Source organism: Muscardinus avellanarius, assembly GCF_963383645.1.
Source record: "Muscardinus avellanarius genome assembly, chromosome: 11".
Lineage (NCBI taxonomy): Eukaryota > Metazoa > Chordata > Mammalia > Rodentia > Gliridae > Muscardinus > Muscardinus avellanarius.
This window is the reverse complement of record NC_137797.1, coordinates 27833361-27977539: the sequence shown is the minus strand read 5'-3', so window position 1 is coordinate 27977539 and position 144179 is coordinate 27833361. Positions and strand designations below refer to the sequence as shown.

At 45.0% G+C, this 144179-nt stretch overlaps 1 protein-coding gene across 1 annotated transcript; it reads right to left on the bottom strand.

Moving 5' to 3' along the window:
- Nucleotides 1–54611: 54611 nt before the first annotated feature.
- TMCC3 (transmembrane and coiled-coil domain family 3) lies at nucleotides 54612–132970 on the bottom strand (the record flags this gene model as incomplete). The annotated part of the gene is made up of 4 exons (XM_080705491.1): nucleotides 54612–54914; nucleotides 60961–61096; nucleotides 64791–65707; nucleotides 132893–132970. The coding sequence occupies 4 exons, from the start codon at nucleotides 132968–132970 to the stop codon at nucleotides 54612–54614; spliced, it is 1434 nt and encodes a 477-aa protein (XP_080561617.1).
- Between the last annotated feature and the right edge of the window lie 11209 nt (nucleotides 132971–144179).

Below are 144179 nucleotides of genomic sequence, written 5' to 3'. Positions count from 1 at the left end.
CCGTTGAGCAGCCCTAGTGACCTTCTAAAGTGTAAGTGAAGCGCAAAACCCTCCGGTGAAATTCTACACACGCGACAAGGCGGATGGTCCCCAGAGACACTAACCTTGAACACCAGGTGAAATAAGCCAGGCAGGAGAAAGAGAAATATTTTGTATGATTTCTTTTTTGTGTGTGTGCGTGTGGTACTGGGGGTGGAATCCAGGAGCTTTCTACCTCCGGGCTGTACTCCCAGACCTATCTCATATTTTCTTTGGAAACAGGGTCTCACTAAATTGCTGAGGGCCTCACTAAGTAGCTGAGGCTGGCTTCAGACCTGCGCGATCCTCCTGTCTCAGACTCCCCAAGTGCGGGGATTACAAGCGTGCGCCACCACGCCCAGCAATATTATATGATTTCACTCAACTGAGGTACCTAGAAGGGTTAACTTTACAGAGACAGAAAGTAAACTGGTTGTAGCCGGGCGTGGTAGAGCGCGCTCGTCATCCCAGCACTCGGGAGGCTGAGACAGGAGGATCCCGGTTCATGGACAGCCTCAGCTACTTAGTGAGGCCCTTTGCAGCTCAGGGAGACCCTGTTTCAAAAATAAAAAGAATAAAAAAAATAGGGCTGGGAGTGTAGCTTGGAGGTAGAATGCCCCTGGGTTCTATTCCCAGTACCACCAAAAAAAAAAAAAAAAAAAAAAAAAAAAGAAAGAAAGAAAGAAAGAAAAGAAAAGAAAGGAAAAGAAAAGAAAAGAAACTGGTGGTGACCAGGGCCTGAGATAGGGAGTGAAGGGAGGTTTAGTGGAGACAGATTTTTGGTTTGGAATAATGAAAAAGTTCTGGAGCTGGATAGTGGCGATGGCTGCCTTTGTTATATTCCCAAACTGTTCTGATCTTTGAGTGTAATGTTACTAGATGTATGAAATATGAATTCATGGTGATTATGTGCACTTGTGCAGGTTGAAGAAAACCGTACTGAGAGTTTGCCTTATCTTTCAGGCCCGCTCTTTTTATCTCTTTAGTTTTTTACTTTTTCTTCTTTAGTTTTTCTTACCAGTTCCTTTAATTAATGACTTGTGCAGATTAAATAATAAGTTATCATGCTCAAAAATGGTTAAAATGGCTTAGTGTGATGGTGCATGCTTGTAATCCCAGTACTTGGAAGGCTGAGACAGGAGGGTTGCAGGTTCAAGGACAGCCTCAGAAAATAGTGAGACTTTCACCAACCTAATGAGACCCCATTTCAAAGCAAAAATAAAGTAGACGTGGGTGTATAGCTCAGAGGTAGAATGTCCCTGGGCTCAATTCCTAGTAACACACACACACACACACACACACACACACACACACGTTAAAATGACAAATTTAATGTTGTATGTATTTCATTAAAATTTTAAAACAAAGCTGGGCGTGGTGGCGCACCCTTGTAATCACAGCACTCGGGGGGCTGAGACAGGAGGATCGCACAGGTTCAAAGCCAGCCTCAGCTACTTAGTGAGGCTCTTGGCAACTTAGTGAGACCCTGTTTTCATATAAATATAAAAAATAGGTCTAGGAGTGTAACTCAGAGGTAGAAAGCCCCTGGGTTTCATCCCTAGTACCACAAAAGTAAAATAAAATAAAATAAAATAAAATAGCTGGGCATGGTGGTGCATGCTTGTAATTCCCGCACTTGGGAGGCAGAGATAGGAGGATCGTGCAGGTTCGAAGCCAGCCTCACTGGCTTAAGAGACACTATTTCCAAATTTAAAAAGTATAAAAATAGGCCTGGGAGTATAGCCTGGAAGTAGAAGGGTTTCCAGGAACCCTAGTACCACCAAAATAAATATAAATAAATTAATTAATTAAACCAAACAAACTTCTAATGCTTTCCTATCTCACTCAGGGTCAAATCCAAAGTTTTTACCAAGGTCTATAAAATCCTGGATCTGCGGCTCCTGCCACCCCTCTGACCTCCTCTCCTATGACCCTGCTCCAGCCACACTGACCCCACCACTTCTCAAGCAGCCGTGGACCCGCCCTCTCACACGTGCCAGCACCGGCGGCCCTGGCGCCTTCACGGAGCTCTTCCTTCTGCCTGGAGTGTTCCTGCTCACCCGCTGGAGGCCGGCACGGTTACCTGCTTGACTTCATTTAGTCTCTGCTCAAAGGTCGCGCCACAGCTGTGATCTCTCACTAAAACAGCGCTCCCTCTACCTCTTCCATTGGTCACATCCCTTGGTCCTGCCTTCCTCCTCCTCCTCCTCCTCTTCCTCCTCCTCCTCCTCCTCCTCCTCCTCCTCCCTCTTCTTTTTCTTAAATCTGTACTGGGGATAGAAACCAGGGGCACTTTACCAAGAAGCTACATCCCAGCCCTTTTTAATTTTTTTTTCATTTTGAGACAAGATCTCACTAAGTTGCCCAGAGTGGCCTGGAACTTGTGATCCTCCTGCTTCAGCTTCCAAGTACTAGGAATACAGTTGAGTATCACTGCACCTGGCTGCCTGACTTGCTTGCTTGCTTATTGATTGATTGATTGATTGATTGATTAATTGATTGCATGAAAGGGGGGGGTCAAACTTGAGAAAATTCAACCTCTGAGCTATACCCCCAGGCTTTTTTATTTTGAAATGCTAAATTACCACACACCGGCCTCCAACTTGCTATCCTCCCATCTCAGCCTCCCAAGTACTATGATTACAGGTGCACACCACCACTCTGGACCTGAGACTATTTAGGTGGCTGGCTAATTTCTGGGTAAGTAGCACATTTCTCCTGGAGGAGGCATGCTGAATCCAATTACTTGTATTTTTTTTGTTGTTGTTATTGTTTTATTTTTGTAACTCTGAAAAGCCTATTATCAAAAACTTGTACAATGCCAGCAAATAAAGAAGAAAATAAGGGCCATTCCATTCTGCATTTGCCACGATTTATATTTAGGGAGTTTTGTTCAATTTTTTAAATGTATATGCATTCTACTTAGCTGGGGTTCTCTTGCTCCAGAGTCTGAGGCGAGGATTGGTAAATACAAGCACAGGGTTGAAAGGTGAAAAGAAAAGGGAAGGAAGGAGAGGGGTGGTGAGACCAAAGGCAAACCAATGCGACACGGAGCATTGTCACGCTGGCCAGCACTGCGTGGCCGGCTGCAAAGGGACGTGGCAGGTCACTCTGCACACGTGCTTGCTTGGCAAGAGTTACGTTTGGGGGGAATTGCAAAGATCAATTACACACTGGAGTTGTCCAATTAAAAAAAGGGAAATCTAAGAAAACCATCACCTAATTCGTTCCTGTTTCCTATTTCCCATTAATCAAGATTCAGCACGTGAAACTAATCCTCAGCTTTCAAGTTATCTCACACAGCATTCCGTGGCTGCACTTGAAACCTGATCCAGTGTCTCATCCTGTGACATTTCCACAGCCTGGAGGTAAAGAGGTGACTTAGCCTCACCAACGAGGGCGTTGGGAGACTTGGAGAAGTTGCACAAGATTTGCATCAAATATAGCATTTGACTTTGAGGTGCTGGGGATTGAACCCAGGGTCATTCTACCTCTAAGCTATACCCTCAGTCCTAATTTTTTTTTTTTAAACTAAGTTGAGGAGGGCTTCCCTCAGTAGCTGAGGTTGGCTGCAAACCTGCAATTCTCCCATTTCAGCCTTCCAAGTACTAGGATGATGATGATGATGATGATGATGATGGTGATGATTTTGTGGTGCTGGGGTTCCTGGAAGCTCTTCTACCTCCGGGCTACACTCCCAGACCTATGTTTTACATTTTTATCTGGAAACAGGCTCTCCTAAGCCTGTAATTATCTTATCTTTGATCATTAGGAGTCTCTTCAAGTTGACCCCTGAGTCATTTCAAGATAACCATAGTATTCTTTGATGGATTCTTTGCTATCTGGTATGATATAATGTTCAGAAATAATTTTGTACCCTTTTTGGACATAGATTTGAAATTAGCCATTTCCCTAAGAAACCCTGATTTTCTTTTAGTAGAAACTAACATTTCATTACCGCACTCTGGGCTGCAGGGATACTCTCTGCTATTGGGAAAATTGACCACATTTCTGGGATTTTTTTTTTTAGCGGAGGGAACTATATCTTCAAAAATATGTTTTTGAAGATAAAACACCATAAATTTACCGTGATATTTACAATTCAAATTCAAGTTTATAGAGTTATTTCTTAACTTTTTAAAACATTAATTCTGCATCTCTTTCTTTCACACCAAGAATCCTGGTTCTGACTCTCAAAACATGAGAAATGATAGAATATACCATGAATGTTCATTTATTCTACATTATACATAGAAGAGTTTCAAAATAACAAAACCAAGCCGGGTGTGATGGTGCACGCTTGTAATCCCAGCATTTGGGAGGCTGAGACAGGAAGATCGTGGTTTTTGGACAGCCTCAGCTACTTAGTGAGGCCCTTTGCAACTCAGTGAGACCCTGTTTCAAAATAATGAATAAAAAAAATAGGGCTGGGGGTGCAGCTCAGAGGTAGAATGTCCCCTGGTTCTATTCCCAGTACTACTACTACTACTACTACTACTACTACTACTACTACTAATAATAATAATAATAATAACAATAATAATAATGAGAATAACCACAACCGACCATGATGACTAAAAATACTTTAAAAATTTTTGTATATCCCATTCCTAGTTTCGCCTTCTTTTTGAGTTGTACTGTCTACACTGTCAAGTCATATACTCACCACATACTATATTCTCTCCTTTTTATTCTTACTTAGTTTTTGTCTATAGGAAGCTATATATTTAATGCTCCCCATTGGTCCTTAGACTGAAACTCTAGTTACCTTCTTGTCTGAAGTTTGTTCTCTGATAGATCCCCTAGGAAATACTTGTGGAAACAATGTTTTCTCATTTCCAGCATGTTCATAATCTCTTGTCCATGCCTTTTATACTTAAATGTTACATTTTTCTTCAGTATCCTAAATATGCTTCCATTCTCTCTTGACATATGGTGTTATAATTGAAAACTCTAAGCATACTTCCTTCATAAGCTACATGTTGTTTTTGCATAGATATCTAATGAATTTTTTTTTTATCTTTAAAGTCCAGAATTTATTTGTTTGCTTGTTTCTTTTTCTTTGTGGTATTGGGAATTGATCTCAGGGGTATTCTACCTCTAATGTGCACTCCCTGCTCTCTCTCTCTCTCTCTCTCTCTCTCTCTCTCTCTCTCTCTCTCTCTCTCTCTCACACACACACACACACACACACACACACACACAATGTTGTATCTTCTTCACCTGTAGTCATTCCATTTTTCCTTGGTCATTCAATAATTGTACAAATCTTTATTTCTGTCTTAATTTTTCTTTGATTTAATTTTTTCCTATACCCTCAGACCTTTTAATTTTTTATTTTGAAATAGAGGAGGCTGGCCTTGAACCTATCATCCTCCTGACTTAGCCTCCCAAATACTGGGATTACAGGTGTGCACCACCATGCCTGGCCTATTTCTCTCATAACATTATTTGTTGTGTTCATTCACTGAGTTCGTTCTTTCTTTCTTTCTTTCTTTCTTTCTTTCTTTCTTTCTTTCTCTCTTTCGGTACTGGGGGTGAAACCCAAGGGCTTTCCTACCTCTGAGCTTTACTCCCAGACCTATCTTATACTTTATTTGGAAACAGGGTCTCACTAAGTTGCTGAGAGCCTCACTCAGTAGCTGAGGCTGGCTTCGAACCTGCGCGATCCTCCTGTCTCAGCCTCCCAAGTGCGGGGATTACAAGCGTGCGCCACCACGCCTGGTTCTCATTCTACTTTAATCTTCATTTATCTATCCTATTACTAAATTTTTCTTGAGTTCTGTCACTTTTCACTTTGGAGGTTTTCTTAAATTTTTATTTATGTAGTTCTTTCATGTTTTGTACAGTTCTCCAGTCTTTTAGTTCATTTTAAGTAGTACATTATACTTCTGATTTTCTTTCTCTTTAGTCTTACTGGCTTGCTTTCATCTTTCATTTTGTGTAAAAACATTCTGCTTATTATTTTTTTTATGATAACTTTGTATGAAATTTTACCTTCATTCATTCATATTCTCTCTCTCTCTCTCTCTCTCTCTCTCTCTCTCTCTCTCTCTCTCTCTCTCTCTCTTTCTCTCCCCCCCCCAGCACTGGGGATCGAGCTCAATAACTCTAGGCAAGTGTTCTAATCTCAGTATCATTTTGCTGCTCATTTTAAAAAATAAATTTAGTTTTCTTGAACTTTTAGAAGGAGGTTTTATTCAGGATAGTTTTTTCTAACTTCACAAAGTTACCCATTCTGTTGTTTCATGTAGTACAAAAATATAATATTTCCTGGATACATTCCTCTCACCCACTTTTATCTGGACCTTCCTTCCTTTAGTCTTTGTTCTGTTCAGTTTTAATTCTACTCCCGGTGAAGTCCTCAGGGAAGGTCCGTGTCCTAAAAGATTGTCCATGAAAGCTCCTGGCACTAGGCTGTGCCAGATCAGCTGACCTCCCTGTAGGTCCCTACCCTGTGCTCACCTGCTAAATGGAATAGGCAACCGTTTTATCCGCTGTTCTAAAATTAGTCAGAGAGCCTTGCAGTGCATACCTGCTGGGGATTTGGGGTGCTGTTTTCAGGCTTGTTAAACACCCCACTCCTTTCCTCTGCCTTCTCCTGCCCAGATGCGAATACCATGCCGGTCTTGCAACTATCAAGGATTTGTCGTCATTTGCTAGTACTTGGGGTACTGACTCACCTAGTTTTACTGCAGATACCCAGGGATGTTTGCGCTTTCTATTTGCATGTTCTGGCTATTTTTTTGTGTGTGGGGATCAGGCAAGCTCCAAACATTATTCTGCCACTGCTATTCCCATCTTTCCAAATCTACGTGTTCACCCTGGAGCCAGGGCTGAAGGGGCAGGACTACACGGAGGGAGCTCTGCTTTGGTCCAGGGGCAAATGCAACAGGAAATACTCAGAACCAGAGGACGCTGAAGCCTCTGCTTGCAGCACACGCGTGTTAATATCCCATTGACCAAACACAGCCGCAAGGCCAAGCACAGCATCAGTAAGAAAACACGCTCCTCTTCTAATGGGAAGGACTGTGAGATCATGCAAAGAGCACCCATACAAGGAGCCACAAGGACCGGGGAGAGTACTGCACACCAACTGTATCTGAACCAAACACACTTTCTTTTTTTTTTTTTTTTTTTTTTTGGTGGTACTGGGGGTGGAACCCAGAGGCTTTCTACCTCCGGGCTATACTCCCAGACCTTTTTCATATTTTATTTGGAAACAGGATCTCAGTAAGTTACTGAGAGCCTCACTAAGTAGCTGAGGTTGGCTTCGAACCCGTGGGATCCTCCTGTGTCGGCTTCCCAAGTGCGGGGATTACAAGTGTGCGCCACCACGCCCGGTTTCTAAATGATGCTACTCTCCAGAAATGGCTTGTTGGTTATACTTTCATTCACAGATAAAAGACACGCCACCACACTCGTCATTATGGAATACTTTAGAGTTGCTACTTAATATAATAATAAAAAAAAATCTTACCTGTAATCCCAGTACTTGGGAGACTGAGATGGGAGGATCACAGATTCAAGGCTGACCTCGGCAACTTAGCATGAACCTCAACAACTCAGCAAGACCCTTTTTCAAAACAATAAAATACACAGAAAGGGCTGAGGGTGTAGTTCAGAGGTAGACTTTGCCTGAGTTCAATTCCAAGAAAATACACACACACACACAAAATCTAAGGATGAAGCTGGGCATGGTGGTGCATGCTTGTAATCCCAGCATTTGGGAGGCTGAGACAGGAGGATCACGGTTTGCAGCCAGCCTCAGCTACTTAGTGAAGTCCTTTGCAACTCAGTGAAACCCTGTTTCAAAATAAAGAATAAAAAATAGGGCTGGGGGTGTAACTTGGAGGTAGAATGCCCCTGGGTTCCATCCTCAGTACTGAAAAAAAAAAAAATCTAAGGATGGTTTAATGTTTTGATAATACTTTTTTGAGTCTTAATACTTTTTCATTATTAGTCATTTGCATTTCTTTCTTAGCAACTTATCCACCATGTCCTTCATGTATTTCTTTTATGTAAGATGGTGTTTTTCTTACTAATTTATAAGAACTAATTCCATATTAAATATTCTGATCATCATTGCTCACATTTCTTGCACATATTTGTTCTAATTTCTCATTCCCCTCTTTGTATCTGTGAGTCAGATTTTCTTTACTGTTTCAAATACCTGAGGTAATAAAATTATGAAGAAAAAAGGTTTATTGTGGCTAATAGTTTGGGAGGTTTCACTCCATGACGGGTGGGCCCAGTTTCTTTGGGGTGTGGCAAGGCAGCACATCATGGTGGAAGCAGGCTTTCCTTATGGCTGGCTGTGAAGGAGAGAAAGAGGAAGGAGCTGGGGTCTCAATTTCCCCTTCAAGGGCATATCCTCAAGGACCAGATCTTCTAGCAGTCCTCACCTCTTAAAGTTTGTATCACCTCTCAGTAATGCCAAGCTAATGACAGATCCTCCAATACATGGGCTTCCAAATCCAAACTGTAACAGTATTGTTATCTCAATCTGCATAACAAATCACTTTAAAGCTTAAGCATTCTAAATAAAAAATCACTTGTCATCGCTTACACATCTATGGGCAGCACATGTATCAGGTCACCTGGACCTGGCGTGGCTGATCTTGGCCGGGTCACTCACGTGTCTATACTCAGCTTGTGGTGTAGCTTGGGAATGGTTGGTTTATGATGGTGTTGCTTACGTTTGGCTGTGAGCTTGCTGTGCACTGGTGTGGTGAGGGTTAATGGGCCATGTTACTACCATACTTTTTATTGTATTTATATATTGGTTTATGTATAAATATCTCTATATTCAAAATTATTTTTATATGATTTGTATTACTTTTATATTTTAAAAGTTCTTTAATATCAGTTCTGATCAATATTCACTAAGACTTTTTCTACGTTTTTATTCTTTCCTCTATGGCCTTTAGAACTTTTGTCCATTTGAAAATAATGGGTGTGAGGTACAGGAGAGAAAAACAGTATCTTTTCCTCACTCATCACTAGGTTCTTGGCTGAGATCCCGCTAACCTAGATTAGCAAGAGAAAAGCATAACACATTTACTTAATATAGGCTTTACATGCTATGGGTGCCTTCATAAGTGAAGAAATGGGGAAATCTGTGTACTGTGGACAGAAGTATGATCGGGACAAAAGCGTATAATCTAATTGCAAGATGCTGGGAAGGAACTTGGTGTTTCTTCGGATTCTTGTTGGCATAGTTGTGTAACAGCACTTTTCTCTAGGCATAGGGCAGGACGTCTGTCACAGAAAGGTCTTCAGAGGAGGGGAAGGAGAAGGTCAGAGAGTGATCTGCTTCAGGAGAGAAGGGACAGGAGGAATCCCAGGAGAGGGCAGGAGGAATGTCAGAGAGACCCCTCCACTTCTGTATTGCTGTTTCAGTTTCATCTTAAAATATTCAATATGCCAAGGTGCTCTCTTCTGGGGTATCATGTTTTGTGTCCTGTCATAAATGGAAACTTAATCTCTTTTTGGCTCTCTCTGAGTTCTTTTCGAAGCACCTCTATTATTTCTACAGTTATTTTCCTGATTTGATCTTCTAGAAATCTCTGATTTTCTGTTTTATCAGGTTCTGATGTTGTGGGGTTGTGCACATTCATTACTCCAGTGTTATTTCTCTTTCCCATGATTTCGGAGGTTTGTGCCTTCTCTGGGTTCTTCCCTTGGGTCACTATGGCTTCACTTAAGGTGCTCTGGATCTCGAGTCTGTATTATCTCAGACCCCACTACTCCTTTACTGGGTTGTATCACAGAGTCTCCGACCCAGGGATTCGATAGAGGCTGCTTTAAACTATGGGGGGTGCCAGGTTGCACGTTCTCCTATGGTGTGATATCTCTGCCACCACCACTCCCTCACTGGGTCAAGTCCCAGGAGGCCCAATACTGCGATTTCTCCTCTGTGGCCCGCAATTTGACTCACTGTTCTTGAGTACGCAGATGTAGCTGTACTGGACTCGGTGAATTCACTGCTGCTGCCGCCGCCGGTGGCAATATGGCGCCTCTGCCATGCCCTCGGCCATGAGGCTGGTGTATTTTTTCTTCTCTGGTTTTGATTTCCACTCTGAATCCCTGCAGCGTGTGCTGAGCTCAGCCACTGGGAGCTTTAAATGCTGTCTGCGCCGAAAGATCCCGCCTGGCTGTTCCGCAGCGGCTCACCTGGCTTGCTGTAGCCGTCCGTTGAGTTCGCCGCTGCCGCCGGCAGTATGGCGCTGCTGCCGCGTCCTCGGGCGCGTATGTCTCCTCTGTGGCCCTGAGCTCTGTTCTCAGTCCGCTTTCTCTCTGGAGCCTGGTGGTTTTTTTTGTTTTTCTGGTGATGGTGTTTTCTGGCTATGAAAGGCGCTCTTTTTGTGGTAATGGAGATTGGTTGTTAGCGGGACTCTTAAGCCCCGCTTTTCTCGGTCGCCATCTTCCCGGAAGTCCTCAATTCAAAGCACAAACAACCTATTAGACCACATGGAGAACAGAATCTCGCTCTTAGAAGATGAGCAATCCAAAAATGAATGCATAGTTTCTAATCTAGAAAAAAATATCCAACAGCAGGAATCTGACATTGAAGAAATATGGGCCCATCTTAAGAGAGCTAACCTAAGAATAATTGGAATAGAGGAGGGAAAAGAAAGTGATACCAAAGGGATCAACAATCTCTTCAAGGAAGTAATAGCAGAAAATTTTCCAAATATAGAGCAAGAGGTTGATACACAGATCCAGGAAACTTATAGAACTCCCTTTAGACAGGATCCGAGAAGAGGATCCCCACGCCATATAATTGTCAAAATGATCAATGTGGAAGCCAAGCAGAGAATCTTAAAGGCAACAAAAACAAAGGGCCAAGTGACATTCAGAGGCAAACCAATTAGAATCACTCCAGACTTCCCAAACCAAGTCATGAGAGCCAGAAGGGCTTGGAGTAACATATTCCAAACTCTGAAAGAAAACAACTTCCAGCCAAAAATTTCCTATCCAGCAAAACTTTCTATCAAATTAGATGGAGAAATAAGAAGCTTCCATGACAAACAGAAACTGAAGGAATTTATGTCTTCAAAACCAGTGCTAGAGAAAATACTCAAAGAAATTAACTACAAAGAAGAAATAGGTAACACTCACCAGAACCAGAGAAACAAGAGTTTCCATCCAACAGACAACTAAGATTGGTTATCTGTGGAGATTCATTATTTATGTTAGTCTTTTACCTATCTCTAAGTTGTATTGTTTGCCTTTATTGTTGTTAATTTTTAGGATTTCTAGTTGGAATATTAATATACCTTCAGATATAGCATTTGGAAATATTTTATCCAATTCTATTAGTAACTTTTAACTCTGTTTACATTGTCTTTGGATATACAATATTTTCTTTTATTTTTTAGGGAGTTTGTATATTCTTCTGTTGCCTGTGCCATTGAAATCATATCCAAGAAATCACTGCCAATTTCAATGTTGTGAGGTTTTATGACCCAGATTTTCTCCTAAAAGTTTATAGTCTTAAGATTTATATTTAGGTCTTTTATCTATTTTGAGTTAATACTTGTATATGGGATTAGGTAAAGGTCCAATTTTATTCTTTTCCATGTAATTATTATTTTTCAACAATATTTAGTTAAAAGATTATTATTTCCACCACCAAATGTTCATGGAAACCTTGTCAAAAATAACTTGACAATATAGGGAAGAATTTAGCTCTAGGCTTGTATTTAACTCCAATGGTCTATATATCTGCCTTTAGAACAGTCCTACACTGTTTCAATTATTGTAGCTTTATATGGTTTGAAATCAGAAAATATATATCTGCTAGCTTTGTTCTTTTTCAAGATCGTTTTGGGTATCTAGAATTCATATTCCATATTAGGATAGATTTTTTTCTGAAAAATATATAAATATATGATAGTTTCACCTAAAAAAACAGAAAAAAATATGCTCTAGTAAGAAAGAAAGCAAAAAGAAATATTGAAATGCTATCTTTAAATCATCAAACACTTGGTATCAGACAAATGAAACTGTTATGTGAGATTATCATTTTTAATTCTGGATAAATTGCTATAATACTAGATGTCAACTACTAAGCCAAGCATGGAAAGGAGGGATGGGGAGAGAATGGGGTGGGGATCGGGTGGGGGCTGACTGGGCGATGTGTGCATGTATGTCTACAAAAGTTTGTATCCCACTATGATGTATGAATACAGTGCACCAATAAAATAAAATTTAAAAAAATAATAATAAAATAAAATTTTGCAGAAAAAAAAATAAATAAATGGAAACTTAAATGCTTGTTTTCCACATGTAGCTAGCCAATTATTCAAGCACTAGTTGTGGTATCTTCTCCCCTCCTCCCATGGACTGGTGATGCCGTCTTATCCCAGAGTGGATTATGATAGTCGCGGGTCCATCTCGGACCCCTCCTCTCTTACACTGCTGTGTCTTTCTATGGGTCCCTCGCTGCCCAAATCTAGAGTGAAGGGGTGGAAGGAACTCAGGGTTGGGTGAGGCCAATGCCATTCTGTCTGCAAAGTCAGTTCATACTGTATAACCCTTCTGAAGCCCAGGGCTCCAGCTCAAGTTCAAAGGGGGAACACAGCAAGTGGTAGGAGATCAATCCAGGCCTCTTAGAGAGCAGAAGGCTCTGAGCAGAGGAAAGGAGCTTAACAAGATGGATATCCTGACCTGTACTTGTTGTGAGAGCAGCAGGAAGAACTAAGGTTACAAACTGGATAAGAAGAGACACTCTTGGCTTGCTCCACCACCATCCGGGGTGCCCAAGACACACCTGCGAGACGGGAGTCCCAGGGGCCCACGTGCCCCCGCCCCCCCGGCAGAGGTTGTGTCGTGAGAAGGCAGCCTGCAGTCCCTCACCTGTGGCAAAATATATAACATTTATTGATTTTCCTCTGAGTAACAGATTTAGTGAAGATTGTCAATTCTCTGGGGGGATAAACATAAAATACATGTTTTTTTCTTCAATAAAATCTACCAATTATGCTCTGTGGAACTTTCCGTTCTCACTGGGTAATAGGCTCCAATATATATATATATATATATTTCTGACTATAACTTCTCGTCATTTTAGTTATCAAAATGATTTCTTTATCAAAATGATTTAGTTATCAAAATGATTTCTTCCCTTATTAATGATTTATTAATGATTTCTCCACTTATTAAGATTTGGCTTTCATTTAAAATGTCAACCTTTGGATTCAAAGCTTTTCTCCTGACTTCTTGTGTAGACTAGAGGCTTTTAAGATTTGGGGTGGAGAGTGGAGGCGCAGTCTACTCCTTCCCACCCGTCTGGCTTTGTGGGAGGAGGAGGAAGAGAAGGAAAAGTCCCATCTGCCCTTCTGTTACTGCCTGTGACTGGATTGTGCATCCCTGTGGCTCACCCAGGGGCCCCCGGGGCCTGCCTGGCATTGGTACCTGGCAGCGCCCATGGTTCCTCAGGAAATATGGCTGCCTCTCCCAGCTGACTCCTATCTTGTGGCCTTGTGCAGCATCTCACCGATGTATGTCTCCTTTTTCCAACATGTGGCCATGCTCTGATAAAGCTAAAGCCCCAAACTCACACCTGTGAGCAGAAGGAAACATTCTGCGCCTTTCAACAACTTGGATCTAGAGAGAATAATCCCATTCAATTCTTTACATCATCCCGTTATATTTCTATCATACAAAAACTTCCTTCTGAACCCAGTGCCAGGTTCCTGCAGATTTCAGAGCTGGTGATAACCTTGGATTCCATACACTAGCCTGGGCATGTTTCAATCTCTTCCCCACCCTCTCGTTTCTCAGTGCTCGAATCAAACCCAAGATCTCCTGCATGCTAAGCAAACACTCTACCACTGTGCTATACCCCAGCCCTACCCTGGGATCTTGATGTCCCCAATAATCTAACAAAGATGTTATATTTATTTTGATTCATTTGAGCTTTTATTTTTTATTTTATTTTATTTTTTTTTGTGGTACTGGGGGTGGAACCCAGGGGCTTTTCTACCTCTGGGCTATACTCCCAGACCTATTTTATACTTTATTTGGAAACAAGGTCTCACTAAGTTGCTGAGAGCTGCACTAAGTAGCTGAGGCTGGCTTTGAACCTGTCTGATCCTCCTGTCTCAGCCTCCCAAGTGCTGAGATTACAAGCGTGCGCCACCACACCCGGCTTCATTTAAATTTTTCAAAATTTAATTTAATTTGTTTATCTTTTGTGGTACTAGGGATTGAACCCAGGGGTATTCTACCTCCAAGCTATATGCCAGCCTTATTTTTTATTCTTTATTTTGAAACAGGGTCTCACTAAGTTGCGGAGGGTCTCAATAAGTAGCTGAGGCTGGCTGTGAAACTGTGATCCTCCTGTCTCAGCCTTCCAAGTGCTGGGACTATAAGCATGTGCCCCCACACCGGGCTTCAGTTAAGTTATAAAGTAGTTGCTTCATGAGATCTTAAGATCCAGCAGAGTGTGGAGTAATTTTTCCAAGACCACCCACCAAATCAGCACGATGTTCAAATGAGAGAGTTGAGGGTAAGCATCTCCAGCCCAGATCTTTCCCCTTGGGATAGGCTTGCTCTGGCTCCCAGGAAGGCAGGGAGTAAGTTGCTGGGCCTCCGGTGTCAGATGGCTCAGTTTGAGGGCTGGGTGATCCGCTTTAGACAACTTTCTTAGACCCTAGCCAAGTCTCCTCAACCTATGGATAATAATAGTATCTTTCTTATAAGGCTGTTATATCGCCGAAGTGAGATTGTACAAGAAAAACCAGTGCTTGGTACCTAAGGGATTCTCAGTAAGGATATTGCCAAATTCAAATCTGTTCAAATGCCTTTGCCTTGTAGATAGTGGAATCGTGTGTTACTGGGGTTAATTCCCGAGTGGGGGAGCGGTGTGTTGCACGTGTTGGCTGTCCCCTTAGGAGGCAGGATGGTGCACAAGCATCTTCCAGTTAGTATGTGTGGAAGATCATGTGCATTTGCAGATAAAATAAAAAATAAACCCATTGTTCATGTTTTGTGCTTTCCAGCCGCAGATACTATGTACTGGAAAATTCTTGAAATATTATTAGACGCTCTCGATGCTTAAACCCACTGCCTTGTGACAAATTGCCGATAGCGGGAGGGCACCAATTCACACCAAAGGAGAACAAAGATTACCAGGGAATGGACGCTTTAAAACAGCATTCGGGGGATGCTCATTAGTCACGTCGTATCCGCTCCCAAGCCACCCTCTGGGGCTCCTATGTCACACTTATTTTCAGATTAATAGCCCAATTAGAAACCTATTGACTAAGGTTGTACTAAAGGCAATGACCCTTTACACCATAAGCTGGTCCTTTAAAAAAAAATCTCCCTGAAAACCAAAGGCAAGCGGCAGTGTGAGCCCATTCCTGGACACACTTCGCCCCCTAGTGCTCAGTCCCGCACCTGCGCCTCGGCTGTGGAGAGACGCCTTTGTTTTTAAATTTTTCCTCCTGGGACCTGAACGGGAAAGGCCTGCCACCCCCACGGTCTACCTCCTCCAGCCTGGCCTCTGCCATTCTCCTTGGGGAGAATCCATCCAAAGGCTCCGATGTCGTTTCTGCCCACGTGTTTGGAATTCATGTAGCACCAGAGCCTCATTCTCTGTGTGTGTAAAGGCGATTTCAGCAGATTGGTAGGCACAGGAACTCCATGCCGGAGAGGAAGGGAGATTCCTAATCTCTCCCAGGTCTGCTGGGTGAGGACCAAAGGAGGGATGTGTCTAGGTCACTCTGCTGATTGCAGGCCTTGGTTTCCTCCTCTGCAAGAGGAGGCAGGCCCAGTGGGAATGTGTGGGTTGAATAACAGGAGGACTTGGATGGGGGCTGTGTGCTGTAGGCAGAGGCGTGGAGACCGGGGACGTGGGTTTACATTCCAGCTCTTGCGGAGGGAAATGCACCTTTCTTGGCCTTGAGCTTTACTTATGAAGCAAGAACTGGCTGGTCCAGGAGCTGCCTGCTTCCCATGGGGGAGAAGGTATGGGAACACCGATCCCTGCCTGGGCTCCACCCCACGCACCCAAATAGGAATCTGGCTGGAAGACCGGACAGATGGAGCTGAATAATGAACCCAAAGGTGTCCATGTCCCAATCCCAGACCGGTGGCTATGTGCCTCTGCATGGCCAAGGGGGCTGGGCAGCGGGGATTGAAGCGTCGTGATGTGGAGATTGTCCTCGATTATGGGAATGGGCCCCAGGGATTAAGGTCCTCTCAAGGGTGGCAGGGGAGGTGGAGGAGACCTGCTGATGGCAGCAAGGCCGGAGGAGGCGGTGTGAGCCAGGGGTGCTGGCAGCCTGGAAAGCTGTAGAGGACGAGGATCACACTGCGCTCCAGCCCCCCAGGAACTCGAACCACCACCTCGCCTTTAGACTATGGCACCCACGTTAGGACTTCTACCCTCTAAAAGACCTTAAATCATTAAAAAATGATTTAAGTACTTAGTTTGTGGCGATTTATTATAGTAGCCCCCAAAATTGATAGGGCATGGGGAGGCATGGGAACACTCATAAACCTGCAATTTATGGGCTTCTGGTAGGGTTCTTAGGCACACAACATTTTGAGAGGTAGTGGTGTAGTGGGAAGGGATTGAGGACCAGGAAGTCAGGATACAGTCTAACTCTGATGTCATGAGCTGTGCGACTGTGTGTGTGTGCGTGTGTGTGTGTGTGTGTGTGTGTGTGTGTGTGTTACTGGGGACTGAACCCAAGGACATTCTACCTATGAGCTACAACCCCTAGCCCTATTTTGTTTTTTTGAAGCAGGGTCCTGCTAGGTTGATGAGAGTCTCACTACTTGCTGAGGCTGGCCGCAAACCTGAGATCCTCCTTGTCTCAGCCTCCCAAGTACTGGGATTACAAGCCTGTACCACTGTGCTCTGTGAGCTGTATGACTTTGACAAAGTCACTTTACCTGGCCAGGCCTCAGTTTCCCCATCTTTAATCAAAGGCAGTTGGACAGGGGGAGGGGAGCTTCCAAGAACTCTTCCGGCTCTAGCGTTCATTCTGAAAGTCTGAGGGAAAATAGTGAAGCACTTTGAAGAATAAATTCTGCCCAGTATGGACCTCACTACTGGAACCTCCTATAAGAAAGACATTGTTCGTCATTTTCCAGGCATTTCCTATGTGCCGGGTCTTGGGCTAGGCACTTCTCTTATATGAACACCTATCCATTGGGTTATCTTGGTAGAACAATCAGCCCAATGTGCAATTAATAATTAAATGCTGTGGGGAGATGATTTCTAACCAGCAGTCAGATCAATAAGCTAGGAAGGGGGGCTGGGGAGCCGGCACCATCTTCAGTTAATGAAGGGGGCGACTCCCTGTCTCTGCTATGAAAAGAGAAATGTCACAAACATTACATGCAGCCTGAGGGGTATGGATAGAAGGGGGAAGGGGCTGCTGTTGCCAGGCAACCCGCTCATCACTAATCATGTGCATAAAAGCCTTGGGCTTCCGTTTGCAGCACAGCTAGTGGGCCTCCCCCCCCCCCCCCGCTGCTCCCCACAGCTGGCCTTTGGGTCCGGGTTCCAGATGGATCCCGAAACATGCCCAGGCCCCTCTCGGCCTCCAAGCGTCGTTTCTGTTGCTAGCCAGCAAAATGAGAGCAAGACTCTTGGTGTCTGTGGTGAAGAGGGAGGCTGGCGCCCCTATTCCAGGACGCCCTTTCCTCTACCACGGCATTTGAATGAGCCGTCACCCCGGAGGCTCACTAGATTTGAGGGAAATCCTTTCTGACCCCTCCATTCAAGGGAGGCTCTTGCTGTTTGCCGTGTGGATACTGAGCAAACATGTGGGTCCCTGGGCTGGCTTTTGATGTGCTCTGTAAACACTTCTCTCCGGATACAGCCAACTGTCCAATTATGCAAGGCTCAGCCCCCTCCCCCTGGGGATTTGTTGTCTTAAAGAGCCAGGACCCAGCGTGACTGGGGAGTTTACATAGGACGTGTCATCCAGAGAAAAAGCAGCCCCATGGAAGCCGTGGTCCTGAAGGGCCCAGCCATCTTTCAGAGGAGCATTGCGGAGGGCTGTTTCTGGAACAGACAGGCTCAGGAAGAGCCAGTGCTAGGGTAGTGCCACATATCTCGCCTTCCAAGATAACAGGGCTCTCTAGGAGGGCGTGCAACGGCTATGGGGCTGTGGGGACCAACTCTGTTTGGGATGTGACCCTGGAGTTGGCGTTAGCCAAAAAATGGGTATTAGCCCAGAATGTGGAACGGACCAACCCATTTCCCCTCAGCTAGCGTTGTCCTGTTCTAATCAAACATCTGGATTTGGGAAAGGGGGAGGGTCTTCCCTGGGGAGCTCTGAAGGGCAGCCCCCACCCCCAGGCCCAGGCAGGCAGTGCTGCTCCTTGCTGGATGCAAGGACTCAGCTCAGCACCTGTCTCTGTCCCCACCCCTTTCTCTTGAGACACACGGGCCTTCTCAGTGCTCCCTCCACATCAGGCGTTCACACTTGTCCCTGGGTGCTCCTGCTCGCATTTCAGAATGGCCTGAGTCTACCCTGACCATCACCCGACTGAAATAAGACACCCCTCCCATTCTTATTCTCCACGTGCTGTTTTCCCCCCCAGAACTGGGGATGGAAGCCGAGGGGGCATTCCAACTTCAAGCTACACCCCCAGACCTGTTTTTTTATTCTTTATTTTGAAACAGGGTCTCACTAAGTTGCGGAGAGCCTCACTAAATAGCTGGGGCTGGCCGGGAACCCGGATCCTCCTATCTCAGACTCCCAAGTACTGGAATTACAAACGTGCGCCACCACTCCCGGCTCCACAGGCTGTTTATAAGTTTCTTTCAATACCTGGCCACTTTCTTTTTTTCAGTCTTCCCTCCCTCCCTGCCGGTCCATCTGTCTGAGCATCACCTGTCCATGCATATATTTTGTTTGTTGCCTATTTTGTTGACTCAGGCGCAAGTGCCATGTGGGCAGGACCCTTTATTCTGTCGACTGCTGCGTCCCCAGCCCCTACCTACCATGTCTGCCACAGGCCAGCCCGCAGGGAGCGTTTGCTGATTGATTATGATTCCTCTGATTCCTTTCTGTACTGGAAGACAGTAGGCTCTTTACTTACAACCTCATGCCCCAGGCACCCAGAGCCTTGCTCTGCAAACAATCAGTGCCATACATTTTTTGGCGTGCCCCTACAGACATGCTTATTCAAACCAGCGCACACAGCTACGCTCCTCCAGCCTGCCTTAAAACAGAATAGTAAAGCAAAGCCAAACGGCACTAGTGGACTACTTCATATTTCTTCTATGCCTTTCTTCTCTTACTTTTATAGCTTTCATTTGAGGTGCTGGGGATCAAACCCAGGGTCCCACACCCGCTAGGCAAGTGCTTTACCACTGAGCTAGACTCCCAGCCCTTTCCTTTCATATCTTGAAGACCATTTCATGTTGGTCCAAATAGTCTCCTCATTCTTTTCTAGAGCTGAATAATATCCCAAAGTAATATGCATGCAATTTACTTACTGTTCCATCTAGGTAATCAGCCTGTCTCTCATTTTTATAAAATGTTACAATTTCTCATTATATAAAATGTTGCAGATAATATTCATATACATAGATAAATATAGCTACCTGTTATACATATACACATGTGTATATCTACAAATATATTTGTGGTGCTGGGGATCACAATAGCCTCCTGCCCGTGAAGCAGTCAATATACATGAGCAAATCCCCAGCCTGCAAATAAACTTACATATAGAGGTCACACATATGTGACCCTACAATGGATTCTTAGAAGTCAAATGGCTGAGTCAAAGGGTGTGTACACTTGAGATCTGGATAGATGCTGCCAAATTGCTCTCCACGGAATCTACGCTCCCACTAACAATTTACGAGAGCGTGTTTCCTCTTGTCTGCGCCAAACTCTCTTTTATCTTTGCCAATCTGATAGTTGAAAGTGAAATTGCAGTGTAATTTTATTTTTCATTTTCTTATTGTGAATAAGGTTTAATATCTTTCCATCTAAGAGGCATTTGTATTTCCTTTCTTGCGAATTGCCTATTTTTCTATTAGATGGTTAGTCTTTTTAAAAAATCGATTTATAGAAGCGCGGATATATTAGGAAAATTACTTTTTGGCTGTGATATGAGTTACAAATATTTCCCTGTATGTATCATTTGTCTTTAGATAAAAACCATGATGCGTCTTCTGCCATATAGCTTTTTAGTCTAATTTATTCATCTGTGTATGTATGTGTGTGAGACCGTCATGTTTTAATCTGCTCTTTAAACACTTTGTCGTATGTCACTAACCATTTAGCAGTATTCTTGGAAAGTCCATCTTTTGTAGTTGCATTTGAACTTGGGCTCCCCGGACGGGGTTCAGGAACTGCCCTCAACTCTTGATGACTGAGGGGCTGCCTTATTTTCTGAGGACCCTCACGAGACTTGGGAGGCACCCAAGCTCTGATCACCCTCATTCATTAATGTTGGCTCTTATAAATCTCGGTTTCCAAGAGTGACATATTTTTGACTCTTTTTCAGGATTCTGGAACGTACCACCTGCTTCAGTCTTTAATCATCTCTCTCCTTGGCACAGGTGCAGAAGGTTGAAGCTGCTGGAAAACATCTGTTCACATGGAGAGGCCCTCTCTACTGTCACTTGCCTTGAGGGGACCCACTGTCAACATCCCGGAGCCAGCCTGCCCGGCACGGGCCTTGCACATCCTCAGCACCAGTGCCCCCGCCCTGTCTCCCTCTCAACCTATCTGCCAAGAATCTCAGTCCTCAGTCGGGCTGGCCATTCCCATTTCTCTAGCTTGGCCTATACCCTGGGGGCAGATCCTGGTAATGGGGCCTGAATAATGGGCACTCTTTTGAAAAAGATGCGAGTAAAATTATAAACACAAGATTAAATACCAAAATGAACAGATTGAAAAGGCACACAACCAGTAACAGTCTTAAAAGCTGGCAGGAACCAGAAAAACACAAAATATAGACCATTACTTGCCAGACACACTTCTATAATGCTTTTGCTCTTTCCTGTTTGGGGGCATATGCTTTGTTTGTGTGTGTATGTGACAATACATTTTTTTTTTTTTTTGCAGGTCTGGGGGTGGAACCCAGGGGAATCTCCGAGCTACACCTCCTGCCCTATTTTTTTATTCTTTATTTTGAAACCGGGTCTCACTGAGTTGCAGAGGGCCTCACTAAGTAGCTGAGGCTGTCTGCGAACCGCGATCCTCCGGTCTCAGCCTCCCAAATGCTGGGATTACAAGCGTGCGCCACCACGCCCGGCTATGTGACAATAAATTTGAAATCCCATTATGTAGAGAGGGAAGAGAAAGAGACTTCACGCTGTTTCCCAGCATGATTGATAGTTTAGGAAAGCTTATTTTAGCGTCACAACCCGCTCTTGGTGACGTCTTGCAAAGACATAGTCCAATGTCTTAAAATGCTTTATCTGCAACCTCCTTCGTACACAGGATTCTACTCACTGTTAGTTTCAGTCCTGCAGGTTTATTATCTATCTCCACAGGAATACTGGTAAATTCAGATTTTCACAATTTCCATAAAAAAGGGGGGAAATGTATGGGATATTTATATAGCATTACCTGACAGGAGAGAATTTCAGTTTTGATCAGAAATGATGCACCCAATGGCCCATTTTACAATTGTACCTGTCTGACGATAGGAAGATTTTGTCACCAGACCAGCTGGGGCTCTGTATGTGTCTAACTCGTTTCTCCTCTGCTTCCCCCTTATTTCTGGGGTGAACATGGTGGGACATTTCATATCCTGATATGACCTCCAGCTCCATACCTACCATACAGAAAGGGTATTCCTAAAAACCATTCTTCCACCCGGCCAACTTAACGAAACAACTGGAAACCCTATTAACATATCCCATTTAACACAAATTAAATGTGTCAACTCAATTTTTCCCAGCTGGTTTTCAAAAGCGCCCATGGTCAGTTCAGTGCTGGAAAGGGGGTGAATTTAATAGAAGTTGAAGCGGAAAGAGACCGATGGAGTCTTTATCATTGCAGCTAATTTCCTTCCAAAGATTTTGCCAAATCGCATGAACATGACTCTACCCAGGGCCTTGGAGGGACTCAGGCATGAATGGCTCTGGAGTTTAAGCTTTGCTAGCTTTAAGATGACTCTATTCTGTTCCTGCCCCCTTACTCACTCGAGGTTTGGCCCTTACTCAAAACAGCTCAGTCTCTGTCAAGACCATTTTGACTTCCAGGGACAGAAACCCAACTGAAACGAGAGGAGGATATGCTCATTCCAAACAGCAATGGGATGGAACCCAGGGCATTCGACCTCCAAGCCACACCCCTGCCCTATTTTTTCTTCTTTATTTTGAAACAGGGTCTCACTGAGTTGCAGAGGGCCTCACTAAGTAGCTGAGGCTGTCCGTGAACCGCGATACTCAGGTCTCAGCCTCCTGAATGCTGGGATTACAAGTGTGCGCCACCACGTTCAGCTAAGGAACACTTCTAAAACTCTTTTTTTTTTCCCTTTTGGTACTGGGATACTGGGGATTGAACCCAGGGGCACTCTACCTCTGAGCTACACTCTCACCCTCACCCCTTGTTAAAAATTTCCCTTTTTTGAAACAAAGTCTTGTTAAATTGCTGAGGGTTTTGCTGAGTTGCTGAGGCTGTCCTCAAACCTCTGACCCTCCTGTCTCAGCTTCCCAAGTACTAGCCACCATGCCTGGCTCAGGACTCTTCATCTCCTCCCCACACCACGAATCCCATCTCCATGAGGGCAGACCATGACTCTGGCGGTACAGAAGACTTGACCTCCATCAGCTCTACCAGCTTTTGTTGCTTTGCTGCTCGCAGGGAAACCTGTCTAAAGACTGAGACTGGGTGGCCTGGCGTGAGGGAAGCACCTGGCGGGCTGCTCCAAAAGCGGTACCCACTGCACCTTCAAGGCTGCAGCAGGGATGAAGGGAGGGGTGCTGTGGAAGACAGAACAAAGCCTCCCAAAGATGTCACGTCTGAATCCCTGTACCTGTGGCTGGGTTGCATCCCGTGGCCACAGATCTTGAAATGGGATGGCTGTTTTGTGTTACTACGGTGGGCCAACGTGACCCCAAGGATCCTTAGAGGGAGGAGGCAGGAGAGTCGGATGGAGGGGATGCAGTGATAGAGCTGGAGTCCTGTGGGGCTGGGAACAACCCAGAACTGTGTGGAAATGAACTCGTGTTGTTCAAACTAATACATTTCTGACAAGATTTTATAACAGTGATAGAAAACTAACGCGGGTGCCGACAAGTTAATGGAACGCATGCTGCTGTGCCTTCTCTTTTCCCCACCCTCTGTTTTTTTTTTTTTTTAATTTTTTTTCCAGTACTGGGAATGGAATCCAGGGGCATTCTATCTCTGAGCTATACCTCCGGTTCTTTTTTTTTTTTTTTTTTTTTTTTTTTTTTTTTTTTTGGTGGTACTGGGGTTCCTGGAAACCCTTTTACCTCCGGGCTACACTCCCAGACCTATTTTATATTTTTATTTGGAAACAGGGTTTCTTAAGCCAGCGAGGCTGGCTTCGAACCAGTATGATCCTCCTGTCTCTGCCTCCCAAGTGCGGGGATTACAAGCGTGCGCTACCACATCTGGCCTATCTTTTATTCTTTATTTTGAAACAGGGTTTCACTGAGTTGCAAAGGGCCTCACTAAGTACCTGAGGAGGATTTGAACCTGCAATACTCCTGTTTCAGCCTCCCAAATTACAAGTGTGTGCCGCCATGCCCAGCTCTGCCCTCTGTTACAGGCTGAACTGTCTTCCTGATATTCCTATGTTGAAGTCTTAACCTCTAGGGCTCCAAATGTGACCATATTTGAAGATAGGGTCTTTCTAGGGGCAGTTAAGATGGAGTGATGTCACATGGGTGTCCCTAATTCAGTATGACTGCTGTCCTTCTAAGAAAACATTAGGTTGGCGAGGATGTGTGGGAAGAGAAACCCTTAACGCTGTTGGTGGAATTGTAAATTAGTGAAGCCATTATGGAGATGTAGGGAGGTTTCTTGGAAGCCTGGGAACGGGTCCACCGTAGGACCCAGCTGTACCATTCCTCAGTATCTTTCAAAGGAACTGAAGTCAGAATACTGTAGTGATAGATGCGTGTCCATGTTTATAGTGGCACAGTTCACCATAGCTAAGTTATGGAATCAGCCCCGGTGTCTGCTGAGAGATGAATGGCTAAGGACACTGGTCTGTACATACAATGGAATTTCAGCTGTAAAGAGAAACAAATTATGTCATTTGCAGGAAGAGGGAGAGAAGTAGAGAATATTATGCTAAGTGAGATCAGCCGGTCTCAGAAATATGTTTTTTCTCATATGTGGAAGCTAGAGAGAAACTGGACAATAAAAGGGCTTCAGGCAAATGAGAAGAGATAACGGTAGATGAGCAGAAAGAGACTTGAGGAGGGAGGGGAGAAGGATTGATGAAGGACACAGTTCAAGAAAGCCATGTACATATATGAACTTATCAACACCAATCTCAATCATACGTATGAGGGGAGGGAGCGGGACGGAATCCAGAGTGCTATGTGAGTGTGGGTTTCTATCTCCCCGAATCTCATTATCATGAATAATTATAATGCACCAATAAAAGCCTATTTATTTATTTATTTATTTATTTATTTATTTATTTTTGCGGTACTTGGGATGGAACACAGGGGTGTTGTACCTCCGAGCTACACCCCTAGCTCTAATTTTTAGTCTTTATTTTTTGAAACAGGGTCTCAATGAGTTGCAGAGGGCCTCACTAAGTAGTTGAGTTGTCTGCGAACTGTGATCCTCCAATCTCAGCCTCCCAAATGGTGGGATTATAAGTGTGTGCCTCCGCGCCCGGCTTTTTTTTTTTTTTTTTTTTTTTTGTGGGTCTGGGGATCGAACTCAGGGGCATTCAACCTCCGAGCTATGCCCCCTGCCCTATTTTTTATTCTTTATTTTGAAACAGGGTCTCACTAAGTTACAGAGTGCCTCACTAAGTAGCTGAGGCTGTCCACGAACTGTGATCCTCCAGTCTCAGCCTCCCGAATGCTGGGATTACAAGCGTGCGCTACCACACCCAGCTCTCGCCCCACTATTTTTTTATTTTTATTTTATTTTTTGGTGGTACTGGGGGTGGAACCCAGAGGCTTTCTACCTCCGGGCTATAATTCCAGACCTATTTTATACTTTATTGGAAACAGGGTCTCACTAAGTTTCTGAGAGCCTTACTAAGTAGCTGAGGCTGGCTTTGAACCTGTGTGATCCTCCTGTCTCAGCCTCCTAAGTGCGGGGATTACAAGCGTGCGCCATCACGCCTGGCTTGCCTGGCTATTTTAAAATTTTTATTTTATTTATTTTATTTTGTCAGTACTGGGGATGGAACTCAGGGGCATTCTACCTCCAAGCTACACCACAGCTCTAGGGTTTTTTTAAATTATTTTTTATTTTGAAACAGGGTCTTGTTGAGTTGCAAAGGGCCTAAGTAACTGAGGCTGTCCGTGAACCGCGATCCTCCTGTCTCAGCCTCCCGAATGCTGGAATTACAAGCCTGTGCCATCGTGCTGGCTAATAAAAAGCATATATATATATATATACACATATATATACACATACATATATATACATATATATATGTGTGTACATATATATATATATATATATATGTTTTTTTTTTTTTTTAAGGAGCTGGGTTGCCAGTGGTGTCGCACACTTGTAATCCCCATGCTTGGGAGGCAGATAGCGCAGGTTTGAAGCCAGCCTTGCTGGCTTAAGAGACCCTGTTTCCAAATAAAAAATATAAAAAAATAGGTCTGGGAGTGTAGCCTGGCGGTAGAAGGATTTCCAGGAACCCCAGTACTACTACCAAAAAAAAAAAAAAAAAAAAAAGTAAAGTAGCTGGGCATGGTGACGCACACTTGTAATCCCAGCATTTGGGAGGCTGAAACAGGAAGACTGCGGTTCACGGACAGCCCCAGCTACTACTTAGTGAGGCCCTTTGCAACTCGGTGAGATCCTGTTTCAAAATAAAGAATAAAAAAAGGGCTGGCAGTGTTGCTTGGAGGTAGAATGCTCCTGATTTCCATCCCCAGTACTGCAAAATAAATAAATAAATAAATAAATAAATAAATAAATAAATAAATAATAGGGCGGGGCTGTAGCTTGGAGATAGATTCCCCTGGGTTCCATCCCCAGTACTGCAAAAAAGAAAAAGAAAAAAGAAAGAAAGAAAGAAAAAAAGATTAGGACATAGACCAGTACAGTCCAAAGGCCACGTAAGGGCGCAGACTAGAAGGTGACCCTCTACAAGCCAAGGAGAGAGGCCTTAGGAAACCAACCCTGTGGCACCCTGATCTCATACTGAAGCCTCCAAAAATGGGAGGTAACAAATGTCTACGCTTAAGCCCCCAGTCTGTGGGGTTTATCATAGCAACCCCAGCAGACCGACCACACCTTTCAAGGCCGAGGTGAAAAATTCCATGTCCTTTCTCAAGCTGCCTCTGATCAGCCCAACTCACTCGCTGCCTTTGTCTTCTAGTGGCTAGACGCCACCAAGAGGCAGCCAGGATCACAAAGCCCAGTGCCCGCAGCGCCAGGGAGGGAAGGAGCTAAGTGTAAGGAAGAGTGTTGGTAAATGCAATACAATCTCCACACAATGGACTCACTTCAGTCTTCCTGCCTGTATTTGTTTTCCCACCTTTAACAGAGGTTGGGGCGGGGTGGATACAAGAAATGGCCCTCTTTCTTCCTGACTGTCGGGTGGGGAAAAGTGACCAAGCTGGGGTGAGAGGCACTCGTCCCCCATGTGCAGGCGCCCATGCAGAGAGGTAGTGAAGCGAACTGGGATGAGTGGGGTCTGCCCTGCGCTAAGGGGCAGCTGCTGCCCAGCTCAGCCCGTGTCACCAGGGGCAAGGGCAGGCCCAGGCCTGTCAGCTTCCCAGTTATTCAAAAGCACTAGAAGTCTAGATTAGAAGAAGAAAGAAGAAGACAACCACAGCAACATGAAGGCTCATTTGTAAACATTAGCAACTAATTCAGAGAAATTTAAAAATTACTGGCCATGTCACACCCATTATGATACATACTGGAAAGAAAGGAAGAAAGAAAGAAAGAAAGAAAGAAAGAAAGAAAGAAAGAAAGAAAGAAAGAAAGAAAGAAAGAAAGAAAGAAAGAACAGCCCGGGTTTGGTGATGCATGCTTGTAATCCCAGTACTTGGGAGGCTGAGACAGGAGGATCCAGGTTCACAGGCAACCTCAGCTACTTAGTGAGGCCCTCTGCAACTCAGTGAGACCCTGCTTCAAAATAAAGACTAAAAAATAGGACTGGGGGTGTAGCTCGGAGGTAGAATGCCCCTGGGTTTCATCCAAGTACCAAAAAAAAAAAAAAAAAAAAAAGAAAAAGAAAAAGAAAAAAAACCATGGAAGATAATAAGTGTTGGCGAGGACATGGATACATTGGCTACTTGTGTACTACTTGTGGGAATATAAAATGGCATGTCCACTATGCAAAGTTGAGTCATTTCCTCAAAAAACTAAAAGTAGAATTAACATATGATTTTCAATTTTAATTCTGGGTATATATCCAAAAGAATTGAAAGCAGAGTCTTGGACAGATATTTGTACACACATGTTAATAGCAGTATCAGTCACAAAAGCCAGAAATGTGGAAGCAACCCAAGTGTTGATTGTCTTAGGAATAGTAAGAAAGATATAGTATACATCTTTCAGTCTCTCTCTCTCTCTCTCTCTCTCTCTCTCTCTCTCTCTCTCTCTCTCTTTTCTTGTCCTGGGGATTGAACCCAGGGGCATTCTACCTCCAAACTACACTGCCAGCTCTTGACTTTTTATTTTGAAACAGGGTCCTCTTAAGTTGTTGAGGGCCTTGCTAAACTGCTAAGGTTGGACCTTGAACCCATGATCCTCCCATTTCAGCCGCTCAAGTACTGGGATTACAGTTGCATACCACTGCATTCAGCAGTGGAACATCCCTCAGTCTTAAATGGAAGAAAGCTCTAACACACGCTACAACACGGAGGAGCTAAGTGAAACGCTGCTCACAAAACGGTGACTACTGCGCTATCCCATGCGGGTGAGGCACTAGAGCAGTCAGCATCGCAGAGAGGGCAGGGTGATGGCCGTTGGGGCTGGGGGTCCAGTGAGCACAGAGCTCTGCAAGATGAGACACGCTCTAGAGATGGGTGGGACCGACATTTGCACAACACGGATGTACTAATGCCACTCGCATGTCCACAGTTAAACAGTGAATTTTATTTTACATGCATTTAAGCACAAGTTTTAAAAATTGGAAAACAACAGCAACAATGATAAATGTGTTGGGAAAAATCGATTGCCTCGCAAGACACGTGTGTATGTATGTATGTGTGTGTGTAGCTGGGGATTGAATCCAGTGGATTCTACCTACGAGCCACACCCACAGTCCTATTTTATTCTTTTTTTGAAACAGGGTCTCACTAAACACTCAGACTGGCTTTGAACCTGCAATCCTCCTATCTCAGCCTCCTAAGTACTGGAGGGAACTGTATCTTAAATTTCTTTGGTATCATTCAGATTGGGAGTGTAGAGTTCTGCAGAAGGCAAATCACAGATGCATTAACAAGTACTGTGACACACACTCACACACACACACACACATACACACACACACACACACACACACACACACACACACACACACATTCACAGCTACATTTTAGGAACTGCCACATAGTCCACAGAGCCGAGGAGAGGACTGGAGGATCAATCTCAGGAGGGAGTGAGCTCTGCTTTGGAATTGCGGACAGGAGTCCACCCTGACCAGGAGACCAGGAGGCTGAAGAAGGCCTGGGAAAGTGGCTTAGGAAGCCTTGTGGGAGCCTACTTCATCCAGGGGTGATGGGAAGGTGCTGGGACCTCTTAGCAGACTGGCAAGACCTTGAGACAGGTCACCATCTGGGCCCTGGGAGGCCGGGCTGACGGGCTCAGGAAGGTGCTCACGGCCCCTCAGCCGCAGCTCTCCGGGCCCAGGCTAATGGCTGAAGAATGAGGAAGTGGGACACAGGGAAGGACTGGGGCACCTGGGACTTCAGTGAGGGGATTTGACTTGAATACTCATCCCATTCAGAGTAGGTGGCTGTGTATGTGTGTGTGTGTGTGTGTGTGTGTGTGTGTGTGTGTGCATTTTGAATGAGTGGGGATGACTTGCAGGTGGATCTAGGAGAGCTCACTGTCCCCACACTCAACCTGTTCCTCTCCCTAGGCAGTTCCAGGGTGGTCAGTCACCGAGAGGGTGCTGAGGCCCAACCCTCAGGCCCTCCGAGGTCCCTGGGGCCACCTAGAGGAAACAATGAGAACTCCAGCTGTAAGGATCCCAGACAGGGTACCAAGCGCTCAGTAACCCATGGCAACCCCTAGAGGCTGCTATAACCTCAGTGATGCAGCGTCAGACCCAAGGAGCCTGTGGTTCCCCAGACAAGAAGGGCCAGAGACTGGCAACCAGGGAGTGGCCAGGAACAGCTACGGATTCATGGAATGGCCATGCTGGCTGTGTCTGAGGGGGAGATGCCCATTCCTCTGACATCCTTCTCTGAAGGGAGGAAAAGCTATGTTAGAAGAAATGATATGAACAAAAGATGTGATTTCTCCAGTGGCCAGTAGCCCTGGAACATTCACTGTTTTTCTCTCACTTTTCTCATTTTTCTTCAACAGTGGGACTTAAAACCATTTGTTCAGGAAGAACTCACCAGCAACAATCAATAAATTTTCACAAAGCCTGGACAATAGTGTTGTCAAAGGAGCCACATTTGGGCAGCCTGGGCAAGGGTGGAGGGTTCAGTGGTCCAGTGATTATGAACTGGGAGACTCTGGGTGGCTGGTCCCAGACATTTGCTCTTAGTGATGGAGGCGAAATTTTTCATTTCCAATCTTGAAAGTTTGTAAAGATGCTGGGAAGCTACTTGTTCATCATCAACACATACTCGAATCACTCAGCATTTTTGAATGGGGATGGGAATGCTTCCAAATGGGCCTGGTGCCTGCATTGTGCCCCATCGGTCCCCCAGGGAAGGAGGTGGCTGTGCTCCTTGAATGACATCCGGGCAGCCACATTACGGCTTTTATAAGCACACAGGTAGAGCTGAGAGCAGGTCACCCAGAAGTGCACTGAACGCAGAGGTGGAATGAGTTGGAGGTCAGAGTGTCCCAGCTAAAACAAAACCAAAAATCCTTGAGGGCTATATCTAACAATGGAGGTGAAAGGTCTCTACAGTGGAAATTATAGAAGACTGAAGAAGAAAATTGAAGAATATGTTAGAAGATGAAAAGACTGGCAATGTTCTTGGATAGGCATAATAAATACTGGCAAAATGGCCATTCTACCAAAAGCGATCTACAGATTCAAAGCAATCCCTATGAAAATACCAATGTCATTCTTCACAGAGATAAAAACAATAACCCTAAAATTCACACTGGAAAACAAAAGATCCAGAATAGCCAAAACAATTCTGAGTAAAGAGATCTATGGTAAAGGTATTACAATACCTGATTTCAAATTATATCACAGAGCCATAGCAACAGAAATAGCATGGTATTGGCATTAACACAGAATTATAGACCTAGAGAAATGCAGAGACAAGCCAGGTGTGGTGGTACATGCTTGGAATCCCCCTGCTTGGGAGGCGGAGACAGGAGGATCACGCAGGTTCGAAGCCAGCCTTTCTGGCTTAAGAGACCCTGTTTCCAAATAAAAATATACAAATAGGTGTCTGGGAGTGCAGCCCAGAGGTAGAAGGGTTTCCAGGAACCCCAGTACAACAAAAAAAAAAAAAAAAAAAGAAAGAAAAGAAATGCAGAGACAAATCCACACAGTTACAACCAGCTGATCCTTGACAAAGGTTCCAAAAACAAGAGTTAGAAAAAAGATGGCCTTTTTAATTAATGGTACTAAAAACACCTGAATTTCCATGAGTAGAAGAACAAAATCCTATCTCCCACCCTGAATAAAAGTCAACTCAAAATGGATTAAAGAACCAGGAATTAGACCAGAAACTTTGCAATCACTAGATGAAAACATAGGGCCAACTCTCCAACATATAGGCACAGGTAAGACTTGCTCAGTAAGAATATCCCATTAGGTGATCACCTTCCTTTGGGAAGGAATGGTCCTCACTTCTCCCAAGCAACGGTCCACCATATCTTGCTCCAACCTTACTCTTGAACCCCACTCCTGAATTCCACCCTGCATTATCCCACCCATTCTCAGACCCAGGGCATTTACTCCACATTTGGATACATGGGACTCTACCTACCTACCCTGGAGTCCCTCCTCCACCATATTTACTGGGGATGGAGCTGGACAAAGGCAGAGAGAGGCCTGTATCATGTGGCCATCTGACTAAGAGGATCGTTGCTGTGACCATTTTAAAACACCCTCCACAAAATTACTCAAAATATTGCTTTATATTAAAAATGAAAAGTAATGCTTAATGAAAAGGAAAAGTAAGAGTATGTACAGAAAGACAGGCATGAGACCTCTTGAACACAGTCTTCAGTGGCAACAATAAATAAGAAATATTTAATAGTTTAAAATTTTCCACAATGATCTAAAATGTCCCTCACATTAAATTATGTTATATGCATGTAAAAATATATAACGGATCCCCATGTTATGTATAATTAAAATGAACCAATGAAAAAAATCAAAAAAACAAAATATCCCTCACACTGAAATAGCTGTTTCAAGACGCTCATGTCAAAGTATCCTGAAGGTGCTCATGCTGTTCACTGCTGTCTCCCATTCCCTGCTTTAGTAAGGAATGCTTTAGGATACCACGCAGTTCCAGGCATTGATTCAACTGCTCATGGGGGTGGATGGAGATGCAGATTTTATTCATGTTCCTACTGCCATCCTTAGCGCTTTGGATACTATCTTTCCCTCTTGTTACCACCTGGTTGCAATGTGGCTGCTACAGTTCCAGGCATGACAGCCTCATACAAGTCAGGAAAAGAGAGATATGGGGCAATAGCTAAGAAACCATTACAACTGTCCTGGGAAGAATTGAACCAGGACCAATATGGTTGTGGTTGAGATGGAGAGATGAAAACTCTGTGATAGACTGAAGGCAGAATCAACAGGATGTGGTGTCAATGGTGAGAAAGAGGGCTCTGGGGCTTCTGGTGTGGGTGACTAGGTAGCTGGTGCCACTGCCTGAATGTGGAGATGTTCGGGATGTGTGTTGGGAGGGGGAGAAATGTGGCCCAGTTCTCGCCTAAGGGTCACAGTGGAAGTAAAGAATATAGCAAGAACAGATTTGGTGAAAGGGTAAACAAGGCCCTTGATGTTTTAGTTCGAGGTGTTTTAGGGGTATCCATATACAGGTATTATATAGAAATTATAAATATGGCGCTGTATCTTGGAAAAGAGGTCACTACTAACTATCAAATTGGGTTAATATTTGTCACTCAGGGGCAGCTGATTGCTGGAGAGTGTCATGAAAGGTGGGGAATGGAGATGAGGGAGTCACAGAACTCCAAGAGTGGTGGAGGGGCAGGAGACCAGGAAATCCCCCAAGAGCTCCAAGGGACAGAGCTTCAAAGAGCAGGAAGAAGTCTATCGTTCTGACTGACCTAGAAATTCAGTAATGCCAAGGCTGTAAAATATCGATACCAGTTCGGGCAACTAGGTACGTGATGACCTCATTGGGAGTAGTTCATGGGTGGGAGGTGCCATTCCAGTTTATTGTGGGTTGAGAAGTCTTAGGAAATAAGGATGTGGAGACATTCAGGATGTGTGTTGGGAGGGGTAGAAATGTGGCCTAGTTCTCGCCTAAGGGTCATAGGTTAGTCTTGTTGGAGGCTTTCCAGTAGAGATTTTCCTCTTGGTGAAAGGCACAAAGTGAAGAGAACCTGCAATGCCATGTTTTTCTGGGTGAGGATATGATGTCTGGGTGTGGGGCAGCCATTTTGAGGCCAGGAGGGGAGACATCGCTGATGCACTGAGGTTAGCAGAGAAAAAGATGAATGAGCCTGTGGGTCTTTGCCTTTCACTGAGCTAGTGAACCAGCCCTGCAGCCACCTACCTCCTAACTTCTTTTTAGGTGAGAAAAGTAAATCCCTGTTGCTTCATTCATGTTTCTTCTACTTGGAAATGGTGAGCTGAGCCCAGTGCCCATGAGAGCTGACAACAGCAAACTCTACTGTTCCCATCATCCCTGAAAACTAGTTAGGGGATAACCCCCACCCCCTGCTCCAGGGTGCCAGCTCTACCAGGCCCAGAGGTGGGAGACAGTCCAAAGTTACTTTCAATAGCAAATTCTGGAACTGAAAAGGCCTAAGATGAATGAAAACCCTGAGCCTGATTTTGCACCCACCCACTGTCCACAATGGGAAAAGGAGCCCACGCTGGCTTCTCACCTGCCCGGCCTCCTGCTTCTCCTCCTCCTCCCAACCTCTTAGGGCAGGGTGTGGGGGTGAGCAGGGTCTGCTGGCCTTGGCGCTCTGGTCCCAGCAGACATGAAGCTAGCTCTTAAGAGATTGTCATCTCTAGAGGCTTTCCCCCACATCCCTGGATGGCTGGGATGCCTTTGTTTTGGGGCACAGGGAGGCTGCTAGCTTCCTCCTGCTGGGATTTCCCCCTTCCTCTGCCACCACCACCCACTGGTGTGATCTCACACAGGCTTCTCTCCCTGGTGGCCTGCATCAGCCCAGCGGACAACACTTGGCATCCTTGAGGCTGTCCCCAACACGGCCCTCGGGTGTGTGACAACCACAGTTGGCTCTGGCTTTAGCACTTGCCCTGACTCAGTCCTGCCCTAAGGTGGACCCCTGTCCCAGCTACCTCAGCAGAAACCCACACAAGAAACAAACTTGAGGTCCCCCCTTTCTCCATCCCTTTATGGTGTGTGTGTGTGTGTGTGTGTGTGTGTGTGTGTGTGTGTGTGTGTACTGGGGATAGAATCCAGGGGCATTCTACTTCTGATCAATAACCCCAGCTCTATTATTTATTCTTTATTTTGAAATAGGGTCTCACTGAATCACAAAAGTCCTCACTAAGTAGTAGCTGAGGCTGTCCTTGAACCACAATCCTCCTGTTTCAGCCTCCTGAATGCTGGGATTACAAGTGTGCACCATCATGCCCAGTCTCATATATATATATATATATATATATATATATATATATATATATATATATATATATATTATATTTTTGTGGTACTGGGGATGAAACCCAGGGTTTCTACCTCCAAACTACACTCCTAGACCTATTTGGAAACAGGGTCTCACTAAGTTGCTGAGAGCCTCACTAAGCTGCTGAGGCTGGCTTTGAACATGCTTGATCCTCCTGTTTCAGCCTCCCAAGTACTGCAAGTACTGGGATTACAAGTGTGTGCTACCATGCCTGGATATATATATTTGTGATACTGGGGGGTGGAACCCAGGGCTTCACACATGGTAGGCAGGAATATACAACTGCGCTATAACCCAGACCTCTCTTATGTTCTTTGAAAAAAAAAATTTATAGGCAGGTGTGGTTGTCCATGCCTATAATCTCAGTACTTGGGAGGCTGAGACAGAAGGATCTCAGATTTAAGATCAGATTGAGCAACTTAGTAAGACCCTCTACAACTAGTGAGATCCTGTTTAAAAAATTAAAAAATAAAATAAAATAGAGCTGGGGAGCAGGATGTGGTGGTGCATGCTTGTAATCCCAGCATTTGGGAGGCTGAGACAGGAGGATCGTGGTTGGTGGACAGTCTCAGCTACTTAGTGAGGTCCTTTGCAACTCAGTGAAACCCTGTTTGAAAATAAAGAATAAAAAATAGAGCTAGAGGTGTCACTTGGAGGTAGAATGCCCCTGGGTTCAATCCCCAGTACTACAAATATATATATATATATATATATATATATATATATATATATATATATATATATATATATATATAAACAAGTTCTCACTAAATTGCTGAGGTTGTCCTTGAACCTGCTGTCTTCCTGTCTCATCCTCCCAAGTAGTGGGATTACAGGCACGTGCCACCAAATTCTGTCCCTCTTTTGTTTTTGAAGAGGATAAGTGGTTCAAGAACCCAGAGAGAGAGGCAGTCAACCATACCCTCTGGACGTCTACCTGCGGTGACTTGGCTGCAATATTTTCTTGTTTGTATTTGAGTCTTGCTCAAAACTTTGGCTTAAACACCCACCTTTGAGATAATGCTTAGTGAGAAAAAGAAACCTCAGCTAGACATGGTGGCACATGCTGAGAAAAGAAGATCACAAGTTGAGGCCAGTCTCAGCAACTTCGCAAGGCCCTCTGGAACGGTTTCAAAATAAAAAGGGTTGGGGTGGTGTAGCTCAGAAGTAGAATGCCGCTGGATTCAATTCCTAGTGCCATGAAACAAACAAACACCTCTGTTGTTTGAGCCAGTTCTAGCCCAACAGTCTACTTCCAGCTGTGGGAAGCAGCAGCCCAGCTTCCCAGGCCGCAGAGTTGGCAGGGAGAGCCGGAGCGGATGGAGGTGGCAGGCGTCCAGCATCAGGAGAGGATCCGGAGGAGACGTGCGTACGAGGGGAGATTACGCAGTCACTCACAGTGACACTGGGAAGAACCTGGTATAGGATCATTTAAAAATTTCTTTTTGTTAAATATATGCACCGCAGAAAGACTCGCAGGAAACATATCAGAAAGATAGGAGTCCAACTGGGTTGAGAAGGGGACTCCATGTATATCGTATATGTACAGAAAAAAGCCGAAGGAGACGCAGACATAGACACCCGGCCTGCAGAGCGGGCCGGGGCCGGGAGAAGGAGCGAGTGTGACTTCCCTGTACTACAGCCATGGCCTGTGTTCCTTTTTAAGTGGAAGAAGCGGGTAGTTTCCTTCCTTCCTTCCTTCCTTCCTTCCTTCCTTCCTTCCTTCCTTCCTTCCTTCCTTCCTTCCTTCTTTCTCTTTCTTCTTCCTTCCTTCTTCCCTCCATCCCCCCCTCATTTTTTCTTTCTTTCTTTTGACACTTTTGGAGAGAAAGAGAATAATTACATTTTAACTAGTGATGAAACCCAGGGGTGTTCTACCACTGACCGATACCCCAGTTCCTCCCTCCCTCCTTCCCTTCCTCCCTCCCTCTTTCTTTCCTTCCTTCTTCCTTCCTTCCTTCCTTCCTTTTTTTCTTTCTTTCTTTGGAACTGGGGATGGAACCCAGGGGCATCCTATCTCTGAGCGACACCCCAAGCCCCATTTTTTATTATTTTATTTTGAAACAGGGTCTCACTGAGTTACAAAGGGCCTCACTAAGTAGTAGCTGAGGCTGTGAACCACGATCCTCCTGTCTCAGCCTCCCAAATGCTGTGATGACAAGCATGCGCCACCATGCCCATCCTTCCCTCCCTCTTTCTTTCTTTCTTTCTTTCTTTCTTTCTTTCTTTCTTTCTTTCTTTTGATGCTGGGAATTTGACCCAGGGGCATTCTACCTTTAAGCTACACATTCAACTCTTTTGCTTTTTCCTTTGAAATAGGGTCTCACCAAGATGCTGAGACTGGTCACAAATCTGCGATCCTCCTGTTTCAGCCTCCCTCGTACTGGGACAAATGTATGTCACCATTCCCCACCGTTTTTTTCTTTGTGTGGTACTGGAGATTGAGCCCCAGGGCATTCTAACTCCAAATTACACCCCCAGCCCTATTTTATTTTTGAAACAGGGTCTTGCTAGATGGACGAGAGTCTCACAGCTTGCTGAGGATGTCCCCAAACCTACAATCCCCCTGTCTCAGCCTCCCAATACTAGGCTTTATGGGCATGCACCACCCCGCCCAGCCTGGCCTTAATTCTTATTTTGACACAAAGTCCTGGTAAATTGCAGAGGCTGGCCTCCAACTTGTGATCTTCCAGCCTCAGCCTCCTGAGCTCAATTTTTTAATCTGTTTCTTTGTCTCTTTGTGTTCCCCCAAATGTTTCCAAGTCATTATATATATATATTACTAAAATAATCAGAAAAATATCTTTGATAAAATTTGCTGTTTCTTACCCAAACAAGTTAGTTGTCCAATTGTTAGTGGTTAGTGGGAAGAGCGAGGTAGGGACCTATGGGGCAGGGTTAGTGGCCCGGGGGTGTGTGTGTGCAGAGCTCAAGCGAGATGAGCAGGACATTGGGAGGGGGCTTGTGGGGGCAGGGAGGAAGCACTCCATGCCCTGGGGAACCCAGGAGGGCGGCCCGAGCCCCCAGCAGGTGAGCTGGACTGACAGGGGAACTCTAGTCATGCATAGAGCATTGAGCTCACGAGCAAACACAGACCATCCCCGGGTTGCTATGGAGCCATTACACTTTCAACCTGACAGTGGTGTGACCATGATACGTATTTAGTAGACATGATACTTCAGATTCTGAATTGGGATCTTTGCTGGGCTCGTGACATGTAACAGGTCGCTGTGGATGCTGGTGGCAGCAACTGGCCGCAGCTCTAGGCCAGTCAGGCGAAGGTGAGGAGACCCCGGGGTGCTGCTGTGTATCCCACCAGGCAGGCAGGGGTAGGTAGGAAAATGTGATTCCATGTATGTTATTTTCAACTCAGAGGAGGGCTTATTGAGACGTGCCCCATCATAAGTCAAGAAGCATTTGTGGACTAGAGACCGTGAAAGGCAGTGTTTTTTTTTTAAATTTATTTATTTATTTATTTATTTGGTGGTACTGGGGTTCCTGGAAGCCCTTCTACCTCTGGGCTACACTCCCAGACCTATTTTCTGTATTTTTGAAACAGGTCTCTTAAACCAGCGCGGCTGGCCTCGATCCTCCTGCCTCTGCCTCCCAAGTGCAGGAATTACAAGCGTGCGCCACCACGCCCGGCTCGAAAGGCAGTGTTTTTGCTGACGGACAAAGGAATTAGAAATAGAGGAAGTCAAGTGTGGTGGTGCATGCCTATAATCCCAGTACTTGCGAGGCTGAGACTGGAGGATCGCAGGCTTAAAGCCAGTCTCAGCAACTTAGCAAGACCCTGTTTCAAAATAAAAATTAAGCCAGGCATGGTGGAGCACACTTTTAATCCCAGCATCTGGGAGGCTGAGACAGGAAGATTGCGGTTTGAGGAAAGCCTCAGCTACTACTTTGTGAGGCCCTTTACAACTCAGTGAGACCCTGTTTCAAAATAAAGAAGAAAAAATAGGGCTGGGGGTATAGCTCAGAGGCAGAATACCCCTGGGTTCCATCCTCACTACCGCCAAAAAAAAAAAAAAATAATAATAATAATAAAAATAGGGAGTGTAGCTTGGAAGTAGAATGCCCCTGGGTTTCATCCCCATACTGCAATAAATAAATAAATAAATAAATAAATAAATAAATAAGGCTGGGGGTGTGGCTTGGAAGTAGATTGCCCCTGGATTCAACCCCCATTACCAAAAAATAAATATATAAAGGGAAATAGAAAATGGAAGAGAACCTGAATAAACTCAGTGTATACTTATAACTTTAAACATATAGAGGCTAGGCTCCATAGCTAATGCCTGTAATCGTAGTACTTGAGAAGCTGAGAGAGGAGGTTGCAGGTCTGAGGCCAGCCTCAGCAATTTAGTAAGACCCAATGTAAAAATAAAAAATAAGAAGGGTTGGGGTATAGCTTGGAAGTAAAACACTCCTGGGTTCAATTCCCAGTACCAAAACCAAACAAAGCCCCCATATATATAGGTGCAGATACAAGCACAGATTTAAGTGCATATTCACACAAATGTAAGTATAAGATATAAACAAATACAGATGTTGTCTCAGCCATACCCGGCTGGTATAATAAAATACTATAAATTATGTGTTCTGAACAACAGACTTTTTTGTGTGTGGTCTGAAAATTGAACCCAGGTTCTCACACATACCAGGGAAATACTCTGCCACTGAGCTACATCCCCTGTCCCACAATGGACACTTAATTCCCATGGTGCTGGAGACTGGGAAGTCCAAGACCAAGGTGCTGGCTAACTAGGTTCCTCGGAAAAGCCTCTTCATGGCTTGCAGGTGGCCATCTGTCTTGTTCTGTTTCCTTAGCTGAGAGAGAGAGAGAGAGACATGAGAGGGGGGGTGGAGGGAGGGAGGGAGAGGGAGAGGGAGAGGGAGAGGGAGAGGGAGAGAGAGAGAGAGAGAGAGAGAGAGAGAGAGAGAGAGAGAGAGAGAACACGCGGGTGCTGGTATTTCCTCTTCTTATAAGGCTACTAATTTCATCATGAATCCTTATCCTAATGATCTAATCTAACATTAATTACCCCTCAAGGGCCCCATCTCCAAATATCATCACACTGGAGGTAAGGGCTTTGGCATATGAATTTTAAGGGGACACAGTCTGCCCATAACATATGTGTATGTATGCACATATATCATTACATGTTATACACACATGCAAATGTCCACAGACAAACACTACATGCACTCCCTACCTCTGACTGCTGGGAGGGCCCAGGAGTAGAGGCCCCAACACAGAGAGCAAACCTAGCAACAGATCACAGCTATTAAATACAATTTTCCACTCAAAAGAGCCTGGGCTCCCTGCAGAAATGACCAGCTCTGGGACTAGGGTAGGGAATGTATGTGAGCCTGGAGCACCGGGTGCCAAACAGCCAGGGTCGATGAGCAAGAAATAATGAAGGTCATCAAAGACAGTGGAATGAGTCCCATTGGCAGAAAGGGAACAGCTGTCATTAAAATGTGTAAGAATCATGGATTATAACCTTTTGAGTAAATTAGAAACCAGTATTCTACACTGACACAAGTAAATGAATACACTGAAAGTCTGGTGAGGAAAGAGAGGCATAAACGTACCTCTCCTCAAAAGATCTTAGGCAGTGGAAAAATAACATCACAGTAAAGGACACGGCAGACACCACCCTAGTTGAGGGATCAAAGAAAAATCTTCAGTAATGGGACATTACCCCATTTCGGGAGCCCAAAGCCACGTCAGACTCTGGTGTGGGACATGGAGGGTCTGAATTCCAGCTGCGCCCTCCACATGTTCCCTGTCCCGTCAAGGTGTGCGGTGACAAGACAGTGGCAGCAGGGCTGCGGGAACTAAAGTGAGGGCACAGGAAAGCCCTCAGACTGGTGCGGGGCAGGTGCCATGTTCCCAGAGCAGGGCCACTTCTTCCTATCACCTAAAATTTCTTCATAGCAGGATGTGGTAGCGCAGACTTGTAACCCCAGCATTGGGAGGATCGTGGTTCACAGCCAGCCTCAGCTACTTAGCGAGGCTCTTTGCAACTCAGTGAGACACTGTTTCACAATAAATAAAAAATAGGGCTGGGGGTATAGCTTGGAGGCAGAATGCTTCTGGATTCCATCCCTAGTACCACAAACAAACAAACAAACAAACAACAACAACAAAAAAAACTTCTGTCTCCTTCTGATTCCAGAAATGTGGTCCTCGCTCTGACCAGGCGGGAAGCTGTAGGGTGCAGAGCGAGAAAACGCGCCGTGTGTCTCAACGTAGCTCCCAGAGAGGGTTTTGAATGTTCTTGGCACAAAGGAATGACAACATGTTTGAGACACTGAATACACTAATTGCCCTGAGCTGATCATCACACAAACGCACACTTGTGTTGAACTGTCACCTCTGTACCCCATAAATGCGTACCATTACCATGCATCGATTAGAAATAAAGTCCATTATCATGTATCAATTAGAAATAAACAAAATAAAAAATGAAAAGCTCCTCGCAGCCATCTGGCTGGGCTCTGCAGTCTCTATTTTTAGCCAGGGTAGACTTCAGACTCCAGTTTTATGAGACCTGCTTTATGGCCCCTGGGTTCCTTCCAGCCTGGGTAAGGCAGGCAGTATCAGGGGAAGTGACACTGAAGGGGCGCGTTCCCAAGAGGCAGTGCTCTAGTTCCAGACCTTTATCCTCTGCACTGGGAGGGGATCTGGTAGAAGGTTCCAGAACCCCACTCATATTCAATAATTTTTACTGAACACCAGCTATCTAGGTATGGCGGATAAAGAAGAAAGAGACATGATCCCAGTCTGCCAAGTGCTCACTAGCTCCCAGGGAAGGAAAGGAGCCCACGAGAGATCTGTTCTCACAGTGGCTGGCTTCTCTGCCTCTATCGAAGGCCACCTACGTGCCCGGCACTGGGCAAGGTCAAGGGAAAACCAGATGAGTAAGACAGGGCTCCGGCCACAGGGAACTCACTGTCCCCAGGAGCAGCTACAGCAAACACTTCTCCATCACTAGGGTAAAGGACTGATGGCTGCATGTGCTGAAGGACAGGAGATAGCCAGGCGGCATGGGCGGGAGGGTGGGACGGCTGGGGCCTTGGGAGCACGGGTTGCCTCTAGTCCTGGGAGGAGCCGCTGGGTGCACTTGCTTTTAGACTTGCCTCTCTGGCAGTGGGGAACCAGGGACGGGTCTAGGAGGCGGAGCAGAGTGATCTGATTTGCAGTTGAGCAGGACCACACTGGCAGTTGGCAGTCACGTAGGGGGAAGGTTGGGTGGAGGCAAAACAGGAAGCCAGGGGACAAGAAGCTGGCTCTTAAAACTGTCCTAAGGAGACGTTAATGGTGCCCTGAACAAAGGAAGCGGAAGGCAGGGCTGAGGGAGGCGGACAAGCGTGGGGTTTATTTGGAGATAGAAGTGACATGACTCCATTGGGCTGAGGAAGAGGCGGGACAGCATAAAGCTTCTGGTTTGAGTGGACGGTGGTGCGGCCCTTCCTGGCATTAGGTATTACAGATAGAGTGGTTCCGAAATAAGGACAGGAAAGCTGTGCCTTCACACTTTGAGGTGCTCTAAGGATGTCTATGCAGAGATGGAGGATAAAACATTGGAAATATGGGTTAGCTGTTCATGGTGGTACATGCCTGTAATCCCAGTACTTGGAAGGCAGCGACAGGAAGATCACAGGTTCAAGGTCAGCCTCAGTAACTTAGCTGAGACCCTGTCTCAAAATCAAAATTAAAAAGGGCTGGGGGTTTGCCGGGGGTGGTGGCACACGCTTGTAATCCCAGTATTTGGGAGGCTGAGAAAGGGGGATCGCAGTTTGCAGACAACCTCAGCTACATAGTGAGGCCCTCTGTAACTTAGTGAGATTCTGTTTCAAAATTAAGAATAAAAAAATAGGGCTGGGGGTGGAGCTCAGATGTACAATGACCCTGGGTTTAGTTCCCAGTACAAAAAAAAAAAAAAAAAGAAAAAGAAAAGGAAAAAAGGCCAGCCCCCGCTGCAAAGATGGTGGTGTTAGTTGCACAGATGGCAGTGGATCACAGGGAGTCTGTGCCAAAGGGTTGAAAGCTGAAACGGAAGTGGTGCAGCCAAGGAGGACTAGAGAATGGCCAGGAGGTGGCAGAGACCAGGAGAGTGAGGTCAAGGGCATTCAGGGCAGAGAGATGCTGACAGGAGGTCACGTCATAGCAGCAAGGGATGGAGACGTCACCACACGTGTGAAGTGTGCCGCAGGTGTGAAGGGGACCGCTGCTGACCACCGAGGGACACCGGCGGGAGTCTTGGAGACTAATACCAGTTTTCGGTGGATTAAGAAGTCCTGGGAAGCAGGGCATGATGGCTCAAGCCTGTAATCCCAGTACTTGGGAGGCTGAGACAGGAGGATTGCAGGTTCGCGGCCAGCCTCAGCAACTTAGTGAGGCGCTTTGCAACTCAGTGTGACACTGTTTCAAAGTAAAGATAAAAAATGGTAGAATGTCTCTGGGTTCAATTCTCAGCACTGCACAAAAGGCAACTTATTGAGAGACCATTTCCTAATCAAATGAGGAATAAAATGGAACTGGGGGTGTGGCTCAGAAGTAGAATGTAGCTGGGTTCAGTCCCCAGCAACACAAAAGAAAAGAAAACCTGGACAAGGAGAACAGAATCCTTTTTTTTTTTTTTTTCCGATACTGGGGATGGAGCCCAGGGGCATTCTACCTTTGAACTATACCCCCAGCCCTATTTTTTATTCTTTATTATTTTTGGTGGTACTGGGTTTCTTGAAACCCTTCTACCTCCGGGCCATACTCCCAGACCTAATATATATATATATATATATATATATATATGTATATATATATATATATATATATAATATTTAGTGGTACTGGGGTTCCTGGAAGCCCTTCTACCTCTGGGCTACACTCCCAGACCTATTTTATATTTTTGAAACAGGGTCTCTTATGCCAGCACGGCTGGCTTCGAACCTGCGCGATCCTCCTGTCTCCGCTTCCCAAGTGCGAGGATTACAAGCGTGCGCCACCACGCCCGGTGTTATATATATATATTTTTATTTTATTTATTTATTTTTTTATTATTATTTTTGTTGGTGGTACTGGGGTTCCTGGAAGCCTTCTTCCTCCGGGCTACACTCCCAGACCTATTTTATATTTTTGAAACAGGGTCTCTTACGCCAGCGCGGCTGGCTTCGAACCTGCGCGATCCTCCTGTCTCCGCCTCCCAAGCGCGGGGATTACAAGCGTGCGCCACCACGCCCGGCTATATATATATATATATATTTTTAAACAGGGTCTCTTAAGCCAGCGCGGCTGGTTTCGAACCTGCGCGATCCTCCTGTCTCGGCCTCCCAAGTGCAGGGATTACAAGTGTACACCGACACACCCGGTTTTTATTCTTTATTTTGAAACAGGGTCTCACCGAGTTGCAAAGGGCCTCACTAAGTAGCTGAAGCTCGCTGCGAACCACAATGCTCCTGCCTGAGCCTCCCAAATGCTGGGATTACAAGCGTGCACCACCACACCCAGCTAGAGACCATTTCTTTAAAAAAAATGGTGGTGAAGGGGAAGAGGATGAGGAGTGATGTTCCTTGGGAAGAAATGAATTTGGGTATTTCCTTTTTCTCAGTTGGAGTTCACAGCCAGCCACTTTGCAGGGCTGAACAGAGCCCTCTGCCATGGAAGGATTTCTAGGCAGAGACTCCGTGTGGCAGCAGGAGCTGTTGAAGGATCTTGGGTAGTTCTGTTGGGGAAGGGAAGCAGCTCTGCTCCTGGTGTTTGCGTCTCTCTGGGCTCGAAGTGAAGAGCATGTAAGTGGGCACTTATGGAAGGCCTCCGGGGTCCCCTGCATCCCAGAGCAGCCTCTGTGCCCCGGCCCTGGCCTTTGCCCTCACCCTGCCCAGGTGTAACCCTGCAGCAGGCCCTCTGCACCTGCCCAGGCTGGCAGAAACTGCAGTCCCTACTTCCTTCCTGCCTACAGCTTCAGAAACGACTCTATTAGGTGATCACTCCTGTGAAACCGAGGCCTGCTAACTCAACCCTGACAAGGACATCCCCCCAAAGAAAAAGCAAATGTAGTGTGTGTGTGTGTGTGTGTGTGTGTGTGTGTGTGTGTGTATGGTACTGGGGATGGAGCTCAGGGGCATTGCGTCTCCGAGTTACACCCCCAGCCCGATCTTTTATTCTTTATTTTGAAACAGGGTCTCACTGAGTTGCAAAGGACCTAAGTAGCTGAGGCTGTCTGCAAAACCAGATCCTTCTGTTTTAGCCTCTGGAATGCTGGGATTACAAGCATGTAATACCACGCCTGGCTTGCAAACGTAGTTATTTACATTCGAATATATACAGCTGCCGAGAAGCAGAAGGGCTCTGACCACTGGCTAGCTCGGTGTGTGCCCAGGAGGGAGGGTCCCCAGAGGAAGCAAGTGCAGGAACTCCAGCTTGGCTTGGAGCCTGAGCAGAGTAGGGAGCCAGGTAGACCCTTTGCAACTGGCCAGGCAGGATCCCCGCCTCCACCAGGGCAGAAGTGACACTGCCGCTCACTGGCCAGCATTCCCAGAGAGCCAGCGCAGCCTCCTCCTGCCCTTCCAGCTTTTCTTTTGAGTATAATTACTTGCTGGATGATTGGATGGGTCTTCGTGTTCCTTCTTCCTGCACGATGGTTTTGTGGATTTCTTGGGTGATTCTTTCTTGCCGACAGGGGAAACTGCTACACACAGCTGTAAGTCACCTCGCAAGGATTCCAGCCATGAAGGTCGGGGAGGGCCACGTCCCTGTGAATCCAGGCCTGGGTTGGGGTCCCTGCTGGCTCGGGCCACTGGGTGTGGGCGTGTCTACGTTCTGTCAGCTTTGGGGTCTGAGAGGGCACAGAATCTGTGCTGCAAACCACAGGGGAAGTAAAGCCGCTTTGGAGAGGAAACCACAGTGGAAACTGAGGGTTAGTGTCATTGCTCTGATGTGGGTGGTTCAAGAATCAGAGAAGGATCCAGGCTTGGACTAGTTTCTTTAGCAAAAGGAGTCCCTCACTGTTAGTACAGACCAAGGCCTGACTTAGTTTCTTCTCCTTATTTTTAGCAAAACAGGAGAAGGAAAAAGTCCAAAGGCCTGAGTAGAGAAGCCACCACCTAAACAGCTGTTAACAAGGCTGAAGCTTGTTCGTGTTAACCGCTGGAGTCACGTTAAAGGCCCGGCAGGGGATCCATTCTGGCTGGCTTAGCAAGGAGAGGAATTTCAGAGGTAGCCACCACAGACGGTGGCAGATGTCATGGTGCTCAGAAAAGAAGCCGCCAGGGACTCCAAGTCTCAGAGCTCAGCAAAAGAGCTAAGCCAACTGCCAATGACATACTCCAGGAATCCAGGGAGGCTATAAAAGTTGCTTTAATTAAAAGCTTTCTGTTCTTTTACTCCACACATCCATCAGCCATGGTTCTTCAAAGATCCGGTGTGTCACCTCAGGTATCTTGGTTCTCGCCTGGTATGTTCAGCAGCGCAAAGTGTAAATGAGCAATCTGCAGCCGCAGAATTGACGGCTCTGGTTCTTGGCTTCAAAGCGATCACTTCTATGATTCCTGGACAGTTCTTATCTTATAGGTTCTGAGAGTTACTCAAAAAGCTAAAGGCAGCCAGGTACAGCGGAGCACACCTATAATCCCAGTACTTGGGAGGCTGAGGCAGGAGGATCACAAGTTCAAGGCCAGCTTCAGCAGCTTAGTAAGACCTGGCCTCAAAACAAAAATAAAATAAAATAAAATAAAAAGGGCTGGGTGTGTAGCTCAGTGGTAGAGCACGCTGGGTGTAGTAATCCCCAGTAACACACAGAAGCTGGCTGCTCAGCCCCTTCTGTGCGGCGTGGGCAGTGGTTCGGGTGGGCTCAAGTCACAGAAGCCTGGTTGAATAAACAGATCCACCATTACCCGCTGCAGGATCTGTTCCTTAATCGCTCTGAGCCCTGGTTTCCTCATCATGGAGCAGGGATGACAGCTCCTCACTTGGGAGGTGCTGGATGATCGCGTTTGACACTGCATGTAAAGCATTTGCTGGGTGAGATGTACACAGTAGGGGCCCAAAGAATGGTAAGAGGCATTCCCTACCCACGAAACAGTGCCCAGAAGGGTACTGTTTGGTATTGCAACATTCTCTGTGTCCCACAAATTTTTACATCTCGTGGCCATACTTATTAGAAATTAACTCTGAGCCGGGCGTGGTGGCGCACGCTTATAATCCCCGCGCTTGGGAGGCTGAGACAGGAGGATCGCGCAGGTTCGAAGCCAGCCTCAGCTACTTAGTGAGGCTCTCAGCAACTTAGTGAGACTCTGTTTCCGAATAAAATATAAAAAATGCGTCTGGGAGTATAGCCTGGTGGTAGAAAGCTTCTGGGTTCCACCCCCATTAACTCTGTATGTAGGGCTACAGATAATTTGCAGTCTCATGGGTGAAAACTCAGAAGAGTTGTTATGAGTTGTTCTTAGACTTTATGACACTTTGTCCATTTGTGACTTTGGACATTTTCAGATGTCCAAGGTAAGTTTTTCTTTCATATTATGATTCCATGTGGTATGCAAAATATGAAAGTATTGCTTTATTTTATAGCACTATACTTTCATTATTAGTTAGAAACCAACTACTAGAATTTCTTTTCCTTTTTTCTTTTTTGTTCCTTTCTTTTCCTTTCCTGTTCTTGAAAACAAAGTCTTGATGTTTCACCCAAAGCAACATTTGGGAATAGGCTGGGACGTGCGCGCGTGCACACACACTTGCACACACACGTGCACACACACACACACGCATTCAATCCAATCACTTCTATTTTTTTTTTTTTTTTTTTTTTGGTGGTACTGGGGTTCCTGAAAGCCCTTCTACCTCTGGGCTATACTCCCAGGCCTATTTTTACATTTTTATTTGGAAACAGGTCTCCTAAGCCAGCATGCGCGGCTGGCTTTGAACCTGCGCGATCCTCCTGTCTCTGCCTCCCAAGCGCGGGGATTACAAGCGTGCGCCGCCACGCCCGGCCATCACTCTATTTTTTATATTTACAACTTCAGGAATCAAAGGACAACAGTGTCACAATAACAGCTGTGTTCTATATGATTTCCAAACATTCAAGTATGCTGTTTTTCTGGGCAGGGAATGGGCCAATGTTGTCAAGAATTTTTCTATCATAGGGAGTCAAGGGAAAAGAAGAAGGAAGGGAAAGAGGAGGTACCAGAAATGAAATTGACCAAATTATGTGCATATATAGACATAAAACAGTGAATCCCACTATTATGTATGAGTAGAATGCACCAATATAAATAAAAACATTTTTCTGTCATCTGAGAGTCATTTCATTTGCACAGGATGGGTGATCAATGGGGAAACTTGCTCAGGACAGCCCTGGAAGGATGATGAGCAACAGACTCCTAAATTTCTCCTTCCCTGGCCAGGACCATGTGTCTGAACTCCAGTCGTGCATATAAGAGGAATACTATACTTCTGTCATTGGACTGGTCCAGTTGAGTTCACACACTACTAGATAAAGAGCTTTGTAAACACCAAGCACAGTACAAACCAGAACCCCACCAAGTGGACTGCCATTTATGTACTGCTTGGTCCTGCGCACACCTGAGAGGGCATCACTCCCATCCATCTTGTCTTCCGAATCCCAGCTGAGGAGGGCTCTGCTTCCTCCTACAGTCACCTCCCCTTCCCACACCACCAGGACACGTTCCCTAGCACTCCACAGACTGACTGTGAATAAACCACCATCTTCTCCCTCAGGGCTCAAGAAAGAGACTGCCCATCACCTGGTGCCAACTTCCTACAGAAGAGAGGCCTTGAAATTAGTTTAAAAATTGATTGGAAAGCCAGGTGTGGTGGCGTACGCTTGTAATCCCAGCACTTGGGAGGCACTTACCGGAGGATCGCGTTTTGGTGACAGCCTCAGCTACTTAATGAGGCCCTCTGCAACTCAGTGAGACCCAGTTTCAAAATAAAGAATAAAAAATAGGGCAGCAGGTATAGCTCAGAGGTTGAATGCTCCTGGCTTTTATCCCCAGACCCGCAAAACAAAACAACAAAACTGATTGGAGAGGGGATTCAGGATGACTAGGGCACAGAGAAATTTTAGGACAGTGAAGCTATTATGTATAATGCAGCTGTGGTGGGTATACATCATTCCACATTTGTCCAAATTCATAGAATGTATCACTCTAAGGGTGAACTCTAAAGGAAACTTAGGACTTTGAGTGATTGTGATGTGTGATGTTGGTTCCTCACTCGTAACGACTGTACCTCTTTGGTAGGGGATGTTGATAACGGGGGGGGGGGGGGGCTGTGCCTGTGTTGGAGCAGAACATCCAAGGGGAGTCTCTGTACTTTCATTTTTTGTAGTACTGGGGATGGAACCAAGGGCATTCTACCTCAAGCCACACCCCCAGCCTGACGTTTTCTTCTTTATTTCTTTCTTTATTTTTGGTGGTACTGGGGTTCCTGGAAACCCTTCTACCTCCGGGCTATAATCCAAGCTATTTTATATTTTATTTGGAAACAGGGTCTCTTAAGCCAGCGGGGCTGGCTTCGAACCTGCTCGATCCTCTTGTCTCCGCCTCCCAAGCACGGGGATTACAAGTGTGTGCCACCATGCCCGGCTATTCTTTATTTTTGAAACAGGGTCTCACTGAGTTGCAGAGGACCTTACTAAGTAGTTGAGTCTGTCTGTAAACCGCAATCCTGTCTCAGCCTTCTTCCTTCCTTCCTTCCTTCCTTCCTTCCTTCCTTCCTTCCATCCTTCCTTCCTTCCTTCCTTTCTTTCTCTGGTACTGGAGGTGGAACCCAGGGACATCTACCTCTAATCTACACCTCTAGTCTGGTTTTTTATTCTTTATTTTTTGAAACAGGGTCTCACTGAGTTGCAGAGGGTCTCACTAAGTAGCTGAGGCTGGCCATGAACCCTGTTCTGCCTGTCTCAGCTTCCCAAGTACTGGGATTACAAGCAGGCACCACCACGCCCGGCTCCTCTACTTTTTTCTTTTTTCTTTTTCTTTTTTTTTTTTTGAAAATTTAAAGAAGTTTATTAGAAAGATAGAAATACAAAAAATAGAAATACAGCCCCATGAAAAATGGCATGGGGGGGTGACTCGAAATGAATACACCCGGCTCCTCTACTTTCTATTCACTTTTTCTGTAAACCTAAAGCTGCTTTAAAAGATAAAGTCTAGCCAGGTGTGGTGGCGCATGCTTGTAATCCCCGCGCTTGGGAGGCGGAGACCGGAGGATCGCGCAGGTTCAAAGCCAGCCTCACTGGCTTAAGAGACCCTGTTTCCAAATAAAAATATAAAATAGGTCTGGGAGTATAACCCGGAGGTAGAAGGGTTTCCAGGAACCCCAGTACCACCAAAAATAAATAAATAAAAATAAAATAAAAAATAAAAGATAGTCTATTAAAATTGGTTTTTACACACACACACACACACACACACACACACACACACACACACACACGCTTCACCTCAAACATAAAAATTTAAGAAATCTAACTCTTTATTTAACACCAAAGCTAACATCAAGTGTTTATTTAAAAAAATAATGGCACCTGCTTTGAATTCATTGATGACACCATCACTGGGTAAAGATCTACAAAGAAATTACAATTTTTGGCTGACACGAAACTACGTGGTAATCCACAAAATGGGAATTCTCTACCAGATATCACAATCAGCTTTTCCAGTTTCTACTCTCAGGGCTGCTAACTACTGCCCAAATGAATCTTAATCACAGCACATTTTGTTGAAACATTTCTCTTAGGACAAACACAGCAGACATGCTTTAAATAAATTAAAACTGCAACACACAAATCATTCCTGAAACAATCAAGGTACTTTACTTTCCAGCTTCTTATAAACAGAGAATTGTACTGACTTCAGAAATTAGAGTTTCATTCTGCTTTGTATCTTAGGTTACCAAGCTCCCATTCACCATGCCTTTTGCTTTTTAAACTTCGTTTCCTCTCTCAATGTAAATAGGCCAATCTCATGCTTTTCAATTATTTATATTTTTAGACCCACTCCCTCCCGGTGCATGTTGCTAACACCTCTCCAGATAAGCCCTGAATTTTAAATAATGCCACATCTTCATATCCCCAGACCACTCCTCACAATTAAAACATGCAAAACAGGTTGTTTAATCTAAACAGGTGTTCATTCTAATAAGTACATTTAAGTGTATCTTGGATTCAGTACAAAAATGTTGCCATTTAATGCACAATAATTTGGTGTTTAAAATCCAGCCCAAAAGGACAAAGGTAATTAGTTGCCTGGGGAAAACTAGTTCCCTCACTATTATTGAACATATAATTAAACCTGATATGCTAGAAGAGTGACAGGTAATAAATATACATGGGGGCGACATTTAAACGAAAACACGACTGACGAGCAGGAGAAGCTAAAGTCACATGAATATAATTGGCAGAGGATGAACACATCACTGGCTGAAAGGCTCTCGCAAGACTTCAGCCTCCCGGGAGGCCCTGGGGATTGTACAGGCAAAACCACAAACACTGTATGCAAGAAGCTTGTGCTCATTGTCCCGGATCAGCAAAGTGCTTCAAGTTGCTGCTTCATTGTGGGTTTGGAGGGGAGTGAGGTGAGGGAATTTTGTTCTGTCTTAATTATACTCAGAATAGAATTTGAAAAACTTCAAAACTCAGGGTGTGTGTGTGTGTGTGTGTGGTACTGGGGATGGAACGCAGGGGCATTCTACCTCCAAGCTACACCCCCAGCCCTATTTTTTTATTCTTTACTTTGGAACAGGGTCTTACTGAGTTGCTAAAGGCCTAAGTAGCTGAGGCTGTCCGTGAATTGTGATCCTCCTGTCTCATCCTTCCAGATACTGAGATTACAAGCGTGCGCCACACCTGGCTTGAAACTTGGGGTATTCTTAAGTTTTTATTTTATCCCCCTTATTCTGGTGACCACAATGATAACAGAACAACAAAAACTCAGTCCTAGAATTCAGTGTCCTGCATTTTCTTTTGGTACTAGGGATTGAACCCAGGAGCATTCTACACCCCTAGCCCTATCTTTATTCTTTATTTTGAAGCAGGGTCTCACTAAGTTTTGGAGAGCCTCAGTAAGCAGCTGAGGCTGGCCGTGAACCTGGGACCCTCCTGTCTCAGCTTCCCAAGTACTGGAATTATAAGTGTGAGCCACCATGCACGGCCAGTGTCCTATATTTTAAATCACCCAATCATGTTCATGGACTGACACTGTTTGTCCAGCCAAACTGGTTCTCATCTTTAGGTTGGCACAAGATTTTTACCACCAAGGAAAGGGGAAAAATAAAGGCAGTGGACTTATAGCTCCAGTTCCAGGATATGACATAGCTATATCACTAGTTTTTGTTTTGTTTTGTTTTTTGTTTTTGGCAGTGCTGAGTATGGAACCCATGGGCCTTCTACCTCTGTGCTACACTCCCAGGCCTACTTTATATTTTATTTGGAAACAGGGTCTCACTAGGTTACTGTGAGCCTAAGTAGCTAAGGCTGGCTTCGAACCTGTGCAATCCTCCTTTCTCAGCTTCCCAAGTACTGGGATTACAAGCGTGCACCACCACGCCTGGCTTGTATCATTATTTTTTAAGTTGTATTTTAAAAATTTATTTTAGTCCTATGCACTGAAGAGAACAGACAGTGGGAGGTTATATTATTCAAGAGACTAAACTGCAGAGTAAAACTCTCCTTGAAGTCCACCATCTTATTAGAAAGAAGCTTCATGAACTTTCCACAAGACAATAAAATAAATATGCATGTAGGCTGAGCCTATCCAAGTGAAAACAAGATTACTTGATATTTAATAAGAATCAATGGAAATATGAATTCTTTAAAAGGAACTCATGATCAGGTCAGATGATTCGATAAATTCTCAAACTCATTGGTTTACTGCTCTGTTCAGGAAAAAAAAAATTCCTCAGTACTGTCCTGGGTGCTTCCAGTGCTCCTTATTTTTATTCAGTGTCTTCCAACTGCACCTGAGGGTACTGGTGTCCCCCTGGATCCATCTAACATTCCCCCCTTCCCAGGGTGGCATTGCAACTTTGGGAATCTATCATCCTCCAGCATTTTGGAATTCCAGAGCCAGCTTCTTGAGGGTTCTGTTACTGGCTCTGGACTGGAGGATAGACCATGCTGGTTCCCATTTTCTTCCCTTTGCTCCCAGGGAAGAAGACACACTGCCACGGTCTGAGATGTGTCACACACAGTGAGGCAGCTAGACCGAGCCACAGGGTGATGTGGGGGGCAGCAGGATGAGGCCTGCTCTTTGGAAGTCTTTCCAGAACTCTGTGTCTCTAAACTACCAGCAGCCTCTACACCTACCCCAATTCCTGGCATCCCAATTTTAAAGTACCTCTCAGAAAGATCTGCGAGCACCAGGAGGAGCCCAGCAGGGCCCAACTCAACCCAAGGGTGTAAGGCAATGGAAGCTGACGCTCACAGGTCACACAGGGGCACGCTGGCCAGTAAAGTACAAACATAAAAGGAAGCACACCATTCCTTCTACTTCCTGCTCTGCACCTGGATCTCGTCCGTCTCCTGGATTCAACGGATCAGTGTGGACAGTCAACTTGGGAGGGCAATGGGGTATCTGACAGGGAAAGGGGGTGTAGTTATGTGATGAGGTGGGATGAGTAACTCCCTTGTCCCGATTCCAAAATATTTTATAGCCAAAGATTTCATGAGATCTTGTTTATTGTTTTAAAAAAAGACTGTGTCTGGTATTAGTTAGGGGTGATGGTGGAAGAGTTTGGAAATTTACTAAAACTACCGAGTTGTACACTTAAAAAAACAAAGCCAGCTTGAGTTGTACAAGTCTCATACAGCTGGACTTATATAAAATGCTCTCACACACCATGGCACACTCTGTCACATTTATTTTTCCAGGAGATTTCCCTAAGGACAGCTGCTTGCAAAAATATTGCACTTAAGTCTAGGAGATTGAAGATTTTTCTGGAAGAAAATGCACATTTATAAGAATCTTTATGCCTACAGCGGAAAGGTGGGACGGAGCAGGGAGGGGAAGAGGCAGGGCTGAAAAGAAGTGTCCGTTAAAATCTTCTAGGTCCTCCCTTCTGTTATAAACACAGGAAAACATGCCAGGGGAAGCACCCTACGAGCTGAGGACAGAGGACAACGTCCTCACACAGGCCGCAGGTGTAAAGGCTCTGGTGCTTTCCCCTCGGGATCTGTGGTGAACCTATTATCTTGGAACTTGTCTCTGTGAGATCCTAAGAGACAGATGGCAATCTTGGCTCAAACACTGGACTTCATTAATTTTATTCTTGCTGGCCTTTCACATCCTGGGGCAGACCCTCTCAATCTCCATCCAGGTGCACCGCTCCCACTAATCTAGCCACCCACCAGTCAGCCCACACGTCCTGTCTTCTCTGTGCTCCCAGCATCCTCACCTCGGTGCCTGTTAGCTTTATAGACTATGATCCTGTTGTCTTTCAAGAAAGAAACCCTGCGACACCAGCAATGTTTGCTTTTACTTCCCAGGTGAGCGCTGAGATCTGTGTAGACCTGAGTGCATGAATCACACCAACTGAATCGCATCCTCGCAGGGGGTTTACATCCCAGTTAAGCTTGGCCCGAATGCCAGCCTCCGTGGCGGTGTTCACAGGGCCCCAAACTGCCCAGGCCACAGGGTGAGGAGGGAAGGCAGTATTTCTGCGTGCTTCAAACGCAGGGCACGTGCTAGCCGGTTAGGATAAAATCAGGTGTAGGGTTCCCCGGGAATAAAAAGGGGAAAGGCCCATTCTTAAGTTCTGGCATCTTAGCATTTAAAGTGCAACAAAACCAGTACGGTCGACCTGTGCTGGACAAACGGGCATTAAGACTTCCGTGTTACGAAGTCACACACAACTGAGCCCTGAACAGCGGGTGTGTGGTGGGACCTGTGGCCATCTGTGGCCAAGGGGGATGACGACGGTGATCCGCCGTCCTTCCACAGGCTGCAAGCGCACACCACACCAACGTCTGTGTGTCTTCACTTTCTCATATCAGGTTCTACGCTGGCTAGTCACAGGACTCAGGGAAAACATGACCATCAGCAACCGTGAAGCTCAACTATGATCGAGATTTTGGGAAAGAGAGAGAGAGGGAGAAGGAGACCCCCTTTCTTCTGGGTCCCTAATTATGCCAAGTGCCTGACAGACAGGGTCCTTCGTGGGGGGCTAGCCAGGTGGGCAGGAAGTCAGGCCTGATTAAGGCAGTGAGCAGCGCTCCGAGACAGATTCACATTAACTGCGTCCAGGGCTGAGCTGGCAACCACTACTGAGTTAAGAAACCTGTAGCTATTTACACCACGCAGCTCCAGTCCTCGTGACCTCCGGTCGGCACAACCATTCATTTAAAAATTTTGGTAGTATGCACAGAGTTTTCTTTAAAATAAAAAAACGAGAGAACGTGAAGGCAGGAACCGACGGCTTCATCTTGGTATTATTATCCTCTCTATGGCACACAGGATATGGTCCCAGTTTTTACAAAATATGGCAAGCAGAGTCACAGCGAAGAAGGTGCCAAGGATGTGGAAGCGGCTCTTCATCATGGGCGAGACGAACTTGGCGATGGTGGACACGCACACCAGGATGACGGTCATGAAGGCCAACACCACGTTGATGCACTTCCCCAGCAACACCCTGGCGTTCACCGCGTCCGTCTGCAGGGTTTGCTGCTCCTGCTGGTGGAGCTCCAGCTTCGAGATGCGGGTCTGGCAGGACTCCAGGGCTTCCTGTGGGCAAGAGCAGAGTGAGGATCAAATGTGGCTGAGATCACGGGCAACGTGTGAGCGCAGGTCCAGATGTGCAGAACCCCCCAGGCTCAGGGCGCTCACACCTGGGCAGCTTCCAAAACCACTGATGAGGACGACGATGATGATGAGGGTGACAGACCGAGGTGTCGCACAAGAACCTCCAGGCTCATTTTACCCTGCTTTTCATGGATAAAATGATCATGTGCACACCACCATAAAATACCCTGGATGTGGAATTCAGGTTGACTCCACATATATTTGCGATCAATGAACCTGCAATATGGGCGACTGTTGGTAGCATTGGGGACAAAACAGAGGAGAGGTGGGGCTGCATTGTGACAGCAGACAGCTCCACTTTGGCAATTTTCTGTTAGTTTCCATTGCTGGTCCTCACGTCCACTGCTCAGAGGACTTGTGCGTCTGTGCAGTGACCAGGAGGGGGCAGCAAGGAGGGAGGGGGATGAGACTGACTCTGGCCCATGCAGGTTCTCTCCCCAGATCTGTGCATTACAAGGCTTTATTTTTTTTGTATGTGATACTGAGGATTGAACAACCCAGGTGCATTCTACCTCTGAGCTATATCCCCTGCCCTATTTTTATCCTTATTTTGAAACAGGGTTTCAGGAACTTGCAGAGGTTGAAACACTCATTAAATTGCCGAGGTTGGCGGAGAACCTGCAATGCTCCTGTCTCAGCCTTCCAAGTACTGGGATTACAGGCAGGAGCCACCACACCCAGCGAAGGCTCTGATTACCAAAAGGCGATGCCTCTGACGGTCTCTCTGGCCTGGCCATCTCTTCTGAGGTGAGCTCACATCCACAAGAATGCATCTCCAGTGCCACACAACACATCCCAACGTGCATTAGAGCACGTGTCCTGCGCCTGCAGTCAACCACTTCCCATACAGTGTTTCTTTTCTGAGAAACAGCCCCCTGAGCCTCACACCGGAGCCAGTGAGGCACCCTTGGTACCTCTCATCAACCTCCCAGGCAGCATCCATGCCTTCTTGATCAGTCCGTTTATCTCCCCCCCCAGCCTCCGCTCCAATCTAACTCATTAGGATCTCTTGCCTGCAGTGCCCTTAAATTCCAACCCCAAACATACACACCCTCTCATTCTCCCAGCAGCACAAGTGATTTATTTTTTAAATTTTTTATTGGCACACTGTAGTACAAGTGATCTTTTAAAAATGTTTGTGACACTCCTTTTCATAAATCCTTGCACATCTTTCATGTGGTCCTTTGAGGCCCTGCATGACCCAGGCTTGGCCACCCTCTCCTGCCTCACTTGATGCCAGCCCCAGTCCCCGCACAGTGCTCTTGGCCAGTTTGGCATTTTCCACGTTCTGAAAGGAGCATGTGCTCACCTGAGGCCTGTGTACCGTGCCATGTACTCTGTCTGAAATGTGGGCCTCCCCACGCTTGTGTCTTCACCGGTGGTCTGGTCCCATTCATCTTTCAGGTCTTACCTCGACCGACGGTCACATCCCAAGGGTGGCCTTTGCCAGTCCATCAGATTAGGTCACGTGTCCCTCCAACCCTTCCCTCCAACCAAGAGACATAAGCTGCATGCAGAGACAGGAACCCTCCCCCCCCCCCCCCCGCGTCCTCTCAGCACGGGCCAGCGCTGCACGCCCCAGTGCTACACACTGGCTTAGTATTAAAGAGACTGGGTGCCAGTAACAGGACTTGAGTTTCAAGAGGGAAAAAAAAGAAAGCCTGCGAGCCTCCTGGGAGAAAATGCCTTAGGGAGAGCTAAAGAGCCTTTACTTCACCAGTCCATTGTCTAAATCATTTGCCAATGTGTTTTTGCAATTTAAATACTCATCTTTGCAGGTTTTAAGCAAGCATAATGGCTTCAATATTGATTTGCTTTTCTTCTGCTGAATATACTCTATGGGCCAACGAACCCGGTTCTCTGTTACTATAGTAACTTTCATCATGTGAGGCTACCAACCAGAGGATAAAACTTCTTCAGATCTTCACATGCGAAAAGAGCTGGCTTTCTGCAATAGCGGCATGCCCGGGAATTGGGCGTTCTTTTTAACGATGGGCCCACAATGTCTTCCATTTTAGACACGGCATAGAGAAGGTGATAGAAGAAGACAAAAGACCGACACTTGAGGCACACCTGTTCATCTTTATTGTGGAGATGGACTGAACAGACAAACGGGCTGATTTCAGAATTGGCTCAGAGCCACCGTCACATATTTTACTAAAAGAAAAATCCAAGAAAATGAAGTGGTGAATTGCAAGGAATTTTGGTTACGGCACCAGGAGATATTGAGCCCACAATTTTTAGGCCACCATTGGACTTTTAGAGGAGGAGAACAGAGGAAGGGATTGTGTTTAAATACTTTTAACTGGGAATTCAGGGTTTAAAAAGAAAGGGGGGAAACACTCAATCACTTAAAACAATATAATACGTATGTCCCTGTGGACAACACTCACCCTCATCGATTCTAGCCCGCCCTGTTACATGCCTGATTATTAAAACAAAAAACAAAAAACAAAAAACCACCAAAAAAAGAGGAAATAAGAATGGGGCTGAGCGCACCCACCTGCGGAGCTAAAAACCCCAAACGTGGCTGCAGAGCGATGTAATGAAGAGTGGCCGGCACTAACTGATGACTGGTTATGACTCATTTAAACGTCTTAGTCCAATCGTGCACCGAGATAGGATCACGGTTCAAAGCCAGCCTCAGCTACTTAGGCCCTTTGCAACTCAGTGAGGCCCTATTTCAAAATAAAGAATAAAAACTAGTGCTGGGGGTGGAGCTTGGAGGTAGAATGCCCCTGGGTTTTATGCCCACTACTGCGGGGGGTGGGGGGGGATTTGCCCTTTCAAGGTGGAGCTCATTGATATTTACAGAGTGTTAACTCCTCCAGGGTCACACAGAGAGGAAAAGGTAGAGCTGGGACTTGAAACACCATGACAAGAAAGATCCCTACCGTTATTTACACAGATGTTCCTTTGACAATTCCAACCTCGGGATAAAACTGAGAAATGCTGACATAAACTCTTCTGATCGTCCAAGTTCCTCTTGTGAAGTCCCTCCCTTGATCTGACCTCTTTACCCCTAGAGTATGTTTCTTAAGAACCGAGAACAAGCTGGGCATGGTGGCCCATGCTTGTAAAGTACTAGGGAGACGGAGACAGGGGGATTGCAGGTTGGAGGCCTGCCTCAGCAACTTAGACTCTATTTCAAAATAAAAAATGAGCCAGGCATGGTAGCAGATGTTTGTAATCCCAGTACTTGGGAGGTTGAGACAGGAGGATCGCAATTTCAAAGACATCCTTGGCAATTTAGTGAGATTCTCAGCAACCTAGAGAGATCCTGTTTTTATTTATTTATTTAATAATTTATTTTTGTGGTACTGGGAATGGAACCCATGAGCATTCTACCTCCAAGCTACATCCCCAGCCCTATTTTTTATTTTTTATTTTTGGTGGGGTTTGGAGATGGAACTCAGGGGCATTCGACCTCCTAGCTACAACCCCTGCCTTATTTTTTATTCTTTATTTTGAAACAGGGCCTCACTAAGTTGCAGAGGGCCTCACTAAGTAGCTGAGGCTGTCCACAAACCACTATCCTCCTGTCTCAGCATCATGGGTGCTGGGATTAAAAGCGTGCACCACCACACCTGGGTTGAGCACTGTTTTTTTTATTTTTTTAATAGTACTAGGAATGAAACCTAGGGGCATTCTACCTCTGGGCGACACCCCCAGTCCTATTTTTTATTTATTTTGAAACAGGGTCTCACTGAGTTGCTAAGGGCCTCACTAAGTAGTTGAGGCTGTTCGCGAACCGCGATCCTCCTGTCTCAGCCTCCCAAATGCTGGGATTACAAATGTGTGCCATCACGCCTGACTCGAGACCCTGTTTTAAAAAATAAAAAAATAATAAAAAGGGCTGGTGGTGTAGCTTAGAGGTAGAATGCCCTGCGTGCAATCTTTAGTACCACATGCGCACACTCATGTTAATAAAAATAATAAAAAAAAAATAAATAAAAAGAGTTGAAGGTATAGCTCTTGGAAGTAAAACACCACTGGTGTATATTCATATATATATATATATTATATATGTATATGAAAAATATGAACTTAAACCAGTCCTTAAATAAGAAAACCATATATTCAGACACTATGCAAGACCTCCCAGACCTGTTTGAAAACAGAAGGACCTAATAATTGACTATACTGTTCACTGAGCAACACAGAACAATTTTTTTTTTGTGTGTGTGTGGGTCTGGGATGGAACATAGGGGCATTTGACCTCCGAGCTACACCCCCTGCCGTATTTTTTTAAATTCTTTTTTTTTATTTTTATTAAAAAAATTTTTTTTGGTGGTACTGGTGTTCTTGGAAACCCTTCTACTTCCAGGCTACACTCCCAGACCTATTTTATATTTTTATTTGGAAACAGGGTCTCTTAAGCCAGAGAGGCTGGCTTTGAACCTGCGCGATCCTCCTGTCTCCACCTCCCAAGCATGGGATTACAAGCGTGCGCCACCACACCCGGCACTTTCATTCTTTATTTTGAAACAGGGTCTCACTGATTTGCAGAGGGCCTCACTAAGTAGCTGAGGCTGTCCGTGAACTGTGATCCTCCGGTCTCAGCCTCCCGAATGCTGGGATTACAAGCATGTGCCACCACCCTCGGCTAACAGAACAATTTCAATGGTTCAAGTTTCTCAGGCCAGTCAGCAGTGACAATTCCAACCATACAGAGCCAGCTATCATGTGCACACGTGCACACACACACACATGTGCACGCGTGCGCACACACACACACACACACCCCCTCAAGTGTCCTCTGCCTCAGGCTCCCAGGGCCACGGTTCCCACCAGCCATCTGGTGCCTGGCGTCACGGAACGGCAGGGGCACACGCCTGGGATTGGCACAGGCTCGGCCTCCACACAAGGCACACTAAAACACGTGCACTTGAAGCTGCAGCTCACACACTGCAGGAGAAATCACTGTTTTCAATTTTCTCCCTTGTAAAACGTGGCTTGAACTGCGTGTAGCCTTTACAGAGCTGGAGAGAGCAGTTCCCATCTTCAAAGAAAATCTATAAAAATGAAGCTGAGCATATTACTCAAAAAGCATTTTTTTTTCAGTTTTTAAGAAAGTGATCAAGAAGCTACAGGTGGTTTCATGAGCCTGATGGGAGCCCATTAGGAAATCCTGGAAGAGATGGGCTTTGTTCATAGGGATCCGGTTGTCCTTCCCTTCCATCCACGGGAACCCTTCTCATCCCCGTGGCCCCACCTTCCCCAGGACATTCACTGCTACGCCTTCCTCAGGGACGATCTGCAAGACCTCATTCAGGCTACTTCTCCCCTCAGTCTCCACATGTGAGAAGTGGGGTCAGTAACAGAAGTGACCTTAAAGGGTTTTTGAGTAAATGGGGAAAAAAGAGACATGTAGAGCATGATCCTCCTATTGCAGCCTCCCCAGTCCTGGGATTACTACCCCTCCCGCTGTAAAGTGCTTTGCTAGTGTCTGGTCCACAGCACGAGGTTGAACACTTGAAAATTTTATAATGTGAACAATAATTATCTCACACATGAGCAAACAGGTCCGAGGCTTGCTCAGGACCACACACGGAGACTGGAAGGCAAGGCTTTCCCTGCCCCTGCTTGCTGGGCTCTTTGGGCCTGAATTTCTGTGGTCTGTAGCATCTGTACCATGGAACTTGGCCCTTGGTCGTGTGTCTTGAGCGCTTTGGCGGTTGGGCTGCTCCCCACCTGGGCAGGAAGCTCCTTGAGGGCAAGGCTTGTCTTATATTTAATATGTATTTTTTAAAGTTTGATGAGTGTTAGGCTTGGAGTAGATAATACTTTCTAACTGAGCTGGATGGAAAGTGTACAGAGCACAGCCTCTATCCTAAGCAACGTCTCTAACACGCACTAGTGGGGTCAGCAGGTGGAGAAGAAATGTTTGTGTAGGGAGAACATTTTGCCCCACGTATCTTAAGGGATAGGGAGGGAGACGGAATGACAGCCATGGGAGAAGAGGTACCTGGATGTCCCTCGAGCGCTCGTAGGCCTGGTAGGCCACCTTCTCCTCGGCGCTGGCCAGCTCCTGCTTCAGGTTGGCCGTCTCGTGCTGATGCAGGTCCGTCAGGTCGTGCAGCTGGTCTTCTAGCCGCTCGTACCTGGACAAGAACAGGCGTCCACTCTGAGCGAGAAGTCTCACAGGTCTCCTAACAACACACTATCTTTTCTCTTATGGTTACCAAAGCCCTTAGCTGCTGCTTCTTTTTTTTGTGGGTCTTGGGATGTAACCCAGAGGCATCTTGACCTCTGAGCTACACTTCCTGCCCTATTTTTTATTCTTTATTTTTTGAAGCAGGGTCTCACTAAGTTGTGGAGGGCCTCACTAAGTACCTGAGGCTGTCTGCGAACTGTGATCCTCCAATCTCAGCCTCCCAAATGGTGGGATTATAAGTGTGCACCTCCGCGCCCGGCTTTTTTTTTTTTTTTTTTTTTGAGGGTCTGGGGATCGAACTCGGGGGCATTCAACCTCCGAGCTATGCCCCCTGCCCTACTTTTTATTCTTTATTTTTTGAAACAGGGTCTCACTAAGTTGCAGAGGGCCTCACTAAGTAGCTGAGGCTGTCCGCGAACTGCGATCCTCTGGTCTCAGCCTCCCGAATGCTGGGATTACAAGCGTGCGCCACCACGCCTGGCTTCCTTAGCTTCTTTTAATCCACCGGCAGACTGTCTTTCCTGCCCAAAGAAGTCTGTCCATAGGGAACATGATTTAGATATCCCTGAATTCCAGGTCTGGAAAGGACTGTTGTCCATGGTTGCTACTCTGTGCCCCACCTTTGAGGTTTCAAGCAGCCCAAATGTGGCTTCTCCACCCATGTCAGATGAGCACCTGAGCTGGCGGTGGTGACAACACAGACCTCGTCCCTGACACATTCCCCAGGGCCACACAGGCGCCCGCTCAGGGCCGGACCCACTGCATCTGCGCTGGCCTTTCCTCTGTCCTTGGGGCACCCGGGGAGCCCCCACAGTAAGAACGATGCTTTTAGTACCAATTTGTACTCTGTGGCCAATTCCACCACTGTCCGGCGTACATGCTCACACCGGCTATGCTTCTCAGCTCTTGGAAATTAAGCGCATTGCAAATTATGGATGGTGGCATTAAAATTAAAATTACAAATGGTAACTTTGTTTATAACAAAAATAAAATAGATACACAGACAGCCTCAGCTACTTAGTAAGTTTCTATGCAACTCAGTGAGACCTTATTTCAAAATAAAGAATAAAAAATAGGGCTGGGGCTGTAGCTCGGAGGTAGAATGCCTCTGGGTTCCATCCCTGGTACCGGAAGAAAAAAAACGGTGGTAGTTCCAAAAGTCCAAACGTAAAGTAAGAGAAATACAAAGACTCCCATTCCTATGCCTTGACTCTCTCAGAGAAGAGGATCTGTCTCCTGTTTGAAACCTTCTGTTTACTGTGAACAGGGTGTACTGTTTGGGGAAGATGCCTGAGCCTGGAAAGACTCTGGTCATGCCAGTTGTAGAAGTTTATGTAGGTCACTGATAAGACTTTTTCAAAAGGAGGTGAAAAAGCTTAATTCAGATTTAATGATTATCCTCGGCATGGCTTCCTCAGTGCCAAATGTTGCTGGTGTTGTAAATAAGCCTTTTAAAGGTGTCAGGCCATATACGTGCAGCTAGACCATGGAGTTCACAGACTAAAACGCAGGAAGAATGAAGAGTAAAGGAGCTCTAAACGTACACCAACGGGGACCTCTGACTTAGGGTAAAGTGAGCATCCGACTAAGGTCAACATCCTCTGGGAAGATGGTGACTTGAAAAGCAGTTCTCACGTGCCGAAGACGCCGAAGTCAAAGATGTGTGTGCAAAGTTTAAAAAACCGTTTCAGGGCTAAGGATGTGACTCAGCAATGGAGCACCTGCCTGGCGTGCGTGGGGCCCTGGAGGGAATCCTCAGCACCGAACAAATGTCACACACACACACACACACACACACACACGCACACGCACACACACGCACACTCAGAAAGCGTGAGTTGAAAAAAGCCACATTTCTAAATAACGACGTATAATTATGCATCAATTATAAAACAATGTAAGCTACATTTAAATGTTATAGTATAAAATACTGATGTTAGTATTAATTGTTATAGCATAAAATATATAGTAACATAAAAACGTAAGGTGAACATGATTAAAAATGTAAGCTAAATTTAAGTGTTATAGTATGTAACAGGCATTTACTATTTTATGTATATTCTTAGAACTTTAAGTTATATTTGTTTTGACTAAAAACTTTTGGAGGATATTATCAGGAAAATCACATCATTTGGTCACATACACTTTTTTTGTGGTACTAAAGATTGAACTCAAGGTCATTCTACCCCTGAATTACGTGTCTAGTCCCTTATAATTTATTTATTTATTTATTGGTGCTGAGAATCAAACTCAGGGGTGTTCCATCTCTGAGCTGCACTCCCAACCACTATATATATATTTGTAACAGGGTCTTGCTAGTTTGCTAAGAGTCTGGTCTTACACTTGTGATCCTCCTATCTCAGTCTTCCAAATACTGGGATTACAGGCATATGCCACCACACACAGCTTCATTTTTTAACCTTGAAAGAGTCTCAGTAAGTTGCAGAGGCTGGCCTCAAACCTGCAATCCTCCTGTCTCAGCCTCTCAAATACTGGGATTACAGGCATTTGCTATCATGCCTGGCAGGTCATATACACTTTTTGTTATTTTTATTTTATTTTTTGCAGTACTGGGAATTGAACCCAGCTGCATTCTACTTCTGAGATGCACCCTCAGCCATATATATATATATATATATATATATATATATATATATATATATATATATATATTTTTTTTTTTCTTTATTTTGAAACAGAGCCTTACTAAACTGTAGATGGCCTTGCTAAATAGTTGAGGCTGGCCACAAACCTGCAGTCCTCCTGTCTCAGCTTCCCAAGTACAATGGCGTTACATGTGCCACCACGCCTGGCTTACTCTTTTTATTAACAAGCTATACATACAAAAAAGCCAGCCTATTAAGCATCTCAATTTCAAAATTAATTGATCTAACCCACAAGATTTGAGTTTATATTTTAATCCTAAGATTACTTTCAAAAGCTCTTCAAGATGAAAACTTTGATGAACAAAATATAACACAAAACACACACACACACAAAGACTTCCAGACCGATGTACTAAATAAAATCTATTCTGTTGAATAATGAATTATGTTTTTATGACTGTTCTTACAGAGGGAAATCAAACACAGATCTCTGAATTAGCGTAGTAAGACTAGCACCGAAGTCTATGACATCAGTGTCTTAGTGTGTACATGAGTCACAGCCTGGGTAGTGATATTTTAAGAGGCCCACGCTCATAACATCTTTCTTTAGTTGTCAGCTATAAGCTACAAATTATGAAACTGGGAATTATGAAGGATGAAAAGAATTACTGATCCCTACATGCCCTTTGGAACTATATCCATATTTATTGAAAACACAATCATTATAATATCATTTGCAAGCAGACAACCTCTCTGTTGTAACTCACCCTTCTTTTTTTTTTTTTTTTTTTTTTTTGTGGTACTGGGGATGGAACCCAGGGGCATTCTACCTCCGAGCCATACCCTCAGCCCAATTTTTTATTCTTTAGTTTGAAACAGGGTCTCACTGAGCTGCAGAGGGCCTCACTAAATAGCTGAGGCTGTCTGTCTGTGAACCACAGTCCTCCCGTCTCAGCCTCCCAATTGCTGGGATTACAAGCGTGCACCTTAGTAACCCACCCTTCTAATAGAGTTCAACAGAACACTTGGACATACCTGTATCTCTCCTCTTGCAGGGTCTGAGAAATGAAGCCATATTCTCTCTTAAACTGCACCTTCAGCGCCTCGATGTCCTCTGCCAGCTGGGCCTGGGTGTCCTTGATCTCCCTCAGCTCCTCCAGGATCATGGTGAGCTTCCCCTGGCTGTCCAGCGTGCCGGCCCCGCCGGCCCCGAAGGACTGGTTCCCGTTACTGTCGGCCGAGCCCGAGGTGCCACTGGAACACTCGTCATCGCTGCCGTACTTGGGCTTGTTTACGATGGTAGCGCTGCCCCCGTAGCCCCTGGCGCTCGCCTCTGGCCTAAACTCCTCCAGGGAATTCTTTAAGTGAGCGATGTTGTCGGCGCTGCCAAACTTATTTCGGATCAAGTTGGCAAACTCTCTGGACTTGTTGAAGACAAAGACGGGCGGAGTGAGCGACACCCCTGGCATGCCCGACTTACTGCCCTCCATGCCGTGGGGGGCAGTCCGTGACTTCACGTGGGCATCTTTGAGAGAGTGCTGGAGGTCCTTCAGGTTGTCTTTGGAGACATCCTTGGCGGTTCTAGAGGCTCCGTTCTGCTCGATCTCTCTGAGCTTCCTATGATACTGCTCTAGTTTCTTCTGCAGCTGGGCGATACAGTGAGCAGACTTCTGGTTCTTCTTCTCGAAGACCTGTTTGATCCTCCCGGCCTGCTGTTTGTCCGCGCTATTCACCAGTTTCAGATATTCCGCCACATTCCCATCACGGGACGTCTGCTCGATTTTGATCTGCTCTGTTACCTTTAGGATTTTTTGCTTTAGGCTGTCCGAACTAAGCTTGACCTTGTGGAAGTCCAGGATGCCATCAGGCACATCAAAGTTGAGGTTGGTGTCTGACCCCCCTCGGCGGATGTTCAGGGGCAGGCTTAAGGTATTCATGTCATGACGTTCTACCTGGAAGAGACGGGAAAAGAACACTTTAACCTTTGAGGTCAAAGGGATGGTGATTCTAAGAGGATCGGTGCACACAAGACAAACATACTTTAAGTTTCATTACACAGGTGTGACCGTACAATGTGGAGCAAGATTAATCTTTTATGTTTTTGTGGTATCGGGGATTGGACCCAGAGATTTCTACTGTTGAGCTCCACCATTAGCCTGATTTTACTTTAAAACAAGTTGCTGAGAGCCGGGCGTGGTGGCGCACGCTTGTAATCCCAGCATTCGGGAGGCTGAAACTGGAAGATCGCAGTTCGCGGACGGCCTCAGCTACTTAGTGACGCCCTCCGCAACTTAGCGAGACCCTGTTTTAAAATAAAGAATAAAAAAATAGGGCAGGGGATGTGGCTCGGAGGTAGAATGCCCCTGAGTTCCATCCCCAGACCTGCAAAGAACAAAACAAAACAAAAAACAAGTTTCTGAGGCTGGCTGCAGATCTGTGATCCTCCTGCCTCCGCCTCCTAAGTACTGGGATTACATGAGTATGCCACCATGCTTGTCTAATATTAATAATTGAATAATACAATAGTGTAGAGATATGAAAACAACTCCAAGATATAACTGCAGTGATTCTTTTCTGAAAGACAAACAATGATACTGCTTAGATCCCACGAAATGGCTCCGCTCACTCACAGGCCATCTACAGAAAAGAACTGCAAAGTAGCTTTGGACATCCTCTAGAAGGGAGACTGTGCGAGGTGCGAAGGCTGTGGGTTGTCTTCTTTGATCCTTAATACTGTGCCAAAGGATGCCTTAAATCCATGCACAGGTAGAAACCGAAGGCTAAAGAGTCAAGATGTGAATTGAAGTCACCCTAACACCAGTTGTCTCGCTGCATCAAGACACTATTACTGTCCTCTTTGTCGCGTTGTAGCAGGCTCCACGTAATGATTCATAAGGTCTAAATTAAAGCATCTTAGTTGTCAAGTTAACCCTTTGAGGAGAAATATCTGAACAGAAGTCCATTAAGAGACAAGGAAATATTCAGCACGAGTTTTTTTGTGGTACTGGAGGTGGAACCCGGGGCCTTTTTCTATCTCCAGACTATACTCCCAGACCTATTTTATACTTTATTTGCAAAAGAGCCTCACTAAGTTGCTGAGAGCCTCACTCAGTAGCTGAGGCTGGCTTCGAACCTGTGCGATCCTCCTGTCTCAGTCTCCCAAGCGCGGGGATTACAAGCGTGCGCCATCACACCCAGCTCTGTTTTTTGTTTTTTAAGAGACTAATGGGTTTATAGCAAAGTTACTAAGGAACTAACTTACTGGACATCACACGAATTCAGACCATTTCCAACAGTGACTATTAGCTCTTCACTAGTGATAAATCCTGCTCCGTGCTTTACCCCAGAAGGGAAACCCAGCAGCCATGGAGGACACAATCCCAGGCTGGTGGCTCAGAACCCCTCCGTGACATAAAGATGCTATTTAAGGTTATTTTTGTTTTGTTTTTGCTCTTCTACCCATGTACAATCTGCCATAAATGAGAGGCCCTTTTTGCTTTATCTGGTTCACACAGGAGAGACTAGATGGAAATAAAAGCCAAATCACTACAGGCCTAGAAGACAGGATGCACGAAAACAGTACGAAGGAATAAGGACTTCAGCTGGTCCAGAGGGGAGGGCGAGCGAGCAGTGGGAATAAGGAATGGATACAGCAGTCTTAAAGTCCTGGAGGGATGACTGCACGAAGCTATGTCCCTGGGGCTCATTGTGGACCCAAGCAGAAATGGGGCCAATAATAGCAGCAAAAAATGCACTAAACCCAGTGTGGTGGTACACGCTTGTCATCCCCGTAACGAGAAAGGAAGATTGCAGGTTTGAGGCCAGCCTCTGGAATTTAGTGTGTGTGTGTGTGTGTGTGTGTGTGTGTGTGTGTGTGTGTGTGTATAGTATATAGTATATATGTACACACTCTCTCTCTCTCTATATATATATATATATATATATATACATAATTATATATAGTTATCTGTGCCAAATAAGCATTTTTATGTTTAATATATATAGAAAATGTTTATTTGGTATAGACAAGGTAACTATACTACCAGATATCAGATTTTGATTATGCTACTCTACCCAGAGACTTTCTTTGGCTCCCTCCTGCCTCTCAAATGAATAATACAACCTGGCCACTGTGAGGGCTCTCGGCCTCATCTGTACCTGAAGGATGCCCTTTTTAAAGTGACTCAAACAATTCAAACTTCCCAGAATGTGTGGGATTTCCTTGTGTGTATGATAATGACCAACCATCTACTACTTCTTATAACAACCACTCATCTGTCGGTGTCTTAGCCCTCTGCAAGGAAGTAAGCCAGAAGAGATGTCTTTAGGGCTGTACCCAGCCTATATTGCTGGCACTTCCCTTAGTCACGGGAGGCTGTCAATAAATATTTGGTAAACTAAGGTGACACCATTCTTTTTTTTTTTTTTTTTTGGGTCTGGGGATGGAACCCAGGGGCATTCGACCTCCGAGCTACACCTCCTGCCCTATATTTTTTTATTCTTTATTTTGAAACTGGGTCTCACTGAGTTGCAGAGGGCCTCACTAAGTAGCTGAGGCTGTCCGCAAACTGTGATCCTCAGGTCTCAGCCTCCCAAATGCTGGGATTACAAGCATGCACCACCACGTCCGGCTAACACCATTCTTTATTCTAAGGAGTTCACACTGAAGTCATCTATGATACATGTTAATAGAATCAAAAAATGACCTTGAAAGTTCTGCCCATGTAGCCCTGATAATTCCAGAGGGAGTTTTCCCAATCCCTAGGTAATGAACTCTGCACCATTTCAAACTGACTCAACTGGGCAGAGAATTCCTGAATCCTAGTGCACAACAAGACACACAAATGCAAATAAGGACTTTCAAACTTTAACTCAAGTAGAGTTTACCCCTTGAAAAGATGGCATATAACTAATGCTTTTACAAACGGGAGACACTGCATAACTGGCACCCAGCTAAAGAAACAGAACAGCAGCTCCCAGACTCCCTGCAGCCACGGCTCGTCACCCCACTGCCAGGGCACCACGACCCTGATTTCAGGCAGAGCGCGTTAGTTTAGCTTGTTTTACACAATACTCTTGTCAGCCTGTTAAGTTCTATATTGTTCTTGCACTTCTGCGGCTCGTAAGATCAGATTCGGTTATTTTATAAAAGCGGCTTGAGCTGGGGCAAGATGATGCGTACATAAAATCCCATCTACTTGGGTGGCAGAGGAAGGATGATCCCAAGTTTGAGGCCAGCTGGACAACTAAGCAAAAACCTGCCACAAAATAAAAAATAAAAAGGGCGGCAGCATAATCCAGTGGCAGAGTGCCCACTGGGTCCATTCTCCAGTAGCACAAAACAAAAACCAAGAAACAAAAACCCTCCTTGACCTTCTCTATTAAAACCCCCCCAATCATCAGCCAGGCATGGTGGCACGTGCTTGTAATACCAGTACTTGACCAAGGAGGCTCGCAGGTTCGCGGCCAGCCTCAGCAACTCGTGAAGCCCTCTGCAACTTAGTGAGATCCTGTTTCACATTGAAGAATAAAAATAGGGCTGGAAATATAGCTCAGAAGTAAAATGCCCCTGGGTTCAATCTCCAGTACCTCCAAAAATAAAAAACTTCCCTACCATGTTTGAAGAGTTTTTAGATTTTACCTTGCCAAACACAGCAATAAGTCAGCACCTGTGCTCCCCTTTAATTATCTGCCACACCAGGACTGGTCAGCCCACTGGGTAGTTTCCATGCAGTGAACCTGGCTCTCTCACGGACGGCAGGTCCGGGCAGCGATGTCTACACAGGAATGTTTACGCACGGAGGGCTGGCTGACTTTTGCCTTATTTTACAGTTATAACAATGCTTGGAGTGTCCTCAAGAGACCAGTGTAGGGGAAGCAACAGTATCTGACGTCCAAATCAATCTTACATTTCAGTTACAAACATGTGATGATGCAGAAAGCTGGGACTGCACCTTTCAGCTTTTCAGAGTCTGAGCACTGCACGGATCACTGAGAGCCAGCTACAAACATTGCTGTTCAATGCTCGTCAGTTTCCTGAACACAAACTCCCATTGCACGTATGTGCTAGGGAAACTGTGCGGGTCCCCCAGGCCTCATCTCCTCTGGACCTCGCGCTGGCCCACACGGTGCGCCTGGCAGTGCGGCCTGGCCTCAGGTTTAGGAGATGGGAGGACAAAGGTTAGTGCATCACCTGGTCACTATGCGTGGACTATGTGAGCCAGGAGATAAAGGGGTGGATGGGCCTTGACATTTACTAGCTATACATTCTTGGGTAAATTGAGTCTTATATGGGGGCTTCCAATTCCTAACCATTAGAATAAGGAGACAGAGCCGGGCGTGGTGGCACACGCAGGTAAACCCCGCGCTTGGGAGGCGGAGACAGGAGGATCGCGCAGGTTTGAAGCCAGCCTCACTGGCTTAAGAGACCCTGTTTCCAAATAAAATATTAAAAAAAAGGTCTGGGAGTGTAGCCCGGAGGTAGAAGGGTTCCATCCCCAGTACCACCAAAAAAAAAAAAAAAAAAAAAGAAAAAAGAAAAAAAAAGAAAAAAAAAGAAAAAAAAAAGAAAAAAAGGAACAGATCCTGACAACTGAGAGCTCATCCTGCACCACTCTAGGAAATGTGGAAATGTTAGCTCAAATTATTTTACTGTGAGACGGGTGTAGTACAGTCCTGGGCTCTGGAGACAGACCGCTTCGGTTTCTGTATGGTACTGCCCTTATGAGCTGTGTGGCCTTGGAAAAATGTAACTTTTCTGTGCCTCAGTTTCTTCTGCTGAAAACGGACCTAATGATTCTTCAGAATGTTGTGAGGTAAACACATGTGCACATCAAGTGCTTAAAGACCTCAGGCAAGTAGAATGCTTTCAACAAATGTTTGCTACTGTTATTCTAAATTCCTTTAAAAATGTATCTCCTTGTAAAAACATGGGAAAACAAGCGACTACTTGATAATAATGGTTATTTTTGTACCTCGGAGCTATAAGGGGTCATTCTTTTTATCATGTCTTTGTATTTTCCAATTTTTAAACATAAAGAAAGTGTATCATCATTTTGGCAGAAGAGATATCTTGAAAAGGGACAGCCAGCCTCCTTCATTCTTCACAGAATGACTTGGCAGTTATTACCTCAGTTGAAAGACAGCCCACTGACACCCCAGTGAAATACCGGTCCTAATTGTGTTTTCCTTCCAGCAGCAGACATTTCCACTGTCTCCTCAATGTTCTGGAACAAAGGCTGAGGAAAAGCCTGGTCCTGAACAGACGTCAAAGCTGACCCTGAGTCATCGCTGCCACTAGTCAAACTCCTGTGCAGCAGCCCACGTGAGCCCACCTCACACCCAGGACGCGGGCTTGGCTCTCCCAGGCACCACTGTGCGCTGGGAACGCACTGCTCAGACTCCCAAAGGGGGCCGCCTCTCATTCCTCCTCACGCTCCCATGACAGCCCCAAGCCCCCGGCAACACACTGGAAAGAGAAGGGGGCAACTGTGCGCCCCTGCCACGGCTGGGAAATGGTCTGTCCTCACAGGCTGAGGCTTGGTCCCCGGAGCAGTGTCGAGATGGGGCCCAGAAGAGGTGATCTGATCACTGGGGCTCTGCCCTCAGGGCGGATAATGCTGGCTTCGCAGGAGTGGACTGGTGTCCTGAGAACAGGCTGTTATACAACGAGGCCTTTCTACACGCAGCAGGCCCCCCTCCGCTTCTCCATGGTGTGTGGTGCAGCCAGAGGCCCTCACCGGGACACTGGAGCCATGCCATTTGGACCTTCCAGTGCCCCAAAACAGGAGCCAAAAACCCTCTTTATAAGTTACCCACCCTCGGATATTTTGTTGTAGCAATAGAGAATAAATTAAGATACCCCTGGAGGCCACAGTCTGAGGCAGGAGGCCTGAAGGCCGTGCAGGCACAGAGCAGCGGGGACCCGCAAGAACCCAGGGGGCCAGCGTGGCAGGACAGATGCCAGCTGCCCGCTTGGTCCCAAGGCTGCGTGTGACGACGCTTTGCCTGCAGAAAGGCAGCCTGAGCTCCGACGTAGAAGGGTCACGTCCTCCAAAGGAGCTGTCATCTCCAAGGCACAGGTATCTGGGGGTGCGTGTGCGTGCAGGTTGACGCAGCCTGCAAGGAGCTTCTGTCAGCTTCAAAAGGCGTTTACAAGTGTCTGTGGCCTGGGCTTCCATGCCACGACCACTGATGCTTGATTACTCATGTCCGCTGACCTCTGCTTCAGGTCCACAGTCACAAAATCCCAGGGGCTGTGTGTGTGTGTGTGTGTGTGTGTGTGTGTGTGTGTGTGCGCGCGCCTCTACCTCCAGGCTATACCCCCGGCCCATTTTATGTTTTATTTGGAAACAGGGTCTCACTAAGTTGCTGAGAGCCTCACTAGGTAGCTGAGGCTGGCTTTGAACCTGTGTGATCTTCCTGTCTCAGCCACCCAAGTACTGGGATTACAAGTGTGCGCCACCACGTCCGGCAATCCCAGGGGCTTTTAAAGAAAGGGTATTTCTTAAGCCGGGTGTGGTGGCACATGCTTGTAGCCCTTGCGGTTGGGAGGTGGAGACAGGAGGATCGCGCAGGTTCATAGTCAGCCTGGCTGGCTTAAGAGACCCTGTTTCCAAATAAAAAAATATAAAAATAGGTCTGGGAGTGTAGCTCAGATGTAGAAGGGCTTCTAGGAACCCCAGTACCACAAAAAAAAAAAAAAAAAAAGAAAGGGTATTTCTTGCTCATGCCTACAGGAGTGCCGGAGTCGGCGGCAGGACCCAGGCTGTGAGGGAGTGAGACTCTGAAATGCAGGGGTGAGTGATCCCCCAGCTCCTTAGACCACTCCCAGAAGTGACACCCATGCCGTGACTTCCTCCACACAGACCCTCCCTGCGAACCCCCAGGGGACAGGGAAAGGTCCCATGAGTGACATGTGCAGCGGCTTAATCAATCGATACCCTTAGAGGCAGGCCCACTAACATTACTCAAGGGCCCAGATGGGAAAAGTGGGCCCAGAGAAGTGAGGTAAGTGGGGGCAGGGGACACAGCTAGCAAGCAGCAGAGCCAGAGCGGAATCCCAGGTGGCCTCCGGAGCCCACCTCCCCAACAACAGTGACGGACTACGTTCACGATGGGACAGGCCCTGTGACAAGGACCCCCGTGTGCATCCCTGCGGCCCTCATCAGCCCCTCTTTGATGAGGACACTGGGGTTGGGAGACAATATGTATGTTTCTTGAAGTCTGTGGATGAGCTTGGTTCAGCTGCAGGTCAACTCAGATTTGAGAAACACATGTGACCGGCCATTTGAATGCCCATGCTGAGTCGTCCCTAAGGGGCCGGCCAGGCGTGTGGACACTGTGGGCCTGATTTAGACGAGTCCTGTGAGGGACCAGCATCTCCGTGGCCCTCTAACCACAGCCCGGGCAGCTTCCTGGAGCTGCCCCCATCCCAGGCTTAGTGTGTGTAAAGTCCGTGCACTTTGACCCAAGGCCTAAAACACAGTGAATTAGGTCAAATAACTTCATGAGGATAAAAAGCTTGTTGCTTTTCCTGGAACAATGCCCAAACAATCACTAAGAGGGGAGATTGAGAATGGGATAAAAAAAAAAAAAAGTTAAAGAAAAGGAAAAGGCTGAGGACCTAGGGCGCAGTAAGCATGTCTAGGGGCCGCCACGAGGGCCAGCCAGCTGGGGACCGGCACCAGCGTGCGCCGGCCCTTCCCTGTGCTGCAGGCGAGGGGCCGGCGCTGCAGGGCGCCTTGGTGGGTTCTACCGGAAGAATGGGAGCTTCCTATCTCTTCTCTACTACACAGTGCTATGAAACCATCTTCCCTCTGCTCTCTTGTGGACATTTGACCCACTTGCAAAATGTCCAGCCAGGCAGTGAGCGTGGACCTGGGGAAGTGAACCAGAGAGTTCCTGGCAGCCAGGGCTGGTTTTCTTGATAACTTGGTTCAGAGCTAACTTGCATGAAACAGTGCCTCTGGAGGCTTGATGAGCCTCTTCTCTGGTCATCTGTTAATAGGGATAACGATACTGCCTCCATGTGGATATCTACTCAGAATACTCAACATCTATGTTCTCTGGAAGAAGAAAGCCAGGCTTCCCCTCATCGTGGGCTAGGAAGGAACCACCTTAAAGACCTTCACAGGGCATCCCAAAGGACGCTGTATTAGCGATGTGTTATGCTTGAACGTCTGTTCTAATTTGTTTGGACAAGGAACATTTCCTCTGATAGTTCAAGCCTGACAAGAGCACAGGCTGAACTTTAAGTACACTGCGTACGGGGCGGGAATTGAATCAGCGGCTTTACTGTAAAGGTTTCACTGCCTGGCACCATCCCTTCCTCCCTCAGCATCACTCACAGAGGAAATTCTGGAGGGCCCAAAGCTGTCTTTCTCAGTGCAGGTAAAGAAAAACCCGGTTACCCTGGAGTCAAGGAACATTTGGTACCAGGGCTGGAGGACATGTACCTTCGACAGCCCGATCTTATCTGGAGAGACACCTTGTACAGATCGATAGCATAATGGAGACGAGGCAGGCTGAAGGTTCTCAAAAACAGATTCTTCAGGCATCCATCCTCAAGCGCACACACACACTTGATGCTGTAATTGGAAATAATTATCTTCTCATTAAACCTCTGCCAGGAGACACTGGCAACCTATTTCGAGTTACATGCACTGGAAAATACCTATTTCTTCAAAATAACGTATAAGTTGCACATTCAATTAAAACTAATCCCTTACAAAATTAGCTTGACCTGGTAAAGACCCGCCACATACTAAAAATACATAATAATTGAAATTAAAGGGGGAAAGGGCCAGATTTGAAAAGTTCATCCCTTGAATGGCCAACAGGGGAAGCTAAGATAGTGAAATCTGACCTCTCCGTGAGTACCAAGTGCAGGTGAAGAACAGCCAGGGTGGGGGTGGGGTGCGGAGGAATGCCCCCACACCCAAAGAGGCTGTTCCTAGGGGACTCTCTAGTGCCCCCTGGATCTTGAAATCAGGCAAGTCTGGCATGGGCATCTAAGGACCTGGTCCTCTTCTCTTCAGGCTTGGGCTCTCAGCACCAGCCTTCCTGCAGGGAGTTCTTCAGAACGGGAGCAGGAAGCCCACTCTTAGGACTCAACACAGGACAAAGGCCCACTGAGGCATTAGTTCCTAGCTGGGAAGGGACCGGAGAGCGAGGGCCCCTGGACTCTACACTAAGGCTTTCGGAAGGTTCTGGAACCTCTCCCACCGTGCTTAGTCATTCCCATTGGTTTCTGCCAGCAAGAGGGGAGGCAGCCAGGAGCGGAGGTAAGAGTATCATGTTCTACGCCCAGACACATACCTTTAGGAACTGAGGGAGTGGAGGCAGCTTGAAAAAGTCAGGGAAACTGAGTCTCCAAGGCCTCGGCCCATGAGCGGTAAGGAAGGTTGGCCTACAGCTCAGGACCCACCCCTCTCCTTTCCTTTCTGTAGCCCTCACCCACTACTTTGCTCATCCCAAAACACACAGGGTGGTGCTCTCCGGCGAGACCTGTGCTCAGTGCAAGGTTCTGAATCCCAGAAGCCCAGCACTTGTTCCCCAGTCTTCTAGCACCTCCAGTCTCAACAGACTCCCTGCGGGGTGCTTTGTGCGGGGTACTCTCAGACACGCAGGACAGCAAATCTGTCCATCAGGATATGTGAAGTGTATCTGTGTCTGACCACCAGAGTAAGAACGAAGCTGTATACACTCTTACTTGGTCCTCACAGCAACACAAAGTAGGTGTCACACACTCTGCTTTATAGATTTGCAAGTGAAGTCATCTAATAACCGTGGTTAGAGCCTAAACAGACAGAGCCTGTACCAATGTCTAGTTTCTTTTTTTTTTAAAAAAATTTTTATTGGTGCATTGTATTCATACATCATAATGGGGTTAAAAAAAAAAAAGACTTGTGTAGACATACACGCAGAGATCACCCAGTTCCAATGTCTAGATTCTAACCCTATTTTACTCAGTTTGTGTGATAAGGCAGGTGCCCCTGAACACTTCATGCACTTTCCTGTTTCTGTGCTGGCTCCTTGGCCCTGCATGGCCTCCAGGTCTCCTTCCCGATCTACATTTCGAGGCCCAGTTCCAACACTGTCTTTTCCAGGAGGTCTCATGTGCAACTGGACTGAAATCATCCTTTGTGCTTGCCACCCCCCCCCCATTTGCATTTGCTTCTTTTATAGCAATATATCTTACTTTGCTAGGTGTGACAAGTATTTGCAGAACATGTGCTCCCCCCACTTTTGGAAGCCTCCTTAAGGAGAGGGATCGTCTAATAAGCCATCTCCACCCGCCCCATGGCACTTCCTCAAGAGGACCTTAGTGCTTATTGAATGAATCAATGGTTGACCAACAGCCAGCTGGGGCAGCCCATCCTCCTCCCTGTTTACAGCCACCTCGCTGTTTGCAAGGGGATGGAGCTCTGTGGCTGAGGTTGTGCTAGACTGCTTTCAAGGCAGTATGAACTCTTCATGGCTTTTGATTCACATGAGATGTCCAGTACTCAGAAATTGGCACGTCTCATGGCTGCTTCCTGCTCCAAGCTGAATATAGACAATCAATCACCAAAAAACATTAAGCTCCACGATGTACAGAACACACAGGTGTGAGCCCTTCCTTCCTCAATGGCAATCTCCCTGCAGGTCCTATCGTGATTTCTGCCGAGAGCCCAGGTGCCTGCTACTTTGAACACACCCAAATGTTTTGATTTGATGCATTATTTGTGATAGCGTAAAGAAGCAGTCTTATTTTGAATTAAGTAAACATCTTTAAATTTATCTCTTGCAGTAGCAAGATTATCAAATGTTGGGTGACACAGATAGACCTAGAGTTCTTAATTTTAAGTGAAGCAAGGCAGGCACAGGAAGACACATACTGTATGATCTCACTCATATGCGGAGACTTAAAAAGCCTGAGTTTGTAGAGCTAGGAAGCATAAGAGGGTTTATCAGAGGCTGGGAAGGGAAAGAGATTTCCCGTTCAGCAGGTACAAGGCCACACTAGAAAAGAGGAATAAATTCTCATTTTCTATTGTAAGGAGGGTGATTATAGTTAGCAACATTATATCCTATAATTAAAAATCGCTGGGGAATAGTTTTTTTTTAATTTTTTTTGTAGTGTTGGGGATTGACACATATGCTAGGCAAGTACTTTACCACTGGGCTATGTCCCTGGCCCTAGGATAAAGAATATCTGAAAGTAATCATCACAAAGAAAAAATGATAAATGATTCAGAGGATGGATAATCTAAATATTCTGAGTTGGTCATTACACAATTTATAAATGTACCAAAACATCATACTCTAACCCCTAATATATATATAATTTGTTAATAAAAAAAAATTACCAAATATAGTTTATTGTCTGTTCGTGAGGTAGAAGAAACAAAAGGTAAAAACAAGACAAAAGCATAAAAAGAGAAAATATAACTTTAAAAGCCCTGGGCTAAAATAGTTCTGCATACATTTCTTCCACAAGCCAGTTCTTTCTCCCAGCCCTGTCAATCCCAAATTTCTGGGAAATCTGTAAATCTTAAAGTTATTGAAAATTCACCCACCTGCTAATAAAAATTACCAGGTACACCAGTACATCCCCCCCCCCCCACCCCCGGTACTGGGGATTGAACCTAGAGAAATTCTATCTCCAAGCTACACTCCAAATCTTATGTTCTTAAATTTTAAAACAGTGTCTCACTAAGTTCAGAGGGTCTCATAAGTAGCTGAGGCTGGCTGTGAACTTGGGATCCTCCCGTCTCAGCCTCTCAAGTACTGGGATCACAAGCACATGTTTGTGATCCCACTATGCCTGGCCTACTTGTGCACTGCTAATTAGCTCAATGATATATGTATTTTTGCAACAGATTAAGCAAAGCAGATATGAAACCTTTAATATAGAGAACTTTCCCTAAAATCTATTATATGGGGTACTTTCCCAACATTATCTATTGATGAGATAATGAAGAAGATGTCAAGAGCTTGAGAATTCTCAGACCATCACAAGCCATCTTGTGGTCACCAGAGTGACGTCATCCTTACACACCTCCTAGTGCCCACACCTCACATGGCTTCCTTGGTCAAGAAGAGCCCGAGAACCCCAGAAACATTGCTTACTCTCAAGACGGCCTACATGCTCCTTTGAAAGTGTCTTTGCTTACCTAAATAAATCTCTGTGCTTCTAGCTGTGTGTCCTAAATTAATTCCTGCAATGCCTATCAAGAATCCCACTCATCCTGCACTGAGGTCCCCCCACCTCTGGAGAACTCCTCAGTCCTTCTCCAGTGACATTAGGAAGTCACAATTCAATAGAACACAAACTCACCAGGCATGACGGTACAAGTCCATAACCCCAGTAGACCGGAGGCTGAGGCAGAAAGATCACAGGTTCGAAGCCAATCGCAACAATTTACTGAGACTCAGCAACTTAGCAAGCCCATTTCAAAAATAAAAACAAGCTGGGTGTGCCAGCACACACTTGTAATCCCAGTACTCGGGAGGCGGAGACAGGAGGATCCCAGTTTCATGACCAGCCTCAGCTATACTTAGTAAGACCCTCTGCAACTTAGTGAGACCCTGTTTCAAAATGAAAAGTAAAATAGGACTATGGATGTAACCCAGAGGTAAAACGCCCCTGGATTCCATCTCCAGCATCAAATCAATCAATCAATCAATCAATCAATTAAAAATATAAACAGGGCTGGGGGTATAGCTCAGAGGTACTACACACAAAAAGTGAAAAGTCAAAGGAAGCCACCAGTTATTAGAAACTTATAAGGGCTGCACTCACATTATTTCATTTTTCCTTTCAAGAATCCAAGGTCAGTACTATCACTCCCACTTTATAGATGAGAAAGCTCACGGATTTGTCTGGCGTCATTGCGCTGGTAAGGGGCAGAGCTGCGATTCCAGCCCAGGTGCACATGGCTCCGTGGATAACCTTCCTTTTGTTGAGAGCCTATTGCACGTGCCAAACCACTGACTAGACACACATGTGAACAGATTGCTCTGCTTCGGATGGTCCTTGTTGACACGAAGCAATTACAGAGATGTTTTCAATCTGACATTAATAAGCATGAGAATAAACCAGCTTAAATCCCAAGATGTCTTGTATAATGAAAAATGTAGGCTCCTTCTGTTTTGACCACTAATAGTGTTTTTCGATGTCAGACTGCACATAAACTCCTCCTCTGGCTAAAGTCCAAGCAGGTCCTAGAGCCATTAAATGTTCTATCAAGATACAGATAAAAGGAGACTTCCTTCTCCCGGTCAAGGCAGATTAAAGGCACTGAAGTTTCATGTTCCAGGCAGACAGAAAGGAGTGCTGTAGAAATATACTGTTTTATAATTTGAGAGAAAAGAAACCACAAAAAAAAAACCCAAAAGAATTGTGGACTGTGATTTTTAAGATAAACACTATATCATGACCTGTCTTAGAACTCAAGTCTATACTTGGGTTGACTATATTTCCAAAACAGAGGAAACAGCCTACCAGGACCCACTCACAACACTTACAGCAATCAGGCAGCTCAGATTTCTTGGGATTCCACAGCGCAGAGTCCTACAAAGAGGTCAACTACCAGGTGGGAGCAGAAGTCTGTGGTTAAGACGCAGATCTTAGAGCCAGACTCTTCAGGTTCAAACTCCAAGTCTGGCCGGGTGTGGCAGTGGCACATGTAATCCCAGTACTTGGGTGGGAGGATGTGATCCTCTGGGAAAAGGGAGGATCCAGGTTGAAGGACAGCCTCAGCAATGTAGTGAGACTCTCAGAAACCTAGTGAGCCTCTCTTTTAAAATAAAAATAAGGCTGTACCTTCCCTCAAAAAAAGGAGATAGAAAAAAAATCCAGCTCTTCCATGTTAACTATAATCACTTTGCTTAAGTTATTTCCTTCAAGCCTGAATTCCTTCATCTGCAAAATGAGGCCAGCTCTATCTACTCTGCAGGGTGATTGTGAGGATTACGGGAATTAGTATTTGTGAAGTGCTTGGAACTGGGCCTGTATAGAGAGTGTGCTCTTAATGTTAGCTTCCACTTATTAAATGTAGTACACCTTACATAAGTGGGAGCTTCAGGTCAGTCCAGAGCCAAGAACAAGGATGCTGCTGTTGCCATGACGAAGCTCCCCCAGGGGAAGCTGATGCTCACCTTCACGCCCCACATTCCTGGAACTCCCCAAGTAAGCAGCTCGCAGCAGGAAGACAAACAGGTCTCAAACGTTACACCAAGAGGTCCCTTAAAGATCAAGTTTCATTGAATCTGAAAGTACTTTAAAAAAATCCTTTTAAGTGTTTCTGTAGTGCTGGGGAGTAATGGGATCCAACTCGGGGCCTGTGCATGCGAGGCAAGTGTTCTACTGCTGAGCTGGCCCTCAGCACAAACAACAAAGTTAATTTTATTAACAATAAAGCTCTAAACAATAAAGTTAATTTTAAAAAGAGGCCCATATACCCTAAAGCCCAAGGAAGTACTTTTAGAAATTTTCCTAATATTTGAGTGGCTTAATCTCAGTCTGTAAAAGGTACAGTACTTGGGAAGCTGAGACAGAAGGATTGCAGGTTTGAAGCTAGCACACGGTAATTTAGTGAATCCCTGTTTAAAAAAAACAACAACAAAAAACAACAACAACAAAAAAAACAGTACTTGGGAGGCTGAAACATGGGAACTGCAAGTTCCAGGCCAATAGCACTGTTATTGAGCAAGACCCTGTTTCAAAATTTAAAATAAAATAGGTGCCAGGTGTGGTGGCACATGCCAGTACTTAGGAAACTGAGACAGGAGGATTATAGGTTCAAGGATAGTCTCAGGAGCTTAGTGAGACCTCCAAAAACCTAGCAAAAAAAAAGTAAAAAGGGCTAGAGTATAGCTCAGAGGTAGAATACTCCTGGGGGTTCAACCCCCAGTACCACAAAAAATAAAATAGGGCTGGGGGTGTAGTTCAGAGGTAGAATGACTCCAGATTCCATCCCTGGTGCCACCAAATAAATAGGGCTGGGGGCGTAGCTCAGAGGTAGGATGCCCCTGGGTTCAATCTCCAGGACCAGGAAGGAAGGAAGGAAGGAAGGAAGGAAGGAAGGAAGGAAGGAAGGAGAGAGAAAGCAGGCAGACCTCAAATGACTGAAATCTAAAACCTCAATAATTATATATTAGGAAATTATAATTTGTTAGGTATGTTGATTTTATTCATTATGTAGAAAAAGTCCTCATTTGTAAACACCCATCGGAAGCAAAGTATCCTGGTGTTTGAATTTAGTTTACTTCGAAGCAAACTACACATGGACACACACTCACCCCAGAAAATGAATATAAACATTTTTATTGCTGAATGTAGATTAGATGAATATCTGCTGTGGTTTTTTTTCTGTTTTTCCATAATGAAAACATAAAATATTTGTGACTCATTAGATTTATTTCATGACCAGCTAATGGGCTTCAATCCCATTTGAAAAGTTCTGCTTTGTAATTAGAAAAAGGATAAGCCACGTGTTTCTGTGTTTGCTAACTATATATCTAAGGAGACTTGAACGCTCGGAAGAATGATCTGCAGTTATTCCCTGGCCAGTGGGTCAATAAGGGATTTAGTTTTCCATTGCAATGAGTCTACTTGATCTTCCCTTCAAAGTCCTTCCTCTGAAGGTTTCTAGGACTCATTACTACTGTAGCAGGAAGGTACAAGATCAAGGACTAGTTTTCACCTGCAGAAATCACAGATCAGTATTTGTTCTATGATTCCCCATTCTAAGAATAATCCTGTGGTTTTTATCAGGGCCTTAAAAGGACCATATCTGAGAGCATCAAAAGTTCAAGACAAGTGGGACCTGGTGGCATACACCTGTAATCCCAGCATTTTGGAGGCTGAGACGGGAGAATCTTGGTTCACAGACAGCCTCAGCTACTTAGTGAGGCCCTCTGCAACTCAGTGAGACCCTGTTTCAAAATAAAGGATAAAAAATAGGGCTGGGGATGTAGCTCAGAGGTAGAATGCCCCTGGGTTGCATCCCAAGTAACACACACACACACACACACACACACACACACACTTCAACACAATGCCTTGAAACTGCACATGCTGTAACAAGCAAGTGCGCTGGCCAGTTTTCCCCTGCTGTCTTTTTAAGGACTGTTCGTTTGCTGGTATTGGAGATTGAACCCAGGCCACTCCGTGACCTGGAAGGTCCTTGCAGCTCTTGCACTCAATAATCTTGTTATTGCTATGTCTGTAAGGCTGGAAGTCAAAGCCCCGCGCCCCCACAAAATGTTAATAAATTAGCAGCACATGCCAACTACCACAGATTGAATATTTATCTCTCTTTGTAACAATTCTTACCAAAATGAAAATGATACAAATAGCAACTAAGAGCTATATGCAGAAAGTAAAAGTCGTGAACAACTACTAACACGCAACACTGATAAATCTCATCTGTATAATACTTCAGCAAAGAAACCACATTCAAGAATATACACAAACATGTATGATTACAGAGATCCAGAGGCCATTAATAGTGGTTACCCTTGCAGGGCAGGGAGAACAAGTCACCAGAAGGTGGCACCAGAGAGCAATGGGCATTGACAATGTTGATCCAGAAGGTAGTCACCCAGTACCTACAAAAAATCATCCACCTGTATGTTTAAGATTTATATACCTTCCCAGGCATGGTGGAGGACATATGCAATCCCAGTTCTTAGGAGGCTGACACAGGAGGATTACGGGTTTGAGGCTAGCCTCAGAAATTTATGGGCCCCTCAGCAACTTAGTTTCAAAAGAAAATAGCTATAGTAGGCTACAGCTCAGAGGTAGAATGCCCCTGGATTTGATCTGTAGTATATCTTAAAAATAATTCTAGCCGGGCATGGTGGCGCATGCTTGTAATCCCCGCGCTTGGGAGGCAGAGACAGGAGGACCGCACTGGTTCGAAGCCAGCCTCGCTGGCTTAAGAGACCCTGTTTCTAAATAAAACTATAAAATAGGTCTGGGAGTGTAGCCCAGAGAAGGGTTTCCAGGAACCCCAGTACCACCAAAAAAAAAAAAAAAAAAAAAATTCTGTACTTTCCCACAATATCTCAAAAAAGTAAAATATAAAGTAAAAAAGTTTTTAGATCATGAAAATGTAAGAGCTGTCAAAATTACTTTATAGTTCCTAAAACACTGCAGGTGCACAATGAATAAATATTGATTAACACACAGTACTATTCAGTTCTAGCAGGAAAAGAACTCGAATTTCCTTAGCCTGTCAATTTGTGCTGCATTTTGTCAGCTCTTCAATATTTTTAGTTTCCAAAACATTCATGACACTGTGTCAAAAATACTTGTTTTTAGTACCAGAACACAAGAGAGTAAATGAAAAGAGAGTGGAAATCTGGGTGGCCCAATAGCAACACATTAATATCTGTGGTGTAAAGCAGGATATCAGATTTAGATGCGAAAATATTTAATTGTAGATTCTGCAAAATGCAGCAAAATCCTAAATATCATGCGGATACAGATTGCTAACGCCTTGTTTCATTACATAATAGCTATGTAGAAAGCCAGTGTTTCTCAAAGGGGCTGAATTTAACTAAAAGCACACGAAGTACAATTAGGGCTTACTCATTGTATTTAGACCAAATTGTTTTTATGATAGCTGACAGAACTGATTAATTTAGGTTTAAAACTAGGCACACCAAAATACAGAATTTCCACTTGGAAAAATGTTCTTCGAAAAGAAAATTAAAAGGAAAAATGGTTTTTGGGGGGCATCTTTTGTGAGCCAAGAAGTATATTCAAAGCACCGGAGTTGAGAAGGACCATGGTGAGCTCAGTGCTGCGAGCGCTCCCCGTTGGGGTGTGGACACAGAACTGCACTGCGCACACACAGAGGCCGGGCGCGGCGCCTGCCGCACACCTGGAAGCCCGCTACTGGGAGGTGGGCAGGGGGATCACAGGAGATGTTTGACTTGGTTTTGGAGGTAGAGGCTCAAAAACCGGCCAAGAGAGCCCCGCTGGAGCACAATGCCTCTACTGGGGCAAAAAAGTAAAATGCTTAGAAAGATAAAAGTTGTCTCCAAAAAACTGAGAAATGACTAGGTCATTTTAAGTCAGGGTATGACTGAAGGATGAGGCAGAAAAGATGTGCGGGGCAAGTATGTCTAAAGGGAGGGGACGTGAGATCTGAAGGACTCAGACCGCTGGCAGCAGGCTCTATCACCAGGCTAGGCTTGGCACTGACTGTGGGATATAATAATTGAAAAATAGAGAAGCTGGAACACCAGAAAAAGAGAGAATCCATAAAATCCTATTTTAAATGTCACAGGCCATTTTAATTCTTTATAAAAAAAAAAGTGGTACTCAGGACGGAACCAGGGGGCTCTCTACTACTAAGCTACATCCTCAGTACCTTTTGAGACAGGGTCTTGCTAAGTTTCCCAGGCTAGCCTTGAACTTGTGATCCTCCTACATCAGCCTCCTGAGTAGCTGGGATTACAGGCATGCGCCTTCCCCGCCCTTCCTCCTTTCTGTCTTTCTTTTTCTTTTTTAAGGGGGTCTCAAACTCCGGGGCTCAAATGATCTTCCTGCCTCAGCCTCCGGAGCACCTGGTCTACAGGTGCATGCTACTGCACCCAGCCGCAAACCTTAGATTCTCATTAATTTTGTAAGAATAAAGAGCTTTGACTATATCGTATTAGAGATTTCCGATCTGAATCATGTGCTGTGCACAGTCACGTAAGAATGATGGTTTGATTAATTTCTGTCACTTGGTCAATAGATTCCAATACATGCTACACTGCACACCAACACTAAGGGAGCCCTATCTGGGATGCAGGGATCGTGTACCCATATCCACTACTAGACACACACACACACACACACACACACACACACACACACACACACTCTATAATTTGAAGCTAAGAATAGCTGAGTTTTCACCTAAAAGAATGTTATCTATCACATGATGGGAAATCAGGCATTTTTAGTGTAAATGCATGATAGGTAATTTATGCCACATCCGCTTGTTTTCTTCTGGGGACCTAAAGCATCAAATGAGCCCCTGTGACTCTCACAGTCTCGGTGTTGTTCATCAGGGGGCTGGACAGAGGACGCGCAGCAACGTTCCCAGCGGGGATGAAAGGAGAGGTGGGCGTTCAAGATGACTTCCCTGACGGTGCGGGTTCTCCCGTCTTTTACTTATGGGCCCAAAAGAGAAATCCTTCAGTGAATGCTGCACATCACATCCTCCTCCCTGCAAGCCAGTTAAGAGATGCGCCGGGCTGTTCCAACTGCAGGAAAGCACCACAGTGCACCTGTCGACTCCATTTAGGTACTATGACTCAAATTATGCAGGAATAAAATTTTAAAAATTAGATTAATAAAAGTAAAAAGTGTGTGGGGAGAGGAAGGTAGACAGCAGTCTGGGACAATTTCAAGGCCAGTTGCTTTTTCCTTCTTTACTAGGACTTGCAATAGGCCAAAGCATGGGTCTGTACCGGGCGTTGAGCCCTAACTCTTCCAGAGACTGAGAACTCTGATAGGGACACCTGCTCTGAGCTTATTTCAGAACTGCCTGTGTGCAGAATTCCCACTCAAAACCAATTTTATTCCCCAGGGCATAACATCTCTTTCTTAAGAGATTTTATTCATGCTTAGTTCCCTAAGATATATGAATGATACAGTTTTCTCGTTACCTTGGGAAAGCCAATGAACTCCATTCCCAAGGGTGCCAAGTACGTAACAGTATCTACAGTTTGGTGTACTTCATTAGTTTGACTTGCTCCACCTACTTTATTCGGCATTTCAAAATGTTAAGAGACCCATCTGTTGGAGACTCACCAGCTGAGAACATTATGAAACCTCACACAGCCCAAGATGTCACTCTGAACTTGATGAACTAAAATTTCTTTAATTTTTATACTTTGACATCTCGCATGTAGACCACTGCTTTCGATGCTGTTACAACTGTTTTATTACTGAGGTCATTGTAAACCTATCCGTAAATACCACACCCCCCATATCAGAAATACTTGGCTTGTTTCACTTTTGTCCTGAATAAATATGCAGCCCACAATCAGTGACTACACACTTCACAGTATGGGGCTGACGGTCAGTGCTCAATCATCCGTAATCAGAGGCAGGGGCATGTTTATTTTATTAAAGGGTGCATCTTCCAAAGGAACTAAACTTGATATGAACACAAAAGCAGCCGGCATGATTGGGCAAGAATTAAATATCAAGCAGACGGGCATGACCACTGCTTTCCGCTTATATATGGGAGCGCTCATCAAAATTTTAACAAAGCTTTCTGTTCTTGCCCTAACCTCGGGTGTGATTATCTCACAGTGGTACAAATCCACTCTGAATTTCACATGACATGACAGACTGGCAGCCAGTCAGTCTTGGGGCTCACCCCAAGTCCCCCACCCCGGCTTTCTTGCCGTCAGCATTCACTAAGTTCTCATTCTTCCTCCATGTTCTAGCATCTGACCCTCCTTTCTCTTGAACACTGGCCACCTGCCTGCCCGAGGCTCCTGTGCTGCACGGCTGGACCCTTGCCGCACCCTTCCCACTCGTCTGCCTTCAGGCTGCCCCGCTCAACAGCCACACAAAGCTGGTCTACAGCATGAGGTTGAAATTCCCGAAGCTGGATGTCAAGGTCCTCCGTGTCTTGGCCCGATCCCATGTCTGTCCAGATTTTGTACTCTGGCCCTCTTCCCTCGGTCAACTAGCCTGACCCAGGTGAAACTTGACCAGATTAAGCACAGCTTGACGGAATGCCCAGGTTTACCCCTCCCTCTCTCCTTTCTTTCCCTCTCTTTTTCCCTTTTCTTTCTTATTTTTTGTGGTACTGAAGACAGAATCCAGGGAGGGGCACTCTAACTCTGAGCTACACCCCAACCCTAGTTTATTTCTGATATTGAACACGGCCTCATTAGGTTGCTGAAGATCACAGTAAATTGCTGGGGCTCCAGGCGTGCGCCACCCCACCCAGCCGCCCCGGTCACCTCTGCTCGGGGCTCGCTGTCCACTTCTTCCCTTCCACCATCGGGCAGCCAGCATGAGATGCCATCATCCTGGCAGGCATTTGAGGCATTTATCTCTAGTTTTCACCTCAATTATGCAAATTACATTTAGAGCGTCAGGAAATTAGGCCAGAACTTGAGTCCTGCATTCTTTCCAAAGCCTCAGGCTTCCTTGGGATCCGTTCTCAACCCTCTCCCTGCTCCGTTTTTCGGGTTCCTTCAGCTTGTGGCTCCATTTAACCTCGTTCACACAAAACCAATTCTGACTGCACCCAAATCTAGTGATCAGGCACACTCAGAACGCCTGCGGCTAAATCCTTTCCTGCCTCATATTACTTCTCATTGTTTGGCAGCCTCAGAGCCTCTTACAGTCTCTTGAGCACAGTAGGCATTTAATTGTCTTTGTGCGTCACTCTGCTACTTTAATATTATTTCCTATGGGCAAAATTCCTTATCAGGTAGGATAATTTCAGCAACCCCCAAAAAGAAGATTCAACAGTAAGAAGGAATACTGAGGACCTCACAAGCTAAGATGTGAGGACAGGGCTAATTTGAGGGCTTAAAATTATCAAAGACCTAAGCACTTTCCATTCTTTCAGTCTACTATCCTCAGCCCTTTTGACTGTGCCCCCGATGAAGGAAAAAGAGCTACTATAGTTCTAGGAATCACATGTAGATAATCCCTGGCTAGAGAGAAGGACATGTCTTTTCTATTTTATTATGGCTGAAAACAGTCTCCAGAAGCTCCCCAGCAGATCTTTCCTTGGGTCTTTTGGCCAGGACTGACTCATGGCCAAGCCCCGGCTGCAGGAGTGCAGGGCGCAGAATCTAACACTTTCAGCCTCTACTGCAGGAACAGGCGAGGCAAGCCAGGAAGAAGGGGAAGGAGGAGGAGCAGGGCGTGGTGGTGCATGCTTGTAATCCCAGCATTTGGGAGGATGAGACAGGAGGATTGCGGTTCGTGGACAGCCTCAGCTATTTAGTGAGGCCCTTTCTAACTCAGTAAGACCCTGTTTCAAAATAAAGAATAAAAATTAGGGCTGAGGGTATAGCTCAAAGGCAGAATGCCCCTGGGTTCCAACCTCACTACTGCAAGTAATAATAATGATAATGATAATAATAATAATAATAATAAGGAAGGAGGAGGGTGTGCAGATGGGTCATCCACCAAGTGTGCAAACACCTTGGTGCAAGATAATCTCTGCATCTGGAAACTCTCTGGATGCAAAGAGGTGGAACATCATAAGAAAGGTTTGCTAATGAGGTTATAAAAAGGATGCAGTTGCTACCAGGGTGTCTGCCCTAGAGCAGGAGACAAGAGAACTGGGCACATCTTCAAAGGAATGAAACTTTATATAAACACAGAAAAGTGGCAAGCATGATTAGGCAAGAATTAAGCAAGTCTTTAGATGCAAAGTTGTAAATACATTGCTCTTCCTAAAATTTTTGGTTAAATATCACAATCTTCTTGTCTACCATCATGACTATCACAAGGAAAGAAGGGCCAGGAAGAAAAATATAGCCCGTCTGAACTTCCATATAGTTCTCAAAATATTTTAAACATCATATATACAGATTATATGATGTTTACACATGCACACACAGGTCTGTGGACTGAACCCAGAGTTATTCTACCTCCAAGCTACAACCCCAGCCCAATTTTATTTCTGACTTAAAAACAGTGCCTCACTGGATTGCTGAGAGCCTCATTAGTTGCAGAGGCCAACTATGAACCCATGATCCTCCTGTTTCAGCCTCCCAAGTACTGGGATTACAAGCGTGCACCATCACGCCCAGCCTCCAAGACCTTTAAAGAACAGAATGGGAGACCAAAGTACGTAAGAGTCTTTGCCTCTTCCTCCAATTCTTCTTTTCTGCTTGTAACATGAGAGTCTGCCACCGCCACCGCCACCATCACCATCTGTTTCTAGTTCTGGAAATGGCACAGGAATCCATCCACAGTAAGCCATTAAAAAAAAAAAAACTCTCGTACACTGGGAAATGACGCAGCCACTAAAGTGGAAATCTGTCTGAATGGGCTACCATGGGAAGCTGTCCAAGCCAAACTGTTGAGAGAAAGTGAGACACAGAGCTGCGTGGACCACGCACTCTCACTGTGCTTTAAGAGAGGGAGCAGGTGCACTGTAGAGGTACGTGTGTGCACTCCGGTTGTATGGGGGAAAAATTTGTTTTTTGGTCCTGGGAATGGAACCCAGGGGCATTCTACCTCTGAGCTACAACCCCAGCCCTCTTTTATTTTCTATTTTAAAACAGGGTCTCTAAGTTGCTGAGGACCTCACTAAATTGCTGAGGCTGGCTGCATACCTGTTGATCCTCCTGACTCAGCCTCCCAAGTGTACTGAGATTACAGGTGTGTACCACCATGCTCCGCTTCTATAGAATTTCCTAGAAGAACATTCTAAGAATTGTAGATAGTAGCTACCTGTGGTGATTAGAATTGCAAATCTAGGGACAGATATATGCTTGTTTCACATTCTTTTTGATCGTTTGTTTTAAATATCTTTTTTATATGTGTGTGGTACTAGAGATTGAAGCAAGAGGCATTCTACTTCCAAGCTACTCCCCAGTCCAATTTTCGTTTTGTTTTAAAGTAAGGTCTTGCTATGTTGCTGAATCTCACTAAATTCCTAAGGCTGGTCCTGTACCTGCAGTCCTCCCGTCTCAGTCTCTCAACTACTGGGATTATAAGTGTGTGGCCACACCGGGCGTGGTGGCGCACGCTTGTAATCCCAGCATTTGAGAGGCTGAGACAGGAGGATCGCCTCAAAGCCAGCCTCAGCTACTGAGTGAGGCTCTCAGCAACTTAGTGACCCTGTTTCCAAATAAAGTATAAAATAGGTCTGGGAGTATAGCCCGGAGGTAGAAAGCCCCTGGGTTCCACCCCCAGTAACACACACACACACACACACACACACACACACACACACACACAGTGTGTGGCCACTACACCAGGCTTGAATTTTTTTTAAACTCATTTTCATATTTTCAAGCAAAGTCCCCAGTGCCTGCATCCTCAAAGTTAGACCAATGATACCAATACTTGCAAAGTTTCATTAGCACGTGCAAAATACTTCCTTGACTCTCCTAAGGATCTGTGATTTTACGCACAGCAAAAGAACTGATCTACAGGGTAGGAGGAGGAATTTGTGTAACTACACACTAACTTAGTGATTTTGTTCAGGTGATAAGTTAGAGAAAAGTAACTCCCTACCGAAAAGAGGGCTTTTAAGTCCAATTTCCCAAGGAAGGAAAACCATGTCTTAAAAGATAGTTCTAAAAAAAGTCTTTGTGGAAGTAGATGTAAAATTGCCAAGTCATAAGTAAAAGTTTTCAAACTGAAAATCCCACAAGAACACTATATACTAATATTACATCTTAGATAGATCCTCACAAAATAACCATCTTCTCAAGGGACCAATGCCACTGAACCATTTCTATTGAAAACTAGGTTTCCCGGGGCTCACAGCATTGCATCCATATTGTGTGGGCCAAGGTCCTTCCACACAGACTCTACACTGGGAATCTCCCAGGAGCACACAGGGCAGCGTACAACAGGTGTATGCACACAAAGAGACACTGCTCATGATTTTGTGGTTATGTTAGTGGAAGCGAACCTAGTGCACTGCCAGTCATATAAAAGTATATAGCACCTATGCCTATATACCCATTTACAGTACATAATACTAGATAATAAGGACATGATTCTGGCATATATACACACACACACACACACACACACACACACATATATATATACATATATACACATATATACATATACATATATATATATATATATATATATATATATATATTTTGTGTGTGTTTTTTTTTTACAGTACTGGGGATGGACCCCAGGGGCATCTACCTCCAAGTTACACCCTCAGCCCTATTTTTATTCTTTATTTTGAAACAGGATCTCACTGAGTTGCAAAGGGCCTCACTAAGTAGCTGAGGCTATCTGTAAACCTTGATCCTCCTGTCTCAGCCTCCCAAATGCTGGGATTACAAGTGTGTGTCACCATGCCTGGCTGGCTTACATATTTACTGTACTTTTTTTTTTTAATGGTATGAGAATTGAACCCAGGGCTTGTACATATCAGGCAAGTGTTCTACCACTAGCTACATTTCCAGCCCTTTATTTTTATTTTGAGACAGCATTTCACTAAGTTGTCCAGGCTGGCTATGAAGTTTAAATTGTCTTGTCTTAGTCTGCAAAGTAGCTGAGATTACTGACCCATGTGTACCCTATCCACACACTTAACTGTATTTACTATAATTTTTTTTCATTATTTTTAGTATGTTCTTTTCCTCTCTATCCTTAAAAAGAAAAAAGTTAGTTGCCGGGCATGGTGGAGCAAACTCGTAATTCCAGCATTTCGGAAGCTGAGACAGGAAGATGGCAATTCGCGGACAGCCTCAGCTACTTAGGCCCTCCACAACTTAGTGAGACCCTGTTTGAAAATAAAGAGTACAAAATAGGGCAGGGGGTGTAGCTTGGAGGTCTAATGCCCCTGGGTTCTATCCCCAGACCCCTCCAAAAAAATTAGGTATAAAACAGCCCTAGGGGGTGTCTGGGAGAGGCCCCTAGGGTAGGCGCTGCTGTCAGAGGACGGCTTGTGTGCCACTGCCTGGAGCACCTGCCAAGAGGCCAGGATGAGGAGGTGCAGGCAGTGAACTGATGTCCTGACCTCCCAGGACATCAGTTAACAGATAAGCTGTGTTTGTCTTAGTTTTTAACAACAACATTTTGAAAGAAAAATTAAGCTGGCCATGGTGGCACATGCCTGCGATCCTAGTACCTGGGAAGCGGAGACAGAAGGATCACAGGTTCGAGGACAGCCTCAGCAAATAGTAAGACTGTTACAAAATAAAAATAAAATAGGGCTGGAGGTGTAGCATAGAGGTAGGATGCCTCTGGATCCAATCTGCAATAACACACACACACACACACACACACACACAGAGTAAAAATTAAGAAAATTTTAAAATTAAAAAAGTTTACAGAATAAAAAACAGAAACAGAAAATATTTGTGTATAGCTATATAATATTTGTCTTTTAAGCTAAGTGTTATTACAAAAGTCAAAAGGTTTAAAAATGTAAAAATTTTATGAAGTAAAAAAGTTATAGTCAGCTAGGATCAATTATCATTAAAGAATAATATTTGTTATGAGTTCAGTGTAGCCTTGGTGTCCCGCGTTTGTACAGAGCCGTCCTGGGCCTCCATGTTCACTCCCTCCCTCCCTGGCTCCCCCAGAACCTCCAGTCCCGCAGGCAACACTCGTGCTAAGTGCCCTGCACAGGTGCCCCATTTTTTTTTTTTATCATTTACAAGCATTTTAACCATATTTTCCCCTCATTTAGATACACAAATACCTGCCATTGGGTTATGACTGCCTGCAGTATTCGGTATAGTAACATGTCATACCGGTGTGCAGCCTGGGAGCAACAGAATATACCACATACAGCCTAGGTGTGCGGCAGGGGTATCGCCTAGGTTTGTGTGCGAACACTCTATGATGTTCACGTTATGACAAAATTACTTAACGAAGCACTTCTCAGGACATGTTCCCCTAACATATCCCCCGCATTAGCGATACACAGCCAGCTACACCCCGAGGAGTAACAGAGCTCACCTAGGGACTGCGTGTACAATCTCATGTGACTCCTGAGGGCTGGGCTGTTTTGTGATTTTTTTTAGGCTCTACTGTTTTGTTCTGCCTTTCAAAAGGAAAAAAAAAAAAGGTTTCTTTATCAATAAGTACAAAAAACTAATAAAATCATGTCTATAAGGTGGGACCTTATTTCTCAAAGGCCAAACAGAACAGGACTACTTTTACTAAAATAAAAACAACAGCAACAACTACAATAAAAAAAAAAACCCACATTTTTGGTGGTTCTAGAATTTACTTTTTTGTTTTGGTACTGGGGATTGAACCCAAGAGCTGTCTACCTCTGAGCTATACCCTCAGCCCTATTTTATTTTTTACAGGGTCTCTGTAAGTTCCTGATAGCCTTGCTAAGTTGCCAAGGGTGTTCTCCAACCTACAATCCTCCTGTGTCAGCCTCCTAAGTACTGAGATTATAGGCACGCACCACCATGCCATCTTTTAGGATTTATTTTAAAATGAAACAACAAATGCTAAAATCAGGTGATATATTTGAAGTGTTTAAATTTAACTATTTCTTAAAATATTAAAACCTGTTTGGCATATATGTACGCATTTGACCTAGAGACCCAGGAATCTCATTCCTAGGTTAGATGACAGTTCTAAAAATATTCAGAGCAGCACGTTTTGCAAAGGAAAAGTAACAAAAAAAGAACAACCCACTAATAACCCAAAGGCCCTAGAAAAAAAAAAAAAGGAATAAGTGAGTATTGTATATATTTGTCCAGGGGGATGGCTTGAAGCAGAGCCACAAGGATGTAAAGGGGTCTATCTTAGAAGCAGCCAGTTAAAGAAGAACACGTTTAGAAACAGTTCCACTCTGTGAAGGTCAAAAGAAGGCAAACTGCTGCTTACATTTAAACACAAGAGGTGGTCAAGTGGTGGCTGAGAATGGAGGAGTTGATGAACAGGAGCCGCAAGATAGAGGGCGGGGGCTCGGGGAGGGCCGCGGGGAGGGTCCCGGCCAGGGAAGACGCTCAAGGGTCAAACTCAACACCTCATCCTAAGTTCAGGCACAGGTGGCTTCATGATTGTTTTTCCTTACAAAGGACTCTATTCTATGTACAACATTTAACATTTTACAGATATTTAAAATAAAAACTACAGAATAAATTACACTGTAAAATAAACTCTGTGTGTGTGAGTGTGTGTGTAAGCTATAGAATGAATAACATTTTCTTTCCATCCTATTGCTCATTCTCTGGTTCTGTTCCCTTTTGTGTGTGTTGTGTGTGTGGGTGTACTGGAAATCAAACCCGGGGCGTTCTACGGTACTCTGGTATCTATCTCCCCAGGCCTGTTTCATGTTTTTGTTTTGAAACAGGGTCTTGCTAGGTTGCTGAGGCTGGTCTCAAGCCTGTGATCCTCTGTATCAGCCTCCCAAGTACTGGGAGCACAGGTATGCACCACCACACTCACTCCTAGCTCTCCTCTCAACTCTTTAGGTAATAATGTTAACATCTAACCTGGGACGTGGACTCAAAAGTCCTGCGGCGCCCCTGCCCTGGGTCCTGGCTTCCTGGATCATTATCCTCACTGGGTCACAGTTGGGAATGTGAAGGATGCAGCAGGAGAAAGTCTCCTGTTTCCCCTCAGGCTGCAGGGAGAAGAGGAGGAAGAGCCAGAGGACGGCAGAGGCAGCCAGCGCTGGGGTGGGCGGTGTATCTCCCAGAGGCCGGCCTGAGCCAGGCCTGTGCCTCTGTGGACACCCTGGCTCAGGAGGCAGATGAAGTTACTTTATGAGCCGTGCTCCAGCAGTTTGGGGCACAATTTCCCCTTTCATTCCAACTGAAACCATGCACATCCAGCCTTGTGAACTGCGAGCCTCACGGCACTTAGGAGGCTGTGAGATGCTCTGCTGTTGAAACAAATGCCATTTTTCTTTTGTTAATCTTTATTTATTTGCTACTGGGGATTGGACCCAGGGACATTCTACCTCTGAGCTACACACTCAGCCTTTTTGTCTTGAAATAAGGTCTCACTGAGTTGCTGAGGCTGGCCTCTTGTCTCAGCCTTCCAAGTACTGGGATTATATAGATTGCTGGCAAGCACCAACCACCGTGGCTGGCCTTTTTTAAAAAAAACTAACAGATATGTAACCTTCAAGATATGAGAGATCAATTCCTTCACCTCACTCCCAGTTATACTAGTTTCTAAAGACCAGAGCAAGTTATCAACTATATGCTCTCCACTGTGATAGTCTAGACTAACCTTTGATATGAAACTAATTGGAAAAAAAAACCTTAGTTAAATGTGATCAAATATTTTAATGTCACGGGAATAAAAGATGACATTTATTTTGAAGCGATATGCAGAAGCCTTCTGTGACAGAGACATACACACAGGCACAAGATGAATATAGATTTCCCATGAGATCAGGAGCTCCTGGGGCAGAACTCACAGAAAAGGGAGCCTTCTCTACTGCAGGGGCCCCGGCCTGGCTTGAGGTGCACCAGGGTGGCCAGAGGAACCCGGCTTGAGGTGCACCGGGGTGGCCAGAGGAACCCGATTCAGACTCATACTTCCTCTCCCCACCCTCTCCCCACTCACCACACCCTTCTTCCCCGCCTGTCTGCCCGTGGCTGATAGTGTCATGCTGATAGTTTTATAGAAGCTCAAGTCCCCAGGGAAGGGAGGGGAACTAGAAAAGCCCCTGTGGAAAGGCCAGATATTAAAAGTACAAAGTTGGATTCCAACCCAGAGCCCAGCAGACCCAGGGTTACTCTCCTCCCTCAGGCAAGTGGGAGGAAAACTGGCTGTCTTCCAGCCAGTAGCCAGCACACTGCAATCCAGATATTTGTCCATCTCTTAAATCACTCCTGCTGGGTTTACATTTTTCAAAAAGACCAAACAATAAAGGGGTGTAAAGGTTCATAAAGAGTTCAGGCAGTTAAAATACCTAGAAACACACTGAGAAATTAGGAAGGGATTTGGGCAGGTAAAGCGATAACTCCTAAGAACACAAAAATAATGTGTTTTATTTTAGCATCTCACAGTAGATTAATGACTTCAAAGCTCTACAATACATATTTACACGTTCTGGCTGGAGTGGAAGGCAGCAAAGAGACTTACCTAATGCCACACTGGGAATCAGGAGCAGCCCAGGACCAGAAGCCAGTTCACCTTCCTGCTCGAGAGGCAGTGGACTGTTCAGGGCAGGCGGGCTGTTGTCTACACAGCACCTAGCAGTGACTCACCCTGGACTTGGAGCTACTGATCACATTATCTCGGGGTATTCCTGTGTTTGTCTCAGAGAAACTCCACGCCCTGCACTGTGCCTGACACAACTGCCAGCAATAATGCAGTGTATTCAGCACACGGCCGTACAATTGGGCTCTTTGTGTCTCCAGCAGAAGCGGTCCACACTCTTGTCTTTGCAGGGAGGCCAACTGGAATGGAGGCCCCCTAGTCACATGACTCTGGGATCGCCGGAGAACTGACCTTCCTCCTGGTACTCTTGGTTTACTGGCAGGGAAATGGCTTGATTCAACAAACCCAGGTTGGGCAGAGCAAATGCAAAACAGGAGACTGAGCTCAGGAAACACCCCCCTGAATGAAGGATGAAGGTGTAAGTGGCTGGTCAGTGCTGAGGGAAGGGAAGGGAAGGGAGCGGGCGGGTGGTCAGGAGATCCCGTCTCTGTTGCCTCTTTCACAGCAGATGCCCGGGTGTCTCCGCGTGTCAGGCACAGCGAGGCATGCTCAGGAGGCAAGGGGCACGGCTCTCCCCCAGCCCAGGGCCCAGGGAGGGTGAAACAATGACACCAGTGATAAGCCTGAGGACAGGAATACTCAGGATGGAGCACCTCTCCAGGGGAAGGTGGCTGGTTTCTTTCTAAAGTACAAAGAGACTCGTTTGTCAGAAGGTGCACCAGGTAAAGTGAGTTCTGAGTCAGCCAGAGGCTAGAGTACATGGCAAAGACGGCAGGAGGGGAGCTGGCATGGCAGGCAGGGATCGGACCTAAGCGTTCCATGTAATTCATGCCAAGGTGCCTGATTTTATCCCATAGACACCTTGGCCTCCTGGAATCCTAGAGATCAGGATGGAAAATGCACTTCAGCAGAGCTAACTAGAGCCACGTGGCAACACAGTGGCAACTGTGAGGCAAAGGCTGGTGACCGGGACACAGGGGAGTCCCAAGAAAGGACAACATCTCAAGGGCTGTGACAAGGAGGCAGAAGTACAAGGATCTGACATGAGCTGAATGTGGGGTAAGGAGGGGAGTCAAGGAAAGCCCCACTTGGGCTTCATTACTTCTCAGGGCTGTGAGATCAATCTCGAGAGAGACAAGAGGAGTTCGGGGTAGAAGAGGATTTAGCTTTGGAATCTGAGGTTCCCTTGGGAGATTTAAGCACAGATATTCCCAGGGTGTGCCCTAAAAAAGAAAGGGGCTCAAGAGAAAGAGCCTGGGAGCTATCAGTGACAGTGCCCAAGGCACTTCCTTGGAGGACAGGCTAAGACTTTACCTAACAGGTCAGTTAGACCTGGTCAAATTCTGGCTCTGCCTCTTGGTAGCTTCAAGACTCAGGGCAAGTAAATTAACCTTTTTCAGACTCTGATGTTATCTAAGAAAATTCCTCTTGAGATTTAATAAAACCAGAAAGGATCAAGTGTCACGTCTGTCAGAAGATATTTAATATTTTCTTCTTGCCCTTTCGTGATCATATACTGCTTTGTATTATAATTTTGGTTCTTACCCTGTGCAGCAGATTACGAGCTTGCTTGCTGTCAGTCACTCATCTTTAAATCCCTTTTGACCTTCCTTATATGCACAGGTTCTCAAATATTTGAATTGCCACAAGTCATATGAAAAACTCAGGCCAGAATGGGCCAGGGGACTGAGAGTTACCTGCCTTTGATATTAAATAGCTAATGCAAAGATCTCAAAATTGCTTGGTGGTATTGATTTAACTTTGTGATGGGGAGTTCAGGGAGAGAGAGAAAAGGGCAATGGGGTTTGGAAAAGAAAATTTTGTCAGTCTAATAAAGGTTGGTCAAAGGCATAGAAGTTTACCCTGTGTAGAACTATACGGTAACATTTAAAAGAAAGAGTACCTACTGACCTTATAATATTATATAGCTGCTATCCTCTGGCTCAGTTCAATTAAGGGTCTAAAATGATGTTAAATAATAAATGGTAGCAAATGGGTCTGGCCTTAAACCAAATATTAAGACAATAGGACACTATATATATGAAATACATGATTTTTTTTTTTTGGCTAGGCTCACTTTGCTTATTTTATTTATAACTCTTAAAATGAACATTTTAAAAGTATAGATGGTCCCTGATTTATGATGGTTTGACTTACAGTTTTTTGGCTTTACAATGGTGTGAAAGCTATACACACTCAGTAGAAACCATATTCTGAGTTTGGATCTTTTCCTGGGCTAGTGATGCATGGCACAACACTCTCTCGCGGTGCTGGGCAGTGGCAGCGAGCCCTGCTCCCAGAGAGCCAGGAACTCACAAAGGGAACCACCAGCACTTGACAGCGTGCTGCGCTGCTAAGCTGTGAGATGCAGGAGGTTAGTATTCAATACTTTTAACTCAGATTGGGTTTATCAAGATGAGACCCCATCAAGAGTCATGGAGCGTCTCTAGAATCAGACTTAAAAGCCAGAATGATCACTAACAACATACAAAATTCACGCCCACATAGCCAAGCTCATTTATTTTTCTTCTGGTTTCTGTCTCTACATTTGGGCTCCAACTTGCCTTACCTATTTTTATGTCACTTTTCTAGTCTGATCATATCACAGCTGCTGGATGTTATATTTCACATCCTACTTACTCAGGATTACCTCTTCCTTCCCAATGCTTCCCAGGTAGCTTCAGACATTCACACTCTTTCACCCACAGCTCAGGGCAACACACCTTCTTCTTTCTTATCTCAGCCATAAGTATCTTTTATAAAGATTATGAGTTTCTAATATGAAATTATTGACAATTGTCTTTAAAGTCCCAGATCACTTGGCTCACTGATCTATTTTGGTTAGATAATTCAATTCAGAATGAATAGTCTTTGGGACTTCTCGTATTCCAGGCTGTCTTCGTATTGGCTCATGTGATGTGGCTCCAACGGGACCAGTGTGAGAGGGAGCTCTGGTCCCTTCCCCTCACAGACTGCCCCCTCACCTGAGCTCCTCCATTCCACAACTGTCCTGGGTCTAGCTGGCTACCCTTGAACTCACGATGCACCTACCTGTCCATCTTTCTTAAGATTGACACCTCCCTGACATCCAGACCCAAGCTATCTTCCAATTCTCCTCTGCCTTCAGTAGACTTGAACTTCCCAGACTTGAATAACAAACATTTTTGTATCTATAAAATCCTCATCCAGCCTGCGGTCAAAACAAAGGCAGGTAATGGCTGGATTCAATGGCATCTGCCACTAAGCTAGCAGCATCCCCAGGTGACATGCACTGGTTATCCCTTGGACGCCAAGGAGACACACGCAGCCTGAATGACAAGCGACTGAGGCATAACCTTTCAACTGAAATATTACTATGAAATATACATTTCACACACAGAGATATGTACTTGTGGGCACCACACCATGACTTACATTAGAGGTGTTCGATGAAGAACATTTCATTACTCTGGCGCTTCACCCAAAAACTGCCTGATGGCTTCTCCTAAAGAATCAGGTCATTCCTGGTAAGCAGTTAATCATACTTTAGAGCATGATCTTCTCGCTCTCATATTATGCTCCAGGGCTGTCAATGTTCTTCAGAACCTGACTGAGGACCCAGGCCCCTGTGCCCTAAAGCGTTTCCCCTGCAACTCAGAGTCAGTTACCTGCTTTACTGAGTCATTATCTATCCTCTTCTCCCGCTGAATATCCTATGTACCTTTTAGATGCTTCTCTTTCTCACGGATAATTTATTTAATACCTTTAGTCAGAGGTTCTCAGGTGAGTCTTGGGTTTTGTGTAAGTAGGCGGCTTGTTGGCTACACCAGTGTCAGGTGAGCCAGGAAAACCATGAAAAAGTGAAAGCTCTCTCCAGAAAACGGATGAAACTTTGGGAGGACCCACTACACATATAATTGGTGCATTGTAATCATACATCATAATGCAGTTCAGCATGATAGACACATACATAGCACTCCCTGAGCCTCCGCCCCCCCATGCACGACATTGAGATTGGGGTTGATAAATGTGTGTCCATCACATCCGCTGAAGTGGAATCTCCTTCCCCCCGACCCCTCCCTCCCATAGGGCCCTTCATCATTCCACCTGGGTTTCTCCTCTGTTCTGAAATCCCTCCTGTGTCCCAATTTCTCCCAAGCTTCTACCCATGAGGGAAAACATCTGACCTTTCATTTTTTGTGACTGACAAATCTTATTTAGCATACTCTTTTCCAGTTCCGTCCATTTTCCTGCAAATGACATAACTTTGTTCTTTTTTAAAGGCTGAGTAGAATTCTACTGTGTGTATAACACATAACTTTGAAATCCATTCATCTGTTGATGGACACCTAGGCTGGGTCCATATTTGGCTATTATGAATTGTGCTACTCTAATATAGATATATATATGTGTTACTATGGTGGTCTGATTTCAATTCCTTTGGGTAGATACCCAGGAGTGGTACAGCTGGTTCACATGGTAGGTTCATTCCCATTCTTCTGAGGATTTTCCACCCTGATCTCCAAAGTGGCTTCCCTAATTTGCAAGCCTCTATCCTATTTAAAAGATATGTATCAGCCAGTAGTAGTGGTACACGTCTATAATTCCAGTACTTGGGAGGCTGAGACAGGAGGATTGCAGGTTCAAGATCAGCTTCAGTGACTTAGTGAGACACTGTTTAAAAATTAAAAATAAAAAGGGCCAGTGTGTAGCCTGGAGGTAGATCATCACTGAGTTCAATCCCCATTATTCTTCCCAGTCATAAAAGATACATATTCCTCGACCCAATAATTTTGCTTTTGGAAACTGATTCAGGTATGGGGGGGGGGGGCTAAATGAAATGGTTTAGCACTTGCTTAGCATAAAATTAGGGTTTTATCCTCCAAACCACATTTTAAAAAAGAAAAAAAATGAAAAAAAGAGAAAGCTATCCTTATATGGTTACAGAAAAAATGAACAAAGATTTTAGATACAGTATTACAAAGCAAAACAAACACAGGGGTAAAAATACCCTGGGTGGGGGGCTTGAAGAGTACATGTGTCAATAGAGGCCTGGTTAATTAAACAACCAAGAAATACATTTTATGCAGAGACCAAGTCTATAAAGTATTACATTGTATCTCTAGGAAAAAGGACAAGAAGATGGAAAGGAAGATATCATTATTTTTCACCTTAAGCCCTTTAGTATTATGAGACACCCTGTCTTAGAAACTTGTACTTTTAAAATTAAGCTAGTTAGGAAAAAAAAGCGAACCTTCATAATTTAGATTTATGTAGATGATCTACTACATACTTCATTTAACAATGTTAATTAATCTTTGTTAAATAGGAAACAAAAACTAGGCACACATAGAAACTCTGTAGGGCAGATACATATTGCAATGTGTCTACTTTAACAGTTAATGATTTAATCATTAAAATTAAGATTCTCAGAAGATCAGGGTTTTCTCTAAGGCCCTGGCTCAATGTGTTAAATAGGCTGTGTGTGTGTGTGTGTGTGTGTGTGTGTGTGTGTGTGTGTGTTTTACTGGGGATTTAACCCAGGGCATTCTATCTCTGAATTACAACATCCCCAGCCCTATTTTTTAAAAATTAATCTTTATTTTGAAACAGGGTCTCGCTAAGCTGTAGAGGGCCTAAGTAGCTGAGGCTGGCCATGAACCTGCAATCCTCCTGTCTCGCCTCCCAAGTACTGGGATTGCAAGTGTGCGCCATCACGCCTGGCTTATGTGGACTCTTATATAATCAAAGCACCTCCATTTAGCCATCTCCCTTGTGCTGGTTTTAGATATTGGGATATGGTTGATGTTTTAAACCTTAAAGAGAAAGCCCACAAACTGCCTTCCAGGTTAAAAACAAAGTAGCCTTCCCAGGTCCTGTGTAAGAGGTATTAAATCTTTGGGTCTAGAATCCATCCAATCTATATATTTTTGACAAGGTCCCCAAGTAATTTAGACACTACCAACCTTGCCTCGTGCTTAGCAAAGTACCCAAGGAATACTACCCCACAGAGAACTCTATGTAAACAAAAGCATTTGCTATTGTATTGCTCCAAGACTGTGGTGTGTGTGTGTGTGTGTGTGTGTGTGTGAGTGTGTGTTACTAGGGGTGGAACCCAGGGGCTTTCTACCTCCAGGCTATACTCCCAGACCGATTCTCTATTTTTATTTGGAAACAGGGTCTCACTAAGTTGCTGAGAGCCTCACTCAGTAGTGAGGCTGGATTAGAACCTGTGCGATCCTCCTGTCTCAGCCTCCCAGGCGTGGAGGTTACAATGCACCACCACGCCCGGCTTGCTCCAAGATTTTAAGACAACAGTTTTTCAAACACTGATGTGGGGTTTGAAGCTAGCACTGGGAAATAAGCAAACCAACCAGGCCTCCATCAAGATGCCCTTCAGGCTCATGAGAGAAGGGGAGGGGCAGAGTGTGGGAGGCCATCTCTGGGGCTGGAAGGGAACTTGTGGGGGGCAGTGTTTCTTAAGTAGTGGTTGCAATCCGCTGGTGCCTAGACCAACATGAACTAGGTGGGAGTCTCAGAGGCTGGACATGGGTTGCTGTGGTGTTGACAGCCTCCTTTCTCCCTCCACCCCCGTTCTTAAACCCAACCAAAGTTTGAAACCCTTGAGCTAGACCAGTATTTCCTGAAGATCCAACTGGAAGATCACCGTGGGCCCTTACTATTCTTGCTCCACCCGGACTCAGTGAATCCGATTCTCTAACAAAGCTCTGGCATCTTAAACCAGCCCCCATCTTAAACTTATCAACAGGAAAGTCTGGGAAACACCAGTTCAGGTCAGACTCCTCATTTAAAAGGAAACGAAGGCCTATAAAGTTAGGTCATTTCCCCCAAGGACTTACACCTGATGAACCCTAACCATGAGACCTGAGACACAGTGAGCTAATCCCTAGACCCAATACTGCCAGTTGCTATGCTTAAACATGAGAGCGAGTATCTTGTGAAGTTTCTGATTCACCATGACGAGTCCACAAGTCAGTGAGTAACGAAGTCTGAGCCCAGGGCACAAGTCAGAACGTGCCGCCGAGAGGGGAACTGGCGGGGGAAACTGTCCAACACCAGCGTGCACCTCTGAGATCTTTCACTTTCAGTATCAGTGTGAGCAGTGCACAGCTGATTGAAAACTAAGCCCAGCCCTAGACAAGTACAGCCAGGTCAAGCAGGAACGCAGGGCCATTCAAAGAGCTCGCCATTTGCTGGTCAAATATTGGTATCTTCAAAAGAACCTGAACAGGTGCCAGGCGTGGTGGCGCACGCTTGTAATCCCAGCACTTGGGAGGCTGAGACAGGAGGATCATGGTTCGAGGACAGCCTCAGCTACTTAGTGAGGCTCTTGGCAACTCAGTGAGACCCTGTTTCAAAATAAAGAATAAAAAAAATGGGGCTGGGGGTGTAGCTAGGAGGTAGAATGCCCCTGGGTTCCATCCTCAGTACTGGAAAACAACAACAACAACAACAACAACAACAACTTCAAGAACTTGAATAATCCCATGCTTTGGTTCCAGCAACAGCCTGTACCTTAAGGGAGGGAGGAGCATGGAGGGGATGGTCCTGCAGACTCCACACTCCTGTCCTGGAGCCAGTATCTCTAACCAGGAACAAGGAAGGGAAACCAGCTCCCTCCCCCCAAAGCATGCGTGGGGCTTTGACTCAGGGAGAGTGCAATCCAGTTATAATTGCCTCTAATTGGCCTTCCCACATGCCTCGCAGTTTGCAGCTGTAATCAGTATCACAAAGGATGTGCTATATTTCTTTTCTACCTTTAAAATCAGAACCTTCTCTGGTTAGGTTCTTTCAACATGACTGTTTTGATTTTCTAAAACATACCAAGATATAAAAAAGGATGAATGAATGAATGAAGCAAAGATGCAAATGGATTTTTTTTTTAAAGAACTTAAGCGCTGATCCCTATAACCTTAAGGATAACTCAATGGGATTCAGATTTGCAATGCAGATTGATGCCAACTGGGGAAACCTTTCTGTTCCAGGGCACATGGTCCAAAAACCACATGCATCTGGTCAGACGTTTTCTTTGCTCTGATTTTTATCTTCCTTGGCATGCTCAGCAATCCTTTAATAAAGTCACAACCCTTTGTTACCATGGAGCCCAATCAGACATGAAGCCTGTTACTATGACTTCCCTGAAGGTCTAAAAAAAGACTGAGTGACCAAGAGACCAGCTATTTCTTAAAAACAAAAGAATAAATGAAGGCAACGAGGCTCCAAAACCTTCATACCCATTGACCTGTCAGCTCAGGTGCAAGCTAACCTGAGCTCATGAACCAAAGCTAGCCAATGTTTTCTAAAAAAAAAAAAAAAAAAAAAAAAAAAATTCAGCTGGGACTTTACAGAGAAGATGACTTTATAAGTAAATATCTGGCGGAGAGGATAAAAGCGTGCTAAGGATTTCTTCCATTTTTTTTTTCTTCTAGGCAAGCTTTCTGAAGTCTGAGTCGTTGTTTAGCAAACATGTGTCAATCAGCAGCTACCAAATTGCAATATTCATTTCTACCAATACTTAATTTTTGCCAAGAGCTCATTATTTCTCTGTAGAGAAAAGATATTCTAAACAATCGACCCTGTGTTCTGCCATATCTGGAGCTGGACTAAATCCGTACAGGAAAAAAAAAAAAAAAAAAAAAAAAAAAAAAAAAAAAACCTGAGACTAATAGCAGAGCTATTTGAGGAAAGAGAATTAACATTTGTTGAGTGCCTACCAGGAGCCAGGCATTTTTCAAGTCAGAATGATAACTCTGCAGGGGAGGCATTTCCATCTCTGTTTGGCAAATAAAGGATCAGGGCAGAGAGCTTTCAGCAGTGTGCTGGAGCTCATCTGCATGCTACAATGTGTCTGGCTCCCAGAGCCAGAGCTACTCTGTCACTGGACCAGCATCTATTTCTGGTCCCACAGGTACTATGCATTTTGTTAGACTTCTTGATCTTTACCAGTGAATTCAGTCTGTAAAGCTTGTCTGTAAAGAGGCATGGGGTCTGCCTTTATTGGCATAGGGGATAGCTCTTCTATACCCATCTTATTATCTACACACTAGCAACCACTCCTTGGGAGAATCATGAGGGAACAGCCTGTTCACTTGTCTAAGGAAACACAAGGCTGAGTCCCTGTTACACCCTCACAGAGGATCGCCACTGCCTGACGCCTTCCGGCCCTAACCACCGCTGGGGAAGACCACGAGGCTCTCTGCGTCTGTTCTCGTCCAGTATCAGCAGCAAAGCAGAAGTGTCGAGTTATGAAAACTCCCCCGTTAGTGTAACCGGGTTCTGGACAAACGGCTTCTAGAAATGACTAGTGAGAGGTAAAACGGCAAAGCAAGGAAGTTAATTTTGCAGTTATATTATTAATTACATCAGCCTCTGCCCTAAGTTCACTTGAATTAGTTGCTCACATAATAGATGCACTAACTACTTTCATTCTAATAAAAATTTTAAGCCAACAAAGAAATACAATGTGAAGCAACTTAAGGACCACTAGGATGGCTATCGTCAAAAGATGGAGCTGGAGCGCTGGTGAGCATGTGGACGAAGTGGAACCCTCAGACAGTGCGAAAGAAATATAAGTTGGAACAAAGAGCCTGGGAAACACCAGCAGTTCCTCAAAAGGTTAAACATCAAATTACCATATGACACAACAATCCTAACTCCCCATTATATACCCACAAGAAATAGATACACTCACAGAAAAACCACACCAATGTTCACAGCAGCATTATTAGTAGCCCAAATACCCACATAAAATGTGGTTGAATATCCATATAATAAGTATGATTCAGCCATAAAAAATACTAGTTTGTGCTACCACATGAATGAACCTTGAAAGAAGCCAGATATAAAAGGTCACATAACAGGGACAGTGAGTGTGGCTCAGTGGTACAAGGCCTGTTTAGCATGCATGAGGCCCAGGGTTTGATCCCCAGTGCTGCAGGGGAAAAAAAAAAAAAGGCCACATAATATATGATTATAGAAAATGTGTAGAACAGGCAAATCTACAGAGACAGAAAATAGACTGACGGTTACCTAGGCTTGGGGCTTTGAGGCAGGGGAACAGAGGATGAGAGCTAATGGGTATCTTCTTGGGGTAATGAAAAACATTTTTTGTGGTACTGGGGATTGAATCCAGGGGCATTCTACCTCCGAGCTACAACCCCAGCCCTATTTTTTATTCTTTATTTTTGAAACAGGTTCTCACTAAGTTGCGGAGGGCCTCACTAAGTAGCTGAGGCTAGCTGAGAACCCTTGGTCCTCTTGTGTCAGCCTCCCAAGTACTTGAATTACCAGCGTGCACCTCCGTGCCGAGCAATGAAAAACTTCTAAAATTGGTTGTGCTGGTGCTTATACAACATTCTGAATATGCTAAAACCCAATGATATACTTTAAATGGGTGAACTATGGATGGCATAGGTATTATATCTTGAAGCTTTATTTTTTAATTTTTTTCGGAGTATTTTTCTATTTTATTTTTTAATAAATTTTTATTGGTGCATTGTAGTCATACATCTCAATGGGGAAAAAAGTTTGTGGAGATAAACATGCACAGATCACTCAGCCCCTACCCAATCTCTAACCCCTTCCCTCCCCCTCCCTCCTACCCATGCTTGGCTTCCTGATTGACTTTGATATGTTTAAGTACATCAAGTGCTTTAAAGAGTTTCCTTTATCCTCCCTCTTATCCCCTCAGATTTGTCACCTTAATTGCTCCTCTATAGGGTCCTTTCTTCATCTAGAGTTCCTCCTGTTGCCCATTTCTTCCTAATATTTTGCACATTAAGAAAAGCATCTGATTTCTTTTTTTGTGTGTGACATTTCACTGTAAATGCCATAATTTTGTTCTCCCTTATGGCTGAGCAAAATTCCATTGTGTACATATCTCATAGTTTTGAAATCCACTCATTCATTGAAGGGCATCTTGGCTGATTCCACACTTTGGCAATGGTGAACTGTGCAGCTATGAACGTGGTCGTTCATGCACTAGTTTGGTATTTTGGTTTTCATCCTTTTTGGTAGATACCCAGAGGTGGCATTGCTGGATCATATGGTAAGTTCGTTTTCCTTTTTCTGAGGATGTTCCATACTGTTCTCCAAAGTGGTTGCACGAACTTGCAATCCCACCAACAATGTATTAGAGCTTCTATTTCTCCACACTTATTCCCACTTACTGAAAACCTAAAAGCCAGAAGGTGAGTAACTTTGACAGGATGATCCACTCACAACCAATTTCGAAGCTTTATTTTTTTACCCCAGTTTGGGGTTCTTAGGTGTCTCAGTGAACAACAAACAGCCCAACTGACAAGCCCACCCAACTGAACAGGTTCCCTGGCAACCTCTCAGGACTCCAGACCACGCCACATGCTGTCTTCTCCCTTAAGCTAAGGAATCTGACTTGTCTTTGTGGGGAAAAGGGAGTAGGTGAAGACCTCCCAGGGAGAGGCCATCCAGGGGAGTCAGACCCCACTGTCTGCCAGGCTGGATGCCCCCTGCCTCTGCCCAAACTCATTCCCCAGTTGTGGAACACCTGGCCCATGCAAAGCACCGTTCTAGACCACTGCCATCAACTCTAATTCTCAAAACAATCCACAAGGAGGCGGGCATCCTTCACTCTCCAGGTGCAGAGACAGTGAGCTCATGCAAGGTCACCACCGCCACACAGCTGCCAAGTGGCAGAGAAAAGATGGAGACTCCGTTCTAGAGTCCCTGCCACTTCTCATATTTTTAACACTTGTGTTTTGCAAACTAGGTCCATAGAAATATTCCTGGGGTTCCATGATTTTGCTACAATGTAAAATGCTGCTACATTTACATTGCTATAAAATATACAGAAAGGCTCAATCCTACCATAGCTTTTCTGTCAGAAATGTGCTATACAAAGCCGGGCGTGGTGGCACACACTTGTAATCCCAGCATTCGGGAGGCTGAGACAGGAGGATCGCGGTTCGCGGACAACCTCAGCTATTTAGTGAGGCCCTTTGCAACTCAGTGAGACCCTGTTTCAAAATAAAGAATAAAAAAAAAAAAAAAATAGAGCTGGGGTGTAGTTTGGAGGTAGAATGCCCCTGGGTTCCATTCCCAGTACCACACACAAAAAAAGCAATATGCTATACATGACATCTTTGTTCACTATGAGACTCCCCCCTGTGTGTGTGTGTGTGTGTGTGTGTGTGTGTGTGTATGTATGTGTGTGTTTAGATGGCAAAAAAATATTCATATACCTGCATTTTCAGAGATCACAAAGAAAACGTGTGTGTGTGTGTGTGTGTGTGTGCATGTGTGTGTGTGTGTGGTGGGGTGGGGGGTTTTGGGGATGGAAGCCAGGGGCATTCTACCTCTGAGCCACATCCCCCAGCCCTATTTTTTTATTCTTTATTTTGAAACAGGGTCTCAATAAATTGCAGAGGGCCTCACTAAGTAGCTGGTTTGCGGACGGTCTAAGCTACTTAGTGAGGCCCTTTGCAACTCAGTGAGACCTTGTTTCAAAATAAAGAATAAAGCCGGGCATGGTGGCACACGCTTGTAATCCCCGCGCTTGGGAGGCAAAGACAGGAGGATTGCGCTGGTTCGAAGCCAGCCCTGCTGGCTTAAGAGACCCTGTTTCCAAAAATAAAAAAGTATAAAATAGGTCTGGGAGTGTAGCCCAGAGGTAGAAGGGCTTCCAGGAACACCAGTACCACCAAAAAAAAAAAAAAAAAGAATAAAAAATAGGACTGGGGCTATCGCTCAGAGGTAGAATGCCCCTGGATTCTATCCCCAGTCCTGAAAAAAGTCCATTTTTTTCTCTCCTTTTCTTGGTAGTACTAGTTATTGAACAGAGAGCTTCACATATACTAGACAAATGCTCTATATTACTGAGCCACAACCCCAGCCCCCAAAAACTTTATTCTTAAAGAACATCTAAGTAAAAACACCAATTAGCATCTTTGAACAAACATTTTTCTCTAAGCCAAAAATCAGGAAGAAACAATTTTAAATATGGAAATCAGAGTATGTGTCTTCCCTAATTACACTTATTTAAATAAAAATGTAGCCAAGGCCTTTACTAATCATTTGATGTACTCAAACACTGAACTTTGAAAAGAAAAAGCCCTGCTGTCTTGTTGGAATGTGGGAGTGCAAATATTACTCTAATATCTATGCATGGAATTCTTTTTTTTTTTTTTGTGGGTCTGGAGATGGAACCCAGGGGCATTTGACCTCTGAGCTACACCCCCTGCCCTATTTTTTGTGTGTGATCAATTTTCATTTTTTTGTGATACTTGTACTGGGTACTGAACCAGGGGTGCTTTATCACTTCCTGAGATACACCCTAAGCCTCTTATTTTTATTTAGAAACAGGGTTGTGCTAAGTTACCACACACTGGCCTCTATTCTGTGATCCTCCTGTCTCAGCCTCTCAAGTAGTAGGGTTACAGGGTGTGCCACCACACCGGATATGGTTTCCCTATCCTATTCTTTATTTTGAAACAGGGTCTCACTAAGTTACGGAGGGCCTAAGTAGCAGCCCGCGAATCGTGAGCCTCCGTTCTCAGCTCAACATTGCCTACATAATGGCGGCAGAAATGAGGGCGGCCAAGCATCTCAGCCTCCGAGGGCTGGTGAAGGAACAAGGAGATCGTGGCATGAGGTCACACTGCACACAGTCAAGACACAGGAGACAGAGCCCTTCTCCAAAGTGGAGCTGTGCCACAGAATGCACACGCCGGCCCAGCCCAAAACTTGGCCTATTCTAAGCCCGATGGACCAGACTGGCGGTGGGAGGATGGAAATGACAAATTAATAATAATAATAATAATAATAATAATAATAATAATAAGGAGGAGGAGGAGGAGGAGGAGGAGGAGAAGAAGAAGAAGAAGAAGAAGAAGAAGAACAACAACAACAACAACAACAACAACAACAACATAAAGAAGAACAAGAAGGCCATAAGCCTCTGGCTTTTATAAAATCCTAGGACACTTAGAAGGTGCCTTTCTGTTCTGAAATGCTGTTGAAGGGACTGGAATCAGAGCAAGATTGTTTCCCAAAAAGCAAATAAAACCCCACTGAGAGATGGTACTATAATTTCTTGAGTCTGCGTCAGTCTGTGTTCTGTAGTTAGCAAAAAGGTGACGGATTTGGGTTACAAAGGCAGTGTTCCACTATAAAAACCTGCTGGTTGCCATGACAATTAACATCCTCGTTCCTCCCTTCTCTTGCAACCTCCTTCTTCCATCTGAGTAAAATTAAAGAGCCTATCTGTGACACCCAGGGTTTAGTATTTCCTTTGCATAAAATGTAAAAAATATGTAAAAACTCATACAAAACATAAAAATCTATATGCACATATACATAGGTATTTTACCTAGCAAAAGGTCTAATCAGAGGTGAGCCAAGCTCTTGAAGATTGGTCCCACCTGTCCTCCTCTCCCACAAATGTCCTAAAAAACACAAGAAACACCCCTGTGAGTGTGATTATGGGAAGGTGAGCTGGGAAGACTTAATTCACAGCTGACACCCAGCCCTCAGGTCCAGGGCCTCTCAGGATGGAATGGGGTCAGTTTCCCCAGAGGGACCGTTGGAAGCGGGGCTCCCTGGAGATGGTCCTCGCCACACTGCAGCATTGTTACCCATCACGCCTGTCCTCCCTTGCCAAGCTCCTCCTGGAGCTGCTCCCAGGCTTCGCACGGCACTGGGCCCACAGTGAAGCCCTGACGGGGATCCCCATCACTCTGGGACCGGGCAGCCTTGCCTTAAGTTTCCTACCAAGACATGGAGACTGCGCCTGGCCTGCTTCCAATCAGCCCTGCCTGGGAGGAAGACCAGGGAGAAGGGCAGCACCCCATCTGGAGTGTGAGCCTGGGCTACACAGCCCCGCGCTGCCCACGCCTCCCTGCTGTGCTCACCAACCTCGACCACTGGCCCAGACCAGGAGCCCAAGGACGAGTGGATCAGACTGTATTCCTTACCGTGACTTGGCTTCTCACTCTAGGACAAAGGCTGCTCATCTAATATATGCTAAGATCAAAAGGAGACCGTCCTGTGGAATCATCCTTATCACACTTTGTTCTAAGTTCTTATAAAGTGTTTTACATATGTTCAGTTAACTATGATGAAGTAGCCGGACATGGTGGTGCACACCTGTAAGCCGAGTACTTGGGAGGCTGAGATAGGAGGATCACAGGTCCAGTACAGCCTCAACAATGAAAAGAGACACCTCAGCAATCTAGTGAGACTGTTTCCAAACAAAATATAGATAGATAGATAGATAGATAGATAGATAGATAGATAGATAGGAGGGCTGGGGTGTAGCTTAGAGGTAGAATAACCCTGGGTTCAGTGCCCAGTAGCGCGCACGCGCGCGCACACACACACACACACACACACACACACACACACACACCCTACAATGAAGATACAGAAAATCTCCAAGAAGAAAATACAATATCTGGCATCCTGACAGCAGAGGTGGCCAGTGCCTGCACGGGGTGCTCTCTTTCAGGTACTCAGAGATCTTTCTGGTTGGAAGCAAAGGCTCAGAGACACAGAGCGACCTGGGCTCACCTTCCAGACGTCGACTGAGTGGTGTGAGCTTGGACATGGCGTTTAACCTCTGTCTGAGCCTCAGTTCTTCATTCATAAGGTAAATATAATTTCATCTAAGTCCTTGGCACCGTTGTGAGACTTGTTTTAACCCACGTAGAGCCTCTGTCACCACGCTGGCACACGGCACCCACGCATCTGCACCAGCTTTACCAACATTCCACTGCAGCCACGCTTGAAATACAAAAACAGTTCTTAGGATGTATAATATTTTGTTTCTTCCCTCCCTCCTTAGCTACCTTAATTAGGGCTTAAACCCGGGGCATTCCTGCTCTGAGCTACAACCGCAATCCTTTTTATTGTTTGTTTTGAAACAGGGTCTAAGTTGTTGAGGGCCTTGCTATGTTGCTGAGGCTGTCCTCGAACCTGTGATCCTCCAGTCTCAGCCTCCCAAGTACTGGAATTATACACATGTGCCAACACAACTGGCTCCACCAACTTTTTCAATCAATATAAAAGCATGACCTCTTTTTTTTTTTTTTTTTCTTTTTTTTTGGTGGTACTGGGGTTCCTGGAAACCCTTCTATCTCCAGGCTACACTCCCAGGCCTATTTTATATTTTTTATTTGGAAACAGGGTCTCTTAAGCCAACAAGGCTGGCTTCGAACCAGCATGATCCTCCTGTCTCCGCCTCCCAAGCGCGGGGATTACAAGTGTGTGCCACCATGCCCTGGCAAAGCATGACCTCTTAACATTTCAATACATCTATTCTGTAGCACTGAGGGTTAGAATTCTAAAATGAGTACTTACGTGAGGCCAGTGGTTTTTCATCTTTTCTTTTTTTGATACTGGGGTTGAACCTAGGGGTATTCTACCACCGAGCTAAAGCTATACCCCAGTCCTTTCTATTTCTTATTTTCAAAGAGGGTCTCACTAAGTTATTGAGGGTTGAACTAAGTTGATGAGCCTCAAACCTGTGATCCTCCTGTCTCAGCCTCCCAGGTATTGGGATTGCAGGCATGCAACGCCACGCCAGCTGCTTCTTTTTTTAAGTGGTTGTCTGCCACTGTGGAGAACCATTCCACAGAAAGCTATAGAACTTATCCCTAGAAATCCACACATCTGCATGATACATATAAAATACACAGACCCTCTGTGTTATGGGATGATGCGTTGTGTCTTCTTTAAAAAAAAATTGGATATTACTGGGTGTGGTGGTACGCGCCTATAATCTCAGTCCTTGGGAGGCCGAGGCAAAAGGATCAAAAGTTCGAAACCAGCCTCAGCAGTTCAGTAAGACTCTCAGCAACTCGGTGAGAACCTATTTACAAATAAAAAAGAAAAAGACAGGGCTGGGTTATAGCTCAGAGGTAGAAGACGACCCCTGGGTTCCATCCCCAGTACTGCCCCAAATAAAAAATATAAAACCTCAGTTGATGTCCTAACCTGCAACACTCCAAAAATGTAACTGTATTTCAAGCTAAGGCCTTTATAGAGAGAGGCAATGGAGTTAAAGTGAGATGATTAGGGTAGGCTAATCCAGTGTGACGGTGTCTAGTATGAGAAGGGGACCTCTGAACACAGGCACATAGAGGAAGATGGAGTGAAGATGAGGGGGGCACACGACTAGCCAAGGAGGTGAGCTGGGATCAGACCTTTCCTCCAGGTCCTCAGAAGCAGCGACCCCACGGACACCTTGATGTCAGACTTCCAGCCTCTCACAAAATTAACTTGTTGTGTACCCAGCCTGTGGCACTTACTTAAAGCCACATTGGCAAAGTAACACACTAGGTTAAGAGACAGAACACTGGCTCAAATCTCATAGAGCATGTGCAATAATATTTAATATATACCTTCCATATTATGAAGTAAAAAATTTTAAAAAAGTAACCAGGATTTTAAACTGACCGGCCAACCTTTTCATAATACTACAGTAGTCACACAAGAAAAACACAGCCGACCAAACGTGAGGTGTGGGGTTTGAGACGTTCTTCCTCTGTGTCCGCACACGTGCTAACCTCTGGACTCTCACAAATGGACTGGTATTCACAGATAACAAGAAAGGAGGCACTGTTACAGGAATCACACTAGCATAAAGCCAGAGGAAGGAAGCCACGCTCAAAGCAGCTACCGTGTGATTGTGTTTGGACTGCGTTCTGGAAGAGACAAACTATAAAGACAAAAATCACATCAATGGCTGCCAGGGATCAGAGGGAGGACTGACTACCAAGAGGCAAGAGGGAACTTTGTGAGGGTGATAAAAATATGCTGTGTCATAAAGGAGCAATGACTTACAAGCATGTATATCAAAATTCACAAAACCACAGCCAGGCGTGGTGGCACACGCTTGGGAGGCGGAGACAGGAGGATGGCGCTGGCTTAAGAGACCCTGTTTCCAAATAAAAAAGTATAATAATAGGTCTGAGAGTGTAGCCTGGAGGTAGAAGGGGTTTCAGGAACCCCAGTACCACCAAAAAAAAAAAAATCACAAAACCATATACTTAGAAATTTTATTTTACTCATTATGAAAGGGGAATTTTACTGTATGTAAAGTATATTCCAATAAATAAAATCTTGACATATCCGTTTTGATAGGTATTAGCAAGAGTAAAGAAATGGAATTTTTTTTTTTTTTTTTTTTTGGTGGTACTGGGGTTCCTGGAAGCCCTTCTATCTCCGGGCTACACTCCCAGACCTATTTTTACATTTTTATTTGGAAACAGGGTCTCCTAAGCCAGCACGCGCGGCTGGCTTCGAACCTGCGCGATCCTCCTGTCTCTGCCTCCCAAGCGCGGGGATTACAAGCGTGCGCCACCACGCCCGGCAAGAAATGGAATTTTTGACTAGGATTCAAAACTGCTTCCTAACTAACTCAGAATAACTCCATATTTGATTTTAGGCAAAATTAAAATATGAACTTTAAACCAATACTATTTAGCACCTGCATACATAATTTATCATTAAAATAAAAACTCCGTATTAAATATATTTGAATGTAGCTTCAGAAAGCACTACTGAAAGTACAACTACTTGATAAAATTATTTAAGAATAAATGGCAAAGTTTTTCCTCTTCTCTAGGAATGTCACTTCCAGGTCCCTCCCTGAGAGACCCCTCCCCACAAGTACAAAGACCTTCTCAGGACCAGCCCACTTGCTCACTTATTAGAAGGATGACTATATATAGTAGAGCTTGCCCAGTGTGTCTGAGGCTCTGGGTTCAACCCCAGTACCAAGACAAAAATAAGTTCAGTGGCGCACTCCTGTAATTCCCAGTCATTAGGAGGCTGAAACTGGAAGATCGCAAGTTTGAGGACATCTTCAGCAACTTAACATGGCTCTCAGTACTCTGCTTCAAAATAAAATAAGGCTGGGGGTAGAGCTCAGAGGTAGAAAGCCCTAGCTTCAATCCCAGGACCAACACACACACACACACATACACACACACACACACCCCTTCCTTCCCTCCTTCTCTCTCTCTCTCTCTCTCTCTCTCTCTCTCTCTCTTTTACACACCAAAATAATGAACTGTGCTAAAAAATGAGAATGAGGTGGATATAAAGACATGAGGTGTTATAAAAACACCACATTAAAAAAAACAGCAAGTCACAAGAGATGTCATCTATGTGGAGTTCTAAGCCAGAGCGGCCACTGCTTAGTCATTCATCCAACATGAGGAACGTGCGGAGGGCCAATTCACAACCACTGCTCCAGGCTCTGGAGACCCTGAGGACACGGACGAGAGACCACACCCGCAGCCGGCAGCTGAGTCTGGGCCTATTTAGTTCTTAAGAACAAATAACTGAAATCTGATGCAAACAAGACAAAAGGTTAGCATCTGTTAAATCTGGGAGGTAGGAATACGGGTACCATTTTTTTTTTTTCAAATGCCTTTTTCCCCATGTTTGAAGGATTCAGTAATTAAAAATAGATTTGTCTACTTAGGATCTAGTCAGAACCGTTTGGCTAATGATTTGAAATGGATTTTCCTCGGGCCCCAGACATCCTCCTCTCTGCGGAGCAGCTGCTGTTTCTGACGCGCCACTTCATTACCTTATTGTTCTGGAATTTGATGTCACTGCATTTATGTCCATGGGACACTAACTTCAACCTTAAATTCAACAACCAAAGCAATCATCGACTCGAGACTATTACAACCCACTGACAGTTTAATAAGTTAGCAGCCCTAGGAAAACATTGTGGCTCACTTTAGGCTACTGTGCACACAAACTAGGGAGCAATTAAGAACTATTTACTAACAAAGTAGCTTTGATTTCTGATATGTCGAAAGTATCAGAAAGCACAAAATAAGCTCTGCCTTCAGATTTAGTATCTCTTCGCCTTTCAATGGCATTATCCTTATTTATCTACCTGATACCATTACAATTACCCAGACAACAAGTGATTTTTAAAGCTGAAGGTTTAAACAGAGCCACATGCTGTGTGCATGCATGCCACTACCGCTCTGGACTACATTAGGATGTGATGACAATACACCAGTAAAAGCATATAAAATAAATAATAAAGAAAGCCACATGCACATTTCACTCATTTCCTGTTTCCTTAAAGGAATGAAAATTTCAAAAGCAATGTCTGTTGGAACACTGGACTCATTGGGCAAAATGGGCCTTCCTCTCCTTTTAAGTAAGTCATTCTTTACACATCACTTTAATGGGAGCCCTGAGCACTTTGAAAACTTTCTTGCTATTGGCTCATTTGAAAGGGGCAGGTGCCGGTCAAATTCCTCAATAGAAGACTTTCGTGGGCTCCTACCCACCCAGACGTCAGCACATTTCTAGGTGCTAGAAACAGACAAGGACTGTGTGAGTGTGCCCACTGCTCTCGGGGGGGGGGGGGACAGAAAGGCGTCCAGATGAAGGCCGACCCACAGACACCAATTCACTGAGTCCCTCTAAACGGCCGGGCACAGGAGGCAAGCTTTGGCTGGCTTTAGACAACAAATATTCAGTTGACAATTGGCTTAAGTCAGGAGGCTTCTACAAATGGAAGTGCATGTAAGAAAAGCATTTTCCCTCCACCTTTAACATGCTCTGGGTCAGGTTATAAAAAATGTTAAGTGTTATGGGCACAGCCAACAGCTTTATCCTCCCTCGGTGTAAAAAGTCAGAGATACAAGGCAGAAGGACTGCTCAATGCATATAACAACACCTAAAGATTTAGTGATATTAACATGCACAGGGCCACGCACAAATGAGAATTAGGCCAAATTAAAAAAAGAGTTTATTCCTTCCAAATCAGAACTCTTGTGGTATCACTGTCCCGATATAAGTGACGAATCACCTCATATTTCCCAGTACAGAGCCCAGCTTAAGGATGCATCTAAGTTTACCAAGTAAGCCTGGCAAAGCAGAAGTCCTGGGCCCTGCAGAGCAAAAAATTGGGCTGGCTTTCTGCTCCTTCTAGGTTCTGCAAATTCTTTAAGGCAGCAGCAGTGGTTTGGTGTACAATAATGCACATTCTTTAAACTGGAACTGTTTTGAAGGGCAGGTTTTTTTTTTTGTTTTTGTTTTTGTTGGTGTTTTTTTTTTGTTTTTGTTTTTGTTTTTTTGAGATTGGGTCTCCCTGTTTGCTCAGACTAGCCATGACAGTTCCTGGGTTCCTGTGAGACAATCCTCCTGCCTTAGCCTTCTGAGTAGCTGGGACTACAGACATATGCCACCAGCCCCATCCTAAAGGGCAGGATTTTATACAGTAAATAGATTTTGTTGAGAGGTAATATTTCAGTTAAGAGAGAAAAGGAAGTGGTGTGTGTGTGTGTGTGTGTGTGTGTGTGTGTATAGTAATTGGGGATTGAACCCAGGGGTATTTTACCTCTGAGATACACCCCCAGTCCTATTTCATTTATTATGTTGAAACATAGCCTCATTAAGTTGTGAAGGGCCTAATTTACTAAGGCTGGCCATGAACCTGTGATCCTCCTGTCTCAGCCTTCCAAGTCCTAGGATTACAGGTATGCACCACTTACACCCAGTTTAAAAAGAACTTTTAAAAACACACAGAAGCAGCTTAGTAAAGCCCTGAAAAATGTAGCAAGACCCTGTTACAAAATAAAAAAATAAAATAGAGCTGGGGATATAGCTAGGAGATAGAATGCCCCTGGGTTCGATTCCCACCAGTAGCAACACACAAACACACGCGCACACACACACGCACACACACGCACACACGCACACGCACCTTTACTGTCTACTTTCCCTATAATCTTTTAGTCTTTTCTTACTGCAGATGTTACTGGAATCTTGCCTATTTGGAAATGTAAGAGCTAGGGTTCTCAAACGCTCACTTCAATCCTTTAGAGAGGAGGCGGGCAGATGAAAAAGGAGGTTCACAGTCTAGAATAAATGCACTACAAACACAATCTTCTGAGTTCATCAGTTTTAAAGCTCACAGAAAAAGTAAAAAATTTATAAAAATAAAACTAGATACATATGGGTAGCAGTGTCTTTTTAAAGACAGGTAACTAGGCAAAAAATAGTTCAGGGATAATTGTAGAGACATCTAAGAAGCAATACATTTTAACTGGTTCAAAAATTCAACCGTATAAAAAAAATCATAAAATATATTAGGAGCCCAGCATGGCAGCACGTGCCTATAATCCCAGCACCTGGGAGCTGAGACAGAAGGATCACAGGTTTGTGGCCAGCCTCAGCAATTCTCTGCAAGGACCTTCACAATTTAGTGAGAGCCCATTTCAAAATAAAAAAGTAAACAGACTGGGAGGTGTAGCTCGAAGGTAGAATGCCTCTGGGCTCAATCCCCAGCAACACCCCCACTCAACACACACACACACACACACACACACACACACACACACACACACACAGAATGGATGCTTTAATTTTTAAAAGGATCTCAAGTACAAAGGCAAAAATACAAATGACACAACTTAGAAGCTGTAAATTTTCAATTTCTTCAGGCAAAGTCTGGTTAACAGTGATTTGGTGGTTGCTACATGTTAGCTCTATCCTCAGTACACACAGTATACACAATCATGTCAGTGTGATAGACAGAATTATCTTTTATATAATGTGCTCTCGTTGGTACACTATAGTCTCCATCGTAATGTAAATCGTGTTGCCAATGACATTCATGTTCACAGCACTTCCTGCTGCCCCCACCTCTCCATTTCCCCCCATTTCAAATACTGACTATTGAGACTGACGTTGGTATACTCACATTTATACGTGTAGTCGACGTAGTATTTCTATGAATGAACCTCAGTCTTCCTCCTCCCCTTCCCTTAGACCTCCTCCCTGGCTCCGCTAAAGTTTCTCCTCCATTATCTGGAGTCCCTCTTTTATCCCAATTACTCTCCAGCTTGTGTGTATTAGAGAAAACATACGACCCTTCACTCTCTGCGACTGGCTAATCTCAACATTGTGTTCTCCAATTCTTTTCATTTTCTTGCAAATGGCGTAATTTTGATCTTCTTTATTGCCGAGTAGAATTCCCTCATGTAGATATCCCATAATTTTGCAATCCATTCATCTGTTGGACACCTGGGTTGGTTCCAAAATTTGGCTATTGTGAATTGTGATGCTATGAACATGGGCATGCATATATTACTGTAGTTCTCTGGTTATTTAACCTCTTTGGAAAGACACCCAGGAGTGGGATGGCCGGATCCTATGGCGGATCCATTCCCAGTTTTCTAAGGAATTTCCACACTCATCTCCATGGCAGCTGAACTAGTTTGCAATCCCATCAAAAGTGTAGAAAGTTTGATAGGCAGAATTCTAAGACAGCCCCCAAGGTGTGACCCTGTGAGTGTGAGCAGGACATCTGGACAGGATAGGATTTCAGTCCCATAACTAGGCTATCTTTTATAGCAAAGGTGAAATAATTATCTAGATGTAATCAAGGCTTTTCAGCAGTTGACTTTAGTTCATCAAAAGTCTGCATGCGCCACACATGATGGCACAAGTTTGTGATCCCAGTACTTGGAAGGCTGAAACAGGAAGATCACAGATTCAAGGACAGCCTCAGCAAGTAGTGAGCCTCTTGTCAACCTAAAATAAAAATAAGGTTGGAGGTGTAGCTCAGAGATAGAATCCCTCTGAGTTCAATCCCCAGTATAAAAAAATCAATACACACACACACACACACACACACACACACACAAAATCAGTACCCCAGTGTGGTGGGGTATACTTGTAATCCTAGTACTTGGGAGGCTGAGATAGGAGTATCAAAGTTTCAAGGCAGCCTCAGCAACTTAACCTATGGATCTAAAACTATTTTGAGACTGTTTCAAAAAATAAAATAAAATAAATAGGGCAGCAGGTGTAGCTCCAAAGTAGAATGCCTCTGGATTCAATCTCTAATGCTCTCCCCTACAAAAATAAAATAAAATAAAATAACAAAAAGGCAGCATGCTCTGTGGGCCTGACCTAAGTAGATGAGCTTTTAAAAAGAGGATCTCAAGGTAAGAGACAAAATGCTACAGAGACCCTTGCCCACTAGCCATAAGAAACAAACTGGCATGCTGTGGAAGCTGAGTGCCTCTGTCCTGCAGCTGCAAGGATCTGATTCTGTGATCAATGGGCGCTTGGGCTGGGATCTCAGCCCCCACTGAGACTGCCTGACGGTGACTGCAGGCTAATGAAGCTCTTAGCAGAGGATGCTGGGAAGCCGCACCTGGACTCCAGGCCCATGGAAACAACAAGGTAATAAAAAGGATATTTCCTTTCTTTTTTTCTTTTTTGGTACTAGGGATTGAATCTAGGGGCATTTTACTTCCGAGCTACACCCCAGCCCTACTTTATTATTATTATTATTTTTGAAACAGCGTCTCACTAAGTTGGGGAGGGCCTAATTTGCTGAGGCCGGCTGCAAACCTGTGATCCTTCCATTTCAACCTCCCAAGTACTGGTATTACAAGTGTGTACCACTATGCCTGGCTCTGGGTCATGTTTTTTAAGTTGCTAAATTTGTAATTTGTTACACAATAGTAGAAAACTAATTAGTCAAGGGAAAACTGGGAAAAACATATGTGCAAAGCAATATATTTAATAAGTAAAAATCTGTAAATCTATTAAAAGACCAACAGATAAATGGCCAGAATGTAACAGATAGTGATTGTGTAAAGACACAACTGCTCTCTTGTACTATAGTTTTATAAGATATTACCATCAGGAGAAAATGGCTGAGGGATAAACAGGGCATCTCTATTATTTCCTACAATAACCTATGGATTTAGAACTATTTTGAAGTGAAAAAAATTAAAATATGATCAATTTCATTTGTAACAGGAAAAATATAAATTAAAACAACTACCAGTTTCCACTTCTCAGATTGGTAAGGATCAAACACCCTCATTAGCCAGGCATGGTAATGCACACCTGTAATCCCAGTTCTTGGAAGGCTGAGACATGAGGATTGCAGGTTCCAGGACAGCCCCAGCAACTCAGTGAGATCCTTAGTGAGAAGCTAAGTGAGACCCTGTTTCAAAATAAAATATAAAACGGTGCTAGGTAGGGGTGTGGCTCAGAAGTAGATTGACCCGGGGGTCAATTCCAGTAAAAACCAAACCAAACCAAAAACCTTGATAATACACTGTGCTGGGAGAGATGTCAGCTCAGGCATGCTCATACAGTCCTGGTGGTTGCAAAACCTACCAGCTGGTTCACAGCTATACCCCAGCCCCTAATGTTTGGCACAAAGTAGGACAGGTTTCAATTATGCGGTATCATAATTTAAAATGCAAACTGGCTGAACAATTACACTGCCAAGGATTTAGCCTACTAACATTCTTTGCGTGTGCAAAAAGAAGTATGTCTCAGTGGCTGAAGTGTCTGTATCACCACACACTAGAAGCCATATACGTCCCCTTTAATAAAGAAATGGCTAGCCGGGTGTGGTGGCGCACACTTGTAATCCCAGCATTCAGGAAGCTGAGACCGGAGGATCTCAGTCCGTGGACAGCCTCGGCTACCTAGTGAGACCCTGTTTCAAAATAGAGAATAAAAAATAGGGCAGAGGGCGTAGCTTGGAGGTCAAATGCCCCTGGGTTCCATCCCCAGACCCCCCCACACACACACACACAAAGAAATGGCTAAATAAATTATGGAATAACCACACACTGGAATCTTTTACAGCAATTAAAATAGGGCAAATTAATCTGCACTGATAAGGATAAAGAGCAGAACATACTTTCTAGCTTCTTGAGTTCTACAGTGCAATTTCCTAAAATACCATCCTAAGTCATTCCACCAGTATTTCCAGAGCCCGGCTCCCAGGGCCTCAGAGCCTGGTACATGTTCACACACAACAGAAGGGACCAGAGATCAAGGGCTAGACTGGGGGAAGGACAAAGATCAGATGAGAGAGTCTGGATATCAGACTCAGAAGCCAGGATTTTGCCCTCTTAAAGGATTTAAAGCAAAATACTGAAGGTACTATGCAAGATATTTAATATAGAGTATATTTAATATAATGTAAAAATAAAGGAGTGATCCAGTTGGGCAGGTCCTAACCTGGGGACCACCTGTGATTACATTAGCAGTACTTGATGGCACCTCAAGTGAGCACCTGTGATAAGCTGTCACCCAGGACGCCCCCAGGGAGGGGACTGGGAGGACTCCTGCAGACGCGCTCCTTCCTGGGGAAGCCCGGGCAGGCAGCCCACTCACTCACCGCGCGTCACACACACCTTTGTCTCTCTGGGTCCCGCATCCAGGAGCCAAGTTAAAGCAGAGCACTGGTGGGCATGCATCGGTCTTTCTCACAGTCTCCTGTGCTGTTTGTTTGTTTTGCAGTATTGGGGATGGAAGCCAGGGGCATTGCACCTCCAAGCTACACTCCCAGCCCTATATTTTAGTCCCTTTAGTTTTGAAACAGGGTCTCACTGAGTTGCGAAGAGACTCGCTAAGAAGCTGAGGCTGTCCGTGAACAGCATTTGACTCCGAGCTATACCCCCTGCCCTATTTTTTATTCTTTATTTTGAAACAGGGTCTCACTAAGTTGCGGAGGGCCTCACTAGGTAGCCGAGGCTGTCCAGGAACCGCGATCCTCCGGTCTCAGCCTCCCGAATGCCGGGATTACAAGTGTGCGCCACTATGCCGGGCCATCTCTCCTGTGCTTTTTAATTGGGCTTTCAAGCACTGTGCCGATGCCAATCCATAGCCTCAACAGCTCTGGCTGAACAGACTTCATATTATCAGATAAATGAAGATCTATGCCAACCAGTGATTCAGGCTCAAATAGAGCCCACCTGTTCTAAAACGTGAGATTATAATAGTGCACTACACATGAAGACCTTCAGGATGAGCTCGACAGCTCTACAAACACAGAGAAAAGGAGTCCAGTGTTATGGCGCATGCCGGTAATCACAGTACTTGGGAGGCTGAGACAGGAGGACTGCAAGTTCGCCCCCAGCCTCAGCTATGTAGTGAGGTCCTCAGCAATAGTGAGAATCTGTTTCAAAATAAAGAATAAAAAAGAAATAGGGCTGGGGCTGTAGTTCAGAGGTAGAATGCCTGGTAACACACACACACACACACACACACACACGAGAGAGAGAGAGAGAGAGAGAGAGAGAGAGAGAGAGAGAGAAAGAAAGAAAGAAAGAAAGAAAGAAAGAAAGAAAGAAAGAAAGAGAAAGGGCTCCGGCCCTCGCCCCATAGTCGCACACACTAGGAAGTATTTTTTGGTGCAGTGAGGGCATGCCCTATTTTCAGGCAACCACTTCTACCTAGAATCCTGCGAAGGGCTGCAGCTCCAGGCACTGCTTCATTTCCTCCCAGTACAACAAGCCCACAGACACATCTTAATTAGGTTCAACTGCACTTCATAGAAGAGGCAGAGCCTAAAATTCCTCCCTTCCCACATCTGTCCTCGCCTGGATTCCCAAAGAAGCCCTCCTTCTGGAAGGTCTACTCTGTCGTGTAAAGCCTTCCATGGCCTGCCTCAGTTTCCCTCAGGTCATCAGAGGACTAAAGGGAAAAACGAGGTGCAGACACACAGCCTACAGGGACTGCAGCTCATTCCAACCTCCTTCTAGGATGCCTGCCCAGACGAGACCACCACCCACTCACCAGAGCGGATGTCTCTTCATCCCAACAACAGACACTTATATTAAAGTAAATAATTGATCTGTACCTCATATGGCACACAAAGGATTCAAGATGCATTAGAGGAAACACACAGTCTATGAACTACGGCAGTTCAACTTAGGATTTTTATTTTTATTTATTATTTATTTTTGCCATAATGGGGATGGAACCCAGGGGCCCTCTACTTAGAATCGGTCGCTTCTAAGGCAAGGGCAGACGCGGGTGGGCTAAGTGTCTGGGGCTACACTCCCAGACCTATTTTATATTTTTATTTGGAAGCAAGGTCTAAGTTGCTGAGAGCCTCACTAAGTAGCTGAGGCTGGCTTTGAACCTGCGCGATCCTCCTGTCTCAGCCTCCCAAATGCTGGGATTATAAACATGCACCACCACGCCCGGTTTTGACTTAGAAATTTTTTTGGGGGGTGATATTGGGGTTCCTGGAAGCCCTTCTACCTCCGGGCTACACTCCCAGACCTACTTTTAAATTTTTATTTGGAAACAGGGTCTCTTAAACCAGCAAGGCTGGCTCCGAACCTGCACAATCCTGTCTCTGCCTCCCAAGCATGGGGATTACAAGCATGCGCCAACACACCCGGTGACTTAGGATTTTTTAAATTTAGGATGGTGTGAAAGTGACACACACCAGGCATAATGACGCACACCTGTGATCCCAGTACTAGAGAGGCTGAGGCAGGAGGATCGCAGGTTCAAAGCCAACCTCGGCAATGTAGTGAGACTCTCAGCCACCTAGCAAGACCCTGTTTCAAAATAAAAATAAAAAATAAAGAGAGTTAGGGGTGTAGCTCATAGAATTCCCAGTTTCGATTCCCAGTACCGCATACACAAATAAATGTAATAAAATAATAAATGTAATAAAATAAACTGATATACATTCAGTAAAAACCAAATGAGCTCATTTGCTACATGATCATAAAGCTAAATCACTGTGACCCTTCAGTGTACCATGTTACTGCCCAATACGCCTATTTTAACTGGAAAACAATGTTAAGTCGAAAGCACACTGACGACGCCAGACCTACCGAACATCATCGCTCAGCCTGGCCGACCTTAAACACGCCCAGAGCACTTACATTAGCCGACGTTTGAGCAAAACCACCCCAAAATCTGAAACTTTTTGAATGTTGACATGACACTACAAGTAGAAAATTCCACCTGAACCTTATGTGATGGGTTGCAATCAAAACACAAGCACACAAAAAATACTGCCTAAAATTACCTTCAGGCTACATGTTCAGGTGTATGGCAAACATAAGTGATTTACGTGTTTATTATGGGTCCGATGCCCTAAAGATCTCATTGCGTGTATGTAAATATTCCAAAGTCCAAAACACCTCTGGCCCAAGCTTCTGGGGTAAGGGAAACTCAACTTGTACCCTAGGTGCTGGAAGATGGTCTCAATGAGAGACCCACAGGAATCGGTCGCTTCTAAGGCAAGGGCAGACGCGGGTGGGCTAAGTCACAAGCAGGGTCTGCATCTGCACCCCTCCTTCCACCAATATCCCACTTCAACTGGTGAAAGGTCAAGACAAGAATGAACTCCTCTGCAAGTGAGAAACACTTCCACAAGCCGAAAACTACAAAGATACTAAAGGGGACCTCGGAAAGAAATATTTTAAGAGTGTCAATAATTCAGTGCAACTATGTAGCTTTATATGTTAACTGCCACCTCTTCACCTCTGTTCCCCAAAAATATCTGGAAATAAACCCAGAAGGGTAATGACACAACATTAAATCAAACGAATGCACTTTTTTTTTTTTACCTAGAAAGTTCACAAAAATTTAAAATTACTCACTAATTAATTTTCTGATAAAAATAACTTTAAGTTCTCATTCTATGTAACTGAGATGTTTCCCCCATAAAGTTTAGCAATTGGTTAGCCCTGGGTTCAATCTTGAGAATATATCTTATACACATATACATATATGCATATAGTATACAGTTACTATATACATAGTTACTATACATACATAATAACTGTATAGTTACATATAGTTTTATATATACTTATATATAATTAAGGCAAACATGAATGATTTTTTTTTAGTGGTATTGGGGTTCCTGGAAACCCTTCTACCTCCAGGCTACACTCCCAGACACCTATTTTTTATATTTTTATTTGGAAATAGGGTCTCTTAAGCCAGCGAGGCTGGCTTCGAACCTGCGTGATCCTCCTGTCTCCGCCTCCCAAGCACGGGGATTACTGGCCACCACGCCCAGCTGAATGATTCTCTTTTAACATAGCAGATGGGATATTAGGTTAGTCCCAGTCAGTATGTATTAGTTATGTAATATTAGTGGTTACAGTCTGGCTGACCTGCTTTTCTACTTCTGCAAATGGGAATAATCTGAAGTTAATGTCTAAATACCCTTCCAAGCCGGGCGTGGTGGCACACGCTCGTAATCCCCGCACTTGGGAGGCTGAGACAGGAAGATCGTGCAGGTTCGAAGTCAGCCTCAGCTACTTAGTGAGGCTCTCAGCAACTCAGTGAGTCCCTGTTTCCAAATAAAATATAAAATAGGTCTGGGAGTATAGCCCGGAGGTAGAAAGCCTCTGGGTTCCACCCCCAGTACCACCAAAAAAAAAAAAAAAAAAAACCTTCCAAGGCCTAGGGGTGTAGCTCAGTGGTAGAGCACGTATTTACACATACTGAGACCCTGGGTTCAATCCTCCACATTAAAAAAAAAAGAAAGAGAATAAATAAATTCTCTTCTAGTTACTCCATGGGAACTGCTCCAAGGGAAGCATTATCACACCCTTTGTGAAAAGGTAGCTTTGGTGATATGCTCAAGTGTGTTAAATTAATTCCCTTCCAGTTCTAACAGGGTAAAACCTTGGAGTCTAACCTTCCAACCCTCTGCTGTACGATAGGCAAGCACTTTCAGTCCAGTTGAGCAAGGATCTCACGGGAGTTCTAGTGTGGGTTACTGTTTTCCCAGTTTCTTAAACTGCCCTTTGTAACGCTTTTAGTTGGGGCAGGCTCCTCAAATACCCTTGGACCTGAGACAGACACCAGTTAACAACCAGCCAATTACACGTGGCTCCCTGAGGGACTCTGATGAGGTGGAGTGCATTTCAGGAAGCAATCCTTGAAAAGACCTGGTTTCTCAGAAGAAAATGTTAAGCATTGGAAATCACAGCGAAGGTCTCCACTCCACGGTGGCTCTTGTTATGGCAGACAGCTAAGCTCCTGTTAGGTATTTCATTATTAATTATCTTCTCCATTCTTACCATGAACTGATCACTTAGCAGGTGCTGGCACTGCACAGTGCTTCTACAAACTACATCACTTAATTATCAGAACGGACCTCCAAGGGAACTTTTTTTTTGGTACTGGGGATGGAACCCAGGGGCATTCTACCTCTGAGCTACACCCCCAGCCTATTTTTTATTCTTTATTTTGAAACAGGGTCTCACTGAGTTGCAGAGGGCCTCACTAAGTAGCTGAGGCTGTCCGCAAACCGCTATCCTTCTGTCTCAGCTTCCTGAATGCTAGGATTACAAGCGTGCGCCACCATGCCCAGCCCAAAGGAACCATTATGGCAACCCTTTGGCTCAAGAACATGCTATGGAGGGTCAACAGAGGCAGACCACTCCAGAACTGGCACTCTGGACCACTCTGGTGTCTGTCCCCAAAGTGTGGCGTGCATCAAGAAGACACGAGAAGTAGCAGCTCCCTGTAATGAGGGATACCCCAGAAAGATCACTAGGTGACTGATTATGTGGCCAGAGAAAACAGGAGGCCTGAACACACAGCCCAGTCATGAGGAAACACAGGTCAAGTACTGAATCCAATGGCCACAGGAGGCTCAGCGTCATCACGTTTTCCGGTGGCTCATCCTCTCAAGACAAAATAGTAACCTAAAAACCATTTCTCTATCAATCTTTGGTGTGTGTGCACAGGGGCACGGGGGATTGAACCCAGAAGTATTCTACCTTTAAACTATACCCCAGCCCTTTTTAATATTTATTTATTTAGAGCTGGGTGCGGTGGCACACGCTTGTAATCCCAGCATTTGGGAGGCCGAGACAGGAGGATCCCGGTTCGTGGATGTCTCAGCTATTTAGTGAGGCCCTCTGCAATCCAGTGAGATCCTGTTTCCAAATAAAGAATAAAAAATAGGGCTGGAGTGTAGCTCGGAGGTAAAATGCCCCTGGGTTCCATCCCCGGTATCGAAAAAAAAAAAAAAAAAATTTAGATCCTGGGGATTGAATCTAGTGGTATTTGACCTCTAGGATACACCCCCAGTTCTTTTTATTTCGAATCAGAATCTTGCTAAATTGCTGAGACTGTCCTTGAATCTGTGATCCTCCTATCTTAGCCTCCCAAGTAGTGGGACGACAGGCGTGTAACACCACACACCCATTTTCTCTAATGATCTTAAATCATGACCTTATTTAACACTCTAAGACTTCCCCCAAATTATGGGCAAAATTCTTATATCCTAGGCATTATAACAAGTTAAGCTATAATCTTCTATCATTCATTCATGCGTTGACTATATATATATATATGGCCACGTGCAAAAGACTGGCAGTGGGTGTCATAAGGACCTAGAGCACACAGCGCGGGGAGGGTCCGGCAGGAGCGGCACATGTCCATCCCCCCGGAGCCGATGGTTTACTAAAAATGAGCTGCCCGTCAAGATTACTGAGACAAAGCTGTTCTCCAGGACTCACTGCAGAGGCAGAGAGGGAAGTGGTTAAGAACCAAGCTCCTGAGTTAGAAGTAGATTCAAATCCTAGCTCTACCACCATTTCCTAATAGCCACAAGACCTTGGCCAAATTGTCAACCTGCCTGGGCCTCAGCCTCCCCATCTGTAAAATGGAGCCGTAAGTAGGGCCGGGTGAAGACTCACAAGACTGTATGTGTGCTTGAAGTACACAGTGCTGCCTGGGGCACAGCACACAATCTGGACACATCGCTGAAGTCCTTTACTGCCTTCTTCCCAGTCATGATCTTTTTGCCCCCCGAGAGAGAGAGTCAAGTTTACTGTTTCCCTTCAAGCAGCACCCCTCCCCAGTCCATGAAGTGGTTGGATTATGCACAAATCCCATATCCTGACGTTCCTTTTCTAAGGGATAAAAAGTCCTCATTCTGATTCACAGTACAGTGATTCACAGTTCTCCTCCTTTTCTCTCACCACCCCCTCCACTGCAAACACAAAAACACAATGAAGCAACAGCGGGGTTGAGCTTCTCCCTCTGTGAAGATGCGGGCAATTTCCTTCTAGCATTCGGCTGGTTTCTGACCTTAGCAGCAGCCCTGCAAATTTCAGGCAGAGGGTCTGAAGCACAACACATCCTGCAAGCCAACTTGGGAGCAGCTGTCTTGGGGCTCTGCAGCGGATGTGCCAGGCGGGCGCGCCGGTGGCGGCTGGCAATCCGCTCTCCCCGGAAGGGAGAACCAGTCAGCGTACAGCAAAGCCCAGCTCAAAAAACGCACGCCCCCAACCATCCACCGTTGCAGATACGAGAAGAAACCTGGCTGGAGACGCGCTCCATTATTCACGGTCTCTTTCATGGGTTCCTTAGCATAAAGCAGATCACTGGTTAGAAGAGTGCTCACAAACTACTCAGCTCAACAGGCCTTTGGGTCAGTGTCAGCTACCACGGAAGTGTGTTTCCTACCCAGGGAGTAAGCGTGCACTCATCACCCCGCTACCTCCCGGCCCAACCAGTTCCACGGTGAGAGGCTACAGTATCCTCTTCCCCTGGGGACCTGCGGCCATTACCTGAAATGCACTATGGCTCTGTTCCACAGACCACTTTGAGATGTTACAGGTGGTGTGTGTGCTCCACACGCGTTTCCACTGCAAATGTTAGACACTTTGTACTTATTTTTGTGTGTGTGGTACTGGGGATTGAACCCAGAGGCCTTCTATCTCTGAGCTACACCCAAATCCTAGCTTATTTTTTATTTGGAAACAGGATCTCACTGTTGAGAGCCTAAGTTACAGAGGCTGGCTTTGAACCTGAGATCTTCCTGTCTCAGCCTCCCCAGTACCGGGATTACAGGCATGTACCACCATGCCCAGCTCGCTTCTGTACTTTGTACTACCAATTCTTCCTGTACAAGAGGAGGATATGGCTTTGGGCCACAATATAAATAACTGACACCCACTGGATGTTAAATTTCCAGGGAGAACCGACTGATTTACTATTCTCTTCTTCCTGATGCCTATAACAGCGGGCCCAAGAAGATGAACAGTAAGTATCTGTTGAATAGGTGAAGCCTCTTGCCCTCCAAGTGCCAGTGTCTATAGTTTATAAACACATTTAAACAGCATATAAGCACTCAGTGTAATGAGGAATACACAAAGGAAGAAGTGACAAGAAGTCTATACTTTTTACAAAAGAAGTAGTTTTTCGTTTTCAAGCTTATGGACCCTTTGTATATACTAAAAATAAATAAGGATACCACCTACTGAGTTTTTATTGTGCCCTTTGCATTGAGCTCAACATCATGTAGCTATCACTTTTGTGCTAGGGTGTGTGTGTGTGTTAGACATGTGCGCTATCACCCAAGTACATAACTAGCCCTACTTTTATTCTGAATGAAGGTCTTGATAAGTTGCCCAGGCTGACCTTGAATTTGTGATCTTCCTGCCTCAGCCTCCCAAGTGACTGAGATTACTGGCTTGTGCCTCAATCCAGGTTCATCATCTCTTTTACAGACTTGTAACTAAAGACCAAGAAAGTTATTTAGGCCTGGGTTATCACCCAGTTGGGAAGTACAAAGAACAGAACAAAATTCAAGTTGGCCTGACCCTAGAGCTCCAACAGGTCACAGCTATGCCCAGGTAGCCAGCCGAACACGCATTTGGGACCATTTAAAATGAGGAGCCATGAACAAAACAGTTGATTTACACATAACAAACAACAAAAAAATTAAAGTTACTGTATAGAAAGTAGACTGCACATATTAAAAAAAAGATTATAGGCTTTAACTATCTAGGGTATGAAAAAAAGATTCTCATTCTTATTTTTAAAGTAGAGAGATATATGTAAGGTGAACAAGCATCATTTCTGAGTTGTACAAGATTAAAGTTTAAAATGTGAATGATCCTGACTCCTTAGCTTACACACAATCACATAATTCATTAGTTCCATCCCCTTTTTTGGTGTGTGTGAGGGATAGGAAATCTAGGTTAGTCCACCTGGCCGTAAAATTAGACTTCTGCACTGTTAAAATAGCACACTGCCTCATTATTATTCCAGTCTCGGGGGCTTAAACAAGCCCAGCAAGAGAGATGTGTATTTTCCCTGTTATCTCAACAGGGTACCAGTTTTGAATTTTAAAAAAAATAACCATTCGGTAACCAAGACTGTATTTTCAAAGCGTAGCCCCTTCCAGGGAGGAAACTGCGTATTCCTGAAAAGTTAATCGCCTTTTCTTATTGCAACCCCAGTTGCTATTAGTTCTTTCAGTGGAGCTAATTTACTAAATGAGGCCATAAGAGTTCTTTTAAAATCCTATACCAGTTTATGCCCATGAAGAGAGTGACATTAAGAAATTAAGCCCTAATTCCATTTGGTGTTTTCCTATTGCATCACACACTTTCTGCGTGTGAAGATAAAATGTCTTTATGGCAGCATCTAATTGAGTTTCACAAAACAGGAGCTGGAATCATCTAATGGGCTAAATACTTTGTGCAGAGAAGAATTGCTTTTTTTTTCCCTTCATTATAGCAGACTTACCCCACCCACCCTTAAGGACAGGCTCAGAATACAGTAGCCCCACCTGGGAAGAGTTCTTAGGAGTTTGCAAAGATTTCACTAGTTCAATTCCTTGCAGTGTCAACAACAACAAAAAACCTAAAAGCGGAACATCGAGTTGAAACTGGAATCTCAACAAGTCCAGCACCAGGCAGCCGAACCTGTGATCATGGTCTACTGATGTTCTAGCCATCCTGTCTGATTTCTTCTTGCCCAGGAGGCTGACTGAGAATAACTGGTACGTTATGTCTCCGTTTTAACGGGTGGTCTGTCACAAATCGGGTTATCTCCACGCTAACAAAAAATGTAGCCTGTTTAACATCGCAGGCCGAGTTTTAAAGAAAGATACCCCCCTCCGAATAAGGGCTTGGCACTTTCACAGAAAAGACGTGGGGAAATGGCACGATGACAGATACAGCAGAGATACACTCAGTCCGCAGTTAAGTTACACTTTCCACCTAAGTACTTGAGTCCCGAGGCCTTCCCACCCCCATTTTACAAGTGATAGAGAGTGATTTTCAGAAAGGTCCATGAGTAGCCAGGTGTGGTGGTGCAGGCTTGTGATCCCAGTATTTGGGAGGCTCACACAGGAGGACAGGGGTTTGCAGACTGCCTCAGCTACTCAGTGAGGCTCTCTGCAACTTAGTGAGACCCTATTTCTAAATAAAGAATAAAAAAAAATAGGGCTGGGAGTTTAGCTCAGAGATAGAATGCCTCTGGGTTCAATCCCCAGCGCAACAAAAACAAAGGTCCAGGAGTTTTGCCAGTGGCTTAAATGAGGTCACAGTGAGCCACCCATCCCACAAAGACTACTAATCTTAATGTTTACACAAAGATCTTCATGGTTGTGACAAGAGAAACCAAGCCTCCACATTTTAATGCCGGAAATTTCTTATGTCAGCTGCAATATTAACTTTATGGACCCCATTAAATAATTTTTTAAAAACTCAAAATCTTTCCGGCTGTGTTAACAAGCAGTCACCTTTCAGAAAACTTCTAACTTAAAAATTAAAAGGTTTCCTTTTAATAGTCTCTGGCTATGTTCATAACAAATTGTTATGAAACTTTTAAAGAAGTGCAAAATTAAGGGAAGTTGAAGTGTGGCTGCAGGAGATAATATTCCGCCAGATATACTGAAACTGTAATAACTTAAACCACCCTGCCAAATTGAGCGACTCGTGCTAAAGCAAAACAGGGTATATACCAGGGGCTCCTCACTTCTGGGGCAACTGATTACTACTTGGAACAAGAACCCAACACCCAAATCCCGCATGAGGGGGCGCGACACATTCCTGCCAGTTAGAAGCACTTCCATTCGGATGGTCTCAGGATCTTGAAGGTGGCAGCCCAGAAACCGATCCTGTTCTAACTCCTCGAACTTCCTACAGGTTAACTGACACCCTAACCCCAGTTCTTGGACACGCCAGGAGTCGGCTGCGCAAAGAACAACTCCAGGTAACTCCAGCCAGAACAGATGCCAGGGCGGAGGAGGTCCCACGTTCCCAGTGGCACGTCCATCAGCCAGGAGGCGACCGGGTTCCGGAGCTCTGCATCCAGCCTCGACCATCACCCTGCCGGGGAGGGCAGAGGTATTCATTCTCCAGGAGGACCGAGGCCCCCTCTGCCCGGAGAGAGCCCCGCACTCCGGCTGCGGCCTCCGTCTTTAAAAAAGAAAAATCGAAGCACTACCACGGGGCTCGTCTCCGCAAGCCTGCTCAGAGGAGCTATTTTCGCCCACTGCCAAAATCAGCAACAGCAAATTACACTGCAAACAATGGCGAGGGCGCCCGCTCCGCAGGCTCCAAACTCCGGGGCTAGGGGCGCGAACCGACTTTCCGGGCAGCGCGGGGCCCGGCCGGGGCGGCGGCCGTCGGGGGGCCGGGCGGGCCGAGCTCGGACGCCCCCTCCCGGCCCGCGTGCGCGGAGTGGCCGCGTGCCGCCCGCCCGCCGCCCGCCCGCCGCCTCTCACCCGGCGCTTGCAGCGGTGGTGCCGGCCCGGGTCCGAGTAGGTGCGGTCCACGGTGAGCGCCGTGTCGCTGCCCGGCATCTCGCCGCTCCGTCCGCCAACTTTGCCGTCTCCCGGGAACGCCGAGCTCCGCTCGCCCCGGAGCCGCGGCCGAGGGGGCGGCGCGGGCGGCTGCAGCTGCTGCCGACACCCGCGCGGGCGCCCTGCGCCGCCGCCGCCGCGGGAGGGAGGAGGGAGGAGGGAGGGGCGGGGCCGCGGCGGCAGGCCACGCCCCGTCCCGCCCTCCAGCCACGCCCCCTCCGGCGCACAGGCCCCCTGCAGGTGCGAGGACCACGCCGCCGCCGCCCCCGCCCCGGGAAAACTTGTCCCCCTCCCACGCGGCTCTCTTCCGGAGGATGAGGGACTAGGCCACTGTTGCCTTATTTATATGTCCATAATAAAAGATGGCTTTGAGAGCCAGACGTTGATGCTCGCCCTTAAGTTCTTGCTATTAGATTATTCATGCCAGAGGGACCTTAAAGGGATGGAACAGACCCTGGGCTAGGGACTGGAGATTTAAAAAAAAAAAAAGACCGCTTCCTCTCTTACGATTCCCAGCATAAAGCATACTTCCACTTAAACCAAGATCCTACTGTGTTGTGTATTTTAATTTTCATGTCTGACTCACCATGTTGTAAGCTACTTGAAAGTCCGGACATATTTTTTTCATTTTAGAACTCGCTATTCTCAACAAACAGTCCCTGCTTACCAAGAATGCGGAGCCGTTCGGAAGAAAAGGGCTGATTGGTGAGCAATTAAGTTATCAGTTTCCTAAAGAAAAATTCAGAACACCTGTTGTGGTTATGTAGGGCCAGTGGGAGGCTGAGTTGACAGGTTTAAAGCGCGCTTCTAGAGAGGACCCGAGGGGGGGGGGGGACCAGCCTAGGGTAGGAAGGATTTGCTTCTTCCCTTCGAAGGTTTCGTTTTATTTATTCTTTTTATGTGTGTTTTGATTTTTTTGCTACTGGAGAGACCTTTTACTGCCGAGCTATACCCACCCCTGGCTTGTTATTTTGTGTTTTAGAGCAGGGTCTCAAAGTTGCTGCGGGCCTTTCCTAATTTGCTAAGGCTTGCCTCCAAACTGAGATCCTCCTGTCTCAGCCTCCTCCCAAAGCCCTGGGATTATCCCCTTCCAAGGTTTGAAGGGAGCAGGCTGAAGGAAGATATACGCAGGTACATTTGGAAAACTGAGGGGTGTCTTCACAAGTACATGAATGTTGTGGAAAAGTCAGAGACCAAGTGGGCTCTGCTCCCAAGGGTGAGTTCAGCCTTATTCTGTGGGTGCCAAGCGGCTGCTGGAGTTTCAGTGAAATGACACCTTCAGAACGGACATTTAAGAGGGTCTGATTCTGTGTGAAGCACTGATTAGAGGGGGGAAAGGAACACGGGTTCCCAGGTCATTACAAAGATTGACAACACCCAAATGTGCTTCGGAAGGACACTTCATCATGGCACATTCATCCGGAAGGATATTAGGTGACTGTAATAGAATGAAGCAGATCTCTGTATATAGCTGTGCAATTATTCCTACGTGTATAGTTAAAAAAAAAGCAGTGCAGAATAATATATAATGGCATTCCACCATTTATGTAAAATCAGAATATATACATATTATTTCTAGGAGGATAAACAACAAATTATAAAAATAAAATTAAAAAGCTAAGTCAGGAGAGGCAGCAGGAAGGCAGAGATGAAAGAGAAATATAATTTTGACTGTATATGCTTCTTCTTAAACTTGAATATTTGTATTATGGGCATATATTAACTATTTTTAAAGTAAAAATATTTTTTTAATTTTTTATTCTTTATTTTTGAGAGAGGGTCTCATTAAGTTGTGGAGGGCCTAAGTAGCTGAGGCTGTCTGTGAACCAGAGATCCTCCTGTCTCAGCCTCCAAAGTACTGAGGTTACAATTATGGGCCATCATGCCTAGCTTGTAAAAATATTTTTAAGAGGGTAAACTTATTAAAATTAACTTAAACTATTAAGTTCTAAACCATCCGAGAAATCAACACTTTTAAAATACTCCCCATACACACATCCATATTCTCTCTCTCTTCCTCCCTCCTCCTTCCCTCCCTCCCTCCCACACACACACACCAGGCCCCAAAGAGTTTCAGGTAAGTTCTTCCAAAGCAGGAAAGAGAGACCCAAATGTTAGGGGTATGTCTGTGTGTGTGGCAGAGGGAGATTTTAGCCGGTCAAAGAAGGCCCCGCAGTAAAGGCAACATCTTGGGAAGTGGGGAGCCAGTCATGTAGACCCTGGGGATTTTAGGCAGAATGGCAAATGAAGGCACCTAAATCAGGAACGTTTGGGGAGTGTTCAAGGGAGTGTAAGAAGGCCAGGGGTACCAGAGGAGGGGAGGTCAGAGAGCCAGCTCAGACAGGGCCTTTTACACCACTTTAAGAAATCTGACTGAGGAGGATGGGAAGATGACGGCATTTTTGAGAAAAAAGAAGTGGCATGATTGGCCTTTCATTTAGGATGAAACAAAGATCCCTACCTCACAGCATACACAAAAATCAGTACTGGATAAGGTAAAGGTCTGACAGAGCTAGAGCAAATAAAACCTGACAACTTAAAACTGTCAGAAGAAAATGAGAGGAGAGCATTATGATCTCAAGTCGCCAAGAGTGTAAATAACAAAGGTTCAACATGAAAAATTTTAAACTTCTTCATATGAAAAGAAAGAATAAGGTGAAATGATTAGCCACAATATGGGTGAATTGCCCAAGCAATACTGAGAAGAAAACAAAATCAAGCTACAGAAAAATACATGAAGATTTTCCTCATGTCAAGTTTAAAAATATAAAGAAATATAAAAAATATGTCTTTAGGAAAATGAAGATATATAGTAAGAGTATTAACAAAAATAAAAGCATGGTAAACAAATTTTAGGACAGTATTTCTAGTGTCTTGTGGGGAGATAAAAAGGATTCTTTGGAAAGATGTACAAGATTATTAATAATACTCTAACAATTATTGGTATATTCATACCCATGGACACATGACTTTCAGAATAATTAAAAATCTAAAGGCAAGAACAATGGAGGTGTCATCTTTAATCCTGGAATTCAAGTCATTAGTACTTTTCAAATAAACAGCGCTTTTACAAAGTTTGTTATAAATGCAAAATAGTCTGCTACTTTTAATTAATCACATCAACCTAATCTTTCAAAAATCCATTCTTAAAATCTATAAAAGCCCATCTCTGAGTTTTACTCCCCATCTACCTGATACCCTACCTTTTCCCACCCTTTTCAGCTACTCAGAGCTACAGAAAGTATATGACAGAAATGTGCATGTATAACTGCAGGTGTAAATAAACTTAGAGAAGCCAGACTTAGGTGAAGTCTCTGGCAAATCAGGGTTGGGCTTTGGTCAGTGTGCCAACAGGCTTCTACCTTCCATTTCTATTTCTATCTTGGGGTTCCTTAGAGAATTCACCCCTGGAAGGCTAACCTTCAATGAGAAGAGTGGATTAAAATGTTATTAGGCTCACTTCAATTTCAATTAACAGAAGATGTTCTTTTTTAGATCATTTAGATTTATTTCATAAGCGGGTTGCCGAAAAGCTGCTCTGCTGGGCGCTCATACAGAATAATTTTTTTTTAATGTAGAAATTAAATAGCACCAGAGTAAGCTCCTCGGAAAAGAAAGTAAACAAGCAGTGCTCATGACCATCTGGCTCTCCTGGGGAAGAAGTAGGACCCCGTGGGAAAATAGATCCCCCTCCATTTGGAGGATGTCAGTGCTGAGGGTTTTGAAAGCCTTAAAAGAAGAAGTCTCCCATCCTTGTAAGCATTCTCTGCCTACGATGATGGACAATCGCACCAAAAGCTTTTCTCTGCAGAAAGTAATGAAAAGGACAACACTTAAAAGTAACAAATGAAGTCAGAATAAGGAATACTAAGGCCCACACATAAAATGTGAGATAAGAATTTTCTTCCCAAGACTAAGGAGCGACAGGCAGCTCAGCACTGGGGAACTAGAGCTGGTTTAAAGTTGGGGATGAGGAAATGAGGTTTCACCAAAAAAAAAAGGTGAGACTTTGGTGGCACTTGCCTGTTCGTTCTCTCTGTCCCAGCATCCGGCCCCTTATTCTAGAAATAGCACCTAGGTTTTCTCTGGCGACCTCAGCTCTATTCACTACACGTGGTTTAGGAGATGCTGACCAGGAGAGGGGTGTGATTCGGCTTTGGCCATTCAGAGTCACTGTGACTTGTGCACATGACTTAGTCAGACCCAATCAGAGTCACCCTGGAGACTTTTGCTGGAAGTGCCAGGAAAGAGCGCTCTCCTTTCAGTGGGCATTCCTCGGGCGGGACAACGGAAGCCTTCTCCTGTGATGGACACCTTTAGTACAGCACAAAGACAGCTAAGGAAACACAGTTGTGAAATGAAGAAAGGTTCCCTGCTGAATTGTTAGAACTCTCAATGCAACTTTTTTAAAACAGTACGTATCGCTGCCTGACAAACCACCCTCTAACACCTTGCTGTACACAATGACCACCATCCCTGTGCTCATGAGCCGGCAGTCGGGCAGCCTCTGAGGGAGGCTTCTCTCTGCTTCTTCTCAGCTGGAGCATTGGCGGAAGGCTTCATTCATTTGTTAGCATCTTCAGGAACAGGAGTGGCTGGAATGGCTGGGACTGGCCAGGCCTCTGTCCCTATTGTTATATGTTTATATTTTTTTAAATTAAATGTTTTTATATTATATAGTCTGTCATCTTCCAGAGGTCCCTTCTCTCCATCAGTGAATTTGGACTTCCATACATGGTGGCTGGCTTCCCAGAGAGCAAAATCAGAAGCTGCCAAATCTCCCAAGGCCTTGCCTGGAACTGGCAGTATCACTTCCATCACACTCTACCAGTCAGGGTGAGTAAAAAGTGGAGGTGGGTGTGATTGAAGCATGCCTGTAATCCAGGATTTGGGAGGCTGAGACGGGGGGACTGCAGGTTCAAGGCCAGCCTCAGCAACTTAGTGAGGCCCTCAGCGACTTAGTGAGACTCTCTTTCAAAATAAAATTTAAAAATAGAGCAGGGGGTGTAGCTCAGAAGTAAAATGTCTCTGGATTCAAACTCTGGTAACACACACATGCACACACGCACGCACGCACACAATGGTATGTATGTACAGGAATGAAGGAATCTTAGCAATGGCTCCAACCCATCAGCCATGCCTAGACCTGCTTCTCAGTGATTTCTCTTTTTTACTTAAACTTGCTAGGGATGGATTATTGACACCTATAACCCAAAGAATCCTGATTAATAGAACATCCAGTGCTGGGTATGGGCAGAAAGAAGACTAAGAGAAGGGCAGCATGTCAAGAGAAGACAAGAACTTTAGCAACACGAACAGAAAATGAACAGAAGGTTCCAGTGCGGCGCCAAGTTCTCCCTGGCCACAGCGAGCTATTAGACTGACTGTATTCTTTATTGCTCGTTTTAAGACGAAAGTCACATCTTACATTCTTTGAGTATTCCAGGTGATCATTTCTGTACGCCCCTCCCCACTCAATTGCAGGTTCCTTGAAGGAAAGCGCTGTGCCTTTGAGGTAAGTGTGGACACCCCTGACAGTTCTTAGCAGTATTCAATATGTTCTTGCTGAACGGATGGATGGATGGATGCGTGAATTTGAGCTAAACATTTATTAAATATCTACTTATTTTCTAGACATTGGAGTTCTAAAAAAAATGACTAAAATATAAGCAAAAGATACCTTTTTGCCCTTCACCGGGATGAAATGGGCACTATAGAAGGATAAAAGTGTGCTGAGTGACTAATGTTACCAGCTTTCAGATACTGAGTAGCTATTGAAGCTGGTGAATCCAGTGATTTATGGGCACCGTTGCTGTGACAGGCCCTGTTCTCCATGCCGGGAATGCAAGTGGAGACACGCGAGAGTAACACGTTTCCCTAGATGACAAGATAGCCCTGTCCTTGGCACAGCGGAAGGACGAAGGAAGTCCTCTCCCAGTGACCTCACCCCATGGTGTCTCGGTCTCACTGGAAAATCACAGCAGAAGCCTGATTTTGAAGATGAAAACCCAAGCCTCTCAGAAAGTAAAGGAAACGTGGTATTTCTTTTCATGTTCCCTTTTAATTAAATACCTGGGGGAAGTGTTCCCTTTGGGGATTTATAAAACTAAAAGTATAGTATGGGTTTTTTTTTCTCCCCTTAAAGATTTAAGGACAGAAAGAACAAAGGGAAGAATATATCAGATTTTAAAAATGCATTCAACTTGCTTGAAGTGAATACATGCTGATCAGATAGATATATGTCTGATACCTGATAGCAGTATTAAAAATATTTGTTTCAATGATCAGAAGCTTCCTGGCTTGATGGAGATATGAACTTCTAATTTTAACCACCTGGTTTATAGCCAACTGCAAATGCCTACTCTTAACACATTTCAGTTCTAATGTAGCATACTTTGTGTGATTGTAAGGAAATAATTCCTGCGATTTATTTAGCATTAACAATGATCTGGCCCCAAAGCATCAAACTTCCAATTGGCAAGAATTTGATAAAAGTCAGAAAAGTAGCAAGACTCGACTGAAATGGGTAGGCTAGGAAATTTGCCTTCCAACATCTTTTTTTTTTTTTTTTTTTTTAGCAAATAACAATATATCACTAATTTCTCAAGAGCAATGACTATCAAAGAGGATTAATCGCTCAGACACATTCCCAGGGTCCCGGGCGCTGCCTGCTAACACGTGCCATCCCTGCAGACTTGAGCCTACATAAAAAAGTACAAAAATATTTTTATCTCATTAAAATTAAAAAACTCTTGCTTTGTGAAAGACCCTGTCAAGAAAATGAAAAGATAAGACACAGACGAGGAGAAAATATTTGCAAAGCCAAATATCTAGAACATATTAAGAATTCTCAAAACTCAATAATATAAAAAATAAACAGTCCAATTAAAAATGGGTAAAAGATATGAAGGGACATTTCACTGAAGAAGATATATGAATGGCAAATCAACATGTGAAAATACATTCAATGTTATTGGCCTTTTGTGTGTGTGTGTGTGTGTGTGTGTGTGTGTGTGTGTGTGTGTGGTACTGGGGGTGGAACCCAAGGGCTTTTCTACCTCCGGGCTATACTCCCAGACCTATTTTATAGTTTATTTAGAAACAGGGTCTCACTCAGTAGCTGAAGCTGACTTCGAACCTGTGCGATCCTCCTGTCTCAGCCTCCCAAACGCTGGGATTACAAGGGTGTGCTACCATGCCCAACAATGTTATTGGCCTTTTAAAGGCAATGCAAATTATTATTATTATTTTTTGGTGGTACTGGGGGGTAGAACCCAGAGGCTTTCTACCTCTGGGATATACTCCCAGACATATTTTATATTTTATTTGGAAACGGTCTCACTAAGTTGCTGAGAGCCTCACTAAGTAGCTGAGGCTGGCTTCGAACTTGTGTGATTCTCCTGTCTCAGCTTCCCAAGCGTGGGGATTACAAGCGTGCGCCACCACGCCCGGCCAAAGGCAATGCAAATTAAAAGCACACGGAGATGTCCCACACACCTATCAGAATGGCTCAAATACAAGAGTTGTTAACACTAAATATTGGCAAGGATGTGGAAAAATAGATAACTCATACACTGCTGGAGAAAATGTAAAGTGATTCAGCCTCTCCACAGAGCAAAAAATGCAAATACCCAGCAAAGACACTCTTGGACATCTGTTCCAGAGAAAAGAAAATGTATACATGTACACACCTATCTGGGAATGGTCGTAGCAGCTTTATTTCTAACAACAAAACTGGAAACCACCCAGCTGTCCCAACAGGTGGATAAACATCCATACCATGGACTATAACTCAGCAATAAAAGGGAACCAACCCTTGATACGCAGCAACTTGGATGAGTTGACTACGCTGCATGACAAAAGCTACTCCCCAAAGGTGACATCCAGTATGGTTCCTTTTATGGACATTATTGCAATGCTAAAATTATAGAAAGGCGAAAGAGACAAGTTGTTGCAATAGAGAGGAGGATACAGTTAAAAAAGGGCGATGCCAGGCATCTTAGGTGAGAGGATGGTTCTGCACCCTGAGAGAGGTGGTGGATAGGACCTACACCTCTGATAAAATGGCAGAGAACTAAACACACACGTGTGTGCGCACACACAAGTATGTGCAGATGGTCCCGACTTATGATGGTTTAATTTAGGATTTTTCAGCTTTACACGGGGTAGCAATATATAGTTTGATACTTCGTTGTGAAGCTTGGAGAGGCAGAGAGCCCACAGCTCCAGTCAGCCATGCCTCATACTCCAGTGGGAACTGTAGCTAAGCTGGGATGCTTGGTACAGTAATGTATTCCCCACTTAAGACATTTCCAACTCATGTATGGAGTTGACATACATGGACATATCCCATCATAAATCAAGGAAGCTGGGCACGGTGGTGTGCGCCTGGAATTCCAGTACTTGGAAGGCTGAGACAGGAGGTTCGCAGATTCTAGTACAGCCTCAGCAACTTTGTGAGGCCCTCAGTAACTTAGCAAGACTCTGTTTCAAAATAAAAAATAAGGCTGGGGTGTTTTAGGTAGAATGCCCTTGGGTTCAAGGTTCAATCCCTAGTGTAAACACACACAGACACACACACAGTCAATGAGCATCTGTACAAATAAAACTGTACAAATCCGAGCAAGTACTGGGTTGCACCAATATTAACATGTACTGAAGTTTTGCAAGATACCACTGGGGGAAGCTAGGTGAAGGACTCAGTTCTCTTATTTCTTACAACTGCACCTGAACCTCAAATAACCTCAAAATGAAAAGTTCAGTGAAAATGTATTTTAAACTTAGGTGCAACTGTGGTTATTTCGGCAGGAGAAACTTTGGTTTTAAAGAGGGAAGGGAATAAGATAACAAGCGGGAGTGGTTGGTATATAGATTTTTCTCTGGAGAAGTTGTCCGGCCACGGAGCCAAGTTCTTCTGGGTTCTGGACGTTCACTGCACTAGAAGCGGGCCTGCTGCGGGCCCCGAGGACAAAGCAAACGCTGCGGTGGTGCGCGTCAGTCAGTGGGGCACGACCATCAGCGCCGGGCCTCGGGGTGAGCTGTGTACCCCTCGGGGTACGCTGTGCGTCAACCCGAGTCAACTCTGAACAAGTGGCGGGCCAAGGGCAGGGGCCTCTACCCTGACCCACTGGTGCTGAGCCCAGCACTTGGCACAAAGCAGTAATTCTATATGGTTGTTGTTGAACAAATAATTGAAAATTAACTCCCGATTTGCTTCAAAGTACATATTAAAGCTCATAGATTTGATCCAGCTTTATAACGACTCCTTACATACTGAGTCTTTTTGAAAAAATATACATTGCCAGGTGGCGGAGAGAATTCTGCAAGTTCACGTGCTTAACTGTGTTTGGGGCTTCCTCACTGACCTGAGTCTTTATGTTACGCGCACATAGTTATAATACAAGGGCCATGATCTCTAACCCCTTGACCCTACCATTCAGAAGGGAAGAGTTCGGCCGGCTGATGATGGCATCTGACTCTGGGCTATTTGCTACCACAGTTTCCCAGAAGGCCACAACAGTGTTAGAAAACAAATGCAGATTGAAAACGCCTTCCTTTGCACTCAGCACACAATGTTCCATTCAATCAAATCTGTAGCGGGAGCCCTGCTGCTGTGGGCGCCTACTTCACGCAACCACAGGAGAAGCCGCTCTCTGGGGATCTTTGCTGAGTCCACGCTCAGCATGGCTGGCCCAGGAGAATTCCTTTTCATTAAGCTCACACTGAATCTGAATGGTGAGCTAGCTACACTCCAGGCACATACTGTCCATGAATTCTCTTTGCATTTTATCAATTCACATTGCCAGATAAGGACAATGGGAAATGAAACTGCCAGAGGAACGGGATGTGATGCGGTTACTAAATAGTCCAAGTCACCATCCCATCAACAGGGAGGGTGATGCTGAGACCCTTGGGTCTCATGCTCCTTTCAGGTCCATGCTCATCTCTACCTTCTCTGAATGCCGACAGTCTCTGTTCCTTAGATCACTCCCATATTTAATTATAAATGATCTGCTGTTAATAGAACATAGAACCAGTACACTGGAAAGAGACTGTCTAGACTCAAATCTTTTTTTTTTTTTTTTGAATGCACTGAGGGTGGAACCCAGGAGCCTTTCTACCTCTGGGCTATACTCCCAAACCTATTTTATACTTTATTTGGAAACAGGGTCTCACTAAGTTGCTCAGAGCCTCACTAAGTAGCTGAGGCTGGCTTTGAACCTGTGCGACCGTAGTGTCTCAGCGGGGATTAAAGCGTGCGCCACCAGGCCCGGCTTAGACTCAGATCTTGACACCGCTACTCACTAGCTGTAACAGCTTGGCTCACATTCATAAGCCGAGGATGATAGCTTGTTAAAGGTTAATTGAGATAATATGTGCAAAGCATTTACGAAATAAGAGCTCAGTCAACGTCCATGGGGAAAAAACAAAACAAACCTAAAGCCCGTCTCCATGCGATGCCCTTTTCTCTTTACTAGTCTTCGGGCATTTATGCTGTTATCCTGGAAAGAGTTCTATTGAGGAAGAGGATGCATTTTTTAACTCCATACCTCCTCGTCATAAATTTTGTTAATGAAACTAAGAAGAAAGTAAGAGCCCCGGCTGAGCGCTGGGCCTGGCTCTGGGCCCCAGTCCCTCCCCCTCATCCTCTGCTCATGCTGTCGCCGCCATGGCACGGTGAGGAGACCCAACTTCCTCCCTCCTCACCACTCTTACTTCCCTTCATTCCAAGGCACTTGCTCCCACATAGAAAAGTTGCTTTTTGATTGTACACGTTGACCAAATAATTCTACTTCCAGGAATCTGTCTTAGAAAATAAGACAATATAGGAAGAGTTTTACACCCAAAGATCACCCGTCAAAGAGCCTTATCATTCTGATAAGGCTGAGACCATTCAAAGGCTGGTTGTTTAAGAAAAATAAGGGACTAATTATATAAATGATGATACTATAGTATGGTTATTGTAAATTATACTCGGGAAGTGTATGTAAATCATTCGAGGAAACTCTTATGTAACGACGTCATAAAATGTTGTGATGGTGAAAAGCCAGGGTAATCCTACCAGAGTGACAGAATTTGAAAGGTATGACACTTTGCACTGGCGATGGCCCGGAGTGGCGGGAACTTTCACTCCCGGCTCCAGTAGACATGGTAGAGGACGCAGGCCAACCAGGACATGCGTCCAGTATGTTCACAGTGGTAACAGTTC